This window comes from Mytilus trossulus, chromosome 10 (assembly GCF_036588685.1).
Source record: "Mytilus trossulus isolate FHL-02 chromosome 10, PNRI_Mtr1.1.1.hap1, whole genome shotgun sequence".
Taxonomy (NCBI): domain Eukaryota; kingdom Metazoa; phylum Mollusca; class Bivalvia; order Mytilida; family Mytilidae; genus Mytilus; species Mytilus trossulus.
The window spans coordinates 47007828-47124054 of record NC_086382.1 but is presented as its reverse complement, the minus strand read 5'-3'; the positions used below and the strand labels follow the sequence as shown (position 1 = coordinate 47124054).

The window sequence follows — 116227 nt, the reverse complement described above, 5'->3', positions numbered from 1 at the left end:
AAGCTAACACTGTGGTATGGTCTTTTCTCATTGTTGAAGGCCGAACGATGACCTATAGTTGTTAATTTCTGTGTCATTTGGTGTCTTGTTGAGAGCTGTCTCATTGGCAATCGTACCACATTTTCTTTTTTATAAAGTCAACAAACTTAAACAATAGGAGATCATTAAAATAGTAAGTTTACCTTAGTAGATCGAATTGGGTTAGTTCGTCCCTTTTACAGACGCCATCACCAGTTGGTTGACCGTTATTGAATACCTGTTTCAAAGATCATATTGATATTGTTATGATATTGTAATGATTATGTTTATTTATGTTGGCCTAATTTGTGTTGAATGGCCTGATAGTTGTTTACCAAATAATCTTATAACTGTGCAGTTTAGGAATCACTTGAACAATCACAGAATGATTGGAACTTTCTAGAAGGATCCTTATAAAAGATGCGTAATTTAAACTTCTACGTTATTCCAGAAACTTCCGTTGTAACTTTCTAGGAGTTTCCACAATGTTCCATTATAAAGTGTTCTAGAATTTTCCATGACAACACTATATATACAGACACTAAAGTTAAACTCTCATAATTAAACTTGGACATAGACATTGATAGACATTAGTATTCACAGCATTTGGATTAACACTTTTATTCTACAAACAACATCATACTGGATTGTGACCTTAGTATAGTGAACGTAATATTCAGATTGGATTCCGAAAGATTGCCGGATACAGATAAAGATAAAAGATTGGACTCATATTTGACAGTTAAGTTGACAGTAATATTTGTGTAATACCTTTTGTAAACTTTTGTATAATAAATATTGTTAAATTTTACTATTGATTTGTGTCTTTTGTTGGCTACAATTTAAAGGCGATTTCTGGCCGTTACAGAAATGTTCCTACAATCCCCTTCAATTTTCATAAATGTGACCTACCGAATATGACAAGTAACCGGGTTTGCAATAACAGGATTTTTTATACAGGTGCCACATGTGGAGCATGATCTGCTTACCCTTCTGGAGCACCTGAGATCACCCCTAGTTTCTGGTGGGGTTCGTGTTGCCTAGTTTTAATTTTCTATGTTGTGTCTTGTGTATGTTTTTTTTGTCTGTTGGTCTTTTTTTTTTTTAGCCATGTCGTTGTCAGGTTATTTTCGAACTATGAAATTGACTGTCCCTTTTGTATCGTTCGCCCCTCTTGTCCTTTTCCGTTTGATCATATATTTAAGAACGATTCTACGTATCTATATATCTATGGCTTTTAAACATCAAATAAACTTTAATCAAGTTTTAATCACTTCAAACATCCCATTGATAGGAAGTGATGATATATAGAATACTAGATAGAAAAAAGGCGTGAAATTAAAAAAAAACTCATGTTTTCTATTTGTCGACCAGTCTTTGTTCTTAATTTTAAAATGCAACGTTAAATCAGGTATATCTTATTTTCAAGGCTTTGGTTTGATCCGACTGGGACCAAAATCCGCCACCAGACTACCACAGTCAGTCGATATGAAAGCTGATATTCGAAAATTAATGCTTATCTGGTTTATGCTTATTGCTGTGTATTTATTAATAAAACCTCAGATCGATCTGCACGAAAGTATTCAATTTGTACAGCTACTCCTTAGCTGCAAAAAATATAAAATGAAATCAACTTCAATTTGGATTTATGACATTCAAACATCGTTATTCTCCCTTTGCTTTTACTTGACGGTATGAAAAATTATCATTTTAGATAAATGATTTTGAAATACACATAATAATCCTAAGTCATGCATGTATGTATATACAAAATCAATCCGTTATCATGGTGTACATATACATGTGCATATTTCTTCACATGTATAATTTGCCAAAACTTTATATGGAAACAATTCGTGCTTTAACTGACGTCTTGTATAGGTTAATGATCAAGATAAGACATTGAGATTGGGGTTAAATCACAATGAAACTATTACACAACGTTATATGTAAGTAAATCAATATGTAATTACTTTCATAAAGTGTAAACAAAACTTTGAATAATTCAATTTTTCCGATGGAAAATATCAAATCAGAATTGTGACCGTAGTGTTCCAGTAATTCTGTTGATTGATATAAAATCAACTGTTATGTGAAATATGATTAGATTATTTGAAATATAACTATAACATGTAAAATAAGACTAAAATGTCATGTAAATATGACTAAGTAATAAGAAATATGGATTTGTCATGTGCTATTGATTGATATTATAAGATGTTTTGTTTTGTCAGCTTTTTAATTGGGACAGTGATATAAAACTTATATTTTTATCTATTTATTAAAAAAAATTAAAAAAAATCCCTGAGTTAATCATGCGTTTTCTATATTAAACTAACTGTAAATTCTTTTTTTATATGATACAAAAAAGAGAATTAATGATTCTTCGCCATGAATTATTTAGAATTTAAAATAAATAATTATGTGTACTTTCTTAAATTTGTCAGATTCGATTAAGCAAATGTATCAACTATTTTCCTTGTCTTATTGGAAACAAGAAATAAAAGTACCTGTATGTAGTTAAATGACATACACTTTTTTATAGAAATAGTTTCTCTTTTTTTGTTTTACAACATAGATGCACATTGTAGTAATAATCATTGTCTGAAGCTTGGTCCGTTTCTGTGTGTGTTGCGTTTCGGTGTTGTGTCGTTGTTCTCCTATTATATTTAATGCGTTTCCCTCGGTTTTAGTTTGTTACCCCGATGTTGTTTTTTGTCCATGAATTTTTGAGTTTTGAACAGCGGTATACTACTGTTGCCTGTATTTAATGTAGCCAATAAGGTACCTGATAACTCAAGTACTCTTTAATTTTTTTTAACAGGTCTCTGCTTATGTTTCATTTGTATCTTTGGACAAAAATGTGACGATCTCGATTCTGATATATGTAAGCGGTTGCATGGCCAGAATCCGAGTCTGTGTGCAGATATTTGTTTGTCCAGTATCTGCACTAGATTCTGTGGTCGATGTCGTAAGTTATTTAGGTTATCTCGTGTTCCGCTAATATCACAGTTTCGTGTAAGATATATTGTATTTTGCGTTGTTATGAAAAACAGTATTACAAATTATAACCTTGTTCCATCACGCTACACATGCACAAACACAATAAGCGAAAAAAATATTAAAAACTTTGTTTGACATTTCATTTTTCAGTTTTATTTCTTCTTGTCTTCATATATTTCAAATATTTCAGTCAATTTAATAATAAAGGGATTTGGCAGTCAGGAAAACAAACAATACATTGCAAGACGGAGTAAACAAATAAATAAAAGATACAAAACCTTTGCTGAAAAGCCTGCATAAATGCTAATTTTATACAATTATGAAATGCAATTCTCAACACAATATTGGATATGTATAAACGACTATGTGTATGCGATTAAATTGTGCTAACTTACTATATTATCAGCTCTTATCTGTTATTCCTGTCATGAAGTAGATGATCCTTCTAATTGTACCACCGCTGCAGTCTGTCCATCTAAGGATCATGTACGTACACAACTATCTTTGAATAAGTGACGCAGCTCATGCATAAGGGTTGATCTATCTTTCAGAACTACATCTTAAAGTAAAAAATAACATACAAGTTTTATGTTATTATATTGGCATTTAAAATGATTAAGTTTCTGAAAAAAGTAAAATAAGAGGAGGAGAGTATACATATATCGTTTTTCAAAACATCAGATTAATACAAGCATGCAGGTTTACTGAACATTTAGCCGAAAACTTTGATAAGAATTCTTTTACATGTGATACACACTTTAAAGGATTTTGTGTATATTTTTCCAAAAAATAAAAATCCAAAAGCTAAAACAAATATCAAGCGTCTTATCACCGCCATAAAACATGTTAAAAGGCAAATTATATGTATCATAGAGGTCTACTATAATCATTTTCAGAAGGTTTGTGATATTATATATAAATATGACACATTCAATTAAAATATTGGTTTGGTAAAACAAACCAAGCCCTCATAGCCCTTTGTATTCACTAACATATAAAAGCGAAAAGATAAAAAATAATTATTAATAGTTCTCCAGGCCGTGTACAATGCGTGCTGTTGTTCTTTGTTTTACGTTAGTTACATTCGTGTTTTTAAAAACAGGAAATTACTCCATTTATACAAAACATTGCACATACGGTGGTAAAGTGATGTAAAAAATGAAATTGAGTTGAAATATTTTAGTATTGCTTCACAACTCAAACCTATACAGACGACTTCCAAGAGGTTTACAAGTTAGGATGTGCAAAGAAATCAGTAAGTAGTGATGTTTCTTTATTTACCAGATTTAGAAAAATCCACAGTGGTAACACAAGAGACTTATATATCTTCATTATCGGTTGAAAACTCACCAAAAGAACATGTTTAATTATTAAAACCATGTTTTAGATTCAAAAATTTTAACAGCAGGATATTTCAAAATAAGTATGACACTTATAACAATTTTATTCATTTGATTGGAACATAGCATTTTGTTTTGTTATCTTAATGAAGATACAATTAAATGCTACCTGTCTGGTCATTCATGCGTAGTTACTTAGTACACTGAAAAGTGTACTGTGAAAATAGAAGGCAAATTGAAGCAATTTGATTGAAAGAGAAATTGAAAGTATGTGTTAATGTCATTTAAATTATGGTTACCTTCCTAAATGATCATTCGTAACTGTTTGGTTAACCCTGTATGCTTTACTTGTTTTAATTATGTCTAAATCAAGCTAAACTAATCTTTATAAATGTTCTGTTTTGACACTAGTAATAAAAACAAACGAAAACATACAATTATGCAGTTAATTTCTAGGATGATTTTTAAATGAAAACTATTCAGGTTCGGGAATCAATTTTAAATTAAAATCTAATGCGGGGTTCACACATTGCAGATTATTGCTCCCGTTTGAGATCAGACAGTGATACGACACGAAAAGTGAAAAAAGTCGGACTACTATCCTCAATTATCTGGAATGTCCTATCACTATCTGAACGCAGTCGTTTAAGTTCGTAGCAGATTCCAACCGGTCTGGAAGGGCCCGAATAGTTCGACGAAGCCCCCCGACAGTAATGTGCGTCCCGTAACATTTGGGGACAATCAGCCGATTTAGTCTAGTCGGATTACAATTGAGCCTTTGTCGTGACAGATTCTGCTGTATCGGATCAAAATCCTGACAATATTCTGTGTACTCTGGACGGTGTCCTGTGGAACAGGAATAATCTGGGGAAATGTTTCATTGCTGTTTTTCTGCCGATTGAGTCCAGATTGCATCCAGATCTTGTCGATTACGAACCGTTTTTGCCTACACCGTTCCGGAACAATCCGTTATTAGTACAAAATTAGTCAATAATACCCACGTCACATAATATAATACGACTGACACCAGACAAAGCCGTTTGCAATGCGATTGAGTGGACCGTGATAGGATTAGGTTCTGACAGTACCTGCTCATCCAGATTATGCCGACAATTTTCGAACGGATAACTTCCGTCAGTGTTTGTTCACTGTCTGGTCACTGTCTGATCTCTGTCGGATTACATTCGGTAGAATCGGGATGCAGTCGAAACAGACTCGGTCGAATTTTACCTGGCGAAAGATACAAATTTGATAAGAAGCGAATTGATAACGGGATTATCAGGATACATTCGCTTGGAAACGGTTAAATATCGACGCCACCTGAACAATATATGATTGTTGTCGTGATTAAATTATTTGTTTTACAAATTTTAATTAGAGTTTGAATTTCCATCCAGGATTTACAGGATCTTGATCAAACTTTTGACAAATTTTAATCGGGAATGGTCCTGTTAAGGGCGGCAGTAAAAATCGTGAATGTGTGAACCAAGCTTAACAATAGTTTGCATAGCTTTAGAAAAAAATCCAACTCAGAAGTCGAAGAAAACTTGTAATTCCTGGATGATTTAGGGCGGAGGGTTATGATATAAAGTTTTGAATATCTATAAGTGTATATACGCATTTGTTTATTATTTTTGGATGCTATGATATATGACTGGGTTTTCTCTATCTTGTATTTCCTGATTTCCTTTGAATACAATTGTTGTAATATTGAAATTGTACAATACAGCTATGTGAACAGAATATCAACTCTGGAAAGAGATCACATCTCGATGTAAATGGAGGCTGTTGTAGTTTTGATAAATGTAATAACAAACTTCCAGCATTAATTGATGAGCTAACAGTAACTAGTACTACAGAAATGGCCCAGAGCACAACAGGTAGGGAATTCAATGTTATAAAAGAAGTGACTGTATATGTTTTAATAGTTATCAAAAGTACCAGGATTATAATTTTAAACGCCAGACGCGCGTTTCATCTACATAAGACTCATCAGTGACGCTCAGATCAAAATAGTTAAAAAGCCAAACAAATACAAAGTTGAAGGGCATTGAGGACCCAAAATTCCAAAAAGTTGTGCCAAATACGGCTAAGGTAATCTACTCCTGGGGTTAGAAAATCCTTAGTTTTTCGAAAAATTTAAGTTTTGTTAACAGAAAATTTATAAAAATGACCATATAATTGATATTCTTTACAACACCGAAGTGCTGACTACTGGGCTGGTGATACCCTCGGGGACGAAACGTCCACCAGCAGTGGCATCGACCCAGTGGTGTAAATAGTTTAATCTTTTGTCTACTAAAATAAACTATAACAATATTTTATACGTATAACTAATCTTGCATCGAATGCATTTTTTTTTACAAATTGCGCCTGGTATTTTCTTTATAAAATAAGAGGGTATGGTATGATTTAAAATAAAATCTAACTTCATGTATATCAAATTTAAAAGATAATAATATTTTGATTTCAATGACGGATATTTTTATTTTCAGCGTCACCGTCTATACTTAAAGAATGTAAGAATTTGGATGACGACAGTTGTCTTAGAATATCAATGATTGATCCCTCCTTTTGTACCAATGACTGTATATCATCCCAAATTTGTCCACGCACGTGTAGAAAATGCTGTAAGTTGCTGCTAAATATTTAGTTACAACATTTTTAAATATCTTTTAGAACTTAGTCAACCGATTCTTAATTTGCTGTTAGACATAATACTGTGTATCTAAAAAGGAGTATCTTTGTTTTGTGTGCATAATGAGTGTTTTTAAAATCAATACCATTGGATACGCACGAGATCATAGGTTAAGAAACTACAGAGATAAAAAAAAAAAATCTTTTAAGGGTTAACATGAAATGAATCCCTATCTGTTTGAGAAAATGTTCTTGCAGTGCAATCTGCTACATCCGCTTTGTTATCAGTGCTATGGTATAATAACTGATTACAATTAAATAAATTATTCCTCTTTATCAAATTATGTAATTGTTTTCAAGCTAAAGATTTACGTTATGGATTGCATCGAACATGTCAAGTTTATTTTGCTTTTCAACATAAATAGTTAAATAACAACTAAAATGTATTAAAAGTAAGTGTCTGTCTGAATAGGGGATAATAGACCATTAAATTCATCGTTTTGTCTTTGCACGGTATTTATTGTCACCCGTCCAAACCAACATTTTGAATATTTTAAAGGCTTAAATAAATTTTCCTGATTTTCTCCCCAAAATAAGGCTTTAGTTTTCTCGTTTGAATTGTTTTACATTGTCTTATCAGGGCCTTTTAGAGCTGACTATGGGGCATGGGCTTTGCTCATTGTTGAAGGCCGTACGGTGACCTATAGTTGTTAATGTCTGTCATTTTGGTCTTTTGTTGATATTTGTGTCATTGGCAAACGTACCACGTTTTTACATTATTCTCTTATCTGCATGTACTTATAACTTTATTCGTGGTTAGCTAGACATATTAGCAATTTATACTTTTATTACAGAGAATTAAAAAATGTACAAACTATCCGAGAAAAAATCATAAAAGAAGGGGAACAGATAGAATTTGCAGTAATATATGATAGCGCAGGTATACCTGTATAAAGCGATTATTTGACATTTTAAAAGTTTGTGAAATTGTTGCTTGAAAGGATAAGTCAAATCTGCAAAACATGCATCTGTGTGTAAATTTAGAATTTTTATAATTTTAGTTCAATGTTATCAATGTAACGATATCAATAGTCCAGGTGATTGCAACACTACCACAACGTGTGAGACAGGAAAGGTATACAGTATTGTTAAATTCAAATTACATAACAAACTATTATTGTATTAAATTTTGCATGACAATTACAGTAAAAATATGGATAGAAATTATAAAAACGATTGTTCAAAATAACAAAAAGGAATTAAGGTTAAATTAAATATGATTGTCAGCATTCTTTATTTTATGACCTTGCATTGTTATTACTTGATTGTGTTTATCTATAGCAAATTGCTGACATTTCTAAACAGTTTAACAATTTGGTTTTATGAAACCTTTGGCAATTTTGATCAGGAGTTTCTGCAAAAGGTGGTTAGAAACACTTACATGCAAATTATATTAATAGTTCTAATTAGAGACCACTGCAAACACACATCAAAACAAATGTGCACGCGCGTTTTTCCCACATAAACCTCATCAGTGACGCTGTATAATATAGACTTTATCAAGTAGGAAGTTGAAATCTGTAAATTCCGAAAATATGTTCAACATACGGCTAGGACAAACCCGGGGATAGAAAAGCTTCAGTGCTTCGAATAACACAAAATTTTAAACACAGTATACATGTATACATTAAAATAAAATATAAATGATATTTCATTTCAGCACAAAAGTGCTAATTACTGGGATGATGACACCATCGGGAACGAAACGTACATTATCAGAAGCATCGACTTAGTGTTGATATAAAGATACTGTGCTTGGAATTTCGACGCCAAACGCGAGTTTCGTCTACATAATACTGATCAGTGAAGCTCAAACTAAGACAGTAAACATTACCAAACATATCAAGGATATTGGTTGTGAACACATTAGTGCTAAAATTAGGCTGGTTATATCAACGGGGACGAAACATCTGTGGCATCGAATGAGTGATTGTAAAAATAAAGATGCAATATATACCGGTAAATTATATGTTGAAAAGAATTTAATTGCAACAATCGGGTTAAATATATACACTTTATTTCTTTCAGGAATGTTTTCGCCTTGAGACCTTGAGCTTTGATTTAAGACCTGTTGTCAGACTCGGATGTCTTGAAGAAAACGTGAGACTCTAATATTGATATTAATTTTAAATATAACGGCATTTGTTGTATCTACTGTTTAACTACAGAATTACAATACAAAACTAATGAGTTCAATAGAATTATATCACTGGCTGAAAAAAATTCCCGTAAAAAATTATTTTATAAGCATCTTTGAACAAAGAATAAATAAATAAAAATCTAGTTTTGAAATATGCTAGTCAAGCCCCTTTTCATAAGATTTTTTAAATATTTTCTGCTATCCAAAATGTAGACTTTTTCTGGTCCTGTTTGTAACTGAATTACACATTCATAGTTTCAACTTCAATATAATTTTGATGGGTGCCTTCAATTCAATTCTTGATTTGTTAGTGTACAATTTGTCAAATTAGTTACAGTTTTTCAGCAATTTAATGAGTAATACGCAAATATTAGTAGATGCTTAAAGTGGTGTATATATATATCAGAAAAAGGAGAATACTGCTACAATACCGAATACATATAGAAAAAAACGCAATAATTATTTCGCCATCATAAAGGTTATAAATAAATTTAACAATAGTTTATCATGGCTTATAATCCTGGTACCTTTGATAACTATTTATCATGTACTAAATTCTTTAATTGCTATAGTTATGTAGCAGATTCAACATGGATCCTGCACATTCTGCTTTTGGTCGTAGAGATGTCTCACTAATAGGTGGATGCTGTAAAACCGATCTCTGTAATATACAACGTACTCTACCAACCACTCCAACAACTACACAAAGAGCTTCTCCGGTAACAACAAGAACACCAAGTAGGTGTACTAATAATTATAAGAACATTCATTTTATCATTTTTGGATCCAAATGTAATTGGGGTATAGAAATATATTCATCTTGGTATGCATGTACTATAAATTTGAGAGGTCCGTAGATGGCCATTTTTTAGTGTAAATGACAGTCTCTGTCAATTATATAATTATCGTTATTTTCCTCACCATACCGTTCTAGTCTCGTTTGTCGGGCGTACCTTTTTAAACGCAGAATAACAAAAACGCCATGGGAAATTCCAAACAGAAAGTTCCTTTATACAATGGAAAAAGCTCAACCATATCAAACGAATGGAAAACAACTGTCGTAGTCCTGACTTGGTACAGGTATTTTCTTATGTGGAATTCATTTCTTATTTGCTCTATTCATGAATATACATGCACTATATGCCACTGGACTAATTAATTATTAATTTGTTTTTTGTATCTGCTCTTTTCATTGTATCAAAATTGAATACTCTTGATATAAGTTATCCATAGATAAACTCATCATAAATACTGCTCTAATATTCTGTACGCCGAATGCGCGTTTACTAGAGAATCATCAGTGGCTCTTTAATTTCAAAGTTAAAAAGATTAAACAAAGTTAGATCTTCAGGAATACTTGGACCTGAAATTCCGAAAGGTCATGTTAAATGCAGCTACATTGTTTTTCTCAATGTATAGAATCCTTAGTTTTGTGAATAATTTTAAGATTATGACCATGTCAATGATAATTCATGAGTACTGGGCTATTATATACATTATACATTCATCAATATTGTTTGAAACACAAAGGCCTGTCTACATCCAGAATTAATACCTTGGCTGTATTTGGTAAATCTTTTAGAAATGTTTGGTCCTCAATACTCTTCAACTTCGTACTTTATTTGACCTTTTTCACGTCTTTTGATTAGAGCGTCACTGATGAGTCTTTTGTAGACCATACGCGCTTCTGGCACAAATACAAAATGGTATTAAAGACGAATTTATTGGAAACCAATTATCGTGGATTTCGTTGGAACAGTGGATCCAAGAATTTGAAAGGAGCAACGAATTACAAATTTCCTTAAGGCATTTGTACTGACTATGCCAAAACAATGAAATTAAATATCCACGAACATACTAGTTTTCCCCAATCAACGAAAATTGGTACCAACGAAAAAAAATGAATATATATATATATTTATAACGTGAATAATGATAATCAAGTGTGAGAATATTTCAGTCAATTAGTTCCTTCCATTTTAGCCTGTAGGCCTATGTTGATAGGAGATTGTCCTATTGGATTTGTTAGAAGAGCTGATAGCTGCTACTACATAAGTCGAAGCCATGGAACACAACCAGAGGCACACGTAAGTTTTATAAAAAAAAAAATAACAATTGGTATGATTTTCATTAAAGAAACAAATGGAACAATATTAATTAAATGTAATGTAACAATAATCCACATAGTGTACATTGTCGTCTTTGACAATAAGTTATTTAAACATGGTATTAAAGGTGTATCTAGTACAGAAAACTGTGATTTCTGTTTTACAAGCCTTCTATATTAGCATGAACTTAATTCATGTCTTGCAACATTTCGAGAATTTGATTTAATAACAGATTTTAAATTATGTTTTGTACATTTAGAACCATGCATATATGAAGACAGGGAAAACGCACGGTAAAATAATAGTTTTGTCCAAACATTCATTTAATATTGTTAAAAATAAAAACTTCAGCAAGGATGAATGTTTTTGGCAAACACTTCGGACATTCAGGCGTAGAAGAGTCAAGGTACTAACCAAAACACTGCCTAAAACAGTGTAAACTTGACTTTGTTTGTTTCAATTTATTTTTATTAACAGCAAAACTCACATCTATTACTTTTACGGAGATGATTTTTGTTTTTTGCAGAAAGAGTGTGCTTCTTATTGTACTCGACTTCTTATTATAAGTAGTGAAGTAGAAAATAAGGAAATTACTGACTTCTTACATCAAAGTAAACAGATAGTTGGAATTAATGAAGGTAAATATTGTGATGTTCCTGATTTGTTAAGGAGAAGATTACATATAAATCAACAATTGTTTGATCTTCTCCTGATCATTTATTCTAAAGTTGTTTAAGGAAATCGTACTATATATATATGTGTTACTCTCTCTAAATAATCTGCATGATTTTTTTTATAAATCATACGATGATTTAAGTTTTCCAATAACCAATTTAATCATAATTGTAATCCGCTCTCGATAGCTAAAATTTGTAAGTTTATAAAGCTCGAAAAACTTATTTTGAACTTTTGAAAAATGTCGTAGTCAAGAGGATAATAAGTGCACACGAATTAATAAGAAATAAGATAAAGTAAAGTTCAAAGTTTCCCTATTGGCAATAAAAACAACCACGGGCACCCTTATATTCTAAAAGTAATTGTTCAAATGATGTTTAACATAACAAAGGAGAGTAAAAAATAATTAAGTGTTTTATCTTAAAGACAAATTATAAGAATGGAGCTAATGCTTCGATGACAAACAAACTAACATAGCAAGTTGATTTCTGTAGAGAATTGACAAACATATTACAATCTGTACAAACATTTATTATTTGAAAAAATGCATCACAAACTTGTTCAATTGTAGAGTCTAGTTACTGGATCGATGCTTACAGAAGCGATTCAAACTATGATGGTACTTGGGTATGGAATAGCACGGGAATCGTTATAAATGACAAGATTTATTCTCATTGGAGACCTGGATCTCACGTTGATCCTAATGCTGACGGAGAACATTGTGCCGATATAGGAAGAGGAGAGTCGTCTAATATTGAGACTACCAATGGATATTATTGGGACCATCGGAGTTGTCTACGTACACTTTTGCCACTATGTGAATACCCTTTGGGAAATAGTCCATGAAAACGTACATGTACAATAAAAACTGTTTGATCTTGTTATGATATAATGACATTTTATTGGTGACGTGATTTATTCAGATTTTTCTTTTGCTTTGATCAACACCATCAGAACATTCAATAAGATATAGATGATAATGTAGTTGGAAAAATGCTGCTGAATATAGAAATACATGAAGATATCGTTCGATTATTAAGATTTGTTTTCTGATTTTGGATATCATTATCAATGCCAGTACAGCACCAGAGTACTGCAGAATTTTACAAAAATGACTGAATATGAATAGGGTGCATGTTTCCCATTATTCCTTTTCAACCCAAAAACTTCTATTGAATTTCTAGGTTTGTAATTGTGAGATTTACAAATGAGACCTTATTTAAATATTTATATTTGTAAAGGAAAACTTCATGATGAGTCTTGTTTTTTATGTAGGTAATTTTGTCCGAGATTAAACAATACTATTGTAAAAGTTTGGAATGTGTACATCAATTGTTTTCAAATATGGAAATTGTTTTTTTTAGAATGGTTAAAAAATTAGCAGAATGTTGTGAAAACTACATCTTTTTGACAGCGTTGGTTGAAAATATTTCCTAGCAAATATCTTCTACTTCAGAAATATGGTAGTCAAAACATAAAATAGCGTTATGTATGAGGAAGTTAATTGTAATTGTAATAAAAGGTTTAAAGTTTTCAACGTCGTAATTTATGTTAAGTAAAATTAAAAGGAAAGAAGGCCCGATTTGTTATTTGTCAGGTTGGATTACCAATTTGGCTATGGATTCCAGGCTTTTTATTGTGATATTCCATATAATGATTTTGTTTATAAGAACATATATAACAAACATACACAACCTCGAGCATATATGAGCCATGCAACCAGGTTCTCCCCACAATTATTTTTTGTTAAATGTCCTCTGACTAATGTAGAAGATTGCAATTGTTATCTACAGTTCATTTCAATTTATATTGGTCTTTTTTTTTTTGGTGTTTTCTGTTTTCTCCTTATAGTTAATGTGTTTACTTAAGTTTTATTTTTTTTACCTGCGTTTTTTCTCTCCGCGTAATCGAATTATAAATATTGAACAGCTGTAAACTACTGTTGCCTTTATATACAATATACAATGTAGAAAGGGTCGGAAAGCGATGTGATAATTGTATGACGCAGATTTTCAGTACATTGCTGAACATCTTGTCATAGACCGAAATTATTTCGTTATGCATTTCTTTAAGAAAATAAATGCAAATTAAAAAAATCCCACCTGCGCTTCCTCAATAAATTTTTTAGAGTGTATTGTACTACTTTTGGGACAAATTATATCAAAATTATAGGAAACTCATTGTCTCTAACTCAAAATATGGACAATTTTATATTAAGGGAGTCTAAATCTATTGACAGCTTCCGAAGTGCTAATTTTTAACATTTCACTCCTTGACTTGCTATTTGAGGCATAAAACATGGGAAAATACATTTGTAAGGGGTATAAAAAAAATTGGCAAGTAACACACTGTGCACACTAGAGACTACATTCGTGGACAACGAAATTCAAGGGACAACAATTGTGGTCTCAGACCACTTTTAATTCATTCAGATAAAGGGTCTACTTTAAGTTCATTTGGCTCGGGTTTTGTCTATATTTTGTCATAGTCCCAAAACTCTGAAGTTCTATAACAGTTGATAATAATTTTAAATATGTCTGTGAGAAATGTATTCATTTACCTGCATTTAATGCTTGTACAGAAGCTTTATAATACAGGCAATATCACCAGTAGCTAAAATTGTCTGACAACCCTTTATGGAAAGTATTACCCTTAAGTTACTATTTGTACCTTTTTGCGTTTTTTGCCTTAAATAAAAAAAACCTATAACAGATCAATAGAAAACGAAGTAAGCAAATATTATTAGCATGTCAAAATCTACAAATAAATCAACATGGGTGATATCATCTGATGACCCCTTTATACCCTTTAATTGCAATTTTTTTTTACATCTTAACAAAAAACTAGAATAGACAGATAGCAACTTGCTTAAGCCAAAATTATCAGCATGAAAAGATCATAAAAATATGTCTACTTGTCGAAATCTATAGGTCACTCCTTATTGGGGTAATTGGTCTTTAATAACGATTTTCTATCCTTTTTGGAGTTCTGTATCTTATCTTGAAAACTATTATAGACATCCAATTTAATAAGATAATAAACAGCTACAAATAAGTCAGCATAGCTGTAATCTTTAGTAGAATCCTGTTTTAAGTTCGATCTCTTTAATGACGATTTTTACCAATATCTTATGTTTCTATCATATTGTTAATTATAAAAGTTATATAGACAATTGAAAAGTTCTATAATGATCACCTATGAAAGGTCTACAAATGAATCAAGTTATGTCGAACTCTTCAGAAGACTCCTTGTAGGAATAATTGCCCTAAAATTACTATTGTTATATCCTTTATTGGTTTGTGAACGACATAACTGTCCATAGAAACAATGATCAGCGCTACAAGATCAACAAAAGAAACCTTAATCAAGAATTCTATTCTGATCCACATTGTTGAAGATGTACTTTTACTTTAGTGAGCGACACAAGCTCTTATGAGCCTATGGTTGATTTTGGTCTATTGATTAGTCTTATGGAATTGATAGGCAATTCCATGTACTAAAGATTTTTTTCTGAGAATCGGATGACTTAATTCGACCGACAACTTACCTTCAAAAAATTTAAAGGGATATAAAAAGCAGCCAAATAAGCACTCGGCCCTCCGCCTTTGTATTTGTATTCTTAGAATCATATCACAAAGTCTGAATGATTCTTATATTGCTAACTCGAAGTTACTAACAGAAAGATTATAGCATACACTATAAATATACGTATATAATAATACAGGCCATGGTCTAAAGCACATTTGTGTTGGCCTTTGTTAAACAAAACCAGGGGCCTCGTCAGTGATTGTGGTAGATCATATTTAAAAGAGGGACGAAATATACCAGAGGGACAGTCAAACTCATAGAACTGACAAAGTGAAAAGACAAACACACAAATAATAGTACAAATGCCACAACACAAAAAAATTAAGACTTATCAACACGAACCCCACCAAAAACTGGTGGTGATCTCTGGTTCTTCAGCAGAGGAAGCAGATCCTGCTCCACATGTGTCAACCGTTGTGTTGCTCATGTTTTTACAAACCCGGTAAATAGTCTAATTCGGTAGGTCACATTCATGAAAAGGGAAGGGGATTGTAGTTATCCGATATCATCTGTGAAACGGTTATTCCAAAACGATCAACCTAGGAACGACCTGCCGTAAGTCGTCACTCAATATATGATCGCTGTTTGCTTTAATTAATCATTTTTATTTGTACTTGGTTTACTCTGCATAGTTTTTCATAAAATGCATTGTAACTTAAATGGCATTAGCTAAGAGAAATAGAAAAACTATGTTTTGTTTTGTTTAATAGTTTATTAAAGTGAAATAATGAAATATTAATTAGCTTTGAACAGCAAGTTTGGTTTTAATTTTGTCAAAATAAGCTACGAAACATGGCTGATGAAATATTCACTAGCAAATAAAAAATTCGACTTCATTGAATCCGTATTTGTGTAATCTTTGATTTTACACCTTCGCTAGAAATGGATTAAGTCTGAATTAGATGTTAAGTTAAAAAAATAAAATAAATGTCAACATTGAAATTGAAACAAAGGTATTTTACCATTTGATTAATTGATTTGATCCACAAAAACTCATTCTAATAAAGGTAAAAACGATTATAAACACACATCTTAACCCAGCATATAAATGCAAACAGGCGTAGCAAAATCTAATTGCACGTGTTCACTATTAATTTATATCTATATTTATGCGTATATCGGGTTATATGACCGTCAGTAGTGAATTTCTCGCTATGTTGAAGACCCATTGGTGCCTTTTGGCTGTTTTCCGCTGTTGTTGTCTCTTTGACGCAATCCATATTTCCATTCTGAATTTTATTAATTTGTCGTCACGATGATTCATTAGTTAGCGTCTCGACTTAAATACACACGAAATGATTATACATTTTATCTTGCCAATCCATTGTTAATTGCTCATTTTAAAACTCTTAAAACTTTTATATACGTTATAGTATGTTATAAAACATATATGAGAATTTGAGCCAAATTGTGAACATTAATTTGACAGCGAATGGCAAGAATAATTCAAATAAAATACAATAAAGCACGCCTCTCTATTGAAATCAAAATTTTATAGAATTAAGTTACCTACTTTGTAAGTCAGAAAGATAAGACAGATAGTCACGATCAATGTGCCCTGGATTAACATCAACATGAAGTTCATATTAATAATTTTATGTAAGTTTTATATAATAATATATTTAGATCTGTTACGGTGACAACTATAAGTTTCACGAGCCTGCAACGCCCAACTCTCACTATTCAATGCTGTGTAATTAAGTTATCAGCGCCAGGAAATCCTAGCAATTGTTTAAAGAAATAACAGGCTACCTCATTACTTGATTGACCTTTAGGTTATATGTGTGTCACAGGTGACAATGTGTATGTTGTAATTGTCGTTAGACCAACACTGGATTTAATTTGTCGTGAAACTCCATCCGTGCTACTAGGTATACGAATATCAATGTTTGCAATTCAGGAAAATATTGTTTGAGGCTTTGTCTGGTGAAAAAAATCATCATATTTATTTTGAAGAGTGGATATATACAGCTTTAATTTGGGCATATTAAAAATAAATATAGTTAAAATTTGTCATCAAATTAAAATAACTGCTATAAGAAGTCGTCTGGTTTGATATGTAGTCAGTGTGTACAGGCAGAAGAGCCTTATATTCTGAACATTGTTTCTGTCAGGTTATCCTATTCATAACGCTTTTCAAATTAATAGACAAAGGTACCAGGATTACAAATAAGCACGTTAAACGCGCATTTCGTCTTCATAAGACTCATCAGTGACGCTCATATCAAGTTTTGTAAACAGGAAATTTATAAATGGCAACATTATTGATATTCATGGCAACACTTAAACAAAACTTGCATTTTTACCCCTATGTTCAATTTTTTGCCATGGTGGCTATGTTGATTATCATAAGGAGTCATCAACACTTTTTTAACAAGATAATCAAACATAATTGTGGCAAAGGTGTGTGAAATTTGACACTGAAGTTTTTGAAAATGTTTGTAAAAGTTAACGGACAGCAATGATGAACTACAAGTGATGTTTACTTGGCCCATTGAGGCCCATTGAGCCAGATTATCTAAAAAGACAGGTGAACATCACAAATATATATAAATATACAGATTTACAAATTTACAGCCATATTATTGTACCAGGACCGTAGTGCAATGAAATACATGTATCAGTTCCAATAGGATACAAAGTAAAACCGATTATACATGTATATGAAACAAATTGACGTTAAAATACGAAGTAACAACAAAATATATAAACATAATAAATACACAAAATAAAACAAAAACAAAAACAACAAACTACACAAAACAACTTTGTGACAAGCAATGCTATCCTTGAAAGAATATATTTTGCATTTCTAAATTGGAATCAGACTGAATTCTGATATTTTTATAAGTCAATTGAAACTTTTTTAAAAGACAAAGAAAAGAGGATCATATTTAAATTAATCTTATTTGAAAAAGGTGATATGATAATTTCAGTTGACCTTAACAAAATTGAAAAAAGGGTATTTTGAACCGTATAAATGCCTTTCCGTTATTTTTTTGTGAATATTATACAGATTAAAGATTGATATCAAATTGTTTCCCTCATGACGATGCTGTTAAGGTTAGCTGTCGTATTATCTCCCTTTTTAAACATGTGTGTCATTTGATTCAAGATTAAAAACAATAGAAGTATATATGGGTTATGACTGTCGTTAATAATTGCGACATAACAAGCAAATATACACTTACGCCTTTACAATTGATAATAATAGAGCCAATGAAAAAGTTTATGTCTAAATTGAATTACAATTTAAGCATTTGTTTTGCTTTCTTTTTTTCAGCACTTGGTGTTTACATCTTGGGCACACAAGCTCAATCATGTAACAATCTTGATACTGAAGTATGTAAGAAGTTATCAGTCTTGAATCCAAATATGTGCGCTGATGGCTGTCTGTCTAGCATTTGTTCCAGATTTTGTGGACGATGTCGTAAGATATATATCTTTTTAAAAGAAAATGAATTACTTGCAGATAAATAATAAGATGTAGTGTCAACAGACAATTACGAGTAAAAAGGTTTAAATGTAAATAAAATATAAAAATTAAGGATTGATTACAGCTCATTTCGATATATGAATCATATTTTTCTGTTTCTGGAATATAGAACCATTCTTTTTCTAGACAACGTAAAATAGATAAGTTAACTTTAAGTTGGTTTTTGTTTTCAGCATTATCATGCTACTTCTGCCACCAAATAGATAATCCAGCCAATTGCACTACTGCACTTGAATGTCCAACTACTGACCATGTAAGTTCGTCTATATTAAAGATTTTCTATCACTGTTATTTACCGGATCATTAGTCTGGTGATGCCACCCAAAAAATTGGATGGTCTTTTTGCACATTTGTTTTTTTAAACTTCCTTTACAGTAGCCACCACTTAGAATATAAGGATGTATTTAAATGCCAAACATGTGACACAATTTCCCGAATAAAATTATACGATCAGAACTAGCTACATCTTGATTAAAACGAAAACATTTAAAAATGACCTATTCTATCTCAATATCATAAAAAGTTTTTACTTTACACTTTAATCTTTTGTATCGATTTTCATAGATTTTTAGAAAATGACGTGCATTTTACAAACCATTTGTCTACTATTAAAGAACTTCGTGTTAAAAAAAAGATGTCTTTCAGAATGAAATGTATTTTTGATTGTGTTACATTGATGCATGCCTCAACACGTCATTTTTAATTTTTATTTTGTAGTACTGTTTTACATCTCAAACGTTTACAGACGATTTCCATGAAGTATACACAATGGGATGTGCCATGAAAAATGTAAGTTAGTGTAATAACGAACTCAATTATTAAACGTGTCTAACTAGGTATATAGAGTGATAGCGGTTCATATCGAGGATGCATGAAGCTAACAGTACATTCATCTGACGATATTATTGTCTTACAAATGTCTTACATGAGATACGATTCATAAAAATTCGGATAGAATCAAATTTACTGTAACGATTGAACATAACAAATCTAGATCTAATGAACGGAGTAGTTCCGGTAAGGGTCAAGTTCAAATACAACTTACATTTCAATATTATGAATGAACACAAATGCGGCACTTTCATTTAAGACGAAAACCGTCTAAAATTTGACTACAATGCTAAAATTGTGAAGATTTCAGTAATTTAGCATTACTAAATGGTGCTAGTACTCTATATTTGTGCATTGTACATGTATTGTCAAATCAGCCCATATTTATGTAGCAGAAGCATTCATCTTTCAACAAAAAAAACTTAAACTTTACATTTTAACACTTTTGTAAAACTGCTTCATTTTGGAGCCAAAAAGGGGTCTCACAGGATCTACTCCTTGAATATTTATTCTCTTATTTAATGCAAATACAAAGAGTAAAGCTAAACTAGAAGACCAAAATCAATGATTATGAAAAAAGAGTCCGATGCTTAACACTTTGCTCCATGTGGAAAACAAATCTTAAAAGTTATTTTGTTTCAGCGCTAAACATAAATAACAAAATCATATTTTTGGATTTTCGCTTTTTCAAAAAAATCGCATGGGAGAAATGAAACATGTAAAGTTTCATTTATTGTAGCTTTGTGAACGAAACGTAAATAATGGAAGGAGATCAGATCTCAGTGTTAAAGGTGGCTGTTGTAATATCGATAAATGTAACAATATACTGCCGTCACAGATAGATCTACTACAACAGAGGACCACTGTTATGGTCCAAAATACTACAGGTATTTGAAATATACAACGATTATTTAAATTGTTACTTATATATAAAGTCATTTTATTTAGAGGAAGATACTTTCTGTTTATTTTTATTAACGTAAAAAAACTTGAATTCAATTTGCGCATTTCTTAAACCATACACATAATTTGTGTACAAAGATGAATATATCAAAAAGTGCAGTGTTAGCATTGATAAGTTGGAGTTTAAAATTTTAAGCATTATGAATTTAAAAGTCACAAAAAAGTAATATCACAAAAATACTGAACTCCTAGTTAAATTCAAAACAGAAAGTCCCTGATTGAATGGCAAAATCAAAAGCTCAAACACATCAAACGAGTGGACAATAATTGTCATACTCCTGACTTGGTACAGGCATTTTATAATGTATATTTCCTGGTTTCATAGTTAGCTAAACCTCTCACTTATATTAATCGTTTAAAACTCCATTATATTAACAACGATGTATAAACAAAACTAACAGACATAATAGGTAAAAATGTTAAAAATTTAAGGAGTGCAGCGTGCGCAGTTACGTTGTGTTATTATCTAAATCACTATAAAAACAAAAAGATACATAAACAAATTTACCAAGGCACAATAACACACTGAGGGGATGCATAGGAGCCACGTCAAATTTAAGAAAAAAAACAAAAACGATGTAATCAACTGGTTCCAAAAACGACATAATTTTTTTTATTTTCTTTCGTTTATCGCACAATAACGTTAACAACATTCTTCGAGATGTTGGAACGGCTAATAGACCAACATGAAAAACTTGTTTACACAAACATCTCTACTTTTCTTTTTTATTCTTTGAATTTAACTTCATTCGTGTTGCAGTTTAGAATATTATGATATACATTTCATACATAATTTAGCAACTGTCAATTAATTGTTCACATTTGTCTTTTTCAGTTCCTCCGTCCTATAGCGTCTGTAAAAATATGGATGATGACGTATGTCTTAGAATATCATTGACTGATCCAGCATTTTGTAGTAATGACTGTATAGCGTCCGTTATTTGTCCGCGCATGTGCAGAAAATGCTGTAAGTAAAATAATGTCATTCTGTATTTAAAAAAACCTTCAGGAACACTCACAAAAAAAACATAAAAAAGAACGAACAAAAATAACATAAATCGTACAGTTTCCTTATTGTTAATTGTAAGATATGATCCGGGTAAACTTATCAATCATTTAATTAAACTTACTCTTAAAGATGACCAAATCAACACTATTATTAGATCTTTTAATACATTGTTTTTATTGGTGGAAATAATGAGTGTGTTATCATTGAATAAAAAAAAAACTAGATATCCTTGTTAAACACATATGTATTTTTACGGTACATTTATATTTTGGTATTGCATGGGGTAATGTTTTTCTCTAACTGTTAATTACATGTAAATCTATCCACTTAATCTATTAGAAGTTGGATGGTTACGAATTGGTATTTTACTCTTAGATACCTGTTTTTTACTAGCCTTTTTTTGGTTTTTAACTAGCTGTAAGTAGCTGTGATATTCTCAGATCTGTTCTTTTATTTTTTTGGTGCTGTTATAAAGGAAGTATAAATACCATACCATACCATGTCTGGTCTGTGTTTTTGTTAGATGTTTTGTTTAAACTTTGTATCGATTTTTTGCCTGTGATTTCCGTTAGTTCATGTCTGTCATCTATGTTTTTCCGTAAATCGATTTGTTATAAATGATTCCATTAGTGTTCTCAATCGAATTGTTTCGTATGTATCATTTTGTGGACTTTTATATTCTAATGTGATAGTGAGAGATTGAAATGTATATATTTTGATTACTGTGCTTGGCTTATGTATTTACATGCTCTCAGTTTTGAATATTATTATTAATTAAAAGTATACATACGTATTATGCACAGAAAACGCTTAAACGTTTTAACCTAAGCAAAATAATTGGTCTTATTAGCGGGTTTGTAACTATATACACCACACGATAGGCTACATGATTAATACCTGAGATCACCAGGTTTTTTGGTGAGATTCGTGTTGTTCAGTCCTTTTTATCTATGCTGAATTGTGTGTGTACTTTTGTTTGTATGTTAGTCGGATGTTTTTTGCATGGCTTTTTTGCGAGTTTGAGTTTACTTTAAAATCTTCAGTCTTTCTTTTTTTATTTGTATCTTATTTTAGTTCAATGCTACAGCTGCAATGATATAAACCGGCCTGAAGACTGTAATAGTACTTCGACATGTGAGTCGGGAAAGGTAAAAAGATTAAAAGAGATATATATCGGAAAAAAAGAATGTACGTTTTTGATGTTCACTACTTGAATTTCTTATTAAATAAATGTAACTTTCAGCTAGGAAGTAATTAATTGTTTTGATTTAATTTTTACACTTGAGGTTTATGATTAAACTTTTGTTTTGTTGCGGTTTAAACCTAAGAAAGAAATTTGGATAACGTTTGGGTAGTTTGACAAAAAGCCTTATGAAATATGCTTGTGAATATGATTAAATCATACAAAAAAAGATACTTTTTTAGATACACATGGTGAGTGGTAAGTTAATAGTTGTTTGTTCAAGTCTATAACCTTCTGATTTGATCCAAGAAACACAATTCTGTCTCTACCGTCATAAGTACCAATTCATAAGTCTGGTATATTTGCTTGTTTTTTATACAATTTTTATTTATTGACAAAAGCCAATGAAATGATGAGTCATGAGTCTTCGTGACAGATACCATTATCTCAAAGAGTACTTTTGCTCTATTAATTTGTCAGCATTCTTACTAATGTTAATTTATATTATACAGGAATGTTTCCAGCTAGAAACACTTAGTTTTGATCTTCGTCCTGTCTATAGATTAGGATGTCTTGACGAGAGTGTAAGTTTGATTTTCTGTTTTAAATAACAAAAATGACTAAATAAAATTTCTTTATACATTGTACTTAAACGTACATAAATAAATTCACATTTTTAGATTTGCAAATAAAGAAGAGTTACTATATACGTGTATGTTTTGCATTCATCTTGTGGTGTACTTATTATTGTTGTTATTTCATCATGAATAACTGAAGTGACAAGCTAAGTATACAACATATACATGTTGTTTATTTTGATAGGCTTCTTATAATTTATGCACACATTTTCATCAACAGCTTTGTAAACGGTTCGGTGTGAACCCGGCACAATCAGGGTTTGGACGTCGACAAACAAGTCTGTCACTGAAAGGAGGGTGCTGTAGGACTGATCTTTGTAACATCAGAATTCCTCGGATTCCTAAGATTATTAATGCTCCTCCATCAACAATCACTACATCTATAGCACCACAACCTGTTAAAATAAGTCCAACTACAAGTATGTGTTAATTAAACAGTAGTGTATTATAACATTAATAGAATAGAATTGATACGATGACTGAATGTGGTTTTTTTTATAAGTATGTTTTGGGTTACAACATTAAATACATATTTATACACATGCATTTAAACAAATAATACTTTAGTTCAATATAAAATGATTAAACATACAATGTTTGACATGGAAAAGAAATAACTTCTCTACCCTATCATATGTATTAAATTTTTATAACGCTTCTATCTTGCTACTATCTTCATCCTTCTGTGACAATGAATAAATTGAGAGGTTAATGCCAATCAGAAAAGATGTTTGCCTGTTTGGCATGGTTTTGGACAATATTGTTAAATTTATTTTGTTTGAATACGTTTGTTTTACGTACAAACCTTTTATGGTACTCATTTTTGCTGTATTTGTATTAAAGTATTTGCATCTAATATAGTAGAAGAAGTTTTATGTGTTTTTCTCTCTAATTTGCTTTAATTACACTGATGCATGTACAGCGCCTTAGAGTATTTTAAATTTCCCTTTTTAGATTTACATTTTAACTTCATTAGTATAACACTCAAACGACTTTAACAGAGAAACACAAAAGCATCTAGAGATAAACATAGGGTCTTCCATAATATAAAAAAAAAGGAACACAAATAAAAAAGGTGGCAGCAAAATCGTGCCAGGACAATTATTTTACTCTAACAAAAAGGTCCCAAAGACAATAAAAGACAATAAAAGACAAAGGTCGCAGATAAACATTATGAATACTATCGATTTCCAGGATTGCACTCTGTAATTGAAAAAGGTTTTAATCAGTGGACATGTAATGAAACAATGCTGTTATATAATCGGAATTGCTCTTTTATATTCGCAGTCCTCCCTATATGCCTTTATTACTCTGCTCTTCATAAAATTGCATGGTTTCATAACGTAAAATATGCTTGTATCTGTCTTAATATCTATAGGTTTGACTTGAAGTAAGATTAGAAGTACTTTAGTATAGATTATTGGGTTTCCTACACATTGATATCGAAAAATATCAGTCGCGAAATATCGAACCAACCAAAACGTAACACTTTAAGACATAAACTAAATATTTGATGTTCTGATGAAAAAAATTTACAAATATTTACGTAGGCAAAAAATAACAGCTTAGAAATTTATAATTGAGTCTATTAAATAGGTTGTAAAAGAATAGTAAATGCCTTAAAACAACCAGTCTTATCCCGGATAAGTATGGCAGATTTTGATCCTGATATTCTACCACTCTTATATCAAAATCAACTTTCTACATATTGTCTTTGTTGTCTCTTTGACACATTCACCATTTTCATTCTCAATTTTAATGATATTCAATATATCTTTCAGATTGTGCAACATCACATGATGATACCCACCATCGCGGTTGTCCTCCTGACTACACATACGTCACTCATGAACGTGCATGTTTTCATATAGGAAATTATCAATTAACCTGGCAGCAGGCCGATGTATGTCATGAATCTCAATAGTTTTTATTTTTTTTATATCATAAATGGTAAAAGTGGGTTTACGTTAATGATTCATCAACCCTATTACATAATACAGTCAAAGTGCATCAGAGTTTGATTGTCGCCAACAATATAATAGTGGCTATTCAATATTGAAAACTCTGACACTCTTCAGTTGTAGAAAGTATCAACTATAACACATTATATGCCTTAACACTGATTCACTAACAGATTAATGAATTCCGTAGAATGGCAACAGTCATACAACTCATATAAACATAAATATGATTATAAACAGATAGAATCCACGTGCATTTGTTTTAATTTTGAAAGTGTGTTTGATTTCATATTGAAGGTTAAATAGTATGTTTATCATCGTTTTTACCAGCTGTGTAGTAGTTCGTTTAGCGGATCAAATCACTCAACCATGATTGATCATGTTGGCTGTTACAGCTTTTCTATAAACGTATGCTTAACAAAACTTTGTCCGATGTGTTTGTTATGTTTATTTGGATGTGTGCAAACAATATCAGTCAGATATATAATTGAATTAGATTGGACCTTGAAATGAAGTTAATGTTATTGTCCAATCAAATTCCAGTATACAGTTAACAGAGTGAAACAGACTGCCTACCTGTTGTTTGCAAGCATAAAAAAAACATAGCAAGCATGTTGGTCCAATGTTCGTTTTATAGAAATACATGCAGCGAATTGGTATCTTATTATATCACTTATATTAATGATTGAACTTATAAAAATAGATTTAATTATTTTTCTCATACCTAATGCTTCTTAAATCTTAGATAAACTATAAACGAGTGTTGCACTATAACTAAAATCGAATGAAGTATATTCAGAATAGACACATACATTAACATGTATTATTCGTGGAATTTGGTACATCTCATCATCACTGTTTTGACCATTCACAGATTTACTGCAAAAATAAATGTGGAAAGCTAGCCGATTTTAGTTCTAGTACAGAAATACTTGATGTCATGAGCCATATCAATCCAACATTTCGTAGTGAGTATGATTTTTTTTAATTGAATGTTGAGTAACAAGCAAAGGTAATCTAATAATGATAATACACTGGATTGAATCAAGGATTTTAACACTAAGTCTTGTTAATCAATTATAAACATGCAAAGGGGAAGTAGTTAACTTTTTGCTGATGTCAACAATGCCATTCTCATGATCACTTTTTTCACAGCGGGATACCGGCCTCACACACCAGCGTATATCTCCGACGTACGCCGGGCGTGTTAAAAAATCATGTACGCTGCCAATACACTGGTAATTTTGGATGCAATTAACCTGTCAATCATATCCGTATCATATGCACAACGGGCTTTACGTACATGTACGTTTAACGGACGTTCAAGAAACGTATATTGGCGTATGCCTGGCGTTTTTCTAACGTAGATGGAATATACGCTACGAAGGAAAAAAGTCTCTTGAACGTATTCGAGACGCGTCACGGTCGTATCTTGGACGTTCTATTATGGGGTGTTTGTCACAAACACACCCGCATACGTTTTACTTAAAGTGGAACGATCTTGAAGCGTATACAACAAGCCTTTAACGTATCTCAAACTTATCAGTAGCGTTTTCAACGCGCGTATAGCGTATGTATTACGTGCATATAGAGTATAAGATACGCTAAACCTACGCTTGAGCGGGATGAAAATTTTTATGCTGCATAAAAATTTCCTCGAGTTGTAGGGTTCACCAAGCGCATATCTCTGTATTTCGACGTACTTCAAACTTATTCAACGCGCGTCTAATGATTGCTTAGCGTTTCTCTGGCGTGCGTTCAACTAATGCACACCGACTTTTCTCTTTATGTTTGGTGCACGCCGGTCTATACGCCAATGTGTGACGCCGGCATTGTAATGAAAATACATATAAAATCTAAAAAAACAGAATAAACAACCAAGTATTCTTGTTACTTGTTATGCTTTAATATATATCAGATGGTCCATATTTCATTAAAACGAATTCGTTTATAAACTGATGATTTATCATGTTTGTCATATTTCATATATTATTAATATTTCACTTTATAATTGAAATGTGTATTCTACATTTTCTGTGTAGAATTTGATAAATTATGTGTTATCTCTTTGGTCGTAAATATATGATAAAATCATTGATTAAATGTTCATTATTTATGAGTAACAAGCCGACTACAACGTTTTAAGTTACGTCTACAAAAAATACCCCAAAACAGCGGATAATTTTGTATGACAAAATTATCATTACCTTTCCACCTTTTTTACAGACAAAGATTTATGGGTTGGTGCAGCTAAAGATAGCCATGGTAACTGGATATGGACGGACAAAAATCAGAAAATAAGTCTGGCCCATAGTTCATATTTAGCTCTTCTAGGTGGATCATGTGGCGCTGCTCATAATTCTCGTGGTGTTTCTTTGATTCCACACAGCTGTACCACACAACTCCATTCCTTATGTGAAGCACATCGTCAATAAAAAAAGACCATTGTTCTTATTAAATCAGTTGTTGTACTTATTTTTGATATCTTTGAACACCTATAATAAACACTGATATAGATTAGAGAAGAACAATACCAAATGATAATCAAATTCATAAGTTAAAAACAAATCAAATAAGACCAAAGGACTAACAACAGTACAAAACACAATTAGGATTTTTATTATTCACATTGTCTTTTGACAAGTAATTTGGTTGTAAGTTGCACACTTTCCTCATGATAATTAACTGAATTTAATGTTATAATTCATAACTAAAAGTAAAAGTAGTATTGAGTAGAAAGAAAACAGATTTCTTAAATAGTGTACTTTAGGGTATACAATTAATATAAACAAATTATTAGAAGAATTCAATATTACCTGATAGAGAAAGGATGAACAGAAGGTACAAAGAAACTATAAGCTGAAGCTACATGGACCATGTTGATATCAGCATCGGTATAAGATTAGACCTTTGAAGTTGATAATAATTGTTAATATTGATTATTTGGAGAGAAAAGGGTTAATGGAATGGTGTTTTGTTTAAAACAACAACGTTGTCATATATAAAAGAGGGACGAAAGATACCAAAGGGACAGTCAAGTTATATATAAAGTCGAATTCTTTGATTCTTAATTTTAACGTCATGCCATTTATCAAAATTTAACCTCGTTATTATCGTTGTATATATTTACTGTTTGCCAGTCTGTAAGTTCATATTAAGACAGGCCAAAGGTCAAGAAATTATTGCAATGTTGCGTTTCAAACACTTTTCTTTCACACAAACTTTTTGTCGCAATTTCACTTAAGAAAAAAAAGGACGAAAGACATATGATAGTTATTTGATATCTTGATTGAAAATAGATATTAAAGGTACTTTTTGATATATATATATGTGTAAAGGAAAAGGGTATCTCTAAAAGGAAGTGGCATTCTTTTTTCCCCTTAAATTTGGGGGAATATGTGACATCCTTGCACCACTTTTAAACTCTTTGATAGCAAAAATTAAAATCACAAAAAAAACTGCGTTCCAAAGACAATTCCAAACGGGTATACGTAGTCACTAATCAATTGGCAAAATCAAAAGCTCAAACTCATCAAACAAATAGAAAATATATTCAACCATTTTAGCTACAAAAAATTAAATCTTTGTTGATACTTATAACATGCATATGCAAACATATACTACAAATATAAAGCTTAATTTTCATATAGATATAGGAAGATGTGGTGTATACCTATATTCCACAAACCAAATAAGACAGGCATAGAGGTTAACATACATATTTCAATACAATCACATAAATGATGTACGAAAGTAGAAGTATTTACCATTGTTCACCCTGAAAAGATCAATTTTAAATTGATCTCTTTAATCAGTTTACACAACTCATTCAATTCTAAATATGTTTTGAAAGTCATAGATGTGTTGGGTTAATTCCTTTAAAAAAAATTTGAAAGTAAAATCACAAAAATACCGACCTCTGAGGAAAACTCAAAAAGGAAAGTTTCTAATCAAATTGCTAAATTAAAAGCGTTTTTAAAAACACATTAGCATCTATGTTTCCACACATGAAAAAAGTCCTAATAAGTATATATGTCGCTGCCTAAGAGTGCTTATATTAGCGTATTGCTTTTTACAGTTTTAAAAAGCTGAAGTTAAAAAATAATGTTATTTATCACCAATAGCATCTAAATTGCAGAATGAACACTTTCTGTTTTCTCTTTCTAAGTTTTGCCATCTTCCAATTTCCATTGGAAATTTTATGTGAGAATGCAAAAAATAGAGGGTGTTAAATTTAAGAGGATATTGTTTTCCTAACTGTGTATTTCTACCTTACACTGACAGCTACAATCAAACGAACGCGATATCAAAGTTCTGTATATGAACTAAGTTTCACCACTTTTGAAAGAAAGAAAAAGTAAATGAATATCTAAAAAAAACTTATATTACTTTTTATAGTTCTTATAGTATTACAAGTTCGCATAATTCTTCTGGTAAGAATCTGTTGTATATGAATACAAGAATTACCAAGCCACCAGAACGATTTAAATGAAAGCGACCATATATATCGATTGCTGATATATTTGAAACAAATTCAACATGTTAAAAAAAAAAATATGCTATTTATATCACTTATTCTCAATAGAAATTGCTGTTCAATCTGTTCAATAAAAACATCTATTTAAATATCTGGATTATTTTTCGTGTGAAATAGAGGACGTCAGGTTATCACAAGTATATGAAATAAACGATACAAAGAAAAAGATATATCTAGGAATCAGCACTATTTTCATCAGTAAACACGTGTCTTTAGATAATTAAAGGAAATCAAATGGTCGTCCGATTCCGCAGTGTGAAAACCTCAATTAAAAATAGTTCTAATGTGACTTAATTCAGGGGAAATAACTAAGTACAAGGAGTCCATATTCCTTGATGTCTAAACAGAAGCTTCGAGTTAGTAAATTATTTTCTTTTATCTTAGTCGAACATAAACACAGATTTTTTTGGTTATAGATAATAAGCATAGGTATGTCAAATGACAAATGATAAGGAAGGTTAACCTGTCTGAACAACATATTAACCGGAAATGAAAGTGCTCATAATTCTATTCTGTAAGTACAAGTAAAATACCAGTGAATCAGGTAGAACAGTAAAATATATTGTTGGTGTACATATGTAGTCTTTTAGAAACAACACATGTATACACCAAGTAAAGAGGAATCATTATTCGATTTACGACTTGGGACACAGAAAACAATCAAAGGTCATTCAGTTAACTTATATTAGTTGTTCGAATGTTTCAGATAACTGATAAATGAATCAAAGAAACGAATTTTTTTTGTGATAAGGTATGTTCAATAGGCAAGTTATTGAAAATGAAGAAAACATAAAAAAAAGAAAAATCACAATTGATTGTGGATAACACACTAGGACCTTGAAACGACGAGACAAATGATAAGGGCAATCGTTTTATTTTCAAGTGCTATGGAATAAAAGTGCTATGGAATAAAATTGAGAATGGAATTGGGGAACTTGTCAAACAACAACAACCCGGCCTTAGACCAGAAAAGAGCACAGGTCCACCTATGGGTCTTCAATGCAGCTAGAAAAATACCACAATTGTAGGTGCTGACATAGATCTTATACCTTTTTTATAATGCCAATGTTCGAATCACTTGTAATCTCTTCTGTTTAGTTACTAAACATGCGTTTGCATTATCAGGTTTAACACTCTTATGCGTGTTGACGAACGGACAAGTATGTGATGATCTGGATACAGACGTTTGCAGGGTACTGTCATCCTTATATCCTAAAATGTGTGATGACAGATGTTTATCTAGTATCTGTAACAGATTTTGTGGAAACTGTCGTAAGTTCTATTTGTATTAGTAGAAAGTAAAATAACAAAATTTTAGAACTTCAAGGTAAACTTAAAACTGAAAGTCTCTTATAAGATGAATATATCAAATGCTCAAACATGTCTTACATCTGTCATATTCCTGACTTGGTACATTCATTTCCTAATGAAGAAAATGGTATATTGAACCAGTTTAAGTAGTAGACTAGTAATTATTTTTGTAATTTTAATTAAAATTATTTTTGTAATTTTAATTAAAAAAAATATCTTATTTTCTATTGCTTTTACCTATTTACTCCGCAGAAAACAATCTTTAGAAATCTACATTATAGTATACAAGAAAAAATTGTTTCATCCGCATCGAATGAAAAATAGATATGTCTTTTCTACATTAAGTTGTGAATTTAATCTTAGCACCGAAACATAAAACAAACTGTCGGTTAATCATATCATTTTGGCATTCAATATGAAAGTAACATTTTATTTTGAAGCTGTAAGGTGTTATTATAGCAGAGATATAGTCAATCCATCAAACTGTTCCACTATAGTCGACTGTCCATCAATAGATCATGTAAGTATTGGTTTAAATGAAAAGTAAAATTACAAAAATACTAATCTGAAAATTTAAAAAGGAAAGTCCCTAATCGAATGGCACAATCAATTGCTCAAACAAATCAAACGAATAAAGAACAACTGTCATATTACTGAATCAATATAGGCATTTCCTTATGTAGAAAATGGTTTAAATCTAGTTTTTACGATACACCTCTCACTTTGAAAAGATCGAAGAAGGACGCAGTGTTTCTACTTGTTAACCATCTGTTGTTAAATTATGAAAAAGCATAACCGTACAGATTTCATATTTACCATCTCCTAGAAATAGGTCTGATTTTGAAAATAGAGATCATACTACTACAATAATCAAACCTACTAGTATTCTAATGAAATGAAGTTCTGATATTTATTTCAAATGATAAGTTATCAGATCTTCAATGATGAACAAATCTATTGGTTTTCCATAAGGAGGTTTTTATTAACCTTAGCCTTATTAGACAAAAATGTTTGGTCCTCAATGCTCTTTAAATTTTACTTGTTTTGGCTTTCAAACCTTTTGTGTGCGTGTGTTTCTCTGTCCTATTTGTTCTCCCATTTATATTACTGTAGTCCTGTCATGTAATGGGTATATTGAACATTGCAATAAAAGCGGTAGGTTTGTGAAGCCACACAACATAGTTCAACCCACCTTTAATTAAATGTCCTGTTCAAAGTCAGAAAAATGGCCATCGTTATATTATAGTTCGTTTCTGTGTGTGTTTCATTTCAGTATTGTGTTTCTGTTATGTCGTAGTTTTCCTGTTGTTTTTGATGTGTTTGATGATGATCATCTACTTATTATGTCTTTTGTAATAAAGCTAATGTCAACGAAAGATGAAGAAGCACTATTAGTAATTGTAATGTCTTCTAGAGTTATAAAAACGTATTTCAAGAAAAATATTTTTATGTTCACAAGTCATACACATTGTTAAAAGTTATTATTTTAATCAAATTAAACAAATTAAAGGCAGTTTTAAGCATATTAATAAAGGCAACAGTAGTATACCGCTGTTCAAAACTCATTAATCCATGGACAAAAAAACAAAATCGAGCTGACAAACTAAAACCGAGGGAAACGCATTAAATATAAGAGGAGAACAACGACACAACACTAAAATGTATCACACACAGAAACGGACCAAGCATCAGACATCATGACACGTCTTATCGCAATGTGAATTTAAAATAAGAGAAAACAAACGACGCAACGTTAAAATGTAACACACACAGAAACGAACAATAATATAACAATGGCCATCTTCCAGACTTGGTACAGGACATTTTTAAAAGGGAAACAATGGTGGGTTGAACCTGGTTTTGTGGCATGCCAAACCTCGCACTTTAATGGCAATGTTAAATATAACATTGAATTGACAACATAATATAACAGGACTACAATACAAATAATTAGGAGAACATATTAGACAAAGAAACACATGATTAATAGATAACAAAAAGCATCAGGTTTAAAATTCAATACGCGAAAAACGAGCCTAGTCCACACAAGACTAGACGACACAAAACGCCCAGATATAAAAGATCGTAAGTGAAAAAAGTACAAAGTTGTACAGCACTGAAGATCAAAAGTTGAAAAAGGTTGTGTCAAATACGGCTATGTTTTTATGCTTGGGATAAGAACATCCTTATTATTTGGAACAATTAAAGCTATTGCAAACAGTACATTTAATCAAATAAACAGATATACATAATGAAACTAATTACAGAAAACTAAACACCAATACATAATACTAAGACCAACACAGAATAGACACACCCGACTTAGTCCAGGCCGCAACGCAATAAATCATAAAAATGACGTCACATACGATGGCGAAAAGGCACAACAAACACTCGACAGTAAAAAAAAATAATCAAATTGTGATACGAAGCTTTTGAAATTGTAAAACATCAAAATATGTATCGTCTAAAAATTTGCGCAACATCATAGTTAATTTGTATGAAAAAAATGCCACTGGATCAATCAACTATAAGTATGCCTATTCCAACAAATTGTCGGCATGCTCATGGGAACAAACTTTGCGCCTCTTCTTGCCGACCTCTTCTTATTTTCATATGAATCGGAGTTCCTAAAATTGTCAAAAACAAGAGGATCAAAGAAACCAGATTATCTAATTTCACTTTCAGATATATATTGATGATGTTCTTTCCATAAAAAATCCGAACTTTTCTGATTGGGATCGATTAATATATCCCCCAGAACTAGAGATTAAAGAAACAACAGATACGGCTTCCTACGCCTCATTTTTAGACTTATATCTCGAATTTGACTTACATAGTCATCTCAGTACCAGAATATATTACAAACGAGACGGTTTTAATTTTGAAATTATAAATTTCCCCCAACTTAGTAGCAATATACCAACTTCACCTGCATATGGGATATTTCCCAACTTATTCGATATTCAAGAGCTTGCAGCTTCTGCTCAGACTTTGTAAAATGTCATCAGTGTCTGAGTAGAAAGTTGATGAACCAGGGGTATGTCAAAGAACGTCTGTTCCTTTTTCTAAAATATTCATCGGAAGGTACCAAGACCTTGTTTATAAATATTCCGTATCAACTTCTCAAATAATACACGATGGTCTTGATGTATAGATTATGCGTACTGATGTTGTTTACCATCTTAACAACGTGTTTTATTGTTCTTTCATTTGTCTTTGTTCTATTATTAATATAACTTTTACTGTTGAATGGTCTTATGTGATAACTGTTTGACGTGGCTCGTTACTTATACATCTCGTCAATGTGTTTGTATAGGCTTTCATATTTTAGTGGTTTGTTTTGTATATGCGACTTATTGTATTTCTTTTGTTCTTATAACGTGACTCTGTAATTTAAAAGATTCCGTCAGTATGATATTGTTCTATTATATGCCATTATGACATATTTCTATTATGAATTACTATATACGCTGAACCACAAACGTCAAAATCATTCAATCGCGTAGTGGAATCAACTATTTTTGGATTCTTATAAATTCTATATATAACTTATGGACTAGTTCATATCTCGGTCTATTTCTGAAATTTATTCTGTGACGTATACAAAAATTGAAAAAATTCTGACGTCAGCCATTCAAATCAATCAATGTGTTCAGAGATAGTAGATGTTTTTTGTGTTCTGTTAAATTGTTCCTTTTAAAATTGTTACACGATGATGACTGATGTATCCATTTTTGACTATTTTATTTATTGTGTCTGTTTATTTAACGCATCAATGTAAATATAACGGAATTTGATGAGACTGTCATTAAAGTGAGAGGGTTAGCGCTATAGAACCAGGTTTAATCCACCATTTTCTTCATTTGAAAATACCTGTACCAAGTCAGGAATATGACAGTTCTTGTCCATTCGTTTTTGATGCGTTTTGTTATTTGATTTTGCAATGTGATTATGGACTTTCCGAATTGATTTTCCCCTAAGTTCCGTGTTTTTGTGATTCTACTATTTAATCATCAGACAATCAAGTGAATAAACTCATCATAGATACCAGGATTAAGTGTTGTAATGACACCTGACGCGCGTTTCGTACACAAAAGACCCATCAGTGACGCTCGAATCCAATAATATTTAAAAGGCCAAATAAAGAACGAAGTTAAAGAGCATTGAGGACCAAAATTCCAAAATGTTTTGCCAAACACAGCTATTTCGTTTTTTTGAAGATTTAACAACTTTGTACAACTTCGGGCCAGTATCGAATATGAACACTTATCAATTTTTTTTATCGATTTTATTCAAAAGGATTTAGATGTGGTAATGTATCTATTAATAGTTGATAATATTTTCAGACACACAATGTAATGTATAACGTTATCTTGTTTTTGTAAGACATATTCCAATAAAATTAAAAAAAATTATGTTGATATTGTTCTCTTATACATTTCAGTATTGTTTCACATCAGAAACATTTGCTGATGATTTTACGAAAGTATATAAAATGGGATGTGCACTAAAAAAAGTAAGTTTTTAAATTACTGTATATTGCATGTTCTTATCTTTACTCTCTTATTCGAGTTCAAGTACAATCGACACATTTATCCTTCACAGTGGAGTACATGTACATGATGTCTTGGACTGTATTCTTTTGAACAAATCATTTTGTATTCAGTGTTCAGCCATTTCTCAGACGTTTGACTCTTTAAAACAAGACCACGTATGCAATATCTTTTAGTGTTTATTGACAATTCTAATGCAACAACGTTTGTAAGGTTCGTTTTGATTTGAAACGTCACTTTTTTACATGACGTCAATTGACAATTAATGCTATGAGATGTACGCGCAGGCGCATACGGCATATGACAGATTTTAATTACATGTTTTAAAGTTGTTTTCTGTCAGTTTCATTAGAATGGAAATAACAATATTGTATTTTAAGCTCCGACGGTATCGATTGGGGATTTGATGGTTGCAAATACGCGTTTACTGTCTCCGTTAACGCGTCTTCGGTAAACTTAATTTGCGACCATCAAATCCCAAATTGATGCCGTCGAAGCATAAAATACAATACAGTTAACTCCTGAGTAAATAGATACGTTAAAACTCACTCAATTTGAAATTGAATGTAATATATTGCTATTGTACATTTAAATATATGATTGTGACGAAGCGGTGTGAAGATAATCTTATTAATATTGTTATATTGTAAGAAGACAAATAAAAATTTAACACGCATCTGTCACCAATCAAAGTTCAATCGGAAAAAAGATTTTTAAATATAAATATATAAAATCATTTGTAGAGATGTACAGAAGCGTATTAGCGCCGCACAACTTTTTTTTTTAAATATTTCTCCCTGTGTTTGCGTTATAAACATATTATAACACAAAAGGTTTGCCTTATTTTGTAACGGTTTGCGTTGTAACGCAAAGATAGGAAGAAAAATTTCAACTAAAAAAAAGGTGTGGCGCTAATACGCTTCCGTAGAGATGTCCAACAATAATATTATTTTATTTCAGACTTGTTTAATAAATGTCAATGGTGGTAGAAGGTCAGATGTTGTTGTAAAAGGTGCATGTTGCGGCACTGACAAATGCAACAATAATTTACCAGATGAAATTGATCGACTAGTAGATTTACAGCAACAAAAGATATCAGAGCAGCTGTCACAAAGTAAAATCTTATCATTTCTTTTGCAACATATAGCTATAAGAAGATCTGGTATGGGTGCTATTGAGACAACTCTCCATCCAAGTCACAATAAGAGAAACCTGAAAGGTGAATGTATGGCCTTTAACACGGAGCCTAACAGCAAGCGATCAAGGGCCCCGAAATGACTAGTGTAAAACTATCTAAACGGGAAAACCAACTGTCTAATCCAAATAAAAAACGAGAAACACTTATGAACCGACAAACGACATCCACTGAACAAAACAAGTACAAACAAACACAGCGGGTTTTAACATTAATATATTAGTTATAGTTTGAAACTTATTGGTTAAAAATGACAAAAACTTAAGGATGGACTAAGTTATTTTGATTTACAGATATTTTTACGTCTACCGTCCGGTAGTAAAGCATGAACGGAACAGAGTTGTCCTTGATGGTTTTGAAGGAGGCATAGATACGCAAGTACGTCCGATAGGCAGGCACAGCGAACTATCCTCCGTCTAAATAACGTCCAATTTCAATTATCAAATGTTTTAGTTTATACATTTACAAAATCTACTTAGGTTCACTCACTTTGCAGGCGAATACGGAAACAGATTTTGTTTTTTTAAATTCAATAGTCAACTACCGAGCAGCATATTATTTTACAAGCAAAATTTTCTTTTTATTACAGATAATATGACATCGCACATGTCTGATTGCTTTGATACCATTCCTAACTGCAAAGAGTATAAATCAATTGTATGTGGACAATATGCCGCCTGGTCAAAAGAGCACTGTGCTCGCTTCTGTAATATATGTGGTAAGTTTATTAAAGCATTTGTTGTTGTAACAATGCGTAAGTATCCAAATGACAACAAAAATAATAGCACATTGTGAATAATACTATCTTCCAGTACTTTGTTTGTAGTTATTTTGTCAACAAACCAACGATACATGTATCTCCAGTTATTTGCTATTAACAAAGCCATAAGTATAATCTTAGTTCTGGGCATACGATACAGTTACAAGGGAGGTAATGACGTCGCAAACGCTAATTGTTATTTTCGCGACGTCAAACGGTGACTTATCGGGAAAGATGCAGTTTTCGGCTGAATTTGATCATTCAAACTGATTTAACCTGAAAACGAGTTTATGAAACCCTCTTTTTTAAAATGACATTTGATTTTATTACGAAAGAAGATTACGTGTATCAGTTGTCAAATTATGTTTATCAATTGTCATGAAAACATAAATAGTGCAAAACATAAATAACAAAGAGCAAAATTGGCGGCTTTTTCCTACATTCATGATCATTTGATAAATTTGAGTTATTTGTAAAAATAAAATTAATTTATGCACTATTTATAGAACACACACATTACAAATAATTTAACAAAAAAACAGCTCATGTTTGTCTTTTAAAACAAAAAAGATATGTATTTCTATCGAAAGGAAAAAGTCTTTTGCAGACGAAACGCGCGTCTGGCGTATATACAAAATTTAGTTCTGGCATCTATGATGAGTTAATATACGTGCACAAATCCGTATTTTGAGGAAATATCTGAAATTTGAACCTCGATTTACTCAAAAAGTACCACATGAAGGTATAATTTAATAACATATTTGATTTAATCAGGTAAAAAATAGACTACATGCAAATTTTCATTAAATTTTAAATACGGGATCAAAACTGTATCGTATGCCCTTGATTATCATTGATATGGTCATATATATTAATTAAGTGGAAACAAAACTTTTGTAAAAGTATTTGAAATACTGAGACTTTTTTTTTACCTCATAACTAAATTACTTTAGTGGTATTAGGCAATATCTGGTCCTCAATGCTCTACAACTTCCATTTTTTTTGCCTTCATAGAACAAAGTTATTCGATCGTCACTGATGAGTGTATTGTAAAATTTAGACGAAACGCGCATCTGGCGCAAATTCAAAATTTCAAACCTGTATGCATGATGAGTTTATTTTACCTCATAAAGGTCATGCCCATGGGTCCTCTTTTTCATATAATGCTTCACGTTTTCAGGAAAACATATATCCTTAGCTTCTAATTTTGGGGTTGAACGCTTCCGATGAAATAAAAATTCATAATAACGCATCGGATGCATCAGATGTAAAACCTATTTCTTTATACTGTAAGGACAAATGTTTAAGTCGCTTGTTTTCATATAATGACTGGACATGGAGCTCCAAAGTGTAATCCATATTTTTATAGAGAATAAGATAAAAAGATAAAGAATGATATAGTGGTACCACTCTAAATTTAACGAACTTTATGAAAATGTTCAAGACAGTGAAATAACATATTTATCTTAAATATTTTTAATATAAACTATATAAAAAAACAACGGTTTAATGGTTTGCAATTGATTAAATTAACCATTGGAATCAATCTGCTTAAAAAATAGTCATCTGATTCTGTTATACGTACGAGCACACAAGTCAATATAGGCCTGACTCTTAAATTTGCATGGGAATTTAATTTAAGACAAACAGCTAGATACCATAAACATACTACATGTACGTATACACAAGCTAGAGTCTGAGCTTGATTTGCTATATGATATAAAAACTAAACTGACGAAAAAAGGTCATTTATTCAAAATCATAAAATGCAAAAAATACATTTTGCAAATAAAACATTTGACATAAAAGATCATATTTAATATGAAATAATAATACATAATTACTACGAAATTACATCAACTAATATCATGTCAATGAATAAATGACAAAGAATAGCAAAGGTGGAGAGAAAACCCTGCCCCATAAATAAACATATATACATATCTACTTCAAAAGATAATATAAAGGGCGGTATGTGGGTGGGAATTTTGAACAAATCGTTTGATAAGAATCACAAGTTAACACATCAAATGCTGATGATAAAAGGAAGTGACTACAATGCACTTACACATGAACTCGTGCTGACCCGCAAGGCCATTGATCAATAAGAAAGATGATATCCAATCATGCATTGGTCATAAAAGAAATTTCTCTGCACGTGAAAACAAGTTATCTAATTTCAACAATTTATCGTTTAATTAAGTAGGACACTCTGACTCTTTGACCAGACTAGAGACATTATACATTAACAGTAATAATAGCTCACTCTTTTATATTTAAGTCGGTTAGTAATAACCAATTAAACAGAATAATCTTCTTTGCTGTCTTAAATTATTTTATTCCGCTTAATTTTCAATTAGCAAATAAAACTGGTTATTTATTTAAATCATAATAAAGTACATTAAATTTGTAAACTTTGACTATATTCTTCAACCTCTAACGAATAAAGACCTAAACTACGGGAACATATGTTCATTTAAATAACTAAACAAATACACACTGTGTAAATTGTTAATAAACTTGAAATTGTTATGTTGTTGCCAAACCGATTCTTGAACTAAACACTAAATTTTCAAACAAATCTGAGTGCCTGTTAGTTGACTTAATTTGTTTAAAATTCGTATGGACAAATACTGTTACATGTAATGCAGTACAAGCTAATTTTGATTTTTTTTCTTCAGAAAATGACCAAAAAAAAAAAACGAGTTTCAGCTAGTTTCATGTATTTAAGTGAACAAAAATTTGGTTCAATACAGAAATAGGACAAATATGCCATTGAAACATATTTAGGTGAGAAAACAACAGTAGCTTGTACTGCATTTTTTTTGCTGTTAACTATGTTGCAATGTAAAATGTAAAATTTTTATTTTTGTTTACTTTTCTTGTTAGGAACTAGTACCAAAACAAGAGTTATTCTACCTGGTAAGTTATAAAAATATTCAAGGACAACAAATCAATGTTTTGAAAAAATGTGTTTCCCCCTTGCATCTAAAGAATAACTTTATTAATTAAGTTTCCATATATCCATATGGAACACAAAGTCAGGTCGATATATTACACCAACAATTAAATTTATTATCTTAACCACAAACAGAAGTAGAATTGAGCACAATATAATGTTGGGACGTCAGTGTAAAAATTTCGCATTCGGCTATTTATGGGTTGTGTATTTTGATTAATATTTTTAATATATAGCATTTTCTCAGTGACATTTTAATATTCGTTGCACTGATATAAGACTACATTTCGATTGGTTCTTTAACTGTAATTATGTTAAAAAGAAATCTGGCTTTAGAGATTAAAAAAAAGAAACATGTCATAAAAGTATGAACAATTTCACTATCAATATGGTTTTGAACTTGCAATAACTGCTTACATCAGATAAACAAAACATAATGATATCTTTGATCATAGAATAACTTTAAATGGAATTTTACATAATTCCGGTTTTAGTGACATTTCTACATGTTGCTATTCCATATTTTTTGGCGATGTCCGTGTGATTGCTATTGCTATTCCATAATTTTTGGCAATCTCCGTGTGATTGCTATTGCTATTCCAATTTTTTTGGCGATGTCCGTGTGATTGTTATTGCTATTCCATAAGTTTTGGCGATGTCTGTGTGATTGCTATTGCTATTCCCTAATTTTTGGCGATACCCGTGTGATTGCTATTCTCTAATTTTTAAAGTAATCATTGTGAAGAATCATATATTTTTTTTAACTTATCTTTCCTAGTTTGAACTTAATTTATTATGTAAGAATCTTTCAATTTTTCGTACACAGTATGGAAAATAAAAGGGATTTTGGGGATTCAACTATCTTTTGAATTTAATAAATAGAATTTATAAAAGTAAATAATTATGATATCAGTTAGATCTGTTAATGAAATATTTTTGAAAAAATTTGGAAACAACTATTGAAAAAGTATTATGTGATTATTTTACCCTTATTTGTATTTTTATTTTGAAAAAGGTGTACCGACAATCACACCTGACTGCAAGAACATGGATGACAACGTGTGTCATAAGCTAGCGTTGGATGATCCCAAACTTTGTTCCAATGACTGTATCGCTAACAAAATTTGTCCTAGGTTTTGCAAAAAATGTTGTAAGTCTATATTTTATTATTATTTACCGTGATGTTATTTGATTTCCGTTTCTCGTATTTCTGCTGTTTTTCATCTCTGAATAAGCTTATTTTATGAAAGAGGGACGAAAGATATCAGAGGGACAGTCAAACTCATATATCAAAAATAAACGGACAACGCCATGGCTAAAAATGAAAAAAGACAAACAGACAAACAATAGTACACATTACAAAACATAGAAAACTAAAGAATAAGCAACACGAACCCCACCAAAAACTAGGGGTGATCTCAGGTGCTCCGGAAGAGTGAGCAGATCCTGCATGTGGCACCTGTCGTGTTGTTCATATCATAACAAATCCGGTAAATAGTTTAATTCTGTAGGTCTCATGAAAGGGAAGGAGATTGTAGTTACGACGTAAGGAACATATCCGATATCATTTGAGAAACGATCAACCAACTCGTGATGACGTCCGTAAAATTAAAACCGTACGTAAGACGTCTTACTTCAAACATCTGATTAACTTTGATTTTGTCTACTAGGTTGCATTTTAAAAATGAAACCAATCGATTATAAAAAGAAAAACCTTTGGTGGAGAAATCAAAAATCCAGTCTAATCCCGGCGCATGCCCATGTGCAACTTCCTAGTCAGAAATAAATATTTTCTCGTCATGATGTCTGTTCCTCTCGTATTTTTGTTATCCGATTATTTCAGGTAATTTGGAAAATTAGAAAGACGTTCTATCATTATGACATACGTTTCTTGCATATTAAATGGGAATGATTAAAAATGAATATTTTATGGTATACTTATAGTATATGTTACCTCCATTTTACAGATCAGTGTTATAGCTGCAGTGATATAGATCGTCTAGATGACTGTAGTAATACCACAACATGTGAATCAGGGAAGGTACAATATTTTCTGATTTTTCTACAATAATGTTCAGTTTCCTTGTGTGCATATACTCAAAAGTATTAAATTATATGAAATCATGTCTAGTGACTTATAATTGGTAAATAAGCGTTGTATTAACATAAAGATGATATCATAATGTGTCAATATGGATGCACCAGATGACACTGGTGACTGTTTACTATTAAATACTTCGAACCTAAAACATAACACAGTTGATACAACCAAAATATAGCGAAAAAAGAGCTGGAGAGTAAAATAACAATGCATGAATACATTTTCAAATAAATAAAGGCAGCAGTAGTATACCGCGGTTTCAAAACTCATAAATCCATGGACAAAAAACAAAAACGGGATAACAAACTAAAACTGAGGGAAACGTATTAAATAAAGATAAGTCTGAATATGATTTTTATGATATTTTTCCTGCAAATTTTTATTAGAAAAAAGGATTATTGTTTTTATAATATTTATCAATTAAATCAAGAACAATTGAGCTAATGATACCCACGGATACTTTTACATGTAGTCCAATAGCAAACCTGTTTACCCCGATGTAAAATAAAATTAGTTTGTACAAATTATAATGTCTTTTAAAATGCATTTTGCAAACAATATTGTTCAATGAAAACCATTCATGGTCAGATGGTGTTCTTAGTTATGGATATTTTTTGTTTGATATTGGTACATTGGTTTAATTACACCATTATGATTTGGTTGAACGTTTTTGAACACATTTGCAAAAAGTAAGAACGGATTGAAACATGTTGTATATTTGTTTTTATTCCTGTGCTGTTTCTGTCGGGACTCTTTTATCTTAATATCAAATGTTCACAAACACTTTTCCTTGCAATCATCGTTAATTCGGTCACGTATTTCATAGGTACTAATGGTGTATAAACTTTGAAAATTTCTTACTGGTTAAGAAAAATTTCCGAATCAAATTATTATTTCATCCCTGGTTTATAATAGAAGTAGCACGACCTGTGTCACATGTGTTAACCTCGGTAAATGGTGGTGTTTGTGTGGCGCAATGTGTAGATCTTTGTGAACTCTTGATTTGCTTTCCTCTTTTTTTCTGATGGCCAAAGTGTGGTACGTCTCTATTTCAAGTTCTGATCTTATACACCCTCATGGCATGCACCAGTGTATAGGTGTATGTATGTTTGTAACAATTCAAGAATATAATTACACAAAAAAAACATAATGTCTTGAACTTAATATTTTGTTTGTTTGTCAGGAGTGTTTTCAGCTTGAAACACTTAGTTATGATCTACGTCCAGTCTTCCGACTAGGATGTCTCGACGAGAGCGTAAGTTTTGACCTATGTTTGATAACATTACATATGTACTTTATTACAATCAATTAGAATGTACATAATGTATTATGTTTTATTCAAATGTATTTAAAATTAAATTTATTCAATGTGAAAAACTTATATAGATATAGAAAGATGTGGTATAAGTGGCAATGAGACAACTCTCTATCCAAATAACAATTGATAAAAGTAAACCATTATAGGTCAAAGTACGGCCTTCATCACGGAGCTTTGGCTCACACCGAGTATATATTATAGCAAGCGATAAAGAGCAAGAAATATTACAGGTGTAAAACCATTTGAACGGGAAAACTAATCAATATAAAAACGAGAATCGAGAAACACGTATGGACTACATAAACGGACGACAACTACTGTACATCAGATTCCTGACTTAGGACAGGTGCAAATATTTGCAGCAGGATTAAACGTTTTAATGGTACCAAACCTTTATATGATATTTTAACTTGTTTTGTGAGATAATATGCATGTGTCGAAACCTGTATTGATCAATAATCGTTGCAATACTCCCCAGTTTTATACTCATTACCATGTTTTATTATTTGTATACTTCAAAAACTGTCAATGAATTACACAAACCCCTTCTTCAAAGCACAAAATAGTTCCGGGAGAGCCAATTAAGTGTGTAGGTTACAATTCTTTTTTGGACCTTATATAATGGAGAAGATTTATATAGCGTTTATATTTAATTTGTCAAAATAAATGTTTTATCAAATATATCAAGTTAAGATGTAGCGTTAAAGATAGAAGTTGTTCATTTGTGTTTATAAGATTTCGACAAAAACATCAACATCGAATATATTTACAGCTTTGTCAAAGGCTTGGTGTTAATCCTGTACAATCAGGATTTGGACGAAGACAACAAGGCTTGAAAGGTGGATGTTGTAAAACAGATCTGTGTAATACCAAACTGATTAATGTAATACCTACTACAACAACTACAGTATCGACTAGCACTATTGTCCCTACTCAGGGTAGGTACAATCATTATTTGATTTTATAAAGTAGTAAGAAATTGCTACATAGAATTTCCTATTGAAAAATACGAACTCTATTGGGCTTATTATAGAAACACATATTGTGCAAGACATAAAACCTCAAAATAAATAATTAAAAGGTAACAAATTGTCTGTGCTGTCATGAATGTCTGGATCGTTATTGCATATCTGTCACAATCAACACGTGTGAAACAAACATCCTGGACCCCTCTTTGGTCGTTTATAAAACGAACGAATGCATCTGATCATGGATTCTTTCTTTTCATTACCAATTCCAGAGTGTCGCTACTGGAACAGGAACTGTTTCTTTTCCGATGATCTTGATTCATTTCCGGATTTTCTAATTTTATTTTGCTTAATCACCAGATTTCTTTGTGGTTTTCTGGAGTGGTACTTGTCGTTTCTTATGTTGTTACCTTGTTCATTGCATTTAAAGTCATTTTTTTTTATAGATTCGACCTTTGGTTTTCCTGTTTAAACGGTTTTTCACTAGTCATGTTTTGGACCCTTTACAGCTTGCTTTTACTTTTATAAATTGTGACTTGGATGGAGAGTGGTCTCATTGGCAATCATACCACATTCTCTTATATCAATTTATATACAATCACAGGTTACATCGGTCCCTCGAACATCTTTTTAAATACGATTAATATACCTATTGAAGACACAAAATAATTCAAAAGGGTAATTTGATGACCGGGAATGTCTTATCACTTTTTGTATATTTGCAGGATCAAACTTTCTTTCTATCTAAAATATAACAATTAGTTGGTCCACGCTAAAGACGTACAATGTTGTACATGTAGGTTATCATGGTTATTTTGGTGGAATGATTTATTTTGAATTGTATTCATTGTTCATTCGTAATAATCGAAAATGCCATCTTCGTTCATATCTATTGATCTGGTGGCAAATGAAAGAAATTTCAGAAAAAGTTTATATCTTAAAAAAAAAACTAACATATTTCAGGCTGTTCATTATATCACTCTGGAAGTGTTCATGGTTGTGGTCCTAACTCTGCATATGTTATAAAAGGACACTCATGTTACCATATCGGAAATGACGAGTTAACATGGATAGAATCAAAGGCAAGTTATATATTTGATCAAACTAAAATTGTTTGCGTCCAATCCGTCATTGTTCTAATTAAACAGAACAAATAAAAATTGGCACGAATATACGAGATATTGATCACACAATTCAAAAGACTATACCAATAATCTATAACAGGTATGTTATAAAGTAATTTTTAGAAAGACGACATGACAAACTATGAAAAACACCCCTATTCATATATCGTATTTTTACGCGAAAATCCCTACACTTGTAATATTTCAAGAGGACTTCATGAATAAAGGCAACAGTAATATATCTGTGTTTCAAAGACATAAATCGATTGAAAGAAAACAAATCCGGGATACAAACGAAATCCGACTATAAGATGGAAAACAAAGGAACAACAGGAACATTAAAGTGCGATATTAACAAACACCACACACATAGAAACATAACGGAATCATATATATTTTTAGAAGCTATCAAAATATACAATATGTTATACAGAATTCAATCAAAATATAAACCATATCAGATCATTCATATTATTCGGTTGATGACATAAAAGATAAAAGGTATTTACAGACATCTCAACAGAAAAGGCACACATCTTCTTTTTTATACTTGCCAATTAAATTTCTACCCATTGATATATTGTATCCGTTAAATTGCACCCATATATATATTAAACTTATACCAGCGGCTCGGCTGTGCATATTAAAGTTAGGAAAGAGGACAACACGTGCACATTCATCAAGCAACTTCGTAATAGTAGGGGCAACACTGCAACAACACCATACGGTAAGTCGGGTTTGGGACTTCGTCCGACCCAGCAATAAAGAAAAATAATACATTTTTCATGTGTATAAAGAAACAATAGGATTTCATATTCGTGACACAGAATGTACAACATTAAAAGTGTGTATGCTTGTTAAACATACATTATAATAGACCATGATAGTTTTTAAATAAATTCATTTAATCATTGTTCATCGTTCATCTGATTTGTAGAATTATTGCAAAAGCAAATGTGGTACTCTCGCTAATTTTGGTTCAGGCGCTGATATAATAGATGTCATCAACCGAATTAAATCAAGTTATAACCGTGAGTTCATAATATAAAATTACACAACAATATTTGAAAATATCATTCACAAACTTGTGTATCATTGAAAGCAAAGCGGAATTGAAAAATACTAATCTGCCATTTGAAAATGTTTTAATGCACAGATTTATTTGAAAACGGATACCAAAAGGAGCAATGCACAATTTTCAGCCGTATAAAAAATAGACACCTCCTACATGTATGTTATTTTGTCTCAGGTACAGAGATATCTCAATAGCAACATCTTTTATCTTTATACTACAAAAACATGGCTGTCTTTTTAAATGACGAAAATACAAGCTACAAAAACAAAATAATACACAGAAATAAAATCCTTCAGATATACAAGAACAATGAAAAACCTGCAGTGACCATGTATGTTTCAGAAGGGTATACGCTCCATAAAGGTATAGAGTGAATATAATTATCCTAGTCAATCAGAAGTCATATGAAGTAAAACAATAGTTTATGTATATTCATTTAGATAATGATTTTATATTGACTTTTACAATATACATGTGTCATAATTTTAGTAAATGTCCAAGAATAAATTCATTTACAGATCTGGATCTCTGGGTTGACGCAGTGAAAGATTCACATAGAAATTGGATATGGACAGAAACAAACCAGAGAATAGTTATGGAAACTTCTTTCTATTTGAACAAAATAGACGGTTCCTGTGGCGCAGGGCATAATTCGAATATCGTCACCATGATTCCTCATAACTGTACCACGCTACTCCATCCGTTATGTGAGACAACAATAACATAAAATGAAAACAATTGGTTTTAGTTTGTAGTAAAGTATAGTCTAGGGGGGATACATGCAATTGATTATACAATATGTACAATAAAGTTAGTTATTTTTCGGATTTTGTGGACGCAAAAATAAAAAAAACAACGTTACCCAGATAAACAAAGGAGGACACATTTAAGCGCCGACTTGAAATACTTAGTTTCTTGTTTTTCAAATTCCAATCGCCAAGTAGTTATATGTAAGAACTGGTTATTGTGTGCAACTATCATACATTTATCGTATACGTTATTAAATCGTATTGACTTGTACAAAGAAACTGCTGAAGATCATATTTACATAAACAGAAATAATTTCTGCTTGGATCGATGTTTCTCTCTGATGGTAGCACCAATCAATAGTCGGCACTTCTGTGTTGAAATGATTTATCATTGATATTAAATCATTGATCATTTAATTGTACATACACTTTTTATGAAACTTTTTCCAAATAATAATGATTCTTCTCCAGGAATAGATTACCATAATACAATCGAAATTTTGGGTTCTCAGTACTATTCGACTTTGTTTATAATCTTCGTTAAACGTTATGCGAGTATCGATGAGTCATTTTAGACTGCACCAGCTTCTGGTTAACACTATTTTAAACAAGTTCGCGTTTACTCCTATTTCTGAACGCGAAATACTTGTCTTTAGTATATACGTTTACGCATGAAAGGCCAAGTAGTTTGAATATACTGATAATATGGGATCATATGGGTTTGTATTTATTTTTATTTTATCTATTGATAGAATAGAAGAAAAAAAACATCGCAAGAAAACTGTGTCTACGTCATTGTTATGTATTACACTTAAGCTGTGGTAAACATAAATTGTAAAAGGAACTTTCTAAAAACGTGTCCATCGTCCTCCACTTAATAAGTCCTTCACCAATCATGTGATCTACTGCAGGATTTTTATCATAACAGTGTGGGTCCTAAAATACAAGATATAATTTATCAAGTAAATTTAAGTACTTTATATCCTATATCAATAGATAACTATCCTGTAATAACATAGCTGCCAAATTTGGAACATCCCCCTTCTTGGTTAAAGTGCAACAGCATTTTCAATGTTGATTTTTCGCGGCGGGTTTGTACTCTGGATTACTGTAATGTATGGTTATTTTCTTGTGGTGTACTGAGTTTAGCGAAAAGGTCATTTTCTTTTATATTATTTACACGATTCTTGTACTTATATTAATGTGCAGAAAAGAAGGTACATGTAGCTTAAATACCAGAAAATAATTTCTAGTGAAGAAAAAAAATACTGTTGATTTTTTTTTTAATCGAATAGATTTTGGCATGCGTTTGCAAAAGGCAGACCTCGCCGCAATATAGCCTTTTTGTGCTAATGTGGTGTAAAGCAACCAACAATCAGCAAAAGGCAGAGTAGCATCTTCCGCCTTTTTGTTTTACAGAAGTGCTACATACAGAATCCGTTGTTTTAAAAGTATAGTTAAATAAATTGTAGTTCACTATACAGAATCGAATTTTGTGGATATTGGAGCATACATAATGTCCCTAGAAATTGGAGGTTAAAATATTAAAAAAAAAAACATGAATTACTTAAAATTATGGTTAAATAAAAGTAAATACTTACCAAAATCAGAAGACTTTTAGGTTTGAAACAGACCCCAAGTATACATTTGGATGAATTATCTGTATCTCCACCTTAAAGTACAGAAATAAGAATTATTACATAAGATCATACGAAACGAATAAAGTCGAAATTAACTACAAAATACTTAACCACCGAATATCAATCGCTAAAACCATCGATTATATACTGGCCGATTCGTAACCTACTGTTTGTCACTTTGAAAACCCTGAAACTTCCAGTTTTTTTACAGTACTCCAATGTTGCAACGACATTCAAAAGTAAACATTGGTTTTCCCGTTTGAATGGTTTTATATTACTAATTTTCTAAAGCTTGCTGTTCGATGTGAGCCAAGGCTCCGTGTTGAAGGCAGTACCTTGACCTATAATGGTTTACTTTTATAAGTTGTAATTTAGATGGAGAGTTATCTCATTGGCACTCCTACTACATCTTCCTATATCTATATATAAACAAGACTTTAAAGATGGTGCCGTTACACATAATAATATCAGTAACCAGTATATTTTGATACAGAGGTGATACACAAAAGATAGGCCTCCGGGTGCGGGAATTTCTCGCTAAATTAAAGACCTGTTGATGACCTTCTGCTGTCGTTTTTTCTATGGTCGGGTTGTGGTCTCTTTGACACATTCCCCATTTCCATTCTCAATTTTACATTTCAAATGTAACATCATTCCTAATATAATTCAGTAAATTGTACCAAAGCTTTCGTATCTATCGGGCAGGGCTCAATGCCGATGTAAAAAATAAACCATTTTAACTTGTATGGTTGATATCGTTTGACATATTGATAATCATAATGACCAGTTTTGAACACAAACGATTATATCGTTATGAAAATAAGAAGATGTAGTATGATTGCAAATGAGACCAACTCTCCACCAGAGACCTAATGACGTAGAATTTGATAACTACAGTACATGTCATCGTATGGCCTTCAACAATGAGTAAATTAGCAAAACCAGTTGCGTTTAGCAAGCTGTAAAAGGCCCCGAAATGACAAAGGTATAACAATTAAAACGAGATAACCTACCGGCCTGACTTATGTACAAATTTAAACAATAAAAACAAAAAGTAATATGATATACATCAACACACGAATATTGAAGAGCACAGGTTTTGTAGTGATAAAACTTTGCTTAGTGCTGGGAGTACAAAAATCATGCTCGAAACATGAAATCCAACATTTTGATTTTTTGATTTTGGAGTACGAGAAAAAAAAAACTGACTCGACAGTTTTATGACTTCAAGGCCACATGTAGTATAAACCTGAGAGTACTCAAAGTTGTTGGTATACGATTTTGTTTTTAAAGTGTTATACATAATTCGTACAAATATCTTATATGGAAATACTATACCCATCATTATAGGAGAACCAAACACATTGAAGTGACTTTCAAGTGCTACCAAATGGTCTTCTAATTCTATTCCAGATCGTATATGCACAATTTTACATGGTACCTAAAATGTACAATATGTTATGTTTCACAACTTCAAAATGTCATGACTAATTTGAATAATAAATTTGCTTATAACCTTTGCAAGCACAGTGCTAGCTCTACCGCATATCCTGCTGCATCGACAGTATACAAACAATTTCTCGATAAAAACGCACAAATATATACACAATCTATGCATTCCAACTAATTTTTCCCAAAAAAGAAGTATATCAAAATAATGTTATACAAAACTAACATTTTGTAGTAAAATAAACGAATGAAAATTCAAACAACACTATTTTCTTTCTTCTACTTCGTTTTGAATATGATAAAGGTATTACGATTTTTTTTTCGTTTTTGTGCTTTTTTCTTCAGTTTACCAGTGACATAGAAAACAACAACAAACGAAACTATAACTGAGAAAACATTGACAAGTCATGTCTAAATTATACAATATTTCCAACGAAAATATATGGAATCAAACCGTTTGTTGCTTCAACTCATCAGCATTTAATATATTTAACTCTTAGTAAAGACATTTACAGTTATTTTAATACAAAATAAACAAGAAATATAATATCTTATTTCAAATAACAAAGAACAACCCTAAAAGATTAAAACAAACAGAGAGACCTTAAAAACTTGGATATGGTTTCTTTAAGAATGCATAAAAAATAAATTCAGTGGAAAGTTTTGGAATATATAAAAAAAACTAGCAAACGTAAGCGCCAAAGGCATGATTTCTCACATTTTTTTCCATAGCAAAATAGAATAACTGTAACACGTAGAACCAAACACACTGGAAGCGTTCACAGTTTAGACACGATTTTTTTTATAAGAATCCATAATATATATATATATATACGTACATTGAAAAAGAATTCAATGCATATTGAAACTTCAAAGCTTCCAATCCATTCACGAGAACCATCAAAATTCTTTGGTTTATCTCCCATCTCAACTAGAGCTTTCTGAATCTCGCTGATTGTCGGCACATCCCGCGTGGCTTTTTGTTGAAATTTTACCCAGGAGCACAAAGTCTGCAATGTTCTGTATCCGCATCCCCATCCCTAAAATGAGCAATGTTCATGGTGATTAGATCCTTCGACTATGGAAAGCCGTGCAGATCGTATACCAATTATCTATAACTAGCTGTGTTCTACCGTAAATGATGCCGATGTTCAAAAGTTGTGATACATTTGATCAAATCTGTTGGAGGTTTTTTTTAATCCAAAAACGAACTTTTCATTCTCAATTTCATTAATTGGTTTATCTGATTTTCTCGCTGTGTCGAGACCCATTGGTGGCCTTATGCTGTTTTCTGCTCTTTGGTCGTTTTGTGTCTCTTTGACATATTCCCGATTTCAATTATCAATATTATGAAATAAATATAAGCGGAAAACCTAGTACTTCGAAGAAGATAACATATTTAAAACAAGTTGCTTTCTTTAAAAAAAGAAAAGCAATACATGAACCTAAGACCGCTGACTGCCGGGTCACCAAAAGATTGTTGCTGAATTTGTGTTTGCTTTTTGCCTTTTATGGCTGACTATGCGGTATGGGCTTTGCTCATTGATGAAGGCCGTACGGTGACCTATAGTTGTTAATGTTTGTGTCATTTTGGTCTTTTGTGGATAGTTGTCTCATTGGCAATCATACCACATCTTCTTTTTTTATATTTTGAATTAAAATAATTGACTGTGAATATAAGAAGCCAGCTAAAAGTATATATTTCCTCTTCTATTTGAATAGTTATTTTAAAGCTCGACTATTTTATTTATTACCTGGGAATGTACATATTTTTTCCGATTATAACCCTTTGGCAAATCCTAATTTCTACTAACCGGATGACTTATGCAAATTGCACAAACCTACCCAGTTTGCTTTGTAATATGGAATTCTGGATGCATTTATCTTATCTTTTATATCTTTATATTTTGTTTCCTACATGAATGACTTTATATTCTCAACTCGTATTTGAAGCTGTCTTTACTCATAGTAGATGTTGTATGCGGTGAAACTTGTGGCATGCACTTGATTGAGACCTCTTATGAAAATACCGTGGCTTATTTTGGTATTATAAAATCACAAATTTTAAGGATTTCCTGATTTTACTTTAATCAATTCAAACATTCTTCAGGGAAACTTAGTTTTGCCGAAGAATTTTTAATTCAGAAGTTTATGAATACCTGTACACACTTTCAAAATAACTAATTTATATAAAAAGGTATGAAGACATAAAAAGATACCAGAATCAAAATGATGTACGCCAGACTCGAGTTCAGTAGATACAAAAAAAGCATCAGTGAGGCTCGAATGAAAAAAGTTAAAAGGCTAAATACATTACAAAGTTAAGGAATCTATTCCTTGGGTAGACAATCCTTAGCTTTTCGAAAAGGTCAAAGTTAATAATAGGACAGTGACTCAAAAAAGAAACAAAAGAGAAACAACCTGTGGTCAGAATACCGTTAGAAATGAAGACCGTTTTGAAAGTCACATGTGAAGCTCTTTCTGCCGTGTCCTGAATTTAGATAACAAAAACGAAAATAAGCTTTCACGAGTGAATTTAATAGTATTGCATGCAAGTAGTATCTTAGCGCACGAAATAGTAAATAGAAAGCATCTCATTGATACTCAGAAAAAGAATACGCATTTGCATCATCACATATCTTAATCTAATAGTTGAATTCGAATGTCAAACAGCCTACAAATATTGTGACTCCTGATTCATTGACATTTTATCCGGATTTTTTGAGAACGCAAACTGATAGTGTGCTTTTGAAATACGATATATAATGTAAATGAATCAAGAGGTGTAGAATAGTTGGTCAACACAATGAATACAATTTTCAAAACCGTACCATATATAGTAAAAATATGTAGATGCTATACGGTTAAACTATTAAAACAAACAAACAAAAAATGAATTTAAATTTTATAAAAAACTAACGTTCCCTGTTAGTATTTTTTTCAATTTTTTTTGAATATATATAATATCAATAAACAAGAACGTCAAGTATTTACGTTCATTTATCGATATAATCTACTTTTAAATTCTAACAATCCAATACAAAATATAAGCAGAGACTTCTATCTATGAGGGGGAGGACAGGGAGAAAGGGAGTAGGAGAAAGGAGAAAGGGGGTGGGAGAAAGGAGAAAGGGGGTAGGAGAAAGGAGAGGAAGGCTGGGAGAAAGGAGAAAAAGTTGGAGAAAAAAATAAAATATGAAAAAATAAAATATCTCTCTTTTTTCCGGTAAATTAAAAAAAATAAAATAAGGAGAAAAGGGGTAGGAGAAAGGAGAAGAGGGTGGGAGAGGGGAGAAGGGTACCCCCTGTCCTCCCCCTCATCTATACTAAAACGGTATAAAATAATCAACATTATGGTTGTAATTAAATTTTGTTGTGATTGTTGTAAAGTTATATGAGTTGCAAGGATTTAAAATCATGCTTTATGAATTGAAAACACACAAGTATTTTAAGTTATTCACGACTGTTTAAAATTTAAATATTTACTTAATTTATCTTACTTTCCGTTTTATGGATATAATAATTCTTTATTCCGTAAGCAAATATACAGCTCATAGGATTAAAAACATACACAAATTATACAGTTTACATAAACATATACATAAACATATACAGCAATAATATATAGCGGAGTTTGGCATATAATTTACATTGGTAATAAAGGTACAAAACAAAAATCAAGTATTACGAATTTTCTCTGCCTCGTACAGATATTTACCCAGATTATTTAATTCTTTAATATTTCTTACAGATAGTAATTGAACTAATTTGAAGGTAGATGGGTTTCTGTAATAATATATCTTAATATATTTACTTCTGACATTTACATATTTATCACACTCTAATATAAAATGATATTCGTCTTCGATGACTTTCTTATTACACATATTACAAACACGCTCATATCTGGAAATATTAAAGTATCTTCCAGTTTCTACATTAAGTGAATGTGAATTTATTCTATATTTAGTTACATATGACTGATATAAACTGTTCAATGGTCGATTCAAATAAAATTGCAAAGTATGTCCATCATGTATATATTGATATAAATAACATTTTGAGGTGTTTTCAAAAAATGACAAGGCTTCGGCTAAATAATTATCAACAATTCTTTTTTTAAATTCATGCAAAAATAATTGACTATTTCCAACACTTTGTGCTAACACAGAAACAGAGCTACAAACATTACTTGATGCATTAGATTTATGGTGTACCGATAACAAGATGACAATAAACGATAACAAGTCAAATATAGTTCACTTTCGACCAAATTCGTTCCCGTCAAACAACCTTTCATTGCGGAAACCACATTTTACAGACAGTAGAACGTTACACATATTTAGGCTTAGTTTTTACAGAACACTTGGACTATAACGTCATGGCAAAGTATATTGCAGCAGCAGCTAGTCGAGCACTTGGACTTGTAATATCGAAATACAAGGGACTAGGAGGTTTACCTTTTGGAACTTTTACAAAGCTGTACGACTCTATGGTTTGGAGTACTATTAGTTACGGTGCTGCAGTATGGGGAGATAAGTCATTCTCGTGTATAAATGCCGTTCAAAACAAAGCCATTCGTTTTTTCATGGGAGTTGGTCGTTATACCCCAAACGTTGCAGTAAATGGAGATTCGGGATGGACACCACCGTCTGTGAAACAATGGCGGGTAATCATAAACTATTGGAATCGGTTACGATATATGGATGAAAATAGAATAAATAAGAAAATAGACATTTGGGCAGAGCAGAATTTCAGGCGTCATCGAGTGTGCAAAAACTCAAACTTTAGAATTTATAGTCTTTTCGAATCATGTGGTATAGCGAACTGGTTTGATGACACTGATATTGATAAGCAGCAAGTTAACATTGCAATACACGTAAAACTTATGTCTGACTTTAAACAGAAATGGAATGAAGATCTGCATAAAGACACTTCTAGACGAAATGGACCAGGAGGTAACAAACTACGTACATATAGAACATTTAAACAGGATGTATATACAGAACTTTACCTAGATAAGCTTATTATACCTTCACACAGAAGAGCTTACTCTCAGTTTCGCTGTGGTGTTGCCCCAATACGTGTAGAGACAGGACGCTACGAGAGTCTTCCAGTAGATCAAAGAACTTGTTTTGTTTGTGACAATAAAATTGAAAACGAGGAGCATGTATTGACTGAATGTCCGTTATACGACGATTTAAGAGACGAACTGTATAAGATTTTAAACTTTGAATACGAACATTTTAGTCTATTGCCGAATTTTTTGAAACTTTCATTTATTTTAGCGAGTGATAATATTAATGTGATACAAAAAAGTGCCAAAACCTGCAAGCTTATTTTAGACCGTAGAAGACGTTTTTTATACCGATAATTGATGTAAATATGTTTTATCATTTAACTTTTGTTTTATAATTGCTTTTTGAAAATTTGTAAATACTAGTTCCTTTTAATCCGTCTCTCATAATTCTTTTAGAATGGCATTAATAATTTTAAAAAGGTTTACTTTTATAATGTGAAATGTTTATACTGTATTATTGATGGTGAGACGTTAATAAAATATTATTGTTGTTGTATTGCTAACCATATATCATTAAATCCATACCTGTTTAGTATGTCTCTTATTTTACAACTCCAATTGAGTTTATCATTCGGTTTAACAAAACTAGATTCGTACATATCTTCATAAATACTATTCAATATACAATTATTAGATTCTAATAGCTTCAACCAATAACGTACCATTCTTACATATCTATTAACATACAATGGTAAACGCCCAAGTTCAAAATACACCATATGGTTCACAGTCGTTTTTCTCACTTTCAAAATTCTTTTTAAATAATACAAATAAAGCGTTTCTATATCAGCTCCCTTATGGAAACCCCATAATTCACAATACTTGTTACATATGTATCAAAAAGGGACATCAAAGTCTCAGTGTTATAACAATCATCATAAATCTTACTCAATAAACAAAATGTAGCCTTTCTACCCTGTTCAGATAGTGTTTTCTGTGTTACAGTAAAAGTACCGTTATAGTTTAATAACAAACCAAGATATACAAACTGATCACACATTTCTATCATTTTACCATTCAAATACCATTTTTCGTTCTCTTTCAGTACACCTTTGTTACGAAAAACAACTATTTTGGTTTTTCTTAAATTAATATCAAGACCATTCTTGTATGAACTATCATATACAGTGACTATCATTTTTTGTAAATCAGAAATACTTTCGCTGAAGAGAACTGTATCATCAGCATACATAAAAAGATAAAGATTTAACAATTTTACTTCATATGGTTCTATTCCTTGTTTAATTAACTCAATTTCTATGTCATTTACATAAATTGCATATAAAAATGGAGATAATGATTCGCCTTGCATTAGGCCAACATTACAATGAAAGAAATCTGAAAATTCACCATCTAATTTAACACAAGTTTTTAACTTAGAATACATTGATTTAATAAGATTCAGTAAATTTCCACTAATACCGCATTTTAACATTTTTTGCCATAAAACATAATGTGACACACTGTCGAAAGCTTTGACAAAATCAATGAAACAACAATAGAGACGCTTTCCTTTACGTTAACTTTTTGATACAATAGAATGAAGGGCAAAAATCGCGTCGTGTGTACCATATCCAGGGACAAATCCAAATTGCGCATCAGTCAATATACTGTATTCTTTGCACCACTTCAATAGTCTTGTATTAATGACAGAAGTAAACAATTTCCCAACATGAGACACAAGCGAAATTCCTCTGTAATTTCCTGTATCATCAACTTGACCTTTTTTAAATAGCGGAACTAAAACACTCTTGACCCATATTTCTGGAAACCAACCGGTAATAAGTATTACGTTAAAAAGTTTACATAACAATGGCAGTAGGACTAATTTACATTCCTTCAAAAATTCATTTAATAGATTGTCATAGCCTGTTGCTTTTTCAGTTTTCAATTTTTTAACGCAAACATCAATTTCTTGCTCCGTAAAAGGTCGGTCCAATTCTTCGTAAATGACTTCATTGTTGACTTCTTCTTCCGGTCCGTCGTCAATTTCTTCTTTAGAAACTAAGTTTTTAAAATGAGTCACAAAATCGTTTAATTTTATGTTACTTTGTTTGGCCTTTTTTCGTTTCCTGAATTTTCGATAAAAGTACTTTGGATTCGTTTTTCTCATAGAACTCAACATGTTTCCTCTCTGTTTTTTATATCGTCTTTTTAAACTATTCTCACTTCGTTTAAATCTTTGTTTAGAAAGACATACTCTTATACCAGAAGATTTACATAAGTTCAAAATTTTACGACCAAACGAATTAGCCGGCTTTATGTCCTCTGTTGTTCTTTTACTTGGTAGATCAGGTTCATAATTAAGTACATCAGTTTTATTGCAATTAAATACATTTAAATTGTCTTGCATTATGAAGTCATTTTCTAAACCTATTCTTCCGTTGAGATCACCAATCACTGCGATGTTACCCAATAAACTATAATGTTCTATTTGTTCCTGCAAAACTTCAAAGACATCTAAGTCATACTTTCGGTAAAACACATTATTATCAGGGGGCATATATATAGCACACATATACAAATCTTTACTATCAAACATAATAACATTGCTAATTTTTAACCATATCATACTATTAGCACAACAATTCAATACTTCAATATACGGATTTAACCACTTTCTATAGAAAACAATAACTCCTCCTCCGTTGCACTTTTCCCTATAAACAAACTTTTTATCATAACCATTTAATTCGAATTCCGTCGGGCATTTGACCCAGCACTCATTTAAGCATACAATATCACAATTTGTTATTTCCATTAAAAATTCTTTATCTTTCAGTTTCCGCAACAGACCTTTAGATATATTCCATGAGCACACATTTAATGAACATTTATTACATTTATCACTTTCAACAGTAGTACAGCCATTCTCCGCAAACTCCTATTCCTGCCACAACTTTCCTTCAACGAACAATTTATCTCCTACTAGATATGCCTCTTTATTTTCTTTACGTTTTTCTTTCATCACTGGTATCAATTTTTTTCGTTTTAATAAAACCTCTGTCGGGTACTGAGGACTAATCCCAAATTTTGTCTGTCTTAAGCGACCCGAAGCTTTTCGTACCGTTTCTCGATCACCGAATTCAGCAAACTTTACCACTATTGGTCTCGGTTTTTCGGCATTTGTCTTTTTCCTACCAAGTCTATAGGCTTTTTCGAGTTTTATGTGCGTTGTAGCGTCTTTAATGTTCAACCTTTGCTCGAGAAAATCTGTAATGATGTTGATGCAATTTTCCGGTACTTTTTTCCCGCCGCATTCGCCTCCTCGTGATCACCCTGTGCCCCGTTTATTCCGGTATCCATTTCAGTAACTTCAATTTGTTCATCGATAGCAAAGAACAGAAGGTTATTGCTAAAGTTTTGTTTTTCAACGTCGACAAGTCTATTTTTCACATTTAAATTTACTGTTTTTGAGGTTTCTATGCTTTCAGACACCTTTTCAAGTTTCTTTTTAATAGCTTGGTGTTCATCCTTTATATCGGACATGAATTGGGCACTATGTTCAAGCGTGCTTATTCTGTCTTTGCAGGCTTTCATATCAACATCAACAGCACTAAATTTCGATTCGTATTTGTTTAATCGCTCTTCAATAGAGTCTAACTTGTTTAGTTTTGTTTCCATCGAATCAACTTTTTTACATAGTTCACTAAGTATCCTCTCAATTCCGTGTGTTGCTATATGAGGCGGTAGGGGTGGGGGTGGCGGTGGTGGACTGGGGATATATCACAATACAAAAAAATAAATCATAATTACTCATCAAACCTAAATACTAAAATAGTATGAAATAATTAACGTAGAAGTATAATGATTAATTGTTCATAAACATTTTTTTGTAGGATGCAAGAATTTTTATGTTTCCTTTTCAAATGATTATTTAAAAATACCAAAGCAGAGTATCTTGTAATATAAAATACTTATTTCTTAATTGCAACTCTGAAAATAATCTAATTTTAATCATTATAAGTTTCTTCAGAAACATAAATACAGTATATATTTTGTATATATATTTCTAATTTCTTTGATTCCGATTGAATTAATTACTTTTGAAAAGAATATTATCTTTCTGTTTTTCGATCAAATATCAATATTTTAACCAAATTCTTATCTCCCGTAAGTCTATGATAAAATACACACTCAGTATCCCATGGTTAAATCTTCCAACATAATTAATTCATATGTTATCGAGACAACATACAGTACCACGTTATAATTGACCCAGATACATACAGTGTACAATGTTCGTTTTAAAACAAATATAATTGCGTCGTCAAGGGTCATCAAGGGACCATATCAAAGACGTAGATAACAACCTGTTAAGGCCTGTATAAATGACCGAAAACTTTCGAGACGTTCCGAGAATTTTATTCTGACTTCCGGCCGAGAGATATCGAGTGGCCCATAGACACATCCAAAACTCACCAATATATAAGCATGAACCCCTCAGGGGGTTCATGCAAAAAAAAAAAAACCAACAACAAACATCACATTATAAGTGTATGTGTCCGAAGCGCTTTTCTGGATTTATCTTCATGGGGAACGCCCAATACCGAATATTTGAAGCCTATGCATTTAAAAGAATCAAACCAGTTAAAGAGCTATTTCTCCACCAAGGAACACCTTTTAAACAATTCAAAATTCTATTCAGGATCAGGTTTTAAACGATATAACTTTTTGCAAAGAACAATAATTACAACAGACTACTTTAAATATAATCTAATTACTCCAATTTCGTTATACTTTATACGAAGTACAACGAAATGAGAATTCTGTATTTATATATGTATATCTATAATACTAAAATTACGAGGTCCAATTTGTCGGCCGTCATCACGTGAAAACGACGAATCAAAGAATTCAACTTTATATATAACTAATATAGTACAAAGGTGTAGATTGAAAATTACACCGCTCCAGGCCCTTTCGTTTTCCAGGTAATTAATATTGCCAATAATTAAGAAGTTCCGTGTCGAGTCCGATACCGATACCGATACCACTTTTTTAAAATCTGGTAAGAAAAGGTAAAATTTCATGTGGGAATAGGAGGAAAACTTGTGCAAACAAAGGATTATACTGTACAAACATTTTTTAATCGGCCGTTAATTGACCAGTGTTTTTTTTATTAGAACAGGTTAAAAAGTTATTTTTGCATCTGTATGAATTCTGTTGTTTTTTAAACAAATTAAATATGAAAGAAATAAAAATAAATATAAGTAAATTATTTTATTACTTTTATAACACAAATTCAACTGTAGATTTAAGGAAGCATAATATAACACAAATTGTACAACAGCACTAAATCAAATCACACATTGTAGCACAAACTTTAGACAATCACTGTTTACAAGTCTATTAAAGTTTGTCAATAATCTATTCCACGTAAAGGAGGTGGGAGGCTGCATCACCAAATTCTACTCTTGTGACTTCTTGGTTGCGGTGTCTAATCTTAAGTTTGTCTAATTTGTGGTTGATTTCTACATACTTCTTTTTGGCGGCCACTCTCTTCCCACCGGCTGCATACTGGATCATGGCAAGTTAGGGCGTTGAAGGCTTCCTCATGGTTCAGAAGTTGAAAGATGTTCGGATGTGGATGCCTGACATAGTTTCTTCAGGTTGTTGTCCCATCCACTAGATGATGTGTTGTCCTTGGTCCTTGTGTTGAGTAGTGGTCCAAAAGGTGACTGATCTGTTCAACCCAGTATGTTGTTACATAGTCTGTAAAGGCTATGTAGTTGATGTTGGTATCAATCTGATCTATGTCTGTTAGGGCATTAAACCTCAAATTGTCAACCTCAACAAAGGGTATTCGTGGAAGTACAGCGGCACGGCGTACTAGTTGATGAATATTGTTTCCACCCATTATTTTATATCTTTGATTATTGGTCCAAGTAATTATACTTTTAGAGTAATACTTTTATTCCACATCTTAAGTTTATACTTTGTTATAATAATTTTATTATTTATTTATTTAAATCATGATTTTTTTGTACAACAGACTTTTTTTTTTTTAATAAATCTGACTCCCAATCTTTTCAACATAACTTTTCTTTATTTCTAAGTACACAATCATATTTTTTTTTTAAATAAATCTAACCCCAATCTATTTATCATAATTTTTCTTTATTTTTAAATACAAATTCAATTTTTTCTTAATAAATCTAACCCCTATCTATTTATCATAATTTCATATGTTTTCTTTATTTCTAAGTATTTCTTTGATGAAAAAGAAACTGACTATATAAATAAACAAAATATTGTACCAAGTATGTTATAGTTGCTTTTTTAAAAAATGCAGGTAAATCTTAGGTGAAATTCTAATTAACCTTGATTGTTATAAAAACAATTTATTTATCAAAACATCTATTGTTGTTTGGAAGTGGGAATAGAAGGAATAGTAAAACTCAAATAAGTCACAAGTCGATTTAGACCAGATGTATTGTGAATTTGTTAAAGTGGTTAAATCAGAGATGTCAAGTAAACTTTCATGTAAAACATATATAACGGATGGATTTAATAACAAACGCCGTAGATGCAAAAAACCATGGTGGAATGAAGAACTAACCGTTTTATGGAATTGTGTTTGTAGTGCAGAAAAAATATGGATTAAAGCAACCTGTAATAAAAGTACGTTACGTCATAATTATGTCCAAAAGAGGAAACATTTCGATAAAGCGTGTCAACGTGCCAAACGCCAATACTGGTATAGTATGCAAGATGAACTAAAGAATTTAGAAGATAACCCAAAAGAATTTTGGAGGAAAATCGGGAAAATTGGAGTAGGAAACAACAGGCAAAGTATTCCAATGGAAGTGAAAATGGAAGATAATTCAATATGTACCGATCCGAAAATTGTTTTAGATAAATGGAAATGTGATTTTTCAAATATGTTGAATTCTGGAAATTTATATGAAACTACCGAAAAAGATGTTAACAGTTGCATAATAACCGATGATATTCTTGATAGTGAAATAACCAATGAAGAAGTTGTCAAAATTTTAAAATTGTCAAAAGCGGGAAAATCTCCTGGTTGTGATGAAATTCCGATGGAGATGTATAAGAATCAGACAGCTATAAACGCCCTTACTCAAGTGTTCAACATTTGTTATAATACAGGAATGATACCGGAGCTATGGAGTAGAGGAATAATCACCCCGATACCGAAGAGTTCGACTTCCGACCCTCGGGACCCGATGTCTTACAGAGGAATAACACTGGCGCCAACTTCATATAAACTGTATTGCGGAGTACTGAATTCAAGATTAACTGTAAAGCTTGATGATCTAAATTTTATACATGATGAACAAAATGGTTTTAGATCTAATCGTAATACTATTGATCATTTGTCAACAATTACAACTATTATTGAAACAAGAAAAATGTGTAAAATGTCAACTTTTGCAGCTTTTATTGACTTCAAAAAAGCATATGATACTGTAAACAGATTTTTATTATTTTGTAAACTTGAGTCAATAGGAATTAGTAGTAAAATGTTGAATGCTTTAAAATCTTTATATCATAAAGTACAGTCATGTGTTAAAGTTAATGGGAATTTAACCCAATGGTTTGATGTTCAATGTGGTTTAAAACAAGGGTGTGTGTTATCGCCCATTTTATTCAATATTTTTATTAATAATTTAGTAAATGAGGTTAAAAGTTTGAATGTTGGTATTCCGATAGAGGAAGAGAAAATATGTATTTTGCTCTATGCTGATGATATTGTTTTACTTGCTGAAAATGAATCAGACTTACAGATGCTCTTAAATGTTTTACATATGTGGTGTCATACAAATGATATTAGTGTTAATTTGAGTAAATCTAAGATTATTCATTTTAGACCACCTTCTTTTCCAAGGTCTATTTATACATTTATGCTGGGTAATGATAATATTGAAATTGTAATACAATATACTTACCTTGGTTTACATCTTACAGAATTTTTAAATTATGATTTAATGGCAAAAGCTATTGCCAAGTCGGCAAGTAGAGCTCTTGGGTTATTGATTGCAAAATGTAAATCAAATGGTGGTTTTTGTTACTCTACTTATACAAAGCTTTTTGACACACTTGTATGGTCAGTCATCGATTATGGTGCTTCAATATGGGGAACAAGAGAATTCTCTTGCATAAATGCTGTTAAAAACAGAGCGATGAGATTTTTTATGGGTGTAGGAAAGTATACACCAAACTTATCTCTGTATGGTGATATGGGCTGGATTCCATGCAATGTAAAGCAATGGACAGCTGTTTTTAGATTATGGTCCAGATTTTGTAAAATGGACAATGATAGATTGAATAAAAGAGTATTTATATGGTCATATAATTATGGAAATAAGCCAATTAAAAACTGGTGCTTCAGAGTGATGACTAAGTTTAAAGAGTATAATCTTGAACCATATTGTAACTGTGATATATTGTTAACTAAAAATGTAATTAAGGATATAGAATGCTTAGCTATTGATTTATATAAAACTGAATGGCATAATAAGTTGGTTTCGAATGAATATGCCAAACTTCGTACTTATAAATTATTTAAAACAGAATTTAAGGTAGAAAATTACATTTGTAAAACTATTGCAGGGAAATATAGAAGTGCTTTTGCAAAATTTCGTTGTGGTGTTGCGCCCCTAAAAATTGAAACGGGCCGGTATCAGAACTTACCTATTAATGAACGAATATGTTTTAGTTGTAATGAAACCATAGAAGATGAGAAACATGTAATTTTGAAATGTCCACTATATGCAGATTTTCGTGCTGTGTTGTTTAGTCATGCTAATTCTTTTTGTCATGATTTTAATAGTATGTCAGATGATGATAAATTTGTATTTTTATTTAGTGATGAAAATGTTTATTTTTACACTGCCAAAATCTGCTATGATATTTTACTGAAAAGAAAATGTTTATTATATTCTTAAAATTTGTTTACTTTTAAACTGTTTTATGTTATTCTTAACATTTGTATACTTTTAATTTGTTTTATGTTTTATGTATGTAAATATATATATGTAAATGTATATACCTTTTTTTATAGTCTCTCATAACTCTTTTTAGAGTGGCTCTTGTTTTATATTGTAATATTTAAATTGTAATATTATGTAAATGTTTTAGAAGAGGTGAGACTCAAATAAAATATTGTCTTGTCTTGTCTTGTCTAGTATTTTTAAAAAGTGGGAATAGGAGGAAGACACCGATACCAATAGTATATTCAACTGTTACCGATTACCTTATCTATACGGGCAGAATCAATTTGCGCCATTTGCAGTTTTGAAAAGGTATTAATTACGCCATTCTATTTTATTTTGATGGTATTAATTGCGCCAATAAATGAAATGAAATTGCGCCACATTTACCTGTTAATATTTTTTTTAGCTATATCATACCTGTACATGTTTTACCTATATCAAGACAAGAAAAATACTTTATTAAAGTCTCGCCACTTGTTACATATAAAATATACAGCTTTTTAAAACAAACACAAGTTAACAACAAGAAGAGTTTTGAGAGACTATAAAACATTTTTTTCTTAAAATTATAATGCAAATACAAGTCAACTATCACGAGTATAAAATACATTTTCGCGTTCTTAAAATTTCATAGCAGATTTTGGAAGCATAAAATATTTTTTCCATTACTCAGTGTCCAGAAATTAGAACGTCAAATTTTGAGAACAGCGTGTAAAAGAAAAGCAACCAATGTGTTGTCAGAGCGACCTTCAAAAATAATAAATTCAGAGATCTTCAAAATTGAAGAAGAAAATTTTGAAAAGAAAGATTTAAAATATGTGTGTTAGTTAATCATTTAGCTGTTATATATAAATAAAAATATATAAAATTGGCGCAATTAGATGATTATTTTATTGGCGCAAATGATACCTATAGTTTTGAAAATAAGGTGGCGCAATTAAGTTGTGGCGCAAATGAGTTACTTTTTGGCGCAAAAAGATATCGCCCATCTATACGTTCCGCATCTGACAGGCGCACCACCAAACGGTGTATTCAGGATTAATATGCTATATAGTATTACACGGGTCATAATCACAGGGTTGACACTACTTAATTGTCAAATTGTTACCTATTGTAGTATTTTAATCAGTAAGACTTTCTAAGATACCAATACGAATACTAAAAATCTGGACTAAAAATAAGGCGTATAGGTACAGTTTTCAATTTGTTAACGGACATGACGTAAAACAGCGAATCAAAGAATTCAACTTTATTTATAACTAATATAGGACAATGCTGTTGATTAAAAAATACTCCATTCCAGGACCTTTTGTTAAATTCCAAATAATTAATATTACCAATAATTGATATGTGCCAGTTCGACGGGTTCAGACAGAAAGATTTGAAAGCAGAGAAAACTGTGTATCTTATAATCGCCATGACTTTATCAAATGACAATGCTAATACTAAAATAAGGCTTGCGCATAGTTATATACTTTAATTTAGTCACGGACCCGCGATATCACGGGTGTGTTCTAGTAACTATAAAATGTTAAGGTCAAAGTAACATATTCTTTGTTTTGCTCTGAAAGATATTTGCTGGTCTGAAGTAAAAAAAAATAATCTGACCTAAATATTTCAGAAAATTAATAAAAATAGGATTTTTAAAATTGCATTAGAATTCAAAGTTGTAAGCCTTTGAAGATTTTTCAATCAAAACAACAACTGTTACAAACAATATATTCCGTTAATATGCATGTTGCTACAGATGCATAACTTTTGTTCCAGCGGTGACGTCAAATGTGAATCTTTTTAAACATGTTGTGATCACTTGCAGAGCACTTTATCGGTTACCTTAATGGCTTGCCATACTTTTTTTTAATCAAAATGAAATTACATACTTTCAGTTACGGAGTTAGGAAAAATATAACTTGCCACTGTATAATATCTTTGTACAAACCTGATCTTGAATGTCATCACAACCATAATGATAGTAAAGATAATCCTCTTTAACAGTTACATAATGTGGTCCAGGTGGATTAACTGACAAGTGAATATTTCGATGGAGCATTGAACTTCAAGTCAAAGGGAGATAAATCTGATTGTTTTTGTAATACGAGTGATCATGCATAGATCTACATATGTCAAAATACCTGTTGTTCAGATATTCAAAAAGTGTCTTTAGTTCTATAATAAATAATATATATACATTCGCCTTCTATTTACGCTATTCAACCTTTTATGCTGTTTTTTTAGCCAAATAAGTCAAAATATTTATAAATGCTAGCATTTTTATTCACACGTCACCAACAAATGATTACAATTAAAGCCGTACAAAAAAGAATCATACCATATCATGTACTAAATATGGAGAGTTGTCTCATTGGCACTCATATCACATCTTCCTTTATCTAATTAATACAAACACCAAATAAAATATCAGTGAAATAAAACGAGTGCCTTTTTCAAAAACGTCTAATTTCGCAATAATAATATCACAAAGTTAAATCCACTGTTATATGATACAATTATTTCTATCAAATATAAACAAAATATATTTTACAATGGGTCGTGAATTACCTTCCAAAATTAAAATTTCATGCAGGTAAAGTAATCGTTCAAAAAGATATCTTTATATAAGCGCAGTGATAGCTAGATTGATATCGGTTTCAATTTTAGCTTATCTCCAACCAACAAAGTAATTTTACCCTGGGAATTTTACCATGGATTCAAAATATTTGATTTGCCTGATTCACTAGAAATATTTTGAAAAAAAAAACGAAAAAAAAGTCCCGTAATGAAATTGTGCATGTCAAATATAGATAATGCAAGATCTTTTAACACAGATATAAATATGATCACTCGAAAGTTTATTTGTAATTGAAAATCATATGTTGGCCTAGATGTCTTTTAATCTCTCTATATATATAGGCTTGGGGTTCTGTACACTCAAATATCTCTATGTTTCATATTTCAAATTCATTAGAACAATTTATTTAAATTCAAATTAATTCTGCGAATAGACGCGTATCACACCAACTTAGACATGTCGACTCTACTAGTGTCTATATGATGATCCGTAGTCAAGGAAGACATCCATAAACAAGAAATTAAAATTTAATACGAAAATTATTGTCCCGCTTATAAATTTTGGAATAGTTATGTCTTTGTATTAGAAAAATCTGAAAATCGTACTAATAAGCTGAAAGTTGACTTTTTTCCTATATAATGAATTATTCTCATTTTTAACTTACGGCTTTTTGTTTTTTCCGAAAATTTATTTTCATGTACCTTCCAATCTTTTTTTGTTGTAAATACTAATTCAAATAGTCTCTTATCATTGAACATGTAGTTGCACCAAAAGAAAGTATCGCTAAAAACAATTTGGCCATAGAAATGTAACGAGCAATGTATTGATATTTGAAAAAAGGTATACGGAGCAAACGTCAATGGCGCAGCATCCCAGTAATTCAATTTAACAAAAGAATGAAAAAGAACAAAAAACCCTTTTACAGGTCAAAATATATCGTGGACAAATTCTTTATCAAAGTATTCATTTGTAATAACAAGAAGACGCTTTGTAGTGATTTATCTTGTTTTACGGAGCAATGACTAAGCTTAGATGTACTACACAGTAGAGGAACGGACATGGAAAGTCAAGTATACATTATCCGGTATATGGGAATGACAGGATGTCCTCACACTTCAATCTAATGTTATATTGTTACATATTACAAGCTAAGTGAACTGTTTATTTATGAAATTATTATACTATGTTAGAAGGTAAGAACACATAAGATATTTACATTTTGTCCTTGCGTTCGGCTTAAGTTAGGTTTTACTTTAAAATATTAAGTTCTTGCTAAAAATGTTTAAAAAGACATGGCCTATCACAGAAATAATAACATATTTTGTGCTATTTTCTTTAAGACTAATATCTTTAAAAAAAAAAAAAAAGGATTTCTAGGTAAAAACAAAATTAAGAATAACACGTAACGACGAATACGATGATATTTTATAGCCGACTAAATTGTATATATATTTAGCTTTTGCATTGTTTAAGGCCATACGGCTGCCCATAATTGCTCACATCCACTTCATTTGGACTTTGGAAATCATACCACAAACCTTATTTGTATATTCATATATAAATGATAGTGCACGACGTGCATGGCCACAGATACCGACATACAGAAGTTAAAAAGATAATGTTTTTTTCTACTAGTAGATTGTAAAGTAATCTCGATCGGGGAACGTAAATAAGAAACTGCACCATGTTCATCAAATTCTAAATTATTGAACAGATTTTCTTTACAGCTGATTTCCTAATGCTTGCAAAGTAAAACTTTGGTAGGCTCGCTTGCTTTGTTTGTACAATTATTTAAACAAGCTTTGTAAATAAGATTGACATCTTTAAACAATTTATATAGACATAGTTTAACCTGTATATATCATAATTGAATTTAATTGGGTGCTATCCTAATGATTGTACAATATACAAACAAAGCAAGCAAGCTTACCAAAGTTTTGTTCAACATGCATAAGGAAATAAGCTTTAATGAATTCTAATTTTGAAAGAAAGTGTCTACTAACAATGAACAGATAAATATCCTGTCTATTGATATTAATGCATGTATATGCGAATAGAGCAATGTCCAGGTTTCTGCTGAGGTACATGCCGTATAGCCATATATTTGCTTCAGTTTTGCCTATTCATTATAAGCAGCAAATTTAATTCCAATGGACCCATGGTCGACTGTGTTGGTCGTTAAGAATATGCAATATCCATCTTATCCAATATACTCATCAGGGATGGCTTGTCAATTTTTTTCAAGGTCCGAACAGCAACTATTTCTACGAATTGTAATGGCAAGAATGCTTAAACCTAGACCCCTAAAGTGCCACAAGTTTTTAATTACTTGTACCTTCTTTCATTTCATTTTTATCAATGGATTGAATTGTTGCATGCTTGATGTTCTTTACTTCTCTTGTCTATTTTCTGTTGAACCAGTCCCATTTTATTTCTATGGGTTTTGTTCATATTTGAATTTGTTCTTCATTGGTCAGGTATCACACTTATGATTGATATTTTTATTGTTTTCAAATTCAGAAAAACTGCTCATTTGTTTTTGTTTTTTATTTTGGTCTTTTTTTGAATCTGCATAGTAGTTATGCTACGTCGACATTTTGCCTGTGAAGCTCATTTGAGTTGATTTGCTGTTACTTTAGCTCACGAGAAATTCACCCAAACGAGCTTATACGTGAAAATATTTACGTGAATTAGATTATCAGATTGACACGAATCTCATGTAAACTTTACAAAAAAAATCAATACTTTCCATGGTTTTCACGTATAAACTCGTATAAGGGGGAATACTCGTGAAATTTAAATAAATTTGACGTAAGATTCACGTGAATAAATAAGTAGGAACACACTTAAAAAAAAATAGTGCAATCTTTTTATTATAATAAGTTGTTTGTTTTCATAAATGTGTATTAACTCTAATTTTAGTCATTTCACTTCATGCAACTATTTAATAATTTGTTTTTATTACAGTTATGATGTCTCAGGTCTACTCAAAATTGTTTGACTATTATCATCAGTAAACAATATTTTATCAGCACAGAATGGAAGAGAAACTCGATGGTCAGAAAAGAAACTCAAGATGTAGAAGTCTTTATGAGGTAATAAATGAAGAAAAACGAAAATCAAAGCATAGTTCCTACAGTTCGGGCACCTCAGAAGTTGACTGTATCATTGCTGAAACCAGTATATCTGAAGCCGTTGTAACAAGTGTTTCAACAGAAACGTTTGTTGTACTAGAACCTGGTAGTACGGTTAAACTAAGTGTAAGTGAACATAAGGGTAAATCTGACGACATTAAAAAGCCTTCAACAGCTGATATAGAGAAAGATAATACTAAAGTTGATGTCAAATTGATACCACAAAAAGAAGAGATGCCACAAGCAGAAAATATCGTTAACAGTGTGGTATCTGAACCAGATACTAAGCCTGAAGATGCAATCGTGAAAGTTGAAACTTTGAAGAAAGTCGAGACGAAAGACAAAAAGAGCACAAATAAAAGCGCCAATAAAGAATCGAAAGCGACAAAGTCAAAAAACGATTCAGAAAAAGAAATTACCACAGACAACACTGAGAAAAACGTCTCTATAACAAAAGTTGATACACAATCGAACTTAAAGGATGACAAAATACAAAAAAGCGAGCCTTCGAAGACCGAAGGTGAAACATCATTAGAGCCGTCACAAGAATCAGCATCAGCCGCTTCGGATGCTTTATTACAATCAGAGTTGATTTATTCACCTGAAGAAGTTGCTGTTATTGCACAGAAACTAACAATGGCTTTGGCAAAGCAGATGATAGAAGTCACCTCAAACTTTGGTAAAGAAATGATAAGCGCTGCAAACGATACATTGACATTATTCAACGGTTCCACACTCGAATTAGCAGATGTCGATTACTTTGTTATTTATAAAGCTGACAACCCACAGCCGGGCGATGGGATTTCGTTTATAGCACGAATGGAATTGGGGACGAATGCTATTACTAAAGTAGTACCAGTGAGTCCTACCAAAGCATGGGTTTCTTACTATGGTGGAGGAATAAAACTAATCGACACCGTTAAGGAAGCAGTGGTTAATAAAATTGACATTCCAGGTCTGGAAACCATAGCAACACCTGATGAAACCTTTTTATTCACAACCAACATAAAAAATTCTAACGTAGAGAAAATGCACACGGTTGGAGAAGGTACATTTGGGTCTGCGCCTATCATCAAACTGTGTAAGTGTAGAATTGCGTGTGTGTCGATGACAAAATCTGGTAGAAATATAATGATTTGTGTGGAAAAAAGACATTCGTTTCTATGCATACCTGGTAAAAGCGAGATTGTTATTCAAATACACGAACTGAATGGTAAACGCAGAAAGGAGTTGAAACCTAAAGTCGATGGTAAACAGACCCCGACCTTGAAAGGTTATCCCATAGTGATGTGTGAGAATGTGAATGGGGATATATGTATTGCATCATTTAGTAGCGTAGATCATTCATGCTCCGTTGAAGTGTACGATAAACATCTAGAACGACGCTTTGTTTATGACGGCGATAAAACCCTGTCCCCTCGTTTCATGTGTGAGGATATTTGCACCGACAGCAAAGGAAACATTCTTATGCTGGACAATTCTCTCAAATGCGTGCATATCGTTAACACAGATGGTGTTCTCGTCAAATTGATAACAACAGCAAAATATCAAATTGAAAATCCAAAATGTATAAATATTGACCCGGAAGGACGGCTTTGGATAGGTCAGGGTCCTCCTGCTCAAATGATCATCTTGGAATATATTGTGTAAATAATATAATATGATACAGAAATAAAATCTGCTTTGTTTCCATCAATGGATTTAAAGACTGTATATTTTGTACATTCAGCATAAACGAATGTTATCTTAAACAGTAATAAAATCAAAATAAATCGTATTGGTGGCTATCAAAAATTACAATAAATTGCAGGATATGCTTACCCTCCCAGAGCACCTGAGATCACCCCCAGTTTTTTTGTGGGGTTCGTCTTGCTAAGTCTTGTGTATTGTGTACTATTTTTTTCTGTTTTGTCTTTTTTGTTTTTATCCATGGCGTTGTCAGTTTATTTTCGATTTATGAGTTTGACTGTCCCTCTGGTACATTTCTTTCCTCTCTTGTAATGAACTTGATCTTTCCGTGAAAATGTAGCTTTTTTGTCAGTCATGAATTTTGTTGAACACACTTTTTTTCTTGTTGCTGTCGTTTTTATCAAAATTTATCATGTCATAATTAGAACAATGCACAACCACATAAATGTGCATTAACTTGCTTATTGTGTACCATGCATAACGTATGTAAATACACATAGATTAGTTGAATCTAAAGAGGGCTCCAAGATTATTTTTAAATTATCACGTATGTGGGTAAACATGATCCTGCAATATCCTGTAATACTATGTTTTAAATTCTTTGTGTCATATTTTAATGATGAAAATTACATAAAAAAATGTTCAAAACAGAATCAGAAACGACATAATCTATACATCAGTTTTGATTTGTTGTATTGTTTATCTAGGACTATAGCTTGGTTACCTGACGGTTTTTCAATATTTACAAAATGACTTTAGTTAAGCAACTTTATCGAGGGGTTAGTTCATTTTTTATTTTCATTCAACTTGCATTTCTATATTTAAAGTTTACCCAACTAACCGATTATGGATGTACAAAGTCTTAAATACCAAATGCATGTGATCATTTTTGTTGAAACTTGATACATTATGCACGAACTTTGTCCAATAACATTCTGCACTTTAAAAACATTGAATGTTACATATTGATGTACTAAACAATGTATATAGATAAAACTATGTAGGAGTACACGTAATCATCTACTTATCGTTTTTATTCTACTCCTCTGGTATGTAGGTGGACATAATTATAAATAAGTACTTTCTAATTTTTTCTATTTTCCATGAGTTGTTTCACATTGTTTCGAATGATATTTTATTTGTTCTTAAATGAAGCTCAACATATTATTATTTTCATGTTTTTTAATACTTTTTCTTGGCGTGTAAATGTATGTGGTTTTCCGTTTGTTTTTATTTAAGATACGTCATAGTTATGCATTGTTTGAACCTAAAAGAACGTCTAATATGGGGAAAAACTGGGCGAAAAAAACATCACGTAACTCAATATGTGAAGATATATGACAAATGCCGTGTTTGTCCACTTTGCCAAAAATTTACTAAATAGATACAAAATATAACTCAAAGTTCTGAAGCACTGAACATCGAATGACCGCAAGGTCTTGCCGATGGTCAAAAGCACTTGTCTCAGAAAAAAATAACATCTCTATACCTGAAAACGAGGTTAATGTACAGAGAGATATTTTTTTCTGAGATGCGTTCGTGTGTGGATGATGAATAATTGTCTGAAAATTCAACCTCACCGTTATAACTATTATATTTTAGTTATAGAAGGACATATGAGGACCCAATATTCCAAACCAATATGCCAAATACGGCTAAGGTAATCTATACATGGGATAAGAAAATCCTTAGTTTCTCGAAATATCCATACTTTTGAAATCATGAAATGTTTATGAAATGACCATATCATTTATATTCATGTCAACACCGAAGTACTGACTACTGAGCTGGTGACAAGCCCGGAGACGAAACGTTCACCAGCAGTAAAATTATGGAATATTTGACTGCAACTCATTTGTATTATTTTAATTATCAAATGAACTAAATTGTCCGTGCAGCCTTATAGGTCAGAATGACTCATAAAAGTTAATGAAACTTATTTTCAGTGTTATCCATAATCAACTTTCTTTTTCTACAAAAAAATCCTTTTCTTAAAATTATATACTTGTTGAAAATATACAAAATTACTGGTGAACTTTTCAAATTCCATTCTAAAAAATGTCTCACTCAGTTTGTTCATATATTCAAAGTGAACAAAATAAAATGTAACTTGATTTGAAATACAAACATTACTCGAAGTCGGTGCAAATGTTGTAAATAAGAAAAAAATGACACTTGAATAAATGTATAACTTCCTATTTTCTATTTAGATAGTGAGTAGTCCCATTATTTCCCTTGGCAAACAGAAACAGTTTCAACTGTTTTTTGAAGAAAATAATCTAAATACAATTCTAGTTTTGAATGTAAACATGGTAAATTTGCCATGACTGTCCTACATTACCGCAGTAGAATTAAACATGAATTAAATAGACCGGCAATCAAGAAAGGAATACAGAGAAGTAATGCCAGTTTTTAAAAAATCAATGTAAAGCCAATATATATATTTATCACCATTATTGCATAGCTTCTATTTAAAATACAGAATTTCCAATTGTTTTTTAAAATCTCTCTTTGCTCTAATTAATTCAAATAAAGATATACATGTATTTTAAATGCTTGCTTGAAGTTATTTCTTAACTTTATGAAATTCCAAATATCTATACGTTTCCTATGACCAAGATCGAAAGTACAAATATTTCGTGAATCATATATTACTCAGACTAGACTCAGAAGTTCAATTGACATTGCAGACTTACATGTTATAGGTAACATGAAAACAGCAGATAGAAAAATCATAATTTTTCTGTGTTTTAGTGGTTTACTTTTACAAGTATCAACATTATTTGATGGTATGTTAAACTGTTGTAATACACAAACTACTGTTACACCGTTTTGAGCAAGTTTTAAGTCAATACTTTCGATTTTAGAAATTTTTAGTTTGTTAAATATTATTTTTAACAAATTTAAAATCAAAATATAATTCAGGTAAACTCATCGATCGTTGGAATAAACTTATTTTTTACAGGATATCAATTCAACGTCGCATTTAAACTTTTTAGATATCTTTTATTATCGATATTTACATTGTACTTTGATTTTGTTTTTGGTGAATCAACATAAAAACATGACATTTGTTATCTATCAAGTACGCAAACGTAACTATTGTCCTACACATTCCCAATAGCATACTATTAGGAAGAGAAGTTTTGAATGTATCAAAAAGTTAACAAAACTAAAGAGCACAAAACAGCCGACGACAGCCAATGGGTCTTTACAAAATTCTGCAGCCCGAGGTGGGCGTCACCTGGCCCCTAGAAAACTTTAAATCATATAGATTAACTTAGATTTAAAAAAAACCATAAGCATGTAGTTATATTTTTGCGTTGGAAAAGGTCATGCTTTTCTCGTAGCTTTAGTAACACCTTTACCTGAATCTATTGGACGTCTTCTGATTGGTACAGGAGCCTGGCAGACTAGAATTTATCTATTAGTTGTTATTGGCTTTGAACTAGTTTCAGTAAATATGAGTAATGCTTGACCATAACTAACTGTCACAGTCTTTTGTATTTATGTTTGTTGTTTTCGTTTTTAGTGCCATTCTTATAACCCAGATTGTGAGACATTCCCATCGAGTTTTACACATCTTTCTATTGCGCTTTTGTTACACCACTGTGTCAGGATATTCGGTATTGAGCGCTTACAATTATGACCAAAGTCATGTGTACTGTCTGTAATATGTGTTGTCTATAGTTTTGTTTGTTTCACATTTTGTTATGTATTAACCTTTTACATTTGGACTACTGTACGTACATAGGTATATTATAAAATTGAGAAAGGAAATGGGGAGTGTGTGTCAAAGCGACAACAACCCGGTCATAGAGCAGACAACAGCCGAAGGTCATCAATGGGTCTTCAATGTAATCGCACTCGGAGGCGTTCTTCAGCTGACCCCTTAAAAAATATGTATACTAGTTCAGTGATAACAGGGAACGTCATACTAAACTACGAATTATACACAAGAAACTAAAATTAAATATCAAACAATACTAACAAAGGCCAGAGGCTCCTAACTTGGGACAGGCGCAAAATTGCGATGGGGTTAAATAATTACGAGACCCCCCCTATACCTCTAGCCAATGTAGAAAAGAAACGCATAACAATATAGTACAAGTATGTTATTGGTTTAAGCCATTGTTGAAGGCATTGCATTTATCTATAATTGCGGACATTTCTACATTTCGCTCCGGTGAATAGTGGCCCCATTTGAAATCATACCACGTCTCATTATTCACATATTTATAAAGAACTGCAAGGGAATATGAATAAAAATACATAGTGCTCATTGTTTGTCGTTTGTAGATGTGGTTCATCAGTGTTTCTCGTTTCTCGTTTTTCATTGGTTTAACACTAGTCACTGTGGCTCCATTTAAAGCTTGCAGTTCGATGTGAGCCGCTGTGAGGGCCGTACTTGACCTTTATTTGTATACTCTTTACACATTGTGACTTGGGTTGAGAGTTGTTACATTGTCACTCATAACGCGCTTTCTTATTTCTAAATATGTAATAAACGTGACTATGACAGAAACCAAACAAATCAAGAGATGAAAACATTTAGATTCAGTTAACTACCGTAACCACAAAATGCAAGATAGTTAACATTAACAAGCAACTTCCGAAGTTTTAATTTTTTAAGGAACGTCTTTGTGATTATAAAACAAATAATACAATTGATTCTTGTTAATTATAATATTAAAAAAAAAACGATTTCAATATGAAAGTTTATAATATGAACATATTATTTTTTTAAGTAAACTATATAGATAACTAAATAATACAATGAATTTTGAATGTCAGGGAGTACTCTTTCAGTTGTGGTTAGACAAACATATTATATGTTAATATGATGTAAAAAGCAAAATCCCAAAAATACCGAACTCCGAGGAAAATTCTAAACGGAAATTCCCTAATCAAATGTCAAAATCAACATCTCAAACACGAAATCTCAGACGAATGGATAACTGTCATATTCCTGACATGGCACAGACATTTTCACTTCGTTTCATAGATAGCTTAGTCACACATGAAACCCGTTCATTTAATTAAAAAAAATAGGTAACCAAGTTTAAATCAACGAAAACAGATCTTTACATCTAAAATAGGCATTTGAAAATACTTATTGACGTTCCAAGCAATTTGCGACGAGTTGCACTGTGAATGAGCCCTATGCTCCAGCCAGTCCACTAGACACCCTCCTAAACCCTATAGTGCCGGCCGTTAATGAAATAGTTTGTAATACCATCTCTTCACTAAGTCTTATTTGTAGAACAGAGGTGATTTTTAGGTTATTGAAAAATTCATAGCTTATTAGGTCTTTCCACTTTTCTGTGGAAAGACCTATTGTTTTTCTTCTGATTATTTTTTTTTCTTCCGCCTAATTTTGTTCTTGCGATAAACATTTGTTTCGCAATATGTCGCTTAGATATTTGGTATATGATATCGAACAGTTTATGCGCTTTTGAAATTTACCCTGCGTAAGCGAATACTTTTCTTTGTAGGAGTTATCTCCTCAAACACTGTTTTCCTTGTGTTCTCAACTCCTTCGCAACCGTAAAAGATAACGACAAATTTATTTTACAAAATTGCTCGTTATATCCTTTGCATGATTTGTCCTATTTTGACCGAAGCAATATGACCGCTCCATATGAGAGTTATTTCCCCCTATGCATCTGACATAAGTGATATGCATTTCTATCTTATAAACCATAAGTGATAGAGACCTAGGATTTTTTATTTGAGGTCATTGGTCCAAAAGAATGAAAATTAGATCATTGTCAAAGGTCAAGGTCATATTCTAATATTTGAATTTGGCTTATTTTCACTTATATCCAAAGACCGTATAAGATATCAACAAATTATTTTTACTAAATTGTTAGTTGCGACATATCGTAAAACATAAATTTTTATTGCAAGGGTACGTTGAACGTAAAAGGGAGTTTTCTTCCCTCTTGTATTTAAAAATACGTGTTTGGTGATATATATATAGATATAGGAAGATGTGGTGTGAGTGCCAATGAGACAACTCTCCATCAAAGTAACAATTTAAAAAGTAAACCATTATAGGTTAAATTACGGCCTTCAACACGGAGCCTTGGCACCGAACAACAAGCTATAAAGGGCTCCAAAATTACTAGTGTAAAACCATTCAAACGGGAAAACCAACGGTCTAATCTATATAAACAAAACGAGAAACACGTATATATTACATAAACAAACGACAACTACTGTACATCAGATTCCTGACTTAGGACAGGTGCAAACATTTGCAGCGGGATTAAACGTTTTAATGGATCCAAACCTTCTCCCTTTTTCTGAAACAATAGCATAACATCACAACATAGAAAAACACACGATAAAATATCATTTGGCAGACTTAACTCAATCAAAAAAACTCATTAACCAAATATAATTAAGACCTATGGTCTTTTGATTTGAGGTCCTTAGTTCATGACCTTGAAATTGATCTCAAGGTCATAGCTTAATGTGACGTTCTAGATTTTGACCTTTGCTTTTATTTTATATGTATGCATGATAAAGCTATGAAACTTTTGTAAAAAGGTATCAAACCATTTAACCTTGAAAAAAAACAACCGGAAGTGACCTTTTGTAAACTGGAAGAAGCTTTTTTTGTACTTTATTAATATAAAAGTATATAGAACCAGATATTTTTGGAATCAGTGTCAAGTAAATATTCAAGTATAATCGTAAGTAACATTTTTCAAACCGGAAGTAACAAATTATCTCCCTTATTTAAAAAAAATGTATTGAAACCATATTTTTTTGGAATCAGCGTACTAGAAGCTATCATTTGACGATTGAAATGACATTTTAAACTTTGTTTCACAACTTTCATATCAAAATACATTGTTTAGATGGAAAGAACTTCAATTGTTCTCTGAACAATTGGTTTTTATTTTTTTTATTTTTTTTCACAGGCGCACACCCACATCTATTGTACGCTAATATACTTCAAATTGACTCAATTGAAATAAACACATGGAGAAACAACAGTGTTGTTCCAGGCTTGTCCAGGGCAATATCATTGGATTATCACTATTCCATGGGACTCATCTTCTGGACAGATGTTCTAGAAATGAAAATAGCAACGTAAGTAATATCGTATAACATGAGTTTCTCTAATCAGCATACCATGAATCGATCAAAACAAACTATCAATCATTAAAGATATTTTTCATATACCAGGTATAAAAAATTTAAACTAATACATACATATATTGCAAGATAGTCAAATTTAAAAACAAGCATTATTTTCCAATATTTTTTCATTAAAAACAGGGTGCATATAGATAACATGCTGAACATAAACGAAGACATAATAAGAACAAAGATTGGTAGACCTGATGGTATAGCCGTTGATTGGATCTACGACCATCTGTATTGGACTGATGATGTTTACCGCCATATACAAGTCTCCAATCTAGACGGCAGCATGAGAAGGACACTTATTGATTATGGAATAGAAAGACCCAGAGCTCTCGCTCTAGATCCTAACAGAGGGTACGTCAATATAACACAGTGGGTTATGTATTAACTATCTTATTATTTCGCGATTTGACTTCTAGATTCCCTTGACTTCAAGGCATATATATATGCTTTGTCTGCTTTAACTGTTCGTTTAAACACAAAGGTTTACCGAATTTTATATGTTCTATTTCGCCATGTTTATTTTTACAGAAACTAGATTTCTATTTCCTATCCAAGGTTTCAACGTTGAGCGTTCCTGTTAAGTGACCTGAAAAGCCCTTCGAGGGAAGTACATCATTAAGTGCTGTTTTGATGCGAGTTTCAATCAGATTGTTTGATAAAAAGCAAAATCCCCAAAATACTGAACTCTGAGGAAAATCAAAAACGGAAAGTCCCTAATCAAATGGCAAAATCAAATGATGAAACGCATCAAACGAATGGACAACAACTGTCGTATTTATGACTTGGTACAGGCGTTTTCAAATGTAGAAAATGATGGATTGAACCTGGTTTTAAAGCGCTAAACCTCTCACTTGTATGACAGTAATTTATAATAAAGAAACAAAAATGACGCAATTTGACAAGCAATTTTCAACAAGAAGAAAACTAACCCAAACTAACATAAGGGGAAAAAATTATAAGCGTCACTAATCCTTTAAATTTGCGTTGCAGAATAATGTTCTTCTCGGACTGGGGAAGTGTTCCTCGGATAGAAAGATGTGGACTAGATGGACGGGATAGGCAGATCATAGTTGTGACAGATATTGCTTGGCCTAATGGACTTGTTATAGGTATTCAATACACATTCTTTTGTTTTCAAGCGCCATTAGCTAAAATGTTATGATTAAATATTGCCATTGGTTTAGAAATATGCATGTTACCTCTGATGATTAGAAGTAACACTGCACCATTACTTGCAAAAGCTTTTTTTCCACTGTAATTTTTTAAAACGTCTTCAAGGAAAATGAATATCAATATTAGCATATATATTTTTCATAGTAATACGAAACCCTTTCATATACAGTTTTAATCGTCATAGGGGCCTCGGAAACCTAGTTAGTCGAACTAATGTTTTACTAGCCATTGAATCGACACGGAGGTTGTGAGTTTGGATCTGCGCTTGTCAGGTGCTGTAGATTCCGATTCTCACCGAAAGTAGATAGTTCTCTACGGGCACACACTCTCTCTCCACCAATATAACCTGACCACCCTGAAATAGCACAATAGCGTTGAAAATTGGTTTCAAGCATATATCAATCAATCAATCAATCAATCAATCAATCAATAATCATAACTGAGTAATGTTAACAAAGCGCTTGGTTAGAAACAAATATTCTGGATGTCCCTATAAAAGCTAAATGGTATTTTTCAAAGACCATAATCATTATTTAAATATATTTTTTTAATGTTACAATCATCTAATTCTTAAACTGTAGATCACAAAGATGAAAGACTTTACTGGACAGATGGAGCTTTATTTCAAATTAAATCGTCAACGTTGGAAGGAAAAGATGTGAAGACAATAATTAAAAATGCCAAGTATCTGCCTCATCCATTTGGTATCGCTGTTCATGACCAATATGTTTACTGGACTAATTGGGAGTATAAATCGCTGTTGAGAACTAATAAATACGACGGATCTTACGTCGAAACGGTGCAAAGAGACTTGACGTCACCAATGGATATTAAATTGTATGACAGCAATGTTCAGCCAGATTTGGGTATGTGTTTTAATATAACTTCTCTACGATCTGGCAGTCATGGAGTATTTTAAAAAGTAATTGCTATGTTTTTTCATTCGACTATTAATCATTTCATTTTGAAAACAACTTCGGTACTGACGTGATTGATAACAAACCTTTCTAAGTTTGCACGTTTATAAATTTTGAAATATATGGAAACTAAGGTTGTAACTGCCTCAGGCAAAAAAAAGCTTCAGAAAGATTTTGTCATTTTTTAATTATATACAATGTAGTTCAACTGTTTTGATTTTGGCTTTCAAATATTCGGCTTTGCGTGCTCCCGATGAAGGTAAATTCAAAGAAGGATGTTTTTTTGTGTTAAGCCGTTCCTTGATAAAAAGCCAAGTCCATAAATTAAAAGATTCTAAAAGTTAAAAACAAACACCAAGGAAAGGGCAGCTGAAACCAAGAGAACGCTTACAAATAGACGAAGCAAGCACAGATAACACAAATAATAATCTACAAAACACTACAAAGAACATTCAGGACTAAATATGTCTGGCTTCATAGTGTTTAATTTATAAATAATTACGACCTTAAACTATTTGCATCGGTAATTCTGTTTTATGAAATATACAATGCCATTGTTATGTCTTCTTTGTGATACAGGAACCAATGTTTGTGGATATTTTAACCGAGAATGTTCACATCTGTGTTTTCCAACATCACCATGGTCAGAAAGAAACGTTAAGTACACGTGTTCTTGTCCAGATGGATATGATATCGAGTCTGATAATCAAACTTGTACAAAACACGGTAAGTGTTTGATTATAGTTGTACGTATGGTATTTTTAAACCAAAATCATGATCACCTTTCATATTTGAATTTGTCAGGTCTACTAGAACACAACCGTGACATCGCAGGTCCGTGATTGAAGTAAAGTACCTATTCCCTAGTTTTACTCTAGCTTTTAATTTCTATATTGTCATCTGATAAAGTCGTGGGGATTGTAAGGTGCAAAGTTTTTTCTCTGCTTTCAAACTCTATATGTTGGAACAATAATTTTAGTATAGAATGAAATTCAAAACAGTGTGGCTGTGGCCATTGATTGACACATTAAATTCATCCATTGACTAGGACAATTTAGGTAAACGTTTGTATGTAACGACCACTGCTCACTATGCACTTTTACAAGACACTCAAACTTTGGGGTCACCAAAGGTTCTCAACACCTAAATAAAGTAATTCGAAAATCAGAAATAACACGATGTTTTGATTTACATCACTTTTTTAAATCAAAACATAAAGATTATTCCTGCTTAATCTTTCGAATTATTTTATAATTAAAGGCGTTTAGAAACCTTTGATGACCCCACAGTTTAAATGTAAATTGTCCCAGTCAATGGATTAATTTAATCTGTCAATCAATAGCCACAGCCACACTGTGTCGAATTTCATTCTAAATTAAATTTGATTTTTGATCTTTTTATCGGTTAGTGGTAATGAGGTGGAATAAGACAGACTTGTTAAATTGTGTATTTTAGGATGGATAACATGTAAATGAAAGAAAACAAAACACTAGAAGAATTGCAGGTTTACCTTATTCGGTGACTGTCAGTTTTAATATATTATTATAAAAGTTTATTTTTTGCGTCAGTAAATCAACAGGTCATGATGATAAATATTGATGAATTTCAAAAATTTATTTTAGGAGAAAATGCACAGTTAATTATAGCTGAACATCAGAGCATTTCTAGGATAGATTTAGAATCTCTTCAATCAGACGCTCTTGATGTTACAGGCTTGCTGAATACTGTAGCAGTAGACTTCCACTTGGAAAAAGATCTGATATTTTGGACAGATGTTTCATTAAAAGGCATTTACGTGTAAGGCATAATATATATTCTGTATCCATGCGCAGAAGCGTATTAATGTCATAGATCTTATTTTTTCATAAATTCTTTTTTTGTTTTGTGTTTTCTTTACATTTCAAGAATTCTCTTCATACACACCTATAGTGTATCATTTAAAGTGGGTCAATCTTACCCAAACGGCCCTAATACAGGTACATGTATAATATAAAACAAAAATAAGGAGATGTGGTTTGAAATACCAATTAGGTGAGCATACGGACTTCAATAATTGGGCGAAACACACACCATCTTATATATATGTTGAGAGCACGGACGTCAACAATAAATATTCGATTCTATTTCAACATCAGGAAATTATCTTGTCACGGTTTTCCAAAGTACGCTGCAAATTCTTATAAAATCTGTCCGTTTGCAAATGTTCCTCGACATTAATAAAAATTATATTTGTTATGTCACTTATATTTAAATCAGTTCTTATTTGTCTGGAGGATTGCTATCAGGGCTAGGAATACGAAAAACTATAATATCAGAGGATATAAATACACCGGATGGTATGGCGGTAGATTGGATATATGACCATATTTACTGGACAGATGCAGGCCTGAACCATATACAAGTGTCCAATCTAGATGGAACATTTAGGAAAACTTTGATCAATTCTAGATTAGATGAACCAAGGGCTATAGCTTTACTTCCACAAGAAGGGTATGTTGTAATCTAATCTCTGGAGGAGAAAAAATAATTACATGTATAACAGTAGTTACAATGAGCAACAAAGAACAGCAGTCGTGTGCCTTGAATGTCTTTTTAATCTGTGTTTTTTTTTACGAAAACGGCTTGCTTTTTAAAACAAGACTTCATTAGTCACTCATTTGATAGGATATAGAGCATGTGTCCTATGAAAATCATTGATGCATAAAGATGTCTTAGTTTCATATTGAGGGTTCCTGTCTAATTGGCTTTTATCTCACAACTCCTTTAGATTGGATATTTGCAGTTAAGACACAAAACGGATTGAAATGCTAGATTCAATCGATGAAAGCTTATGCTTTAATTGAAAGGAGTTGCCTTAAGTTAAAATGAATAAAATAATAGTTGTGTCTTAATACAGTAAACCGTTATAGTTGTTTACTAGCATCTGTTATATACGCTGATATATCATTACAGCTTAATGTTCTTTACTGACTGGGGTATCAACCCAAAGATTGAACGGTGTGCTATGGACGGCACCGAACGATACACAATAATTACCAAGGAAATAAGATGGCCAAATGGTATTGTTATCGGTAAGACTATTATTCAGCACATAACATTTCGAGAAGAGATTGTTTTAAGGCATTGGGAAATCGACATCCTGTTTTAACATGGCAGTCGAAATTGCATACTGTGGATTAATTTATTTTCGTGGGCATCAATTTTCGATGATTGCTGAAATCTTGCATATTCGTGGACATTTGATTTCTTGGTTTTTCCAATGTCTGTTTACAAAGCCTATACAAATTTTGTAATTCGTTGAATATTTGAATTTGTAGTTGACATGTTCCCTCGAAACTCACGAAAATTGGTATTTAACGAACAATTATGAATACACATTAAAGGAAATCTAAAATTATCACACCTAATGTAGATAAACTCCAAAGATTGACAAAATACATATCAGTAACGCCAAGATTGTTAGGACAGTGAATCTTATTGTCGAGAAATCATAACTACAGACGAAGGTAGACTGACTTTGTAAGGCTCGTAACTTATCTGAAACTTCGGAAAAGTTTTCAATACTCTAGAAACAGTTGATAGTTTTATTTCAATAATCCATGCGTTTCAAAGGTCATGGCTACTATGTATTCGAGTCGAGTGACATTTTTTTTTTATACATTTTGATTAAAAAAAAAACTGTTGATATTCCATTGCAAGAAATAACTGTTCTTAAGCTTTGATATATTATACATAATCATATAAATATTCCTTTCCACTAAAACTGTGAGATTTTCAAAATCGATGACCCGTATAGTAGCGAAGCAAAGGAATACACAACCTGTACTAGTATTAATCGTTGCATACAGTTGTTCAATATGATTTGCATTAAAGCAAATATAAGCAGTCAAAATCGGGAATTTGTAAAATGCTATGGAAGAGGTGAAATTGAAATGATTAATGAATTAAAAGGTTTATAAAAACTTTTACGTCCTAAAAATCATTAATGTAACTGTTAAATTTTATTAAAGCTTATTGATTTCCAACACCAATTCCGAAGATTGTCGATGCTGATAAGAATGCGTGTGCATAAACATAATCATACAACAAACTCATCTTTTGTCTTTTGGAATTAAAGCGAAGAAGTGTTAAATAAAGTAGGTTTGACGTAATTGTGATCAAGTTACAATTGAATCAATAGGGCATTCATTATTTTCTGGCGGTCAAAAAATACATAAGGCCAAGACAGTAACGCCCTTCCTTAATTATCTAGTGGCGGACTAAAGATAAGGCTTAGAGGGCGAACAACCCAGCATTCAATCGCACAAAAATATTCCCAGTTTCTACCCAATGGTTTGTTGTGGGTGGTTTTTTTGCATTAAATTGTCCAAAACTTTTTTCGCATCGTTCCGTTCGTCTGTATTTTAAATGTTTTGCGTATAGCTCTCCTTAAAACAGAGTCCAAGTTCTACTCCTGTTATTAAATTTATTGAAAATAAATTCGATGAATTTCAAGGACCTGACATATACTCAACAAGTAGTTTGATAAATAAGAGTTTTCGTTTGGCTTCTAATCGTAAAATTAGTTAAATGATGATTTAAAAATTACGAAATGAGAATTAGAACTTCGCATTTGACATACTTAATCCTTTTCGTGTGAACTTACCCATAAGGCTACCCACGCCATCCACTGGTACCTTACTTCTTTCAATTTCTCTCTCTTTCTCTTCCCCTCTGATATCTTTGATATGTCATGTTTGTCTTTTCGTAGATCAGGACCATCAACTTTCATCGGCTTTCTTTAATTCTGCTCTGATGTTTCTTTGTAAGGATAGGTTGTATAGGTCTTTTATACTTATGATTTTTGGCCAGAAAATTTTGCAAATTTTACGAAGACACGTATTGTGTAAGGATGAGAATTAACACTTATCTTGTCAATATTCAGCTGGTTACCTTAATCATAAGTAAACATTAAATTTTGTGTTCTGAGTTATTATTTTACTCAGAATGTTAGTTCATTCGTCAGTTGTGAAGTCGATATTTTTTATTTCAAATATGAACACGTGATTTACTATGATTTTACTAGATAACATTGGAAGACGTATATATTGGACTGATGGTTTTCTCCAACTTCTTAAATCATCGACATTTGATGGTACTGATGTTTTTACGATAGTCCAGTTTGCTCAAAAGACATTTCCACAACCATTCGGTATAGAAATATATGATGATCAAATATATTGGACCAACTGGAATGCTAAGAGTGTTTACACTGTTCATAAATATAAAGGCAATGATATGAAGCCACTTATAACTGGGCTAAAAGCACCGAGAAATCTGAAGATCATATCGAAAGAAACACAGAAAAAAGGTAATATAAAGGATTAAAGCGTTTTGTCAGATAACAAAAAAATATGTTTCAAACACCGCTTGCGTTGTTACTTGTATTACGTAAACTCCTGAACCATCCTTATGATGTACTGTCTATCTCTCTATCAGTATTTAAACTCATCATAGATACCAGGATTAGAATTGTGTATACCAGAAGTGCGTTTCTTCTAAAAAGAAATTAATGTTATCAATTTGATATCATATTGTTATCAAGGTCTCTTCAGTCGCTTTTAGCAGTGACACGAACTTTATCCTTAAACTCTAGAACATTTACCGTTTTCAATTTTCCTCGGAGTTCGGTATCTTTTTTAATTTTTTATTATTTTAAACCAGGTACAAATCTATGTGGGAATAATAATGGTGGCTGTCATCATCTGTGTCTCCCTGTTCCGATCACTTTAAATAGTGCAGGCTATAGCTGTGTTTGTGCTGATATGTATCATAAGGATAACGCATTACAATGTATTAAGAAAGGTACATTTATTATACATGTATTTATATATTATTCACATTTTTATTAATTTTATTTGCATTATGATACTTATATCATTTGTTTCTAAAACAAGAAAATGTTGAAATAGATTTTTAATTTGTGTTTACCGTGTAAATATATGAACTATAATCGAGAACAAAGAAATATAAAAATCAAGTTATATTACAAATATAAACAAAAACAACGACAAAAAAAAATTGTATGTTGCTTAAATTAATAAATATATGTTTATGTATCCAGAGCTTCCCCAGCTAATTGTTTTAAGTATATAAACCAGCAATATATACTTTCGGTAATTCATTTGTATCAAAAACATCTTTAAAAGCACCATGATCGGATAGGTATTTTAGTCTATTATTTCAATTATGTATTTATTTAAGATCCAGCAGAGTTGGTAAAAGACGAGCTGTAAAGACGGAAACTAAATATTTGTTACACTTTGAGAGTTTTTGTAACTTTTAAATGAGATCTACTGCTGGTGCTAGTATATCATAAATTTGTACTATTATAACACTTTCATCATTCTACGACCAATTATTTTTCTAGACTGATATTCCATACGGAGTTTTTCGTAGCAAGTGAACTAGAGCAAACAAAAGTTTTGAAAATCTACTGTGATAAACAAATTGATCAAAATAATTGTTAGGCTTTACACACAGAGATATTTTGCAACAATAAATCATTAAAAATTCTGAATTATATTTTGGTACGTCAGACACACTTATCGTCTACATAAGACCCATCAGTGGATCAAAGTTGTTGGAGTTGAAAATGGTGTACTTAGTTGAAGAGCAGTTAAAACCAATAGTTTCGGAAAAAGTGTGTCAAATACGACTTGAGCAGGAAATTAGTGACGGATAAGAAAGCTGAGGACAGTTTCCCCAGAGGGCATTAATGAAAAAACATAGAAGAGTCACTCATTTTTTCTACCATCACTAATTTCCTGTCATCACTTGTGGCCAGTTACTACGGCTTCCGTTCTGGACCCTTACACTTTTCAGGAATTTTTGAATTATATAAGTTTTGATTACAGTTGGCAAGGATGTGTAAGTACGCAGCCACGTTCTATTACTTAACCTTAGTAAACATTTATTACTCAATTTTCTTATCATCAAATTACTATATTTTTTAGATGTTTAAATACGCAGTCTCTGATACAACTGCCCTACCGTTGTCATATTTTAAATATCATACCAGTTTAGATCGGTCAGGACTGATTATTGGGACTGTATTTCCACGCAGTTGTTTAACATCTCAACTGTCAACACCTTTGGGAATTTAGAGTTGTGCCAGTTCACATCGTAAATAACTTTTTTTATTTTTGGCATATTTTTGTAGTCTTTGCGGTGTGTTTGAAAATTATAGATATAGAAAAATGCAGGCCTTAAACCCACTCCCCTCCGACACGACTCTTGTTTCCATGGATGTTACCTCCCTCTACACTAATATTCCACATGCAGATGGCATCGATGCATGCAAAGAAGTTTGGAATTCCAGACCAGTAAAATATCCACCTACTGAATGCCTGGTCAAAATGCTCACGCTGGTACTTAAGAAAAACAACTTTACTTTTGATGGAGATCATTATTTGCAAGTAAATGGAACTGCCATGGGCACCAAAATGGCTCCGTCATATGCCAACATATTTATGGGCAAATTAGAGAAACAACTCCTTGAAACTTCCATCGAAAAACCGCTTTCCTGGTTTAGATTTATAGATGATGTGGATATGAAATGGAACAAAAGCGACGAGGATTTAGACACTTTTATCACTCATGCCAACAACATACATCCTAGTATCAAATTTACTCATGAGAAGTCTAAATCCAAAATCGCCTTCCTCGATACTTCAAGTTCGCTCACAGAGGGCATCATATCTACAGATTTATATTCTAAGCCTACTGACACTCATCAATATTTGTCCCCTAAAAGTTGCCATCCTGCTCATCTTACCAAGAGCATCCCATACAGTCAGGCACTTAGAGTCAAGCGAATATGCTCCAACACAGAAACAACTAAAAGACAACTGCGTAAACTTGAAACTCGCTAAAATATAATACGTTGTTACATACACGAGCGCATCGTACAAGTTAAGATATATAAACACCATAAGATGGTGACAAGGGAGCGTCACAATCTTAAAATGGAAAATTAACGATAGGAAATGAAAAATCATCTCTTTATCATATTTTTTTGTATTAAGCTTCCCGTTAATGATAAAAGATCAAGACAGAGGAAAGGGCAGGGGTCATTGGTAGTATTAGCTTTATTTAAAGTAATTTCAACGGGATAGATTTCTTTAGTAATCATACTGAAGTCGTCATTATTCAGAGCCAATATATCATCTAAATATCTAAAAGTATTGTTAAATTTTTGGATCAAATGTTGATTTGATGGGTCTTTGCTAATTTGCGTCATAATAATATGAGGCAAAGTGATATATAGGGTAGCAAAATCAAAACTTTGAACAGATTCAAAATCACCATTATATGCATGCAATTTATCAAGTACTTCTAACGATTTTTTGACACTCCAAAAGTAATTAATTCTACTCTAATTTTTATAGGCCTTATTTGAGCAATTTACTATCATTTTTTTATTGTACCAAGTGTACTAGTAAGTAGAATAGACAATTAAGTAGTGGAGAAATGGCTTGAAGATGAAATAAATCTATATTTGTAAGGTTTGTTGTGTAGCTTCGGAAGCCAGTACATAGTTGGGGACTTTCATTGTCATTTGTTCTGCTTATAAAGAAGTAGCTAAAAGCTAGTGTTTGTTACAGATGTCGTTTTCTGAAAATGAAGTCAGTTGGAATGTTGGTGAATTCGTGATTTCCTTTTGCAGAACGTCAATCTAAAATTTACGTCAAACAATAGTAATATTATTAGCAGCTTTATCAACCGGGACAAAAACCAATTCGTTGGCAAGTTCTTTTAGTTTATTTTTGATACGCGAAATAGGTTTTTTATGGTTGTTGTTAAGAGTGAATATCAACTATTTTTTACCGGATTAAAAAAGAGTCCCTAGATTTTTTGTCATCTTTTTCCCGTTTTACTCATTTCAAACAGTAGATACAGAGTAAGTCGTGGATGATATCACGACACTTATTCCAATTAATAATTGACGGGGGACAATAGTTAGGTCCTTTACTGAAAAATGATTTTCACTCTCGGTCGCGAAGGATGTTAAGGTCTCATGTTATGACATGGGAAATGGGGCCATAAGTGTATTCGGAATTGCACAGGAGACTAAGTTTATGATATATGTTATGTGAACAAGTTGTAATGTTGTACACATTATAATTTGTACAGATTTTTTGTACAAGTTATCAGTGTTTTATGAATTGCTTACCACAAATGGATGATGCAAGCACACAGTTTTTTGTTTTGTATATTTCTGTCATATTTTCACAACTACATGACCACGAAAGACTTTTTTTTGGTTGAAGAATTGGGTTAACATTCTTTTTTCACTTTCACTTGTTTCAAATGACTTTAAGCCTGAATAAAAACAGACCCATATATAATTGACATTTGTATGGTTTGTGTACAAAAATACACCTGTTTTCAATTGTTCGTTTTAAAAATAAAAAAGGAATAATGCATTTCTTATAAAATTTTATTCAAAATTCCATCAACTTCTAGAATTGAAAAAATACATTTTCGCTGAAGAAGAGCTAATCAAATAACCTGAAATGATTGCATTTCCTTATATAACATTGACTTTGTAACCAGCACTAAGAAAACTTACACATTTTGTGTCAGTAAAACATTAGCTTTTTTTTATTAATTTCTTTTACAATGGACAGTTTTTTGAAGATTTGAAGCTAAATATTGATAAAAGTTATCAATGGTACCAGGATAATAATTAAGTACGCAATATGCTCATTTTTTCTACATAAGACTAATCAGTGACGCTCAGATCTAAATAATTATGAAGCCAAACAAGTACAGAGTTGAAGGGCATTGAAGATTCAAAATTCCAAAAAGTTGTGCCAAATATGGCTTAGGTAATCTTAGCTGCGGTATCGTAGCTCTTTGGGTCCTTTTGTTATTTTTTGACTATTTGCGGACCATAGAGCTACGGATTTTTCCTATTTCAAAACGTTCGGAATTGCGACCCAGGTTCAGGTCGCACTTATTTCCCTAAAATTTATTCTTTATAATCAATGCAAAGCTTGTCAATATATCTAGTTCGTTTCGTTAGATATTTTTCTAGGATATGACGTACCTATTTATGTTTGAATATTCATTTCCTTAACACTATTATCTAATTATTTCCATTTGTATACATTCTCCGCCTATTTTGTTCGGCCATATTGAATCTCGTGGTGACGTCACGAAAATCAAGAAAAGATAACTCAAATATCCTCGATCTCCTATGTTGGAGGTGAGGAACGCCTACGAAAAAACAAGAACAGATAACTCTTATAGAAAAACACGTGTTGGTTTGTTTACTTATTTCCAAGCGAGAATCGAATGTTTAAAAGACTTTAAAACATTTATTCATACTAAATATTTGAATTCCATGAAAGAATTATTATTTCCGATATTATCTTACCTTAATTAAACGTACTTTCATTCAAAAAGTCATGAAAATAAAATAAAAGACAACGTAAACAAACTAACACGTGCTTTCCTATAAGAGTTATCTTTTCTTGTTTTTCCTGACGTCACTACGAGATTCAATATGGCCGAACAAAATAGGCGGAGAATGTATACAAATGGAAATAATTAGATAATAGTGTTAAGGAAATGAATATTCAAACATAAATAGGTACGTCATATCCTAGAAAAATATCTAACGAAACGAACTAGATATATTGACAAGCTTTGCATTGATTATAAAGAATAAATTTTAGGGAAATAAGTGCGACCTGAACCTGGGTCGCAATTCCGAACGTTTTGAAATAGGAAAAATCCGTAGCTCTATGGTCCGCAAATAGTCAAAAAATAACAAAAGGACCCAAAGAGCTACGATACCGCAGCTAAGGTAATCTATGCCTTGGATGAAAAAAAAACTCAAATTCAAAAGTTTTGTAAACAGAAAATTTCTAAAAATGACCACATAATTGATATTAAATTAAACATCGAAATGCTGACGACTGGGTTGGTGATACCCTCGGGTACGAAACGTCCACCAGCAGTGGCATCGACCCAGTGGTGTAAATAGTTAGGTGCCAAAGGTACCAGATTATAATTTAGTACGTCAGACGCGCGTTTCGTCTACATAAGACTCATCAATGACGTTCATATCCAAATAGTTATAAAGTCCACCAAACCAGGTACATAGTTGAAGAGCATTGAAGATCCGAAATTCTAAAAAGCTGTGGCAAATACTTCTTAAGTAATCTTTGTCTGTGATAAGAAAATCCTTAGTATTTCGACAAAATTCAAAGTTTTGTAAACAGGAAATTTATAACAATAACCACATAATTGATATTCATGTCAACACCTAAGTTCTTTCTTCTGGGCTGGTGGACGAAACGAAATGAGAATAAGCAGAAATAAAAAAAATAATTTGATATTTCATAGTAGTGTACTAAAACATATCTAATGACACTATTTTAAATTGATGAACTTTCTAAAGAAAATAAAAATTGAGCATTTCATGTCCATCAACCTTGTATAAAATGAAAAATGATTTGCCATGGAGAAGAATATTACCGAATTTGGCAAAGGAAAGTCTCTATTTAAATGGCACAATAAAAAGCATAAAAACACATCAAACGAATGAAAATCAACTGTCATATTCCTGACTTGATACAGGCATTTTTTCTTCATGTAGAAAAAATGGTGGATTAAACCTGGTTATATAGCTGTTAAATCTTGTACTTGTACAGTCTCATACAACTCCTTTATATTGACAACAATGTGTGAAGAAAACATAAACATAAAATAGGTAAACATGTAAAATATAAAAAAACATCACTCAACATTGTGTTATAATCTAAATGTACGTTTCTCTCTCCCTATTGATGTGATCTCAAGAGACCAGTTTGTATTTGCAAAAAAGATCAGCAGGTTGATCGAGTAAAAGCAGAGTCACTTTGTTAAGTAATCTTTGCATTCAATTGTTATATATGATGGATGTGGAACTTCAAGGTTAGTGTTCCGAAAATCCCTTTTAGGTTCCACTTCTGTAAATATAGACAATACAATTTCCAATAACCATCACGTTTAATACAAAATTATATTCTTGCATGGAAAGTTGATATGCACCTCTATTTAATTTCAATGTCAGAACATAGAGCTATGCGTCATATTTAAACATTTATATTTCCCGAACTTCAAAGAACTGTTACTAAATTTCTGCTTTATCCCTCTCTTCACTTTCAGTCATCCTTCGAATTCAATATCGCCACTATTTATGTGTATTTATACTGGAAACATTCATATCATATATTATGTTTCTCTGAGAACAAGTATGAACATGTAAATAAAACAATATATATATGAAAATTATCTCCACAAAATAGGCGTGTTTTTGAAAAAAAATAGCTTAAACTCTTTATAGTTTTGATTGGTATTCTATAAGTTCATTGTCTGTAATGTCATCCAATGGAAATTCCATGTGAACATCCGACCACTTTTGGAAAGGAAATGGTTCTTTAGTTTCTTTATTTACTATTGTCTTATTATCTTGTGACAGTGACACAAATTCACAATCTTTGTATATGAAAATAGATCCCCAATCATGACCACATGGAAAACATCCATGAACTTTATCTGTTATCTTTATATTATCAATAGGCCGAGGATTTCTTGGCTTTCTTGTAATCTTATCAAAAATTTCTTTATCGCAAACAATAACATGCGTCTTTTTAATACGCCTGATGTATTGGCCATCAACTATAAATTTGCCGCATGATGCACAATTTATGTAAAATTGTCCTTTTTTCTCAGAATTAAAATTTGTTTTCAGTTGTAGTCGTTCTTGCTCCTCCCTCTGGTATATGATCCTTTCTGACATTTCTATGTATTGCCTAACATCTTCCTTTAATACATCCTGCATTGCTGAGTCCATTAAAAACAACCTCTCTACGTTTATTTCTTCTCTTTCCAGTTCTGTCTGGCTTCCAATGTGTACCTCTATCCCATCTTCATGGCGAATTCTACCTATGATTAATATAATAAAAATCATGTTAATTACGGTGTTAATAACTTAAGTTGATAACCGCTTGTCAGTTTGACACCTATCAAATGATAAGGGAGACAGATTCATGTGCCACCTTGTACAATTCAAATATGACAAAATGTAAATGATTGATTGAAACTCTTGAATGTTAATCTCAGGAAAAAGACAACATTATACAAATGCAGTAATAAAAACAAAGTACTCATTCAAACATGAATGAAAACTGGTTTTGGAGAAACGTTATACCGTAGATTGTTTTTATAATGCAAAGATTAAAATTTAAAGAAGTATAAAAAAAAACAGTGAAATTCCTATTGATTTTTACAATTTTTTTACTCTGTGTGAGTTCTTTCATCCGTTCGTTATGGATTACGATACAACATATATCCTAACACAGTATAAGAAATATTCATAGCAACAATATCTGAGGTGTCGCTACCGGCAAGTCTTGTTTATCTTTTCTTCTAAAAACCACTGTTTACATTCCAAACTTTTACACTCGGTCAAATAAAGGGTTCGAAAGTATATATATACCGATTGTTTATGAAAGTGATGATGTTTAAGGGTATAAAATGATACATTTAGCAATCCGCTATTATACCATTACCGATAACCGGAGTTCAAAATAAGCAGGTGTCACTAGTGGACAAAAAGCTACTTACCTTTCTAAATTTTTTGAGGTAATATCTGAGTTCTGGTACAAGTTCACAAGAAAAACAAAACATTTAGAATGGCACAGAAAAGTGAAAGTCACGATAAACAGAGACAAATTTGGATAAATGAAGATGATACCTCGATTAAATAACATCATTTAATATATTTACGTTCAGGTAGAACATTTCTCTAAACAAATATCATACGAGGCGTACTCGTGGACATCTGCAGGGAGAAGTGTCGAACAGAGGCCACAAGTTATACGCAATGAAAAATACAAGTTAAAGTTCATGAAATGATGCCATTAGCAAGAGCGTCACAGTATTATGATACCTCTCATCTGTAAACTGGTTATCTCATTTGATTTCAGCCTATAACATATCACCAAGGTACATTGTTGAATGTCCAATCCTTCACATGCTATAGATGTTGCTACCAGACACAAATGTTTTCCTGCCTTGAATCGGTTCACAATAGCAATCTGTTCTTCCTTTGAAAGACCTTCATTGTAATTTATTCAGCGATTAAAAAAAAATACGATTAATTCTTATAATATGATATTTATTCTTATAATAAAAACTGTATTATACCTCAGTATGCATTTTCTTTATTAAAGTCATATGAAACGAGTGAGTGGTGAAAAATAATATTTATCCAATTCTTGAACCAATGCATGTATGTATCATAAACTTAGTCCTCTGTGCACGAATTTTTCATTTTATATATGTTTAATCATAAACATTGTTTAATCGTCAATTTGTTTACTGCCGGTCGAAAGAAGAACAGGAAATTACCATAATTATCACCCTAGAATGTGTTTTTGTCCGATATTTAGCTCACCTGACCCAAAGGGTCAAGTTAGCTTTTCTCATCACTTGACAACCGTTGTCCGTCATCGTCGGACTTCGTCGTCCGTTAACTTTAAAAAAAATCTTCTCCTCTGACACTACTTGGCCAAATGAAACCAAACTTTGCCTTAATCATCCTTAGAGTATCTAGTTTAAAAAATGTATACGATGACCCCGCTCATCAATCAATATGGATACCATGGATAAACTTAGAACATACTGTAAAATGCAGTTTTTGGCTTATATTTCTGAAACCAAAGCATTTCAAGCAGATCTGACACAGGATGCATATGTCCATCTATCTGCCCTGAGATTTTTGGTTGCATCAGTCAACCTGTTGATGGGTTGATGTCTCAGAATAAGTCATTTTAAAGAAATTTTACATTTCTTGATTATTATCTTGAATATAATAGATAGTGATAAACTGTAAACCGCAAAATTGTTCAATAAAGTAAGATTTACAAAAAATTCAAAAGACCAAAATAATCAATTGACCCTTTTAGAAGTTCCTTAATAAAAAAAAATTACAAGTTTTTGGAAAGTTTCGTAATCTTTTACTTCTTCTAAACAGTCTAAAAGATCTGAAATACAAAATCAACAAAATAGAGATTTTTGTCATGTCTATTCCTACTACAGTGTTGGAGAGTGACTTTTGTTTGATATGCCCATTGACCAAGGTGAGCGATACAGGCAATTGAAAGCCTCTAGTTTTATAATATGTTAATTAAATATGCACATTAAATTGATTAAACATGTGTCACACAGAAAAAAAATCCTTGAATATACCTCCCTCTTCTTTTGAAACTTGAGACCCAGTCAAATGTCGACTCTTGAACTCGTCTGGAAGTTTTTCTGCTAGCGCTTTGGCTGTCATTCTGGTTTTAACAAATATAATGAACCTCGATTTATCTCCCTGTTTCTGATATTTATCCTTCAGCACTTCAATGATTTTGTCAACATCAGGATTTCCTTCAATTCTCTTCCCTAATTCTTTTATTTTAATCCATACTTCTGTATATGTATAAATATTTAAGGTATAAATTGGTTCCTTTAACTACTCATATAACAAAATATTTTAAAGAATATTGAATAATGAATACACTACATGTATACGGATATGGTACAATGACAGTTTAATAATAGATGTTTTGGTTATTTTTTCTTATGTCAAAAAGTATAATAAAATTATCGAACTCCATTGCAAATTTAAAAAGAAACAGTATTAGAATCTTAGGATAGTTATCACTACCTCATAACTTTTGTCTTACATAAATATCAAATATATGTTTGAATTGAATATATAGATCTGAGAAAACATTTCTTCGATTCTGCAATGTATCCCTCTCATGCCTAGCTCTAATTATTTGATGTTTTGTTATGGTATGGCGATAAGTTATTGTCCTTTATGGACGAAATAAGGTTTTTATACTTTGAACAGGATTTAGATATTTTTTTCAATCGAGGCTTTCATTATCCTAATGAGCAAGTGGTGCAGTCGATTGCGTACCGTTCATGCTATAAACAAATTAATTAAGGAAGAATAAATTATTACAAATAAAAAGGACAAAAGCACCATTTAGTAAAAATATAACAATTTTTTTTATTAGTTTGTTTTACATTACCATTAAGTATTTCTATCAATTCTTTTTCTTTGTCACCAGTTGCCATTTTGCTTTCTTCTTTCAATCTTTTAACTCCCTCTTCCACATTTTTTCTTATATGAATAATATCTAATAGCGAGTTAACTTCCAAACATTCTGAATAAAACTGAAATACAAAGAAAGTGTTGCCTTGTTTTTTTAAATTAAAAAAAACTATGCAATAATGATGAACCTGAATATCACTAGACATGCACACTTTTCAACACGAGGTACCAGACAAGTCAAATGTTTCCAGAAACAGTTTTTGTGGTAGTAACACAATATGTATAACTGCCATATATACGCACCATTCCTGATCTATAATCATAAAAATTAAAAATAACAAAAATAATCCAATGAAAATTCAAAACAGAAAGTCGCTTATCAAAAAACAAAGTTAAAAGCTCAAACACACTAAACTGTCATATCATATTTCTGACTTTGTCCAGGCATTTTCTTGTGTGGAAACTGAGTGACTAAAACTTGTTTTAAATCTAGCTAAACCTCTCACTTGTATGACAGTGACATACGAGTCCATTCTTTCTTTTACTCTGATTTCTCTTTTTTTACTTTTTGTTAATGAAATTGATCATTTTGTGGGAATGAAGCTGTACGTTTTTTTTTTTTTTTTTATCGTTTTTGTTGTGTTTTTTCGTTTGTTATATTTTAACTTTATGTCATTTGGAGACTGTCATGTCGGCTCCAAAATTTGAACAAAATAACAAGTTGCTAGATGAAATGTCTTTAAGTAAATAAAATCATCCTAAATACCAGAATTAAATTGATGCATTTCAGCCAGACGGGCGTGTGCCACGTCCACAAAAAAAAACATCAAGCGACACCCGAACACTGGAGCTCTGAGTATATCGATCAAAACGGTCACACAACAGCGATAAAAAAGCTCAAAAACAAGGAAAAAATCGTTGCAACCTAACTTTTCACATGTAAATTTCCTAATATATAGTCTTACCTGTCTGAAAGTTTAAAAGCTATTGTCCTAGAAGTAACCCAAAATAAAAAAAAAATCTTTGTTTGTTTCATGTTCGTCCTAATAAATTGAACCATGGTACTTGAAATAAAAGTTAAAACAAATCAGCCATTTTCCTGATCAAGATTAATATTATATCTCTGGCACATTTTAAAGTACGCGTATCCAGTATGTCATAAAAGACAAAACCCAACAACAGAACAATAAGATAGTATAATCTATTCATTCAGTGTATATTTATTTGTCTTTTTGAACGAGTTAAGCCATTTCAATTGAAGTTTTATAGTGTGTCTATTTTTGTGAAGTTACACTATTGTTTCAGATTGGGTGAATGTTGGCGCCTGTTAAAACGTTAAACCCGCTGCATTTGTTTGCAACTGTCAAGCCAAGGCCTTGTTGTACAGTGTTTTTCATTTGTTGATATGCTTCATAAGTGTTTCTCGTTTCTAGTTATTTTTATAGATAATACCGTTGGTTTTTCTGAACAAGTTGTTTTACAAAAGTAATTGTGGGGCCTTTCATAGCTCGTTTTCGATGTGTGGCATAGTTGTTGTGAAGACCGTACTGTGATCCATAAGGGGTTAACTTTCACCCAGTGTGACTTAGGTGGAGAGTTGTCTCATTGGCATTCATACCATATCTTCCTATAAATCTTTTTACAAATAGAATAAAATATACTATATAACTTATACAAAAAAAAAGTTTCATCAGGAGAACAGGATATTCTAATTTGATCCAGACATTCGAATGTAGAATAAAAAAAAGCAACGTGTATGTCATCTAGACAGGCCAGTTATCAAAATATCAACACAATGCATGTAGAGTCAAAGAAGCTAGATCAGAATTATATGACCGTTAATTAAAAGTGTTTGCTTCAGGAGGTACAGCATTCTGATAAAAGTAAATTGTATCACGGAACTGGATGTAAGTTATCATCTGAATGATCGGAAAAGCACTGGTAAAAGCGGTATCATCCTGTATCACATTTTCAATGTTCATAACTATAGGATTACACGAACGAATAATACGCAATTTGTTATTGTAGGACATCATTTTATCACAAAAAGTGTCAATGACCAGTTCATCGTGAGACAATATACAGGACGGTATCTGACGTTATCCATCAAAATAAAGCCTCAAAGCACCAGTAAAACTTTTGAATGTGTAGTTGAGCTTAAATAAAAATTTGATAACAATACCAAATTACTACTATTTAATCAAAATGTGGTGAAAATACTTTTATATAGAATTATGTTGGATGCAGTAATTTATATGAGCATTTATATACCTTGTCCTCGAATGTGACCTACCGAATTAAACTCATCACCGGTGTTTTTACCTATTACGTTTATTGTGTTCCCGCATCGTTGTAAAAATAATGGATTTTGATGCGAATGTCATACACGTGAGCGATTTAGCGCTATAACTAAAGGCAACAGTAGTTAACCGCTGTTCGAAATTTCATAGATCGATTCAAATAAATCAAATCAGGGTTGCTTTTATGGCATTGTTAATTATAACACTAAAATGATAACATTACATGACAGGACTACAGCACAAATAAATGCAAAACATTACGAACAGAAATTGCGAGCAAAATCATTACCGCATATAGCTAGATAAAAGCCTCGCAATTAACAATGGAAAACACTTGAAATGAGAAAAACAAAAGGTTTAATTTTCTACATTTGAAATTCGCTGTACCAAGTCAGGAATATGACAGTTGTAATCCATTCGTTGGATATGATTCATCGTTTGATTTTGCCGTTTGATTATTGACTTTTCAGTTTGAATTGTCCTCGGAGTTTTTACTTTATGTAACTTGTATGAGAAACACACCCGGTGTCACATGTGGAGCAGGATTGTTTTACCCTTTCAAAGGACCTTATATCACCCCAACTAGTGGTTGGGTTCGTGTTGCTCAGTTTAGTTTTCTTTGTTTATTTGTGAACACTCTTTTGTCTTTTTGTATGTTTTATTTTTATTTTAGCCATTTCTTTGTCAGTTTATTTTCGATTGAAGAGTTTTTATGTACCACTGGTTTCTTTCGCCCCGACTTTCAAGCAAATGAAAATGAAGAAAGGATAAACCATTTTTGATAGGATCTCAAACTTCCCCTTCAAATCTCTATCAGTTTTCCAAAGTTCATTACACATGTTTTTAGTGTGAATAACAAAATATCTTCAGGACATTTATACATAAAGAAGTTAAATGCATGCTATTTCATTAAGTAGTTATCTACCTCAAGATGTCTAACACAGGCATGCATTAAACGTAGCGCTTGTGTTTCATTTATCAGCATTTCTTCTATTTTCTTCTTTGTTTCCGAAAGCCATAATATGTAATGTTCAATGGTTCGATCCTTTGGTGGATTATTCAGAGCTTTAGACAGATCATCAGCTTTATTGATAGTGTTGCTCAGATATGTTGTAACTACCATTAAAAGCAAAATATATATTTATAAATTGAACTTTATTCAAAATGGTTAGCTTTATTGTTGATAATATAAATATTAAGTTGATCTTGATGTCTTAAATTCTTTCTATTGCTGTTTGATAAAAATATTTTCTCCATCTAATTTTACTCATATATCATATAAACTAATTTAATCTGGAGCATTTATCATTCTTATGACCAGCGGTTATTCTATCTCTACGTTAATTACCTTGCCTGCTATCTAGAATGACTTCAACATCATCCATTGCTCCCATCAATATCTTTTTGACGGGATCATTACGTCTTTTCTTTGATAGTATAGGTACTGTTAAATTTATATAATGAGTATGTTATTCATATGAAACTCCAGCTAATATATGGACTGATACTTTTCGGGAACTGCATGCATGCACTAAAAAGTTTCTTTAATATGGATATACTGCGTGTTTAAACTAGTTTCATTTTAGATCATAACGCACCTCTTACATATTGATCAATGAAATAATGATATGTATATAAAAAACAAAAAAATTATTTCATCATAGGAAAAACACATAACTCTGATAGAACAGTATAATAGATCCAACAAAAAATAAGTAAAACCTTAATAAGTAAAATATATTATTGATAAAACACTTTTCCCCCTAAAAAAAAATCACGCTTACCTCTCTATACTATCGGTTGTCTTACTTCATAATTGTTTTCAAACAGCAACGTCATAAGTAGTACATGAGTAACAATATTTTACAATGCTCACAATAAAATGGTAAAATTTGCAGAAAAGCAAAGACACATTTAGTATTGATTAAAACTATAAATAAAAAGATTGATGTTTATTTCAACAAGATTGAACAACTACACCATAGTTTTAGTCTTTATCAAAGAACATTTTCAAATTGTATTACCTAAATAATTAGTTTTACCATAACATGTTCACTGTAAATACCCATATCTGCTTGCATGCTTGTATACTGTGCAAATATTGTTTTATCTCGATAAAGGGCAAAACTAATTTTAAGGATAATAAAAAAACTTACATAGTTATATATGTCAAATAAATTTTGCTGAGCGACTTGATTATACAACAACCAAACATAGGTGCAACAATAATTCTATGATGTACCTTCTAAATACATTTTTTTAATTTGCTTTTAGTGCGCCTAAAATTAATATTTACTGAATAAACAAGTATTGTTTGCCTCAAAGCAAAATAAAGCACAATTCTCTTCTGACATGAAATATCTTTGATGGCGTTATTGAATCATACGAAAACTAAGGATTTATTTACACCCTAGGTGAAGATGGCTTTATCCAGTTTTGTGTTTACGGTTTGGTTTTTCGTGTGTCTTTTTATTATTTCTAGTTCGCAGTTCCCTTAAGATTCGTGATTTCAAACTACTTCCACTCAATCGTCATAGATGAGTCTTCTACACGAAATGTATATTTGAAAATAAAATTACAACCCTGGTATTATGATGAGTGATTTTGTTTTAAGGAATATGAATTATACTCTTATTTAAATTCATACTAGAAACTATACAAGTTTAACTACTAGACAAAGGCTTAATATATAAGTCAATATCAAAGGCTTTAAAGATTATTGATGTTTCTCTAGAAATTTATATTTGTATATTTGTATTTCAGAAACATCTCATTCTGACTTCCGTAAATTTACTATTTGTTTGTACAGTGTATTGTTTGAAAGTTTGTACATCACTTTTGACTCTGTTTGAACTCTATATGTCTTTTATGATTTGCAGATGTATCATATTTTTTGGACCTTTTGACGTATTGTAGAATTTTTTTTTTATAAATGTACACATATGTGGCTGTCTTTTGATACAGGTACAGCACTGACCTTTGACAGGCTTAGATGAATACTTTAGTAAAGAAGATTCATATTCTTTAACAACTGACAGCTCTTTGACATCGAGATTCGTCATAATACGTAGCAAATGGTCCTTTGCCCCAGATTTATCCTTTGCTCTATTTGTCCCTGGTGAAGCGGTTAAACCCATAATCTGCCCATACAAAACAAAAACTTATATTACATCTCAGAATCAAATTTCTCATCTGCGTGTTTGTATTTAAATTTGCATTTTTTTTAAATTTTATCTAGTAGTTGGGAACGAAATGATGAAATCAAAAGAAGTAATATAGTTGTTGTTCCTTATGTCGTCTTTACGTTTAGTTCGTTGGAGATGAACCGATTGACATCTTGGATACTTTAGTTTAGTCAAAGGTTGATATTTGCCTCATTGATAGCTTCTGTAAGTAAGAGTACTCTAACCGATTTGATTAGTAAATGCCATTAATTTCTCAAGTTTACTTAATAACCCTGTACGGGTGAGGTTACCACAGAAATGTTTAGCCCGTTGCATTTTGTTTGTACCTGGCAAATACCCTTGCCTACGGGCATTCAAATTTCAAATACGATTATCGTTCTTCTACTCAGAATTCAAACAATCAAATTACTGAATTCGGTTTTTTCAATCGCAAATTTTGTACTCCGAGTAGTGAGTAAAGTTTTATGACCGAGAAACAAGGAAAATATGATCAAGATGTTGAAAATGATTCCTGTCTGCCTCGTGTCTTTTTTTTCGTTTATCGATGTAGATTAATTCATGACCTTGTTAAGCCATCTTTTACTTTTTTGGTTTTGTTCTTTGTTTTTACGCTGTATCTGTATCTGTCATTGTTCTCCTCTTTGTCTCCAAGATTAAATGTATCATAGCCATTCATACCATCTCTCCTTATTCAATGTGTCAAATAAAATTTACAGAAATTAACTAAGAGTTTTCTTTTATTTTTGTAAACAAGCAAAGATACCATGCAAATGTTTTAGATATAACAAATCGTCGTTGTTTGTGGTCAATTCTCCAGCAAAGTATATCAAAAATGCAGTATTAAGTCATCAACAGAAACAACATGTAAGAGATGGAATGAAAGAGATAATATTAAAAAATCATATTATTATCCAGTCTTTTATGATAAACATATCGACCTGACATATTAATGTTAAAAAAAATAATATAGTCTGAAATACCTGTGGAAGATTACTTTTTCCATTCCTAAATTTCTTCTTTCTATAATGACCCATTAATTTGTTATATGGGGTTTTGCCATAGGTATGATGACATTCATCCAGTACAAATAGTGTAAATTCATTGATATCTACTCTTGTATTTTCTAACTCATCATCAAGGAAATTGCAAAGGGACGCAGGTGTTATAAACAAAATACTACATCGCTTGACCAAATTTTTAAAGGTTTCATTTGTTACGTCCTGGCTAGCTTCCCACTTTCGAATTGTTCCCTAAAATAAAATTGAAATAACATTAGCGTAATATCGATCATAAAACGTACTTCGAGAGCCCGCATTACTCACCTGACTCACCTGGCCCAGTTATGAATACAAGAAAATTTGATTTATCATTGTATTATATATCAACAGTCAAAGTCGCAGAAACTCCAAACGCAATTAAAAAGGATGACATGGTTATCATTTTGTTCTTCTTTTTAATATACAATTCGAAAGTAGTTGGAATCAAAGAAAGAACCCTGTGTAATGCCAGATTAATGTGTTAAACATGCGACTTCAGGCAAAATTCATTGTGATGGGTTGTTGGAGACTCAATGATCAACATATTCGTGACGAAGTGATAGTTGTAATCGTGTGTTCCCGAAGTAATGTATAAGTTGTGTGTTTATGTTACACAAGTGATTTTGTAAAATCCCTGAAAGTTTAGGAATTCTGTTAGATAAGTGATCTGAACTGATAAGAGAAATTAAAAATTTCCAGCTTTTGGTCAGGGATTTAAAAATCCACTGAAATTTTGGAAAAATTTTGTTCTTTTTTTACAGATTTGATGGTTTGATTCGGGTAATTTAGGAAAATATATTATTTTTTAAATCAGATTGTTGATGATGCTTGAAACTTGTTCAAACATTGACTGTCCTATAATGTATGAAACCTTATTTATGGGGCTTACAAAATATGGATGTCAGTAAGAAGTGATCGTTTTAGTCTTGCATTCCAACAGTGTAGGTTAATTAATTATAAACCACAAAAATATGAAAGTGATATGACAAAAATAGAGATTATAACTGGACCATAAGACATACATTTCGATAGACCTTTCATTATAGGGGTAAATTCAGAAAATAAATATACGTCATCAGGGACCTCCCATTTAGGGGGAGAGCTTTCTGTATAACACTGAAGTCATATGCCCTTATGATGGGTAGATAATATTTGTGATAAATATTTTTTGGCAGATGGATCAAAACTAGAGTTGAAAAAAGTAAATCATTAATGCTGAATGTACTAATTTTTTTCCTACAGGGTTGAAAAGTAATGGGGGTCAGTATAGGAATTTAGTGCGAATATACATTGTTTATAAACAAGGCCATGTGGATGCCCAAAAATGCCGCAAATAAATCTATAACGAATACTTATACATTATAGATCTGGTGAAAAAAATGACAATAAATGAATGCTTAACTTTCAATGTTAATAAAAATTAAAACGACTTAATGAAACATCCTTATGTACTTATTACCTTCCCGGAAAACACAAAAGGCTACACAAATGTTCATACTAAATAAAAAATATCTAAATTACAAAGCAATTTAATATCATTAAACTTTATATATGCGTTGTCACAGGTAAATTGATACTTTTTAAGAAAATATTACCTTCAATAAAAAATCCGGTAGTAATTTGAAGGTTGTATCAAACTGTTGTCCGAGCAATGCATTTGTTGTCGCCATGAAGACCACTTTACCTGCATGAAATTTTGGAAATACAATGCTTTAAATATTGTCGCTTTAAAATCAATAAATACTATTGGATGTATGATATTAGAGGTTGTCACATGTGGAGCAGTATCTGCCTACTCTTTCGGAGCACATTAGATCACCCCGAGTTTGCGATTGAGTTCGTGTTGCTCAATCTTTAGTTTTCAATTTTGTGTTTTGTGTACTGTTATTTGTCTTTTTGTCTATTTCTTTTTTAGCTATGTTGTTGTCAGTTTATTTTCGACTTATGATTTTGAATGTCCCGTTAATATCTTTCACATCTTCAGTTAACTGGTAAAAACTTCTCTTTTTAACCAAAATAAAATCTCTTAGATATAAACATAAAAGTATGATCCAATGCATGTTCAAAAATATTTTTTTAAACGCCAAATAGTTTTAATACGTAAAATTGTAAAGATCATATAAAGCAGAAAAAGTCGTCCGTGGTCAGCGTAACCTTTTGCTATGCACGACTCTCCGTTTTCGAAAACATTACCATCAACAATCAACGCAAAATATTGCATTAAAGTCAGTACGCGTTTTGTCTTCAAAAGTCTAGAATTATAACAAATGAAAGCCCCTAATGAAATGGCAAACTCAAAAGTTCAAGCACATTCGACAAATGCAAAAAACTGTTATATTCCTGACTTGGTAAATCGCGTTTTCTTTTGTTGAAAATGGTAGGTTAAACCTCGTTTTATAATTAGCTCAACCTCTCACTTGTATGACATTCGCATTAATTTCCATTCAAAATTAAATTTTCAGTTAAAACCATATAAGTTTAACCATACGACTAGTGCATCGTTCTAATGTACGGCTGGTACTCTGAGGATTAAAAGTAAATATGAAGTAGAACAGTGATAGAAACATGCATAGTTTAGAATTCTTGTATTGTAATAAGAGTAAGATATTCTTAAAGTCGACCTACCTTTCTAAATATATCCCATACATATAGTGTTTTTTTAAATGAATACTATAATAAGTTCTTAACACTTAACAGCCATTTGAATTATACTAACCAGTGACCTTTTTGAAACCTTGCTGCACTTTCTCTTTGTAATACTAGTAATATAAATGTAATATAAAGACTTACCGGTAGTATTTTTCTCCAGATGGTTCTCAACAACCTTAAGGGCAACGTATGTTTTACCAGCATTTGTGCCAGCATATATAATTGTGTTGACTCCTTTAAGTGCTAACACAGCGAGTTCTTGTTGATAATCCCGTAGATGAATTAGAGATTGCTGGGACCCGATAGCTGCAGTTGTTTCTTCACCAGTATTGGTATCCATGTCTTCAAGAAACAGTATGCTGACTTTAGAATTTAACTGTTATAATATTGTGATTATTATATAGGGAAATATAATTTAGTATTATTTAAGTTTTTCTCATTAGAGTTGTTCCACATTTTGTCATATAGAGGCCTTCATATGTGACTATTTATAATGTACGAGTTTTTGGCTAGTGTTGCTAGTATCCAAAGTATCATTTTTACTCTGATGGAATGCTGTATCATTGGCAAGCTAATAAAAGTCATCAATACCTTGAAAATTGTGTTGCCACAGAATAAGCAAATATTGATAATTTGTTCTTTTTATGGCTGAAATGAGATGAGAACCATTATGCTATCTGGTCTCTGTAAACACAACAATTAAAAGCTATTCCTCCTTTCAATATTTTATTATGTTTTTACCAAGTGCATATTGTGATTTGTGTGGCCAATGTCTTTTATTCTCTTTAACGTCGTATTTAAGTTGTCTTCTCAAGTTAAACTTAGAGTGCTATTAAGTAGTGAAATGATTTGATAAGATACCTTTTCTAAAATTTCAATTTGGAAAATTAATAAATATTTTGATAAGTTACACAAAAATATCAAACTCCAAGGTGAATTAAAAAAAAATTAAATCTGACAATTAATCAAACGTTAACAATCAACGGAATGATTGAAAATTTTTTATTCCTGACTAGGTGCAGGCATTTTCTGAAAAAAACGATGGATTAATTTGATACCTAGATTAATTTATTTTTAAATTAGAAAAACGAAATAGCGATATAATTTTTCGCTATCAAAGGTCAATTTGTTTCATTTTTGCCAAATTAATCTCAAAAGGATCGTTGATGTATTATTGGCTTGCAAGTTAATACCTATACCTCATTTAAATCCGTATTAATTCGAACTCACAATTTCACACAACTAGGGATGGGTTGTTCATGTTAAGTTATTAAAAGAAATTATTGTTTACATTGAAAAGCAAGCAACTAGGAAGAACAATTTATTTGGCTGATTTGGCAAATATACAAACAGAAAACAGAAAACAATAGATGGATATTAAATTATTTTCATGGCCTAATATGGTTCGTTTTGTTGTTATTCTTAAAGACAAATATCAACTTGGTTTAATTGTTATGAGTTTCCGCTTTTACATGTCACCAATGTTTTTCTTGTAAAAAGCTAATCCAGAGAGTCATTGCCAATTGAACACGCAGAAATTTTTAATATTCTATTAAGGAATGACTGTAATATTTTTTCTGTCTATGAAGAAATAACATAAAAAATTTGGTGCACACTAAACAAAGCGCGTAGCGGGTTATTTAACCGTGTGCACCAATTTTTTTATGTTATTTCGAATAGACAGAAAAAATATAACAGTCACTTCTTATAATTTAATTCTAAATTTCATTTTAAACCGTAGAAAACTATGAAGAAACGTTGATGACGTCACGGTCACATTCCTACATTATGTCTATGTGCTGATAACAAAATAAAGTTAGCCAATTAGAAGACGCGTTACATCGAAAGTTAAATTGTAAATAAATGTTGTGTATACCTGTTCGCTATCATATAATAACAAGAATGTGTCGCTTGTACACGAATGCCTCATCCGCACTATTTTTTTTTATGTTAATTGGACCGTGAAAATGAGATAAAAGCTCTAATTTGGCATAAAATAAGAACGATCATATCATAGGGAAGATTTGCACAAAGCTTCTGTTGATTGGACTTCAACTTCATCAAAAACAAAGTAGACTAAAAACTTTAACCTAAAAAGGGACAGACGGACGGACGAATGGGCGAACGAATGAACGAACAGACGAACGGACGCACAGAGCCGAAAACATAATGCCAATAATAAATGGGGTATAAAAACGTTTACAGAACACAGACTATTAAAGATGTCTTTCCATACCTGTAATCTTCTCCTTGCTGATGGTCTTTACCTTTTTCTTACATGCACCATTCTCGACAATAGTTCCCTCTGAATTAAAATCCACATATTATGACTGCATTTTATTGAAGCTTTTGCATCATCATTTTAATCAATTCTTATTTTGAGCTTATTCGTCATTGCAAAAGCTGTACAACTTTACCTAGAATTGCTACAAACATAACATGTTATCAATCTTAATCTAGAATTTATCTGTTATGTGCTAACATGCTTCTTTTAATTGTATGACTTTTAATGTGACTCGGAATTTTTTCATCTTTGGGCATTTTGGTACAACAAAAATGTGTGTCATGGTTTTCAATTTACTATTAGTATCTACTACACAATTTTGGGGGCGTGTTTGTTAGAAAAATATAGAATAATAGGTAGTTTCGTTTTTGATACTGACTATATCATGTGGAATGTCTAGACGAGCCCGTTAGGGCGAGTTAAGATATTCCACATGATAAAGTCAGTATCAAAAACGGAACTACCTATTATTCTGTGTATCAGTAATTATGACGTCACATAATTATATTTTCAGTGATACAGCTAGTACGTTAATACTCGAAAATATTAGGCAGTAAGATCAAAGGGAAAATATACGAATTACCGATAAAGTATGTTTGTTGGAATATTTAAGTCAGTTGTATTGTTTGTCTTTCATGTTCGTTTACACAGTTTCTGGATCCAAATTATTGTCGCATTAACCTATTATCTTTGTTTAGGTTTGCGCAATCAATTTTGTCAATATAAGTGATAATAACAGAAGTAAAAACACTTGCCATACAAGTAGTGTATCTAGCGATAAACCAAGTCTAACCACTATTTTACTTGGAAAATGCCTGTACAAAGTCAGGATTATATGATAGGATTTTTTTCGCACTTGTGCCTTGATTAATAGCGTTTGATTTTGTATGCTTTTATTGACTTCCTTTTTTTAATTCTTCTGGTAGTTTTATGTTTTGGAATACTCTTTTTTATCCACAATTGATTTTGCTCACCAAAAGGTCTTTTGTGTCTCATATATTTTGCATCTTCTGACTTCTTAGACAAAGCTTTGTCAGTAGGACTTTGCTGAAATAAAATCTGTCGATGTGTGTCTGAAAATGTATTCAAATTATGTAATATTCAATTCCCTACAGAATTAAAAACATGCAGTTTAACAGCGTTTGACTAAATACATGACTAAATATGACAAAAAACTGATCAGATTACAATGATGGAAGATAGGTTATATGCGACTTTATCTTTTAAATTTTGACATGAATATCAAGTGTATGGTCATTTTTACACATTTACTGTTTGCAAAGTATAAGTTATTCTAAATACTTAGAATTTTCTTATCCCAGGTATATTTTTAAAACCTTATCCGTATTTGGCATTACTTTTTGTAATTTTGAATCATTTATGCTCTTCAACTTTGTACTTGTTTGACTCTATTACTATCTTGACCTCAGTGTCACTGACGAGTCTTGTGAAGACGGAACGTGCGTTTTTCCTGTTTTTGAGTTACGAACAACTTTATTCTTGCGTTGACATTTTCATTACATTCCTTTGAGGATTTTAAAACATAAGTACTCAATTGTCACGCAGAGATAAAAGAAAACAATGGTCAGATAATTATATCGCTACGAGTCTTTTTTTTTTGCATGTCAAATTTTGGTTACAACAGAACCATATCACATTTACGTGTGGAAACATTTTCTTGGTCATTGATTGAATTAAGTATTTTCAGTCCATGTACAATTACGAAATTTAGGTGTGATTATGATAATTGTATATAGAAAATTCAAAAGTTCAATGTTTGGGAAATCGACTGACAGACTCGGAACGTACAGATTAGATAACAGGTATAACCGGTAATATAGGGATCAATATCGGCTTCGACCTGGATTTTTTAGTTATTGACTTTTTTATTATGTGGAAAAGGAGATGGTCTGGAATGGTATGATTTTTCATAAACACCATTGTCCATTGTCCTATATAAGTTATATAAAAAGTCAAGAAAGATTCGATGTTTTTCCGTCGTTACTGGAAATCGTTATTTATGAAGTAAATATAGTTTAATATGATTAAACTTTTTACTTCAAATTTTATTTCGGTCATAGATCGAAAGTATTTTACACAGTAGACATATCTTAATTAAAGGATGCTAAAGACATCAAACTTATAAGTCGGTTGAAAACAAAACTTAAAAACAAAAGAGATGATTTCAGCTTTCCAATTGGGACTTTACATTTCTAAGAAGCAGCATTCCAGCAGCACCTGCATACGGGGTATATATCTCCCAATAGATACCATATTCCCGTGCTTGTATTTCCTATCATGATTTTCTTGATTGAGGTTTGCTGCTCACAAGAAAGTTATTAAACCAAGAGTTTCAAATGGTGAAGTTGAAATCATCCCTTCGTAAATTTTACGGACGCTATCACGAGTTGGTTGACCGTTATGGAATAACCGTTTCACAAATGATATCGGATATGTTCCTTACTTCGTAACTACAATCCCCTTCCCTTTCATGAATGTGACCTACCGAATTAGACTATTAACCGGATTTGTAATCACATAAGCAACACGACGGGTGCCACATGTGGAGCAGGATCTGCTTACCCTTCCGGAGCACCTGAGATCACCCCTAGTTTTTGGTGGGGTTCGTGTTGTTTATTCTTTAGTTTTCTATGTTGTGTCATGTGTACTTTTGTTTTTCTGTTTGTCTTTTTTCATATTTAGCCATGGCGTTGTCAGTTTGTTTTAGATTTATGAGTTTTTACAGTCCCTTTGGTATCTTTCGTCCCTCTTTTGTTTATAAACGGACAACCCCATAACTATAAAAGAATAATGATGTGTCAATAGTACAGAGATGTCCCACTACACTGTTATTTTTTCTGTTCAGTGGACCGTGAAATAGGAGTCACAATTTAAATTTGGCATTAAAATAAGAGAGATCATATCATAGGGAACCTGTGTACTAAGTTTCAGGTTGAATGGACCAAACAATTTAACCTGAAGCGGGACATACTGACGAACGGACGAACAGACGAACAGAAAACGGACCCACAAACCAGAAAACATAATGCCCCTTAACTATTTTACATGTGCCGGGGTATTTGCTGATGATGATATTCATTATAAGTAGTATAATAAAAATTATTTATTTTCAAAGATAAATTATATGAACTAATGATTTCTAACAATTATGGTTTCTTAAATAATTTTTATTGCATTCTCACCCTTTTCCTCTGCTCTGAAATACTTTCCGGCATCCTGTAGCTCTACAATATATATTGTAGTGACAATCTTACTTAATTTCTCTCGTCGTCATTACATCTGATTTATCATATCGTAACATGGTATCTAAGAATTCAGTTATCACCAAAATAGAGAAAATCCTTCTTTTTTACATCATTAGTTAAGTGTGCCAGTATAGATAGAAGTGGACGAAATCTTTGGGTCAAATATGATACACTTGGATATCTTGAAATTATGGAATATTTCTTCCACATATTGAGTCCTTATTTTCTGTCGAGTTCTGGTATTACTTTCCGTAATAGCAGGTCTGTATTACATTTTGACTTTTACTTATTTAGGTCTCGACCTCCACTTAATAAATATGAATTATCGAAATAAATGTTTGGTGCAGTAAAATAATTTTGTAAAAAAAATGTTTTAAACTTCATAATAAATGTCTACAAAATGAGTTCATTTATCTGTTCTGTTTTGACAATTTTTTTTATTTTTTCTTCTTCTTCAGTTTCATGTTAATCAAAGTTAATATTCATTTTGTTTGGAACCAAATTGAGAACCTGTTGAAAATAAGGCTTACCTTTTATTCCGAATTTTTCTATAATGCTGTCTACTTCCGAATCCAGTTCACTATCACGGAATGCATATAAAAGCTCCTGGTATTTCCAGTATTTCAGTTGTTGCTCGGTGAACCATGTATCAAGACATGCCTCTGTTCTTCTTTTTAATGACGAACCGGTTGGAAGTTCAGCCTCAAGGCTCTGCCAGTCAATTTCAAGTGCACCAAATAGACGTGGGCGGTCTTCTGTTACTTTTACAGTTAGCATTTCAATTATCTCGTCCATATCTGTTTTCATGATTAAACAATGTTTTTGAATATAAAAAAGGATTTTACCTCGTCAATTTTTTTCTCACGGTAGATTTGTTGATAAGTATAAGTATTGTCGATAGAATAACTAATTAAAAAAAATATAATATAGCCAACATTCCTAGATATTATATGAAACATAAGAAGTCATTATACTATATAATTTATAATTTCATTTGTCATAACAAAATATATCTTTTTTACATAATATTTATATATGAATCAATTAGAGAGGTCTAAGATCCAGAAAGACAGTACTGTAACTTCTTTAAACAGAAGCGTTATAAAACATCTTCAAAAGCTATATTTGAGTTTAAATTATTTCGATATATTATGGTAAGGAAAGTGTTATTGGTATTGGCTTCTTCTCTTGTCAAATTTAAGCAAGGACTTATAGATGAAAGAGGCATTAGCTATCACATTCATGTTCGCCGATCAGACTCAAATACTCCTCTTTGAGTTATAACATACATTTCTACTAAAAAAACATATATCTAAATTTTAAAGAGTCTAAAACAAACTATTTACTTTATAAAAAAGAAGATGTGGCATGATTGCCAATGAGAAAAAAGTAAAATCACAAAAATACTGAACTCAGAGGAAAATCAATTTGGAAAGTCCATAATCAAATGGCAAAATATACAATTAGACAAATATCCACAAAAGACCAAAAATGACACAGACATTAACAACTATAGGTCACCATACGGCATTCAGCAATGAGCAAAGCCCATACCACATAGTCAGTTATAAAAGACCCCGATAAAACAATGTAAAACAATTCAAAGGAGAAAAACTAACGGCCTTATTTATGTAAAAATGATCGAAAAACAAATATGTAACACATAAACAAACGACAACCACTGAATTACATGCTCCTGACTGGGGACAGGCACATACATAAATAATGTGGTGGGGTTAAACATGTTAGCAGATCCCAACTCTACCCCTAACCGGGGACAGTGCTATAACAGTACGACATAAAAACGAACTATAAAAATCAGTTGAAAAAGGCTAAACCCATCAGATGGACAAAAATACTTTGCATTGACTCGATAATATGTATCAGTATTTTGTGAGAATGTTATGCTAGACGCCATCTAATTCACTATCGAGGAGAAAGTCATATAATCCGATGTAAACAAAATTACAGATATAAATAGACAGTGAAAAAGTGCAATAAAATAGTAGTAGGTCTCTGTAAAACCAGGTTTAATCTCTATTTTTTTACATAAGGAAATGTCTGTACCAAGTCAGAGTTATGAAAGTAGTTTTCCATTTGTTTGATGTGTTTTGCTTTTTTATTTTGCAATTTGATAAGGGACTATCTGTTTTGAAATTTCCTTGGATTTCGCAGTCTTGTAAAGAAACTCATTAACTTCTTTTAACAATGGGAAAGATCTTCAAATACTTGATCTAGTAACAATGTACAGGCAGATGCTTCTGATATTAAAATGCACCCGAAAGGTATGTCAGAAATCGGTGGTTTTCAATTGGAAACTACTGTGTATAATAATCTTGGTTCTAATTATCTGTTTATGTGTTTTTCGTTTATTGATTCGTTACAGTACACACATAAGGCCGTTTCCATTTTTATTTAAAATAATTCACATTTTGTCGGGTCGGGTCTTTTAAACTTAGTATACGTTATCGCGTTTTAGTTGTTTTAAAGGTCACACTGTGATCTTTGGTTGCTTTTTGGGTACTCTGATAGAAATGTAACTAAAAACCTAAATTAACACAAGTTTTTTAAAACGGCAGTTATTTTAAGTCTTCTTTGTTACACTTTGTGACAAATAAATACAGCAGATAATGTTTGAAAATACTACACTTGGTTCGGGACGGCATAAACATCCCCGCCTATGTTATAACTGTAAAATTCAACAATACAGCAAAAGAGAGTAGTAATATTTGCAACGAAAATCTATATATCTATAAATTCAACTCACAATTATGTACCGGTAGACTAAGACAAAAACGCAGGCAATACGAGTAAGCCTTGCAAATAAAATTTACAAATAAAAAAAAGAATTATCTTAGTCTACCTGTTTTTTAAACTAATAAAACATTGTATTGCGTGTTAAATACATTAGGTAAGTGAAACTACAATACACATATACTGCCTAATTCTTTAAAAAAAATACCTTTACAATCTTTCTTTATGTCGTCAGAAATGTCCTTTCTTTCACACTCCGATTCAAGAACGATTAGCAGCCAATCTGTGATTTCCTCAATACTTTTATAGTCTATTAGAACTTTTGGCAATTGTCTCTTTTTCCATTCTGTTAACCCTTTTATTATTCGTTCAATCGGACAATGAGGATTATCCGCTGCAAGGTGGTCACAATGATACGATTCGAACTTCAGTCTAGTAAAGAATGGTCTCCATCGGTGGCCAATCAATTTAGCAATAAAAGATAAAAAATTCCCACCTAGTATATCTATAAGAAAATACCCAAAAAT

At 31.7% G+C, this 116227-nt stretch overlaps 7 protein-coding genes across 7 annotated transcripts in view; 5 read left to right on the top strand and 2 right to left on the bottom strand.

The window, feature by feature from the left end:
* The first annotated feature begins 1942 nt into the window (after positions 1 to 1942).
* On the top strand, positions 1943 to 28085 carry LOC134687948 (uncharacterized). Its single transcript, XM_063548411.1, has 24 exons — positions 1943 to 1967; positions 2843 to 2989; positions 3428 to 3507; positions 4205 to 4276; positions 6091 to 6241; positions 6857 to 6991; positions 8060 to 8133; positions 9087 to 9158; positions 9771 to 9936; positions 11182 to 11285; positions 11833 to 11944; positions 12553 to 12825; positions 17091 to 17168; positions 18853 to 18999; positions 19239 to 19318; positions 19783 to 19854; positions 20636 to 20783; positions 21695 to 21826; positions 22943 to 23016; positions 23564 to 23635; positions 23910 to 24108; positions 25471 to 25592; positions 26525 to 26618; positions 27877 to 28085. The coding sequence occupies exons 1-24, from the start codon at positions 1943 to 1945 to the stop codon at positions 28083 to 28085; spliced, it is 2838 nt and encodes a 945-aa protein (XP_063404481.1).
* Positions 28086 to 30627: 2542 nt separating this feature from the next.
* Positions 30628 to 48323, top strand: LOC134687947 (uncharacterized). The gene is made up of 14 exons (XM_063548410.1): positions 30628 to 30701; positions 31313 to 31459; positions 31939 to 32018; positions 35946 to 36017; positions 37015 to 37168; positions 37839 to 37967; positions 40899 to 40931; positions 41984 to 42118; positions 42936 to 43009; positions 44253 to 44324; positions 45160 to 45325; positions 46319 to 46437; positions 47417 to 47510; positions 48073 to 48323. The coding sequence occupies exons 1-14, from the start codon at positions 30677 to 30679 to the stop codon at positions 48279 to 48281; spliced, it is 1509 nt and encodes a 502-aa protein (XP_063404480.1). The 5' UTR covers positions 30628 to 30676; the 3' UTR covers positions 48282 to 48323.
* Positions 48324 to 48423: 100 nt separating this feature from the next.
* LOC134687495 (ufm1-specific protease 1-like) lies at positions 48424 to 67508 on the bottom strand. The gene is made up of 5 exons (XM_063547853.1): positions 67372 to 67508; positions 52232 to 52432; positions 51282 to 51384; positions 49905 to 49975; positions 48424 to 49239 (listed from the first exon to the last, which is right to left on the bottom strand). Exons 1-5 carry the CDS (start codon positions 67480 to 67482, stop codon positions 49102 to 49104), a joined length of 624 nt encoding a protein of 207 aa, XP_063403923.1. The 5' UTR covers positions 67483 to 67508; the 3' UTR covers positions 48424 to 49101.
* Positions 67509 to 69060: 1552 nt separating this feature from the next.
* Positions 69061 to 72812, top strand: LOC134687494 (uncharacterized). The gene is made up of 2 exons (XM_063547852.1): positions 69061 to 69194; positions 70969 to 72812. Exon 2 carries the CDS (start codon positions 71040 to 71042, stop codon positions 72783 to 72785), a length of 1746 nt encoding a protein of 581 aa, XP_063403922.1. The 5' UTR covers positions 69061 to 69194; positions 70969 to 71039; the 3' UTR covers positions 72786 to 72812.
* A 2677-nt stretch (positions 72813 to 75489) lies between these two features.
* LOC134687493 (low-density lipoprotein receptor-related protein 4-like) lies at positions 75490 to 88633 on the top strand. The gene is made up of 12 exons (XM_063547851.1): positions 75490 to 75613; positions 79757 to 79928; positions 80118 to 80339; positions 80979 to 81097; positions 81743 to 82027; positions 82658 to 82804; positions 83701 to 83875; positions 84335 to 84568; positions 85031 to 85149; positions 87144 to 87428; positions 87782 to 87922; positions 88322 to 88633. The coding sequence occupies exons 1-12, from the start codon at positions 75535 to 75537 to the stop codon at positions 88351 to 88353; spliced, it is 2010 nt and encodes a 669-aa protein (XP_063403921.1). The 5' UTR covers positions 75490 to 75534; the 3' UTR covers positions 88354 to 88633.
* A 683-nt stretch (positions 88634 to 89316) lies between these two features.
* Positions 89317 to 89991, top strand: LOC134687946 (uncharacterized). Its single transcript, XM_063548409.1, has one exon. It carries the CDS (start codon positions 89317 to 89319, stop codon positions 89989 to 89991), a length of 675 nt encoding a protein of 224 aa, XP_063404479.1.
* A 3943-nt stretch (positions 89992 to 93934) lies between these two features.
* The window catches only part of LOC134687492 (interferon-induced helicase C domain-containing protein 1-like), a 23821-nt gene continuing 1528 nt past the window's right edge, over positions 93935 to 116227 (bottom strand). Inside the window, exons 3-17 of the mRNA XM_063547849.1 lie at positions 115909 to 116205; positions 113477 to 113743; positions 112884 to 112925; positions 110655 to 110753; positions 109633 to 109701; positions 107538 to 107738; positions 106343 to 106431; positions 104691 to 104960; positions 103503 to 103665; positions 101874 to 101969; positions 101451 to 101641; positions 98203 to 98347; positions 97367 to 97591; positions 96066 to 96233; positions 93935 to 95059 (exon numbers count right to left, since the gene is read on the bottom strand). Of these exons, the coding sequence (XP_063403919.1) occupies positions 94452 to 95059; positions 96066 to 96233; positions 97367 to 97591; positions 98203 to 98347; positions 101451 to 101641; positions 101874 to 101969; positions 103503 to 103665; positions 104691 to 104960; positions 106343 to 106431; positions 107538 to 107738; positions 109633 to 109701; positions 110655 to 110753; positions 112884 to 112925; positions 113477 to 113743; positions 115909 to 116205 (2930 nt within the window). The 3' untranslated portion in view covers positions 93935 to 94451. The remainder of the gene's footprint in view (positions 95060 to 96065; positions 96234 to 97366; positions 97592 to 98202; positions 98348 to 101450; positions 101642 to 101873; positions 101970 to 103502; positions 103666 to 104690; positions 104961 to 106342; positions 106432 to 107537; positions 107739 to 109632; positions 109702 to 110654; positions 110754 to 112883; positions 112926 to 113476; positions 113744 to 115908; positions 116206 to 116227) is intronic.

Bases quoted from the DNA above. Each gene is read 5' to 3' on its own strand.
- LOC134687494 (XM_063547852.1), top strand. From the start codon at position 71,040: ATGGAAGAGAAACTCGATGGTCAGAAAAGAAACTCAAGATGTAGAAGT.
- LOC134687495 (XM_063547853.1), bottom strand. From the start codon at position 67,482: ATGCTCCATCGAAATATTCACTTGTCAGTTAATCCACCTGGACCACAT. The intron at 52,433-67,371 runs GTTTGTACAAAG...TGCTCATTTTAG, and splicing joins GTGATGACATTCAAGATCAG to GGATGGGGATGCGGATACAG. The intron at 49,240-49,904 runs GTAAGTATTTAC...CTTGTATTTTAG, and splicing joins CTAAAAGTCTTCTGATTTTG to GACCCACACTGTTATGATAA.
- LOC134687947 (XM_063548410.1), top strand. From the start codon at position 30,677: ATGAAAGTGCTCATAATTCTATTCT. The intron at 37,169-37,838 runs GTAAAATCTTAT...TTTTTATTACAG, and splicing joins ATCAGAGCAGCTGTCACAAA to ATAATATGACATCGCACATG. The intron at 42,119-42,935 runs GTAAGTCTATAT...TCCATTTTACAG, and splicing joins TAGGTTTTGCAAAAAATGTT to ATCAGTGTTATAGCTGCAGT.
- LOC134687493 (XM_063547851.1), top strand. From the start codon at position 75,535: ATGAAAACAGCAGATAGAAAAATCATAATTTTTCTGTGTTTTAGTGGT. The intron at 82,805-83,700 runs GTAAGTGTTTGA...AATTTATTTTAG, and splicing joins TCAAACTTGTACAAAACACG to GAGAAAATGCACAGTTAATT. The intron at 83,876-84,334 runs GTAAGGCATAAT...TATTTAAATCAG, and splicing joins TCATTAAAAGGCATTTACGT to TTCTTATTTGTCTGGAGGAT.
- LOC134687948 (XM_063548411.1), top strand. From the start codon at position 1,943: ATGAAACTATTACACAACGTTATAT. The intron at 9,937-11,181 runs GTAGGTGTACTA...CTTCCATTTTAG, and splicing joins GGTAACAACAAGAACACCAA to CCTGTAGGCCTATGTTGATA. The intron at 19,319-19,782 runs GTAAGTTCGTCT...TTTATTTTGTAG, and splicing joins AATGTCCAACTACTGACCAT to TACTGTTTTACATCTCAAAC.
- LOC134687946 (XM_063548409.1), top strand. From the start codon at position 89,317: ATGCAGGCCTTAAACCCACTCCCCTCCGACACGACTCTTGTTTCCATG.